Source organism: Caretta caretta, chromosome 2 (genome assembly GCF_965140235.1).
Source record: "Caretta caretta isolate rCarCar2 chromosome 2, rCarCar1.hap1, whole genome shotgun sequence".
Classification (NCBI taxonomy): domain Eukaryota; kingdom Metazoa; phylum Chordata; order Testudines; family Cheloniidae; genus Caretta; species Caretta caretta.
The window spans coordinates 89,644,999-89,787,950 of NC_134207.1; the positions used below are offsets into that span (position 1 = coordinate 89,644,999).

The 142,952-nt window shown below is 42.8% G+C and overlaps 1 protein-coding gene across 3 annotated transcripts; it reads left to right on the forward strand.

The window, feature by feature from the left end:
- The first annotated feature begins 24,041 nt into the window (after nucleotides 1-24,041).
- On the forward strand, nucleotides 24,042-121,002 carry RAB31 (RAB31, member RAS oncogene family). 3 transcript variants are annotated; one of them, XM_048840268.2, is made up of 8 exons: nucleotides 24,240-24,430; nucleotides 47,571-47,615; nucleotides 73,801-73,880; nucleotides 78,187-78,268; nucleotides 102,049-102,120; nucleotides 103,393-103,499; nucleotides 107,741-107,850; nucleotides 116,824-121,002. In XM_048840268.2, the coding sequence occupies exons 1-8, from the start codon at nucleotides 24,392-24,394 to the stop codon at nucleotides 116,919-116,921; spliced, it is 633 nt and encodes a 210-aa protein (XP_048696225.1). In that variant the 5' UTR covers nucleotides 24,240-24,391; the 3' UTR covers nucleotides 116,922-121,002. The 3 variants fall into 3 exon arrangements, with proteins under 3 accessions (XP_048696224.1, XP_048696225.1, XP_048696226.1); XM_048840267.2 differs by lacking the exons at nucleotides 24,240-24,430; nucleotides 47,571-47,615 and adding an exon at nucleotides 24,042-24,193; XM_048840269.2 differs by lacking the exon at nucleotides 47,571-47,615 and having other exon boundaries at nucleotides 24,243-24,430.
- Nucleotides 121,003-142,952: the final 21,950 nt, after the last annotated feature.

Consider the following 142,952-nt stretch of genomic DNA (forward strand, 5'->3'; position numbering starts at 1 on the left):
CTGCTTATTTGTCCCCTTCAGTTGGTGTTGAGAGCCACTATAGCTGACATAGAATAGCAGTCATGAATGAAAGAAGAAAACGCCCTTCTGGGGCAGCATTCAGAAAAAGAAAGAAAGCAAAGGAAACTTTTCTATCTAAGCAGGAAGGAGCTCTCCTGAGATACAGACACAAATATTCACGGTGAGCCTTCCGGCCCCAGTGAGGATGTGAGTGGTGAGGAGATGCCTGATCTTCCAGTTAGTCAGAGTGCAGGCGACTTGGCAGCTACTGCGGCATCCATATCTCCATCTCAAATGGATGTAACCATGCACATTCCTGAAGAAAAGTGTAAATCAGAGAAGAGTGTGGTGGAGGTGCAAGAAACAGCTGCTGCTGAGTTTAGTTCCTTAAGTCTAGATGATCCAGGACTGTGGACCCACTTGAGCAGTAGCCTGAGGGACTTCCTTGTACTGCATGGGCCACAGCAAGTGAAAAACTTCATGTTCCCCAAAGACAATGAAAATAGAAGTTTCCATCCAACACATTACTGGCGTGAAATCCCCAATGGTGACAAAGTGGAGAGGCCATGCCTTATGTACTCAAAAACCCAGAATGCTGCATACTGTTTTTGTTGCAAACTGTTCCAGTCTAATGTTCCAGCCACATTGGGTTCTACAGGAACAAAGGACTGGAAAAATTTGGCTAGAAATCTGGTATGCCATGAGAAGGCAGAAAATCACCAGAGAGCATTCCATAGGTGGAAACAGCTTGAGATGAGACTAAGGTTAAAGGCCACCATAGATGATCAGCATCAAGAGAAGATTGCATCAGAGTCTCTTTACTGGCAAAATGTTCTGAAAAGGCTCATTGCCATGGTGAGAATGCTTGCTACCCGAAACCTAGCACTGCGTGGCACTTCAGATCAGCTCTATGTGCCAAACAATGGAAACTTTCTTAAAATTGTGGAGCTGATGGCTGAGTTTGATGCTGTACTCCAGAACATCTGAGAAGAGTCACCACCCAAGAAATGTACACACACCCCTACCTTGGAAAAATAATTAAAAATGAGATCATACAATTACTGGCAACAAAAGTCAAACAGAAGATTGTGGCAGATCTGAAGTCAGCAAGATATTACTCTGTTATTCTTACTGCACGCCTGACATCAGCCATACGGAACAAATGACTTTAATGGTGCATTTTGTAACAACAACAGAACTTAGTGAAAATGTCCCTGCAATGGTGACTGTCAGAGAGTATTTTCTAGAATTTATTAACATTGATGATACTACAGGAGCTGGTATGACAAATGTGCTTCTTAAAAAGCTGGAAGATACGGGAATTGCGATAGCTGAACTGAGAGGGTCAGGGCTACGATAATGGTGCCAACATGAGGAGAAAGAACAGAGGAGTGCAGACACAGATCCGAGAGTTAAACCCTCAAGCTTTTTTTGTCCCATGCAGTTCTCATTCATTGAACTTGGTGGTCAGTGATGCAGCATCAGCTTCTAGTGAGGCTGCTGAATTTTTTAATGTAATTCAAAACATCTATGTATTTTTCTCTGTGTCAACTCATCAATGGCAAATTTTGAAGCAACATCTGGGAACATCCTCTCTGACAATGAAACTACTGAATGCCACATGATGGGAAAGTCGAGAGGAGGCGATAAAGCCTATCAAACACCAAATTGGGAAGATAGATGATGCTATAGTTGCCTTTATGGAGGGTAATGCTATGACAGGAACTGTTCGTGGGAGAACAGTGGCAGAGGGAAATGGTATCACCAGAAACATACATAACTTCAAATTTCTGTGTGGCTTAGTGTTGTGGCATGATATACTGTTTGAAATAAATGTTGTAAGTTAGAGACTCCAAGGTGTTGACCTTGAAATATCTGGAGCAATGGAACAACTGGACAAAGCAAGGTCATACCTACAGTCTTACCGGTCAGATCAGGGATTTCAAAACGTTCTGAAGAGTGCACAGAAGTTGGCAGAGGAACTTCACACTGAAGCTATTTTCCCACCCATTCAAGAATACAAGAGTCACTGAAGAAGAAGACATTTTGATTACAAGGCATGGGATAATCCCATAAGAGACTCCAAACAACAATTCAAAGTTGAATTCTTTAACCATGTGCTAGATTGTGCAATACAGTCAGTTGAAGAACATTTCATGCAGCTCAAGGAACACAGGAGTATATTTGGGATGTTGTATGATATTCCAAAAATCCACACTATACCTGAAGAAGACCTACACCAGCAATGCAGGGCACTAGAGACAGTGTTGACACATGATGACATGCGCAATATTGATGCGAGTGATTTAGGTGATGAACTGAAAGCCCTTTCAAGATACATTTCAGCAGGATCAACTCCAAAGGCTGTTCTGGAATATATGTGCACAAATAAGATGACCACCCTCTTTCCAAATGCTTTTGTTGCTCTGCGCATACTTCTAACACTTCCTGTAACAGTTGCCAGTGGAGAACTCAGCTTCTCTAAGCTGAAGTTAATAAAAACACATCTACACTCCACAATGACACAGGAGAGGCTGGTTGGCATTGCAGCCATCTCAACAGAGCATGAGCTGGCCCAGACTGTGCACCTTCAGCAGGAAGCAGTTCAAATCTTTGCAACCAAGAAGGCACGGAAAGCACCACTTTTATTATTCAAACAGATAAAAATGCCAGTGTTTACTACGCAGACAAGAAAAGTTAACTTTCAAATGCTTGAACAGCAAATGTGTTACTTAACATTTTTGAACAAAGCATTTTAAGTTATTAGTTCTCCTTTATTGGGGTGGGTAGCAGAGCAGTACCATGAGAGGAGTAGAACAGGAAGAAGGCAGAATTGAGACCTTTCAAAGTTTTGGTCCAGGCGAGGGGGCATGGAGGCGTCATTTGAGCTCCCTGCCTCAGGTGCCAAAATGTTGGGGCCAGCCCTGCAAGCAGGTTCTGGGGGAGCAGTTGAACATGTGAAATGCCAACAAAGGGAGGCTCAGCTAAGATCTAAGTTAATGAATGTCACCTGGAATGTCACGGGGGGTTGTTAGAACTTGCCACACCTCTGTCAGATATGTCACCTCGGAAAAAATAAACGAAGGACGCATCTCTTTTCCCAGGCTCGTGGGTTGGACGTTAAGTTTAATAAATTGAGATATAAGCACTGAGAAGATTTCACATATGGAGGTACAACCTTATGCCTTGATTTCTGAAGGTACTGAACAAAAGTGTCCACTCCCATCAGAGCAACCGGTGTTACAGTCACCTTTTTCTACATTGACATCATGGGAAGAAGTAAATCAGAATCAACTCACTGTATGGGTGGTGGATGGCAGCGCCTATTATCTGTATGGACGCCCGGTGGCAGGGTATGCTGCGATCCAGGAACTGACCGGAAGAACACTGCAAGGAACAGTAAAACCCCCATCAGCACAGGCTGCATAGCTAGTAGCTATTCTGGCTGTGCAAGCAGCAGAAGAGTCTGATGTTAATCTATGCTTGTGTTCTGACATCCTGGGTAATCCAAGCATTGGTTACCTGGATGCCAATATGGATGGCTAGAGCCATGTCTACCATGGATGGATCGCCTGTGAAGCATTCTATTATGCTGAGAGAGGCATGGGATATAGCATCCTCCTGCACAGGTGTCAATTGCCTATTTCAGGTCAAGGCACATAGTAAGAACCTCTCTGCTCCAACAAGCATAAACCGACAAGTCAACATACTGACAAACAAGCGGCTAGACTCGGTCCTGAATATCTATGGAAGTCACTGACAGTGGCACCTGTAACTTCATTTAAAATGCCAGCTCTCGATCTGGCTACAGCTGTGGATATTCTGTTTCTGCAACATCAGGACCAAACATTAAAGTCTTTGGTGCAGGAAGGAACCTGTGAGGGCTATAACATCCATCAAAATTCAGGAGGATTGATCCTGGCTACAAAGGCTTCATCTGAATAGGAGTTACCTGTCCTAGTGATGCCAGGAAGTCTGAGACGAGAGTTAATTGCACTAGCACATCAACAGGGACATTTTAATAGCACTAAGACATTAGAACGAATTCTCAAAGTAGCCTAGTGGCCACACATGAAAGGTGAGGTCTCTGACTTTGTAAGATCTTGTTTGCGTTGCACCGAGAACAATGTGTACACATGGCCAGTGAAGTGTCCTCTGTTACATCACCTACCTAAGGGTCCTTGGAGGAGACTTCAAATAGATTTTATTGGACCACTCCCAAAATTGAGACAGGGTAACATGTATTGTTTGGTGGTCATCAATGTGTTCACATGTTGGATAGAGGAGTACCCGACCAGGAACGCAAAAGCGGCTACAACTGTGAGGGTTTTACTGGAACAGACCTTTTCCAGATTTGGTTTACCCATGGAGATAGAGTCTGATAGAGGGCCCCATTTTGTAGGTGACCTGACTCAAACATTATGTATTGCCCTTAATATCAAACAGTGATTACATATTGAAGCCCATCCGCAGAGCTCAGGGATTGCTGAACGAGCTAATCATACCCTTAAGACTGCTTTGCGGAAGCTCATTGAGGTGCATGGGAAAGATTGGGAAGTGAAGTTGCCATATGTCCTTATGACAACGAGGTAAACAAAAACCGTCCATGGCTATTCACCCCATGAAGTCTTAACGGGTCGGGCGATGACTACTCCTGAGCTGTGGTGGGTTGGGGCAGTTCCTCGAGACAGGTATCAACCAAAAGTTAAGATTGATCAATTTATAAAACAGCAGTTAACTACTTTAAGTGAAGTCCAGTACCAGGTTGCAAGAACGTTAAAGGTGCAAAATCAGGTAGCTAATAAACTACTAGGTCATTTTAAGGATGAGTGCTGGGAGGTGGGATAAGTTATGTATAGATTTTACATGGAGAAAGGACGTGTTCTTAGTCCACAGTGGATGGGTCCTGTAATGATTATAATAAAGCTAGTGTATCAGTTTATGAGGTTAAAATTCCAAAGAAAAGAGGAACCAAGACCAAGTGGTTCCACTGTAGCCAACTAAAATTATGGAAAGGTAGAGAATTGCCATAACTCTTACATCGTAGTAATTGTTCTGTTCTGTGTTGCAGGTAATCATGTCCACCGTCGGCTTGGTTTTACTGTGTATAAGTTGCTTTGAATTTGTTCCAGTGGAATCCTATGTGGCATGTTTGAAGGGGACGATTATTTTTGTATCACCAGGGAACATTTTGCCCTAGAGGACCCAGTAGCAACCCCAAGTCCTCTAGAAATAAATGAATCAGTGTCATAAATTGTTAAGAAAGAGGGAGAGAACTGTGTGTTGATTTGGTTTATGAAGAAGTCAGGAAAGTCAGCTAAATTTCAATCTGCCATCTCAAAAGATTACCCAAATTATATAACACCACCAGTGTGATGTATCAAAAAGCTCAAAGACGAATGTATGTGGGAAATTGTTAAACCTTTTTTGGTAACTGCACCAAGGTTAAAGTATAAAGTAGACCAAAGTTGTGGGGGTGCTCAGTCATAAACATTCCTGACTACATTTCAGTAGGTTTAATAATTGGAAATATCTCGCCTTCCTGGCTTGTGGATAAATCAAATGGGATTATAAGGTTGAATACTCCAGACCAGACCCTCCTTCTCTGGTCGGTTTGTTAGGTTTCATCTGTACCTGTTTAAATTGTGGTCTTGGTAATTATTTTGGATAAACTCTGATCGATGGGCTATACTGAGGGAATCTTGGGAGACTTCTGTTAGCTCTCCGCAGTCTTCTGGAAGTAGGGTCCTGAAATCCTGAAATAATGAAAAGAAAAGGAGTATTAGTGGCACCTTAGAGACTAACCAATTTATTTGTCTATTAGGTGCCACTAGTACTCCTTTTCTTTTTGTGAATACAGACTAACACAGCTGCTACTCTGAAACCTGAAATAATAAAAAGAAAAGGAGTACTTGTGGCACCTTAGAGACTAACCAATTTATTTGAGCATGAGCTTTCGTGAGCCACAGCTCACTTAAGCTCATGCTCAAATAAATTGGTTAGTCTCTAAGGTGCCACAAGTACTCCTTTTCTTTTTGCGAATACAGACTAACACGGCTGTTCCTCTGAAACCTGAAATAATAAAGATGAACAAATGAACACAAGAGATTATGTGAATACTGTAAAGTATTATATCAATCTATTCAGTTCTACAAAAATTAACAAATCAAACAATATTTAGTTAACATCAACCTCAATGCCCAAACCAGGATATGCTATTGCTGGAATATGAAATTCCTATTCAAAATTGTGGCAGCTATAAAGCATTAAGCATAGGGAAAACTCAAGGTCCAGGTGACCTCCACATGGAAATATAAAAGGACTACTCAGGAAATTTGCAAGGCCTCTCTCATTCGCTGTTGAGATGTCGACTCCATCCTCTGTTCAGCCAATGATGCCACCCTCAATTGTCCCCTTGCTAAATTTTCAGACAAGCACTTTTGTGCTTTCTCTCATGTTGTCCTTCACAGAAGACAACTACAAAGCTACCTTATTATCCTCCTTCAAAACATTTGAAAAAGGTTAGGCTACTAGTGTGCTGAGACTACTGCCTACCATGCTGACAAATACTGTCTCATTGTTCCTTTGTACTCCCCCATCTGTTTGTCTGTCTCCATCTGTTGTCTCTTGTCTTATACTTCGATTGTAAGGTCTTTGGGGCAGGGATCATCTTTTGGTTGTACTGCGCCTAGCACAATGGGGTCCTGGTCCATGACTAGGCTCTACGGCAGGGATCGGTAACCTTTGGCACATGGCCCATCAGGGAAAGCTGCTGGCAGGCTGGGACAGTTTGTTTACCTGCAGTGTCCATAGGTTTGGCCAATCGCAGCTCCCACTGGCCGCAGTTCACTGATCCAGACCAATGGGGGCTGCGGGAAGTGGCACAGGCTGAGGGATGTTCTGGCCGCTGCTTCCCACAGCCCCCATTGGCCTGGAATGGTGAACTGCGGCGAGTGGAAGCTGCGATCGGCTGAACCTGTGGACACTGCAGGTAAACAAACCGTCCTGGCCCACCAGCGGATTTCCCTGATGGGCCATGTGTCAAAGGTAGCCGATCGCTGCTCTATGGTAATAACAATAAATTATTATTATTATTATTTAGAGGGTAGGTGGACTACTGCACCTGTTTAGAGTCCCACTGGGATACTGGACTTGATAGATCATCAGTCTATTTTGGTATGGCAATTCCTATGTCCCTACGTTAACAATCTAAGGTGTTTCTTATGTATGGAGATTTTTAGCTGAATACATAGATACATAGATATTAAGTTCAGAAGGGACCATTATGATCATCTAGTCTGACCTCCTGCACAATGCAGGCCACAATACGTTTATTTTAGTATTGCTGAAGATTGTGTTAAATGTACAAGGGAGGTTTTCAGTGTTGGGAATTTACAGGGTAGAAAATAAAACCGGGGCTCCACTCTGAAAAGTAACTCTAAAAAATGGCATCATGGGGTTTTGTGTTTATTGTCTGAATAATTTCCAGGTCAAATTTGCTTAGTTTACAAGGAAAAGAATGGATTTCTTTCAAATTGTTAGTACTGCAAATTCAACCTGGGACCCAGAGCAGCCATCAGCCATATCTTTTTGGAGTGGTCTGAAAAAATAATCCCTCACCACCCCCACACCAAATGTAATTGACTCCTTTCTGCAGGATCAGAATGGCCTGCTTATTTTTGGAGTTAGCTAGATGATTCTTTGGGACACACCTCACATTTAACTCACTAAATTTACATAAGAAGTTGTTTGGAGAGGGAAGATGGTGTGAGTGAGATCTTTAGGACCTTCTGCTGCAGAAGTGGAGTCCATCTATTTGTGCTACTGTGGGATCTGTTATACTGATTAATTCAGAACAACTGAGATTTATCAAACCTCTAACAGTATAGAGCTATGGGAACCATTTATTCAGCCTAATTGAATACTTTAAAATTTATGCTATTGTTCCAGGGGGTAGAAAAAGCATTTAACTGGGTTGAATGACACTTAGTTTTCAACAAGCATTTAAATGGCTTTGATTTGGACCAATGTTTCAGAAGTAGTTACACCAGATATGATTCTCACTGTATTTGTACTGACAAATACAGTAACATTATAAATTTTAAAAAAATGTATGTACAAGATAAGGGGATTTCTTTTTCTTTCACCCTTTAAATTTTGCTTTGTTTATTGAGCCAGTGATCTAAAATAGCCAAAATAATAAAATGCAAAGGAAATGGATTGGAAACAAAGTACATAGTATAGTGTATAGCACATAATACACAACTCAACGTACGATAACCTACTGATGTTATCTCACTCTAGTACAGTGGTTCCCAAACTTGTTCCGCCGCTTGTGCAGGGAAAGTCCCTGGCGGGCCGGGCCGGTTTGTTTACCTGCCGCATCCGCAGGTTCGGCCAATCACGGCTCCCAGTGGCCGCACTTCGCTGCTCCAGGCCAATGGGAGATGCTGGAAGTGGCGGCCAGTATGTCCCTCAGCCCACACCACTTCCAGCAGCTCCCATTGGCCTGCAGCAGTGAATTGCGGCCACTGGGAGCCACAATCAGCTGAACCTGTGGATGCAGCAAGTAAACAAACAGGCGCAGCCCGCCAGGGGCTTTCCCTGCACAAGCAGTGGAACAAGTTTGGGAACCACTGCTCTAGTACATTGAATTGAATGACTTTGGCAGGGTCTCAGAACTGATGATTAGTAAACCCAAAATCTAGACTATAACTACTCAGCCAGAAAACAAATTTTCCATCAGAGGTTTAAATTTTATTGAGCTAACAGACTAAGGGCCTGATCTTTCAACTCTTAGCCATATAAGTATGTTTACTCACTTAGGGGGAAATTCACCCCAGTGCAGAGGGCCAACATAAGGTGTATGCATCACTCAAGCCTTCAAAATAGAGCTGAAAAGTGACTCAAGCGATGCATAATCTTTGTGCTATCCTGCTGCACATGGATGCATTTCATCCAGAGATAGTATCACTGACTTCGATCGCTTTTTAATTTCAAAAGAAGCAGTATGATCCAGTGGATAAGGCATTACACTGGAAGTCAGAAGGCCTGGATTCTGTTAAGAACTTCTGCCATTGATTATCTGGGTGACACTGGGCAAATCACTTAATCTCTCTATCCATCTGTGAAATGGGGATAATAATAATAATCCTAATAAAAACCCTAAAAATCCTTACCCATTTTGTAAAATGCACTGTGATCAGCGGAAGAAAATGCTATGTAAGTTCTAGGAATTTGTATTATTTCCAAAAGAGAAGGGATGTAAATCCTGTTGTCCTGGTCAGATTCTAATATTTGAAGTAATAATATTAATATTTGCCTGTTTTTGTTAGGGCACTTTTCATCTTCAAAACACTTGACGCTACAGTCCTGTGCGATAGACATGTAAGTGCCACTTAATGTCCATTTTTAATTGTATTGGACTTCCTGTCCCAAAACTGTTGTGCACTATTAAATGGCTTTCATATTCCAGCACAGAAGTAAAAGGTAAAGTATTTAGGCCTCAGTCCTGCAAAGCCTTATACATATGCTTAACTTGATGGTTGTGAGTAGTTCCACTGATGTTAACAAGACTACTTGAGTGTAAAGTACATTCCTAAGTCTTTGCAAAATCAGGGCCTTACACTGTAAGCTTTTCAAGGCAGGGACTGTCTCTTATGTGTTTATGCAGCACCTTGCATGGGACACCCAATCCTGATTGGGGGTTCTAGGTGCTAATATAATGCAAGTAATTATACATACATATATACATACATACATGTGCTTTAAAAATAATGTAATTGATTTAATTACACTATTACCATTTTTCCCTATTCTATTTTTCAAGGATTCTTTCAAAAATAAGCATCCCTTTTTTATGATGTTTTGTTATTTGTCAAAGGCAAAAGTATTATCCCATGCAATAATTTTCAGTTGTCTGTCTATATGTTTGTATTCACACTGTATGTGTCAAACAACTTGTATAATTCTGGACCAACTTAGAAAAGTGAGATAATAAGTATATTACTGTGCCCAGGGAAGGATGCTGCAGTCTATGAAGGCTAATAGGTCCCCGCCAGTCACATGGCTGCTTGGGGCAGAGTATAAAAAGAAGGGGAAGCAGATTAAAGGGGAACTAAGGGTATGTCTACACTATGAAATTAGGTCGATTTTATAGAAGTTGATTTTTAGAAATCAATTTTATATAGTCGATTACGTATGTCCACACTAAGCTCATTTAGTCGGCGGCGTGCATCCTTACTACCATGGCTAGCATCAACTTACGGAGTGGTGCACTGTGGGTAGCTATCCCACAGTTCCCGCAGTCTCTGCCGCCCACTGGAATTCTGGGTTAAGCTCCCAATGCCTGATGGGGCAAAAACATTGTCATGGGTGGTTTTGGGTACATGTCGTCAGTCGCCCCTCCCTTTGTGAGACAATCGTTTGCGCCTTTTTTCCACGCAGACGCCATACCACAGCAAGCAGCGAGCCCACTCAGCTCAGCTCACCGTCACCGTGGCTGTTGTGTCCTGGGTGCTTGTCAGGGTTCCCTCCCCACTCTGAACTCTAGGGTACAGATGTGGGGACCCGCATGAAAGCCCCCCTAAGCTTATTTATACCAGCTTAGGTTAAAAACTTCCCCAAGGCACAAATCCTTTGTCCTTGGATGGTACGCTGCCACCACCAAGTGATTTAGACATAGAATCAGGGAAAGGACCACTTGGAATTCCTATTCCCCCAAAATATCCCCCCAAGCCCTACACCCCCTTCCTGGGAAGGCTTGAGAATAATATACCAACCAAATAGGTAAACCAGATTCTTAAAAAACAGAACTTTACTATAAAGGGGAAAAAAGTAAAAGAAGCACCTCTGTAAAATCAGGATGGAAGGTAACTTTACAGGGTAATCAGATTCAAAACACAGAGGATTCCCCTCTAGGCAAAACTTTAAAGTTACAAAAAACAGGGATAAACTTCCCTCTTACCACAGGGAAAATTCACAAGTTGAAAACAAAAGGTAATCTAACGCACCCTGCCTTATTTACTTACTCTTTTTGTAATATTGAGACTCACTTTATAGGAGAAGGAGTTTTCTGACCTGGTGCTTCTCTGCTTCCCAAGAGAACACACACAAAAAGAGCACAAACAAAGCCTCCTCCCGCCCTCAGATTTGAAAGTATCCTTTTTCCCCATTTGTCCTTTTGGTCAGGTGCCAACCAGGTTATTTGAGCTTCTTAACCCCTTACAGGTAAGGAGGAATTCTAGGCTACCCTTAGCTGTATGGTTATGACAGTGCTGCTGTCAGCAGACGGTGCAGTAGGTCTGCTAACCATCATCATCCACCGCTTCCGCTGCAACTCTACTCTCCTGCAGCTTGGGGGATCTGCTCTGGTCCTCCTGGGTGCTGCTAACCATCATCATCCTCCGCTTCCACTGCAACTCTGCTCTCCTGCAGCTCAGGGGATCCGTTCTGGTCCTCCTGGGTACTGATAACCGTCGTCATCCACTGCTTCCGCTGCAACTCTGCTCTCCTGCAGATGCCATACCATGGCAAGCATGGAGCCCGCTCAGCTCACCGTCACCGCTGCTGTTGTGAGCACTGTAAACACCTCGCGCATTATCCTGGAGTATATGCAGAACAGGGCTAAGAGACGCCAGCATCAGGAGGATTTTGATGAGGACATGGACACAGACGTTCCTGAAAGCACGGGCTGTGGCAGTTGGGACATCCTGGTGGCAGTGGGGCTGGTTGATACAGTGGAACACCGATTCTGGGCCAGGCAAACAAGCATGACTGGTGGGACCGCACAGCGTTGCAGGTATGGGATGATTCACAGTGGCTGCAAAACTTTCGCATGCATAAGGCCACTTTCCTGGAACTCTGTGAGTTGCTTTCCCCCACCCTGAAGCACAGGAATATCAAGATGAGAGCTGCCCTGACAGTTGAGAAGCGAGTGGCGATAGCCCTGTGGAAGCTTGCAATGCCTGACTGCTACTGGTCAGTTGGGAATCAATTTGGAGTGGGCAAGTCTACTGTGGGGGCTGCTGTGATCCAAGTAGCCAATGCAATCATTGACTTTCTGTTATCAAGGGTAGTGACTCTGGGAAATGTGCAGGTCATAGTGGATGGCTTTGCTGCAATGGGGTTCCCTAACTGGTGGTGGGGCAATGGATGGAATGCATATCCCCATCCTGGCACCGGACCACCTTACCAACCAGTACATAAACCGCAAGGGGTATATCTCAATGGTGCTGCAAGCACTGGTGAATCACAAGGGATGTTTGACCGACATCAACGTGGGATGGCCAGGAAAGGTGCATGATGCTCGCATATTTAGGAACTCCGGGCTTGGAGCAGCTGCAAGAAGGGACTTACTTCCCAGACCACAAAATTACCGTTGGGGATGTTGAAATACCGATAGGTTTCAGAGTAACAGCCGTGTTAGTCTGTATTCGCAAAAAAAAAAAAAGGAGTACTTGTGGCACCTTAGAGACTAACCAATTTATTTGAGCATAAGCTTTCGTGAGCTACAGCTCACTTCATCGGATGCATACTGTGGAAAGTGTAGAAGACCTTTTTATACACACAAAGCATGAAAAAATACCTCCCCCCACCCCACTCTCCTGCTGGTAATAGCTTATCTAAAGTGATCACTCTCCTTACAATGTGTATGATAATCAAGTTGGGCCATTTCCAGCACAAATCCAGGTTTTCTCTTCCCCCCCACACACAAACCCACTCTCCTGTTGGTAATACTGAGGAACTGTATGTAATTAACTGTAATTAAATTACAAAAATTAAATTAAATTTACATTACATTACATTACAACTGTAATGTATTAAATTAAATGTATGTAATTCCTCAAAGAAGAGGGAGATGCTAATGTAATTCCTCTAGTTATCAGCCACTTTGAAACCATGCTGCTGTGAAGTCTGCATATACTAGTTCAGACTGGATTCTTCAGGAACTAACAGACAAAGAAATGATTTTTAGTTAAACAGTTTAGTTTTAAACAGGATCAGGGCCTTCTTCCCGATCCAGCAAATGGACAGCAACTTTTGTCCATGGAGAGCCCCAATTCTTAGGGAAGGATTGAAAGGACTCGGCCTACTGGGGCCCCCTAATACTCTGTGCTTGTTCTGAGCTAAAGCTATGATGAATTTGTGACCACAGAAGAAATCTTTTGGGTGGGGTTTGAAGGGCTGCTCCAGTCAGAGCGCATGTTTACCTGGGGGTGACCTCTGGTAAGCTTGTTAGGGTGTGTGTAGATTCTTTTATTGTTTTTAATGTTTCTTTATAGTGGTTTTACCTTAAGAATAAAATAGGCTTTGGTCTGTCTATGAGAGCATGCTAGTAGCTGAAACATTGTTACACAGCAGTGTTTAATGCAACTTCACAGTGTTGTCAATGACTGTGCATCTAAACTTTCTAGAACATTTGTGATGCCTGTGCTTCCAGGTCAGATTTTTGTGTGTGTGTATGTGTGTGTGTGTGTGTGTGTTAAAATCTGAAGTTTTAAAGTTCAGTTATTTTTGAGTCATTAATGTGCAAAAACTCTGGCATTTAAAAAAACTGTTCTTCTCTAATGTCCTCTATCTGACTGTCTCAAAGTGCTTATTAAGATTATTTATTTGTATGTGGAGTTTGAGTGGGTGTGTGCAAAACCACAAAAAAGAATAAAATGTTAATGCTTGATAAAATAAGTGCAATACTCCAGATTTTCCCATTCAGTTTGAGCTTGTATAGATATGAATCATAGTGTTTTTCTAAGTTGTCTCTGAATGTAATGAATTGTAGGTAAAATATTACATCCTTTTACTCACATACTGACACAGAGGATTTAAATTAGATTAAGTACACACAGATTTTAGTTTGTGTGACTCAGTAAGAATTGGAGAAATCGGAATTTTATGTTTGCTGTGCTTTCATTTGCTTAAATGTCTGGACATGCAAAATTAGTTTACATAGTTCTCAGAGTTGTCAATCAGTGGAACTTCTGGAGATTAGGAAGCTGTTAGTTCCATGTGAATGACTGCAGAACATCCTCTTTGAATGAGCTGCTTCTTACTGAAATGTCAGTTCACACATACACTACTTATAATAATTTGTGATTTTTTAAAATAAAGTGGCACTGCCAGTAATGTATAGAGACTGTGGAAATTTGGCTGATTTTAAATAAAACTTTTAAGGCCATTTTGTTCCTTTGATCCACAAATACAGTTCTCATAGATAACAGTGGGAGCTAGATATATAGATAAAAAGCAAAATATGGCTTAAAGTGTACTCATCATTAGGGCTGTCTCCTCTCTCTAACTTTGTCTCTTATATGGGTTTAGTTCTTTAGATACCATCAAAATATGCACAAACTAGCTGTGAACTAGATTTACTTCCTACCTGAGGTTTGCCTTTTATTTTTAGCTTAAATAACAACAAAAATATAGATCTCAGCCTGAGCTTGGCGATTCCTAGAGTATTTTCCTAGAGATCCCATCTGTCCCTAGTTCACTCTGCTTCAGATACATACTCAAACCCTTTTATACTCCTGTTTTGGAGTAAATAGGACATAACTGATCTGACATGAAGTTGAGTCATCAAAATAACTCTGCATTCCTATGTAAGTTTCTAGAACCCATAGCCATGTAAATACTTTCCTTTGCCCCAAAGTAAAGTCCGAAGTGAGCTCTCCTTTTTTTCTTCCTCTGCAACTCATTTTGAACCCAGTTCCCAAAGTCAGAGTTACTGTCAGAACCACTTCTGGTGGTTCCTGTTCTCTGGCCACCAGCAAGTGCTATGAGGTTTCAGTACCACCTGTAGCCTAGAAGGGAAAAAAAGTGCTCCCACCCTATCCAAGACAACTGGCCAGGGTAATGAGTGGGATAGTCCCACCCAGACTCAGTCCATCTGATCCTTTGCTTCTAGGGGGATGACAGTGGAAGGATATGTCCTGGAGTTCCAGTGGACACATGTGATCTGAATGGATTCAGCTTCTTGAAGTAGCTCAGTTTGAGCTAAGTCCCTCCCTTCCACATTATTGTTTGGGCACACAACAGCCTGCCCAGTGGGTCAGATACCACACTCCATTCCAGCTGTATGGGGCAACTGTGGGGACCTGACCTCAGTAAGACCAAACTCATGTTCCATCAAAGGACAGGATTTTTTCATATGCCCTTGTCCACCATAATGGAAACCAATGACAGAAGGAGCTTTTGGATCCTTCCTAGATTTGAGTGAATATCCATTTTTTTATTCTGTTTGTACCGCACCTAGAAGAGTGGGGTCCTGATGCACAACTGGAGATCCTCAGTGAAAACCACCAAGCTTTACTTTATGTCAGAGCAAAAAACATTGAGAAACCACCATGTTTCATGGAGTTCCAGTCAGAACTTCCGACTGATGGATAGATTGCAGTCAGGGAATCTCTCTTTCAGTCAACCTCCTTATTTACAGTCTACTTTAGCAAGAAATCAATGCTACTTCTGCGGCATGAAAGGCCACGTGAACCAGATATTTTCTGGTGACAAAGAACAAGGGAAGACTAATGTATTTTGCTTAATTGGGCTTTTATGTCTAAATAACTAAGTGAAGGTGTGTCAGCAGGGGGAACTTTGCTCTGCTGCGCCATCAGTTCCTCTGGTTACAGTAGACTTTGATGCAGCTCAGATTCTTCACAGTTGCTACAGCTGGTGCAGTTCTATAAGTGCCAGGTGTGTGTGCAGGGGAGAGCGACAGCATAGAGTGGCTGTGCTGGCATTTTAACCACTGTCTAATACTTCAGAGCTGGACAGGATGGATGTTTGAGTTTGGACAGCATTTACAGCCGTTTTACTGGAAATTAGGGCTGTCAAATTAAAAAAATTAATCACGATTAATCTTACGATTAATCGCACTATTAAACAATAATAGAGTACCATTTATTTAAATATTTTTGGATGTTTTCTACATTTTCAAATATACTGATTGCAGTTACAACCCAGAACACAAAGACTACAGTACTCATACCGTACTCTTATATGTATTTTTTATTACAGATATTTGTGCTGTGAAAAACAAAAGAAATAATATTTATCAATTCACCTCATACTAGTACTGTAATGCAACCTCTTTATCGTGAAACTTGAACTTACAAATGTAGAATTATGTATAAAAAAGCCTACACTGTGACGCTCTATACCTCGGGGGAACACCCTACACCCTCAAGTTCATCTTTATAAAATGATTGTGTGGTATCCAATACAAAGTTTGTCATGTCTGGTGTCTTCAGAAGGCTCATGATGCACTAAGCATGGTTGTTTTAGTGATGTTATAGTAATTGTTACAGTAATGTTATAGTAATGTTATAGGTTATAATTTCATGTATGTAGTTATGAGGCTGAAAATGTATCCTCATGGCTTAACCGTAAAGCAAGCCCAGACAAAAACTCTCCAGAAGCAGAGGGGCAATTCACACCTCATCAAGATGTGGATGGGACAAACCCAGCCCAGCCTCCCTAGAACAAAGGGTGCTGGCCTACGCAGCAACAAAAGAATCCCTTAGACTCTCGAGGGAGTCACCCCCCTTTCTTTGGTCAGTTTGGAACTGCGATGAGGTAATGCTCACCTGACTCTGAAGGGGGTTGGGGGGCAAAGCCAAGGGGGAAGAAAGGACATGATAAAAGGGAGAGACTTTTGCCATGTTCTTCCTCTCTTTTCCACCTACATCTACAGCGACTGAAGCGCTGATCAAGCGCTTGATACCAAGCGACTGAAGCGCTGATCAAAAGGGAGAGCCTGGCTGAAGAGCAACCAGCCAGCCTGTGGTGAGAAGCATCTAAATTTGTAAGGGTATTGAAAGTGTTAAGATCAGCTTAGAATGTGTTTTGCTTTTATTTCATTTGACTAAATCTGACTTGTTATGCTTTGACTTATAATCACTTACAATCTATCTTTATAATTAATAAATCTGTTTGTTTATTTTACCTGAAGCAGTGCATTTGGTTTGAAGCGTGTCAGAGGTTCCCCTTGGGATAACAAGCCTGTTACGTATCAATTTCTTTGTTAAATTGACGAATTCATATAAGCTTGCAGCATCCAGCAGGCATAACTGGACACTGCAAAATGGAGGTTCCTGGGGTTGTGTCTGGGACCGGAGATATTGGCTAGTGTCATTCGCTTGCAATTAGCTGGGAGCAGCTTACATGCCAGAGGCTGTGTGTGAACAGCCCAGGAGTGGGGGTTCTCACAGCAGAGCAGGGTAAGGCTGGCTCCCAGAGTCAAGGATTGGAGTGGCCTGGCAGATCACTGGTCTGGATAACACTGGAGGGGAACATCACATACATTCAAAAATAAAACAGTGTAAAACTTTAGCGTCTAAAAGTCTGCTCAGTCCTACTTCCCGATCTTCCTGTTACTCAGACTAACAAGTTTGTTTACAAGTTTGTTTGTTTACTAACAAGTTTGTTTTCAGGAGATAATGCTGCCCGCTTCTTGTTTACAATGTCACCTGAAAGTGAGAACAGGTGTTTGCATAGCACTGCTGTAGCTGGTGTTGCAAGACGAGCCAGATGCGCTAAAGATTCATATGTCCCTTCATCTTCAACCACCATTCCACAGGACATGCTTCAATGCTGATGGTGGGTTCTGCTCAATAACGATCCAAAGCGGTGCAGAGCAACGCATGTTCACTTTCATCATCTCAGTCAGATGCCACCAGTAGAAGTCTGATTTTCTTTTTTGGTGGTTCGGGTTCTGTAGTTTCCGCATCGGAGTGTTGCTCTTTTAAGACTTCTGAAAGCATGCTCCACACCTCATCTCTCTCAGATTTTGGAAGGCACTTCAGATTCTTTAACCTTGGGTTGAGTGCTGTAGCTATCTTTAGAAATCTCACATTGCTACCTTCTTTGCATTTTTTCAAATCTGCAGTGAAAGTGTTCTTAAAACAAACATGTGCTGGGTCATCATCCAAGACTGATATAATATGAAATACATGGCTGAATGTGGGTAAAACAGAGCAGGAAACTTACTATTCTCTCCCAAGAAGTTCAGTCAAAATTTAATTAACACATTATTTTTTTAACAAGCGTCATCAGCATGTCCTCTGGAATGGTGGCCGAAGCATGAAGGGGCATACAAATGTTTAGCATATCTGTTCACGTAAATACCTTGCAATGCCGGCTACAGAAGTGCTATGCAAACGCCTGTTCTCACTTTCAGGTGACATTGTAAATAAGAAGCAGGCAACAGTATCTCAAGTAAATGTAAACAAACTTGTTTGTCTTAGCAATTGGCTGAAGAAGAAGTAGGACTGAGTGGACTTGTAGGCTCTGAAGTTTTACATTGTTTTGTTTTTGAGTGGAGCTATGTAACAAAAAAAATCTACATTTGTAGGTTTCACTTTCATGATAAAGAGATTGCATTATGGTATTTGTATGAGGTGAATTGAAAAATACTATTTCTTTTGTTTATCATTTTTACAGTGCAAATATTTGTAATAAAAGTAATATGAAGTGAGCACTGTACACTTTGTATTCTGTGTTGTAATTGAAATCAATATATTTGAAAATGTAGAAAAACATCCAAAATATTTAATAAATTTCAATTGGTATTCTATTGTTTAACAGTGCAATTAAAACTGTGATTAATCGTGATTAATTTTTTAAATCACAATTAATTTTTTTGAGTTAATCGCATGAGTTAACTGTGAATAATTGACAGCCCTAGATGAAATGTATTTGGAAGATCCCTTTTAGGAAATGATTGTGGAGAAATTTCTCATCCATATGCTTCTATAGAAAACCACACATAAACATGCATTTACCGACTTACCACCTCCAATCTACTTTGAAGCTAAAGCCCTAATTGGTAGTACCCAAACTGGCTGTCTACAGAAGAAATCTGTTATCTCTACTTGGAAGTACACACATTAGAAGATTCTTTGAGAATAAAACTTTTAGCCTTATTTTTATGCCGTTTTCATATTTTACAATGTTTAGTTTAATTAAAAGGAGGAATTGTGGATGCTTTCCTTTCACTTGGCAATAAACACAGGTTTCTACATCAAAAATAAAGCTCTTGATGTGGGCTGGCTTCTCAGTTAATACTACTTTAATATACTATCCTGAGAAATTTACTTCTAGAAAGTTACTGAGATGCTGTTCAGTGGAATCATCTGTAGTTTACTATGGGATTTTCATTGGGCAGCTCTTTGGGTAGATTGAAAGATGGGCAGATGTTATTGTTTTGTCACTGCTGCAAGGCTTGACATAATACTTGCATATAACTTTGTCTCCCTCACCACCCCAATCCCAGGGCATGGAGTCTGCAGAAGTTGTACATTGCCCTTCCCCCTCCTAACCACTGCCTCACAGAATGTTATGCTACAAAAGCAGTGAGCCGGGCAAAGGGAGGGGCAGAAAACATGCCAGCCATGCCAGAGATTACCACCCACATATGCCTGATGGACTCTCTTGAGATAATCATTGATGTGACATTTCAAACAGTGCTCAATAAGAGTCGGCTGAAGACTGCTCTAGGAAGGAAAAATAGCAACAGAGAAATCTGGGGCTGCAACCTTGAAGGGTCACTTTTAATGAGACTCCTGATTTAAAATATGCATTGGCTACATTAAATCTCAGCAACTTCTCTGCTTGTTTTGCTCTTTACATTACAAGCATGCATGTGCACATGCACTTTGTATTGATTGTAACTTGAGAAAAGTGGCCAACATAAGTATTTTTATTTAGATTGTACAGCAAAGAGTATTGATAATTGGATGCTGAGCCTTTCACCACCAGGCTGTTGTTCTGAATTCAGCCCACATCAGTAGAGGCTGAAACAACTTAATGGCTGTTTGATGGACTAAGTGAAATCATATTCATTCACTGATTTGATTGGGGTACATCAGCTATGAATTTGGCCTATGATGCCCAAGTCACAGAAATCAACACAGTAATTAATCTAAATTGGCACACTAGAGGCCAGGGACTGAATGGAGACTGAACTACCCCTGCAGCATTAAAAGTAGTTCCTCTAGCTTGGGGCTGAGGCACATGGTGCAGGAGAGTGAGAAGGTTTCACTGCTGGTCTCGACCTATATTGTGTATTACCTGTTCTGTGGCTTAACAGAGGGCAACAGTCTTTAGTTTGTGAATTTGGCACTTTTCACAAGCACAGCATTTACAAAAGCAAAAAATCCACAGCTGCTTTGAGAACTGCACAAACCCTTTAGGCAGTAGCATGAAGCGTCTTCATTGGATTTTATTTAAAGAAAACCCCAAACTGGATTTTCAGCAATATCAACTACTTTGCCTAAGAAAGTCTTTCCTTACTTGAGGGGGAGCTTCCCAGCAGGTTCAGGGGTCTCAGGACAGCACAAAAGAACAGTAGGAGTGGAGAAATTTCTATGGCCCTGGATATGCCCCCTTCACTCCCAAATGCATAAGTGCTCCTGAGGCAGTGGATAAAGGATAGCTTCCCTCTCCCCTGAAGAATGGTTGCAGACGCTTCCTCCTCTCTAGTCCTTTCCCCTGGGTTTTCCTGGTGGACGGAGTGATTGGGCCATATATGTTATTTCTGTGCAATGAACGACAGTGATGTTGGAATATGATGTGATTCCAAAAGAAAAGTAAATTTTGGTAGGTTGGAGCTTCTCATTCGACCAGTGTTTAATGGAAGAGTCACTAGGTTACTGGGCCTAATTTCCCTTTCATTCCTGAGAAAATCAGGAGTATCAGAAGTTAAGAGAATTGCGTAAGTTTCAAACCTATGTAAGTGAAAGGAGAATCAGGACTTCAGATTCCTTCCATGTCTGTGCTGTGTTTCTGTAGTACAAGAGGCTTGGGACTCAGGATGAGGACAATCTGTTTCTAATCAGCAGGAAAATTTAAAAATGTAAAAGAAAACGTCTCAAGGTTATAAACCATAGCTTAACCACTGGATTTTGAATAGTCTGTACAGTCTGAACCACAAGTTGCTCTTATTCCCCTGTTTCTGCTGACCTGAGCAGCTTGCTCTGTTACTGTTGCTCTTCATTTAATAGATTTGGTACTTTCTAGGGATCCCATCTTTAATATTTCTAGCTAAGTCATTATATTGTGCATTTGTGTATTTTACTTGTCCTTGGAAATACATATTTAAAAACACTTATTACTACACATAATGAGTTAACTTGCCTCCTGGTCTATGTATTGGGAACAAGAGCTGGGAAGGCAGCATATAGCAGGATGGCCTGGGAGTTTAACTCACCAGTGATGAGGAGGGAGAACTTTTTAGTGTCAGGAAGACACTTGCCAAGAACCAAGAAGGAAAGCAGCAATGGGAGAGAGGAGGTGACCCATCAAGGAACTGGGATGGACCACAGCAGTTTAGGGAGCTGAATGGACATAAGGCTGGATTTATGTCTGCATCTGTCACCCACAAAAGAGAGAAATCAGGGGTCCTAGTGAGTGCCTCACAAGTGTCAAGTCATTCTCACACCATCCCTGTGGGTGAAATACTAGTTAGAGAAATATTATTATTCCTATTTTACAGATGGGGAAACTGAGGCACAGAGAAGTTAAGTGTTTTGTCCAAGGTCACACAGCAAGTTTGTGGTAGATTCAGAAAGAGAATCCAGCTTTCTTGACTCTCAGTCTTGTCCCTAATCACAAGACTATCCCTTCTCCTTTCTGAGGGGCTTGCTGCTCTTAATCAGTGCTACCCTCCCCCAATAGCTAGCACTATATTGAATATAAACACAAGAGATTGGCCTGAATCAACCTTCCAAACCCAAATATCCCCCCATGCCCTCACATCTGGAGCCAGATCAAAACCTTGTGGCTTGAGTCCGACTCCAAGGCCCTAGTTCTCTCACTCCTGTGTAAATCAGGAATTCCTCGGATGAAATCAGTGGAATTATACTGGTCTAAAACCAGGTAAATGAAAAGAGAATTGGACCTTACTAGTCTATGGAAACTGAGTAAAGGATTTCAGAAGGAGAAAGAAGATTATTTGAAATGCTTAAGAAATACCTCTGAAAAACTGATTTGCTTTTTCATGTAATGTGCAAAAAGCAAAATACAGTAGTGTATAAAGAAGCAAGGCAAGACATTATTTTAAAACACTGGAAATCTTGTAATTATTAATCAAAGTAAGCTGCCACAAAAGGAAAAAGTAAACCTTTAGGGTTGTAAGACTTGTTTTCCTTCAGCTTCCCCAGAATTTAAAAACACTGAAACATGACAAATTCCTCAAAAATTTTTCCTGACCACAGCTCCTTGCATGCAGACAAACACAGAGGTTATGCCAGTTCCTGGAAGAGGGAATGTCATTAGCTGTTCTTAATCCTTAAGCATGGGTCTGTATGTGTAGTTTTTTTTTTCTCTCTCTTTTTGTCCCTATGTAGATTGGCTTGATTTTGATATATTTTAATGTAATCTTTAGTGTTGCATTATTATTGTCAAAACAGATAGTCAAGGATAGAAGTAATGATGATCACTTAGCAAAAATAATCAGTTAGATATTACCAGGGTTTTGTGAAAGTGGTGGCATTGTTTTTAAATGTGAAAATGTTCACCATTTTATACCAAGTGAAATTCAGAGGTTTAAACTGATTTGTGTGTCCACTCAGGAGTTTGCACAGATTTAACTAAACCAATTTAAAAAAGCAATTTAAGTTAAATGGTGCAGCTTCTGCAGGTAGACCAGCCCAGAATGTGTACAGTTAAGCACATTTGTAATTCTTTGCAGTAATTCTTACTGATTATTATTCTCATGGCAGTAAATATTTATACAATACCCCTAAGGTTATTCCTACTGATTGTTTTAGTACAGTAGATTACTGTTTCTGAGGAACAGTTTATGCTAAAAGAGCCACTTTTAGAAAAGGAGAGGATATGACAGAGGTCTATAAAATCATGACTTATGTGGAGAAAGTAAAGAAGGAAGTGTTATTTATTCCTTCTCATAACACAAGAACTAGGAATCACCAAATGAAATTAATAGGCAGCAGGTTTAAAACAAACAAAAGGAATATTTCTTCATACAATGCATAACGTGGAACTCTTTGCCAGAGGACATTGTGAAGGCCAAGACTATAACAGGGTTCAAGAAAGAACTAGATAAGTTCATGGAGGATAGGTCCATCAATGGTTATTAGACAGGATGAGCAGGAATGGTGTCCCTAGCCTCTCTTTGCCAGAAGCTGGAAATGGGCGACAGGGGATGAATCACTGGATGATTGCCTGTTCTGTTCCTTCTCTCTGAAGCATCTGGCGTTGGCCACTGTCAGAAGACAAGATACTGGGCTAGATGGACCTTTGGTCTGACCCAGTATGGCCATTCTTATGTTCTTAAGGGAATCCCAAGAAGGGATGGGGCCAAAACGTAGATTATATTAATTACATTGTCATTTCTTTTGCAAAATGCAAAAGTTATCTTAAAATGAACCATCCATCTAACTGTTTGCTGTGCTGGAACCTATGGGGCATTACTGGTTGAGAACCCTTGGTGAAACAAGAGACAGGAGAGGAGAAGGTAACAGAACAAAAATCTCTCTTCTACAAAAGTTTCGTTGTGCAAAAAACAAACACACAAAAAGCTTTCCCCTCCCAGTGATATAAAACATATTTTATTCTATTCTTACATCTCGCCCACTCCTGTTGTCCCTAATCTGAATGCCTTGTCATTTGCAGATCTGCCAGCCAAGTCTCAGTGACTGTCGAGGGAGACTCCTGTATTTGGGATTTACTACTCAAGCAGGTTTCAGAGAAGCAGCCCGTGTTAGTCTGTATCCGCAAAAAGAAAAGGAGTACTTGTGGCACCTTAGAGACTAACCCATTTATTTGAGCATAAGCTTTCGTGAGCTGCAGCTCACTTCATGGGATGCTCACGAAAGCTTATGCTCAAATAAATGGGTTCGTCTCTAAGGTGCCACAAGTCCTCCTGTTCTTCTTACTCGAGCACTTTTTATAGCTTCTAACTCCAGGACGATTTTGCTGCATGCATTTGTAGTCTCTCCCCCATCGTTTTTGCACCTCTCCCCCTAACTTCACCCTCGCATTTCGTGACAGCCCCCTGGCTGGTCGAACCCGCGCGGTGCACGATGGTTGGGGACCAGGCGAGGCCATGCCTGGCCCCGCAAATCCGAGCTGCCATTGCCGGGGGGGTAGGGGTCCTGGTGCCCGCAGGGAGCACAGCAGCAGAGCCGCAAAGAGAGAAACCGCCGCTCCTCCAGTCTGCCCAAGTGGCGAGATTTGTGTGCGTGTGTTGGCTTGGGCGGGGGGGGGGCACCAAAAAGGACGGGGAGGAGCTGGGACTGTGCTCATGTGACCGCTGGCGGCCCAGGCTGTGGGGGCTGCCCAGAAAGCGCTGCAGCTGCTTTTCCGTTCCCTGCTCGGGAGAGCCGGCCGGGGAGTGACCCCGCCGGACAATGCGAAGCGGCTTCTCCCCAAGCAGATGATGGCGATACGAGAACTGAAAGTGTGTCTGCTCGGAGTGAGTAGCAGCGCCGGGCGGGCGGAGGGGCTCGGCTGGGGCAGACCCCGCTTGCCGAAGGGCAGACGCCGCCGGGGGGGCTCCCCGCAGTACAGGCTCACGAGAGGGAGAGAGACCAGGCTGCCCGCCGCCCTGGGAGGCTCCCCGGGAAGTTTGCGCCGAGTTCCTTGCAAACGGACTCTCTTTGTCCCTGGCTCTTCTTTGTGCCTGGCTTGGCTGAGCCCGCGATAGAGGGAGCTGCTTGGGCCCGCCCGCTTCCGCTCTCGGGCTGTGCCCCGGGGAAAGGCATTTGCGGGGAGGTTGTTGCGCTAAGGATGTGGGCAGCTGGGCATTTTTTTCCTCCAGATTGTCTGTGGTCTCGCTCCACGGCTCCCTCACCCCCGTCAGTTCCCTTCTGCGCCAGGTGGGGCACTGGATGTTCTGTTTCCTGGAAGACACCATTTCCAGCTGGGACAAGGGCCTGCCGCACACCCCCAAACCCATGGACCGCTGTATGGACCTTTGCCAGCCACTGCCCCGCGCTAAGTGTCTCTCCAGACATGGGTGTGGGTGTGGGTGTGGGTGTGTTAATTATCGAACTTTTAATGCTCCAGAGTTCAATGCACAGCTCCAGGGTGCTAGTGGATTAAGTGGAAGGAAGCTTTGTGGTACACAGAGATCATACCAGCTAAATAATAGATCCCACTCAGCTGAAAAAGTGCTTGTCTCTCCCTTTTTGAGGGTTTTATTACCTGGCTGTGGTAAATTCCTTCGGACTGAAACTTGGTATACAATGTACCAGGTTCCTGGGTGGGATTTTTCTTTCCAAAAGGAGATAAACTTGGCTGTTGAAATGAGATGCTGTTTATAGAGCCATGAAGGTTAACCTCTCTCTCTCTCTCTCTCTCTCTGTCATCATACATTTTCATAGATCATTTGAAGTGAAAGAATTTAACTGCTTTTTGTTTACCTTTTGTCTTTCACTTACCTTGAACAAGGAAAATGATCATTAGTCCATGTTAATTTTTGTTTCTAGTGATTTTCACTTTCTGATTCTTAACTACTAGCCGAGGCTGCAATGTTTGGGCAGGAAACAGTGAAGGAGAAGTTTTAAATCCAAATTATTATTTCCATTTAAATTTTAAAAGTGAATCTCATATATAAAAGCAAAACTTAAAATTTTGCTGGAATCTGTTACTTTTGACAGTGTTCCTTTGAACCTCTTGATTACCCAGTCCTTAATACTTGCCAGATACTGTCTACCTAATCTAAACGATTCTTGTGGGACACGGGGCACCTAACAACATCTGATTTACTTTCACAACACACTCCTGGGTTGCTCTTAGAGCTTCTGTTGCAACAAACTAGGATAGATAAAGAATTCTTACAGAAGAATGTCTCTTCTAACTCAAGTCTTGCTTACACTAGAGAAACTTTTGACAAATGGCCTGTAATTATTACGATTTGTCTAACTGAACCAATGTTAACAAGGGTTAAAAAGATTTTTCAAAATCATTGTAGTGTAGAGAAGGCATTATTGTTACCCCATGTCATCGCTCGTTTCAGATACCCCTAAACAAGATTTTTCGTGGTGTTTGATGTGTGCATGACTTCAGTGGAGTTACTAAAACTTGGTCTAATGAACTCATAACAGAAGTTTTATTCTGTATAATAGTAATTTCTTTTTGCTTCTTCTCTTTCTGCATTTGAAACAATAATGTGCTTAGGTTTGTGATTTTGATCTACTCTCTGCCATTCACAAAAATAACTTTGCATTAAAATGTGCTGATGAAATTACTCTATGAATGTTAGATAAGCACAGCATGCAAAAATTCAGAGCTTTTGAGAGTCTCTGTAATAGCGTTTCATGTAAGTTTTAAAAACAGAACATGTCATATGTATGGATACAAAGATTTTATATCATATCCCCATGAAACCGAGAATAGCTTTATAAACTTAGATATGTACAGTGAACTATTTTAATGCAATATAAATCAGTTGCCACTTTAAAAAACACTCGCTGGCCAAATTCTTTAGTGCCTTGGTGTTGGCATTCACACAGTAGAAAGTAGGTACTGAAGAGTTTTGCCCAAAGTAGTTGCCAATAAACATTCTTCCGTCCCCAATGAAAATCTCCGCATTCATCTTTAAAATTGTATAGATGCAAAAGTAAATGCAGTTTACTCAAACTTGAGAAGTCTGTGTTAGAACAAGCAGATGCTTCTTTCCCCCCACAAACAGCAAATCCTGTAATCTTGGTGTTTATAGAGGCAGAAGCAGTCTTACGAAATGACATTCCTCTTGCAGTAAATTTATTGCTATTTTGTAACATTAAATGTAAGAGTTCTGTAGGATTTTTGTTGTTGTTTTGTTTGTTCTAAAGCAAGGAGAAGATCATACGAACAACTACATGTGCTGTGAATTCAATACATTCACAAAAAACTTAGGGTAGCAGAGGAAACATTTAAGAAAACATGAAGAACTACAGTTACATCAGCCTTGTAGTTACTGAGAGGAGGTTCCCTCCTGAGTCTTAGTACACTTTAGTTCTACAAAACCATTCACTGCTGATCATAGTCATCTCACTTACCATGGAAGCTGGCAGTCAATTTTTCCAAGACTTCAAAAGGCTTCATCTGACAGATCCACTGGCTAACTGCAGAGACAGATTTCCAGAATTGGCCAGTTGAGTGCCTGCCAGTGAGAACAAGTTCATCCATTAATCTTTTGGTCTACTTAAAAGAGCTCTCTGAAGGATGCCATTCCAAAATAGAGCCTGACAAAAGGAACCTCAAAGTTATCTTTTTAATAGTTCCTAGGATCTGGTTTCATACGCGTTATGAAATGGGAGGGTCCAGCAGCAATGTATCCAGTAGGCCATAATAAAATCTGGTAATCAATAAAATCTGAGGCGCCTAAATCCTATAAAACAGGCAAATCCTTAAGCAAGGAATTGCAAGAAACTGAGATCCTGGGAGCTTCAAGTCAGATTTTGAACCCATCTTCCTTCTCCATTTGTGAAAATAGCTCTAGATTACATTTCTCAATCAGACTACAGAGGAAGACCTCTCTTGTCCTATCCCAAACCATTACAGCGTACAAACCTAGACAGCGCAATGCATCTGAAATCTGTCTGTAGCTGTCCAGCTGACAATTCCCTTTTGGGAACTTTCAGCTGGCACAGAGCAAAACCAGCTCCTGCACAATTTGCAAACTTTCCACCCCAGTGTAGAAGGTGTGTGTTGTGGGAGAGACCAGAGCCATCCACCAGCCTCAGCTGACCGTTAGATTCATAGATCCATAGATATTTAGGTCAGAAAGGACCATTATGATCATCTAGTCTGATCTCCTGCACAACGCAGGCCACAGAATTTCACCCACCACTCCTGCAAAAAACCTCTCACCTATGTCTGTGCTATTGAAGTCCTCAAATTGTGGTTTAAAGACTTCAAGGAGCAGAGAATCTTCCAGCAAGTGACCTGTGCCCCATGCTACAGGGGACGGCGAAAAACCTCCAGGGCCTCTTCCAATCTGCCCTGGAGGAAAATTCCTTCCCGACCCCAAATATGGTGATCAGCTAAACCCTGAACATATGGGCAAGATTCATCAGCCAGATACTACAGAAAATTCTTTCCTGGGTAACTCAGATCGCACCCCATCTAATATCCCATCACAGGCCATTGGGCCTATTTACCATGAATATTTAATTACCAAAACCATGTTATCCCATCATACCATCTCCTCCATAAACTTATCAAGTTTAATCTTAAAGCCAGATAGATCTTTTAGGGACAACAGCCAGCTATTGTGAACTACAGCAGCATTCCATAGCTGGGGCTGGAGCCACTGTACGAGAAATGGAGACCCGTAACTGGTTCCTTGATGTCCCAGTCCTCCTGCACTGACCGCATCTTGGCACAGGAGAGAATCTGGCCCAACGTTCTTGATGTGAATGTACTGAAACTCAGATTTGGGGATCCAGGCTATGTTTCACCATTTACTCATCAAAAGTGAGTAGCTCATTGTTTTTAAAACACCTGGGTAGAAGGAAAAGGCTTGATTTCTTGCAGTCTCCACCCCATGAAGCTCAGGAACGTGTGCAGTGCAGTACTGTAAGGTGACAGGAGAAATCTCCTTCCTTTTATGAGAAACCTTTAGACCAGGGTTTCTCAACCTGTGGGTGGTACCCAAAACTGGGTTGCCAGAATGTTTCAAAGGGTCACGTCGCAGCTTCTGTCCCACAGAGCTGGCTGGGCTCACCTCCCTGCTCCAGGCACAGCAACCTCTGGGATCCCAGTGCCACTCAGGTTTGGCCCAGCTGTCATGATGACAGGAGTCCAGGTAGGCCAAATCTGAGTGAGTGCCACTGCAACCGCATGAGCCAGGTCACAACTCCATTCTTATAACTTTGGTCCAGTCAAGGGGGAAGGGCCAAACATGAGCAGCTCTGCAATCCCAAAGGTTGCAACACCCAGAGCTGAGAGCCAAGCCCAGCCAGCCCTCCTGCATAGTAGCTGCAGGAGCTGCCACTGTGGGGTGAGTGCCAGAGAGGACTCATCCTACCTCCCCCACCCAGCCCGGAGGCAGGACCCAAATGAAACCATCCCAGGCAGGGCATCCACCCCACACAATTTACTGGGTTGCAACAGGCCATAAACATTTACAAATTGGTCCTGAGCCCAAAAAGATTGAAAACCACTGCTTTAGACAACGTTTTAAGACTACATGCTACTGGAGGATGGGCCCCCATGTGGTGTCTAATGGAGTGAGAAACATGAGAAATGAGCAGAAGAGTGATGAAAGGGAACCACAGGGCAAACCTGTCCTAATCTAACCCAAATTTGTACATAGGTTAATTTTATACATAGGTTAATTTTAGGATTAGGCTCTGAGCTGCTGGTATCCTTCCTTGTTGAGCATAGATTCATAGATTCCTGTCCAGAAGGGGCCATTATGATTATCTAGTCTGACCTGCTGTGCAGCACAGGCCATAGAACTTCCCAAAATAGTTCCTGGAGCAGATCTTTTAGAGAAACATCCAATCTCGATTTAAAAATTGCCAGTGATGGAGAATCCACCATGATGCTTGGTAATTGTTCCAGTGGTTAATTACCCTCACGGTTAAAAAATGTATGCCTGATTTCCAATCTGAATTTGTCTAGCCTCAACTTCCAGCCATGGAGTGGTGCTTTGTTCCTCATGATTCAGTGAGGAGAAATAATTTGAGGGGAAGCAGGTTTTGCTTGCTGGTGGGCTGTCAAGGACATTGCACCTCACTAATGTTGCAAGGTATTGAGCAGCTAGCTGTGAATTATCCTGTTTTCTTAGAACTCTTGGGGACATTTCAATGTGCGTGGCCCCATGCCCGCCTCTTCTCTTGCTTTCTTCTAAGTAGAGGTGTTACAGCTGAGTACACTATTACTCCTGGATAGCAGTATGAATAATATAAAATAGCCTTGGCACACATATTTTGCAAATACTAGGTTGCACTTAAGCATGTATGCCATGGTCATGCCCTGTCTTTGCCCCTATAAGCACTTCATGTTCACTTCCTCCTATTCACCAGTCCTCAGAGATTTGCTTGAGTTACCTAGTTCTGTGCAGAGAAATCTAAACAATATAGAGGCCGTTCTGCACAGGTGCTGAGTAAATCGTGAATGCTTGTACTTTGGATCTCTACTCTTCTTTCTGCAGCCTGTAGGATTGAGGTATAGCTTCTTGCCAAGTTCTGATGTAACTGCTGTGTGGCAACTACTAACAAGATTTCTAGCCTTTGGACTGAGGCTGTGCTCCTTGACTTTTGTTGCATTTTAGGGAAACTGTTAGCTTGCCCTGGTGGGGCTTCAGGAGGTTGCTTATTAGTTTTCATCTGCTGTAACCTACCTGCTCCTCTGCTTTCTTTATTTACCAAGTTTTTACGTTGTTATGTTTGGGCATGTGTTGCATGTACAGTACTGTACAGGTGTATCAACTTCCAGTGTACACATATGCAGACTATAAAAAAGTGGTCAGAATTCTTTGATAATTTAGGTAATCTGGAACACCTTGTTAATTTTAGTAAGGATAAAATCTCTCTGGCATTCCAAACGCGATGACATGATAAACTAAGGGAAAAAATAGGGCCTGGGCTGCAATCGAATGTGGAGCCGTTTTTCTGTAGCAAAATCTTTCTGTAAAAACTTGAAACAATTAATGTACCTTTTAACTTAGCCATTACATTGAAAGTGTCTCTCTGAATATCTTTAAATTATACTAGTGTTTAAAAAACAACTGAACATATTAACTCTGATCTGCCTCCAAAAACTGTTATGTTATAGGGTTGCCGTCCGTGGAGTGAGGGGCCGGGGTGGGGAAATGGGGCACAGAGGGGTGGGGGGGTCCATCCCTGGAGCAAGAGGCCAGTGTGGGGAAATCAGGGCACAACAGGGTGGGGAGGTTGGGGAGGGGAAATCAGAGCACAGCGGGACAGGGAGGTTGGTTTCTGGAGTGAGGGGCTTGGGAAATCGAGACACAGCGGGGCAGGCAGGTTCGTTCCTGGAGTGAGGGGCTGGGGAAATCGGAGCACAGCATGACAGGGAGGTTGGTTCCTGGAGTGAAGGGCTTGGGAAATCGAGACACAGCGGGACAGGAAGCTTGGTTCCTGGAGTGAGGGGCTGGGGAAATTGAGACACAGCATGGCAGGGAGGTTGGTTCCTGGAGTGAAGGGCTTGGGAAATCGAGACACAGCAGGACAGGGAGGTTGGTTCCTGGAGTGAGGGGCTGGGGAAATCGAGACACAGCGGGACAGGGAGGTTGGTTCCTGGAGTGAGGGGCTGGGGAAATCGGGGCACAGTGGGGTGTGGGAGTCCATCCCTGAAGCAAGGGGCCAGGGTTGGGAAATCGGGGCACAGAAGGGCAGTGGGGGCAGACAGGTTACCTGGTTCCCCCCCCGGACAGCGCCAGTATCTACTTTGGAGCCCGGTCTGGGAGTCAGCCAGTTCTCTCTGTCAGGCTGGGGGTGGGAAGAGCAGAGCCGCTCCTCCAGGCTCCAGCAGCAGCTGCTGCTTTTCCCAGATGCTTTTAGTCAGACACAGCTGACTGGACGCTGCCAATTTCCCTTTTCAACTGGATGTTCCACTTGAAAACCAGACACCTGGCAACCCTAGGTTGTACAACGGTAGCCCAGAGGTCTTTGTCAGGATTGGGGCCCCATTGTGCTAGGCACTGTACAAACATTAAATAAAAGAGTCCTTGCCGGAAAGAGTTTACAATCTGAGGACCCAGTCCTGCAATTGGCTCTATGGAGGTGGATCTTTATGCTGACATGGGATCCCAACGAAGTCAATGGGGCTCCAGATGGGTGCAGGGGTCCATCCACACATAATCAATTGTAGGTTTGTGGCATAAAGAGGAACAAAATGTAACGGATGGGTGCAGAAGACAAGAGTGGAAGTGAAAGGATTCCAAGATTATGTCTATTAGCTAAATGTAGATTTCATTAGGTTTTTTATTTATTTACTGAATAGCAAGATGAGTGAACAAGAGAGACTGAATCACCGACAGGCTATTTTCCAGTCAGTGATTCATCACTACCTTTTGTTCACTCATCCATGGGTGGCGGGTATCATAGGCTGGGGAAGCCTGTGCCTTACCACCAGCCAGGTGTAGCCCCGTCCATACTCCGCCCCGGCTCCCTCGTACTTCCTGCTCTGGCCACTTTTCCCAGTTCCCCTGTGCCGTGGCCCCGGCTCCTTTTTAATAAGCCTGATGAAACATTTTTATAAAGGGTCAGATTCAAATTTTCATGTCAGTGTAGTGTTGGACATTGAACAATGAATATGATAAACCCAGAATGCTTCAGAATCCAGAATTTTCTGTCTTAAATGCTTTTCTGAACAGGTTCCAACACTTCTTATTATTATTCATTTCTTCCCAAAGTTTTGGGAGGAATTATTTAGTAAAATGACTCAATTACATTATGACCTGAAACATCCTTCAAGGAAAAAATAAACAGAGGCCACATTCTGCTCTCAGTTACACCTGTGCAACCTGACTGAACACACTAGGCCCTGGTCTACAACTACAGACTTATGTCGATTATAACTATGTCACACACGGATGTGGAAAATCCACCCCCCTGAGTGTGCAGTTATTTATACTGACCTAACTCTTGGTGTAGACAGAGCCTCTCGGGGAGATGGAGTACCTACGCCGATGGGAGAAGCTCTCCGTTTGGTGTAGATAACATCCTCACTAAGCTTTACAGTGGTACGGCTGCACCTGTAGTTCTGTAAGTGTGGACAAGCTGTAGGTTTGCACCATCATAACAGAAGGCAGAAGTGGGCCCACAAGATTTTTCACTACTTACCAGTAACCAGACTAGAAAAGGGATTCCTTTGTACAGCAGTTTGTTGTTCACAGAACTGTGTGATGCTCAGTGCATAACATGCATTTCTGAGCTCTTGATTTTACTAGTTTACTAGCTGAGGGCCTGCCATGTGATGGGGTTATAATGAATAAATTGTATGCAAGTTGTGGTTATTCTGCATGTTAAATCATATTACTACATTTTGGTTTCCAGATTATTGCAAAGTGCTTGTGTGTTTTTGCTGTTGTACCTTCCATCTTCTCAGGGTTTGTTGCTTTTCTTTCTTAGTAATTTAGAAACAATTAAATTCCATCTTTCCACCAAAAGGAGGAATTGGAATAAATAGTAAACTCCAGTTTCTAGACACCACTTGCATGTCACCTATGGCTTTGCTAAGGAAACTCATGCTCAGGAAAATTTAATGGAGCAAACTGAAGCATTCCCTGTAAGAAATTATCCTGTAAATTCTCTTGACCATTATGTCAAGATGGTCACCAGATGACTGACTGAAAAACCAAAAAGAAAAGGAGTACTTGTGGCACCTTAGAGGCTAACCAATTTATTTGAGCATGAGCTTTCGTGAGCTACAGCTCACTTCATCGGATGCATACCGTGGAAACTGCAGCAGACTTTATATACACACAGAGAATATGAAACAATACCTCCTCCCACCCCACTGTCCTGCTGGTAATAGCTTATCTAAAGTGATCATCAGGTGGGCCATTTCCAGCACAAATCCAGGTTTTCTCACCCTCCACCCCCCCCCACACAAACTCACTCTCCTGCTGGTAATAGCCCATCCAACACTATTGGAGTTGTGTGTGTGTGTAAGTAGGTGCCTATATAAGAAAAAGCCCCGAATATTGGGACTGTAAAATCGGGACATCTGGTCACCCTAATCGAAAGAGATGCTGTAACTGTTACAAAGAATACTACATATTTATTCTGGGAGGATGTTACACTTCAGCGTTGTTCTGACAGCTTGGGTTCTACAGTGACAATGGCCATATAAGTACCTAGGTAAATGGACAGAAAGAGGTCATAAAGGAGGCACTAGACTAGGATAACCTTGAGTGCTTTAATCACATGGGAATGAAAAAAAAACAACTAAGGCTTCTTTTGGTAACTTCGTTGTGTCCGTTCCCATGAGTTTAATATTTCACTAATTTAAATTTTCATTGTTCTCTCTATTCTGTGACATACCAGTAAATACATTATTTAAGATGATTTGGGTTTTGTCTGAGGAAGCTTGGTACTCAAAAGAAAATGAAGTGCCCTCTTGAGACAATGTGTGTGACAGCATCTGCATGGTTTAAGGGTCTGGAGAAGGCAGTGCAGACTTCTATCTGGAACAGTGCCTCAGATGGGCCCAAAGGTCTCAGTGAGTGATGTGCAGGAGGAGGAACAAATGACTCAAAGGTACAAGGTATTATAAGACAATTTCAGAAGAAAGGCTGCGGACTGAATAGGTCTAAAATTAGCAACTCTGTGCTGTTAGAATGGAAATCTAGAAAACCCTGTGTGTCCTTTTTATATGTAGAAACTTAGTGGCTTCTGGAAACTTGTTTTATAATTCCTGTAGTAGGAAGGTGTCAGGTATTATAGTAAATAAATCCCAAATTGCTACTAAGCTAGTATGAAAACAGAGGTAGAAACAAATTGATTGGTAACACTTGTAGGCCTTTGAATAACAATTTGTTGTTTTATAACATGTTATGTGCTAATTCGCAGGTGAAATAATACAAAAATAGAGCCAGGCATGAAAAATACCTTAGAAATCCATTTTTTGCTGCTGAACTTTTGTAAATAATGGCTTAACTGTCTCCTTAATAAAGTTTAATATTTAACTCCTTGCTACATGATGCCCTGTGATTCTCAGTGTTACATGTTGCTGAAGCCACAGATGCTGCATCCTTTTTTCCCCTGTTTGACCCAATCCACCAAAGCAAAAAACAAATCAAGTTCCTAAGAGTATACTATAAATACTCGATTTTTTTATTGTTTAACCCAGTGTTTCTTAGTAGATGGGATTGCAACAGCCCTGGGGGTCATGAGTTATTGAGTTCTGAGTTCTGTTACAGTCTAAAGCATAGAAAATCTTGCTCCCCACTTCCCACCTTTCCTAATCAAGTATTCTCTGTCAAAAAATTCTCTGTCTGTTCCTCTCAAAACACACCCACAAATAAATTATATAGGCTAATCATGGTTGCAGTAGCCTGGACTCTTACTTGGGTGTTGTCACTAGCCACGCTTTTATCTGCACAGAAAAACCTTTCCCCTGAGTTAAGCGGTGCTTTCAGCCTGGATTAGCTGGCCTGTCTGGGGTTAGAGCCTAGGTTCCACTTTCACTCAGGTGGTAACCCAACCATTTTGCAGTGACAACACAGGCTAAGTCACCTGAATGCTGATAGTCTTCCAGTGCCTTCCCACAGTTCCCCTTGTGTTCAGAAGGGTCGAGCAGCACCCCCCGGCACTTTAGAAAGTCAGCGCCTGTGTCAAAGAGTGTCCATAATTTTGCATACAGTGTTTTCACATACATTTCATAGTGATATTAATGACTAGTGTGTTATTAGTTTTCAAATGATATATTACAAAACACCTTTTAAATAAATAAAATCACAACAGTGTGTGAGGTATATTGAGCTAGTCAGGCCAGCTAAAACTTACTGTTACATACCAGGGAGCCCCTTACCATCTGGCATTGGGTGATCTTAGGATACCCCTGTTTGCTCTAGTCTGATGTGGGGGTTTGTCCAATCATGCCATAGGATCTGTGTCTTTTACTTTTCCCAAATAACACTATGATAGAGAGGATATAAAACACACTTAACCTTACCGTTGGGCTCATAGGAATAATGTTCTTCCCTGTCTGGCTGACCTTTAAAGGCAATGATTTAATTCCATCAATATAAATCCAAGGAGATTTGCAATTAATATTGTAAGATATGTTAGTAAAATCCCACTCTTTGGAATTACTTCTTTGTATTTGAATAATTTAGCATCGACTGGTCTCCCTTTTTCATTTTTTGTCGTCTTCTCACCCCCGAAGTATTCAACAGCTTTTTATCTGTGGGTGAAAAGTGCTATGAGAGTGCAAAATATTTTTTATACAAAATGCATACACACTGTAGGATCTGAATTATAAATGCAATGGGAATTCCTTCTAAACTTCCTTTAAAATATGTCCAAGGAGTCTTGTCAACTGACATAATTTTGCTAAACAAATATGATTAAGTGTTCCAGAAAGCTTGATTTTGCTTTCTTCTCTAAGAGCTTGTCTACACAAACATTATGTTCATGGCAAAAGGGGACGTAGTCTGCCATGTCCGTATGGACCCTGCTGACCCACACTTACAGTACTTTAGTGTGCTTTGATGTAGTCACTTTTCAGAGAGGGATAAATCAAAGTGCACGAAGGGACTGTTAGTTCACGTCAGTAGTATATCACATGGACACTAAGCCCTGGTCTACACTGTAGGGGAGGAGCGATCTAAGTTATGCAATTTCAGCTACATGAATAACGTAGCTGAAGTCGACGTACTTAGATCGACTTACTGTGGTGTCTTCACCGCGGTGAGTTGACTGCTGCCGCTCCCCCGTCGACTCTGCCTATACCTCTCGCAGCGGTGGAGTACAGGAGTTGACGGGAGATCGCTCGGGGATCGATTTATCGTGTCTAGGCTAGACGCGATAAATCGAACCTCACTGGATCAATCGCTGTTTGCCGATCCGGCGGCTAGTGTAGACATACCCTGAGTGTGTGGCAGGCTAATGCAGAACAGATTTACACCCGAACTTGCTACAAATTAAATTTTCATGAAGATAGGCCCTAAGGCACCTTCTAGGCTATGAAAACTGAATTTAACAATTTTTGTTAAACTTGGTAGCACCTCAAGCCCATTATAATGCAGGTGAAGTCCACTCTGCATGGATGTGGCTGAGATGTGTAATAACTAGGTTTATGTTTCTGTTTACTGAAGAAGAACCTGATTTAGTTTTGTATTTGAAATTCAGTGTTGTGGATGAAAGGAGAGGATCGATTTCATGCTTTGACAGAAAAAAGTCTAATTTTTAAGATGAGAAAGATTTAATGCAATTATGTGTGCTATACTCAATATGCAAAATACGCACTTTCAGGACATTCAGTGGGGCCAGGTTTTCACTATCGGCCTAGATGACTTATTTTAGATTTAGTAAAACAACAGACAAATAACCAATATAAAATATCCATGACAGAGAAAGGAGAATAGTACGTATTCTCAACAATATTCACTCAACAAGCTCCTCCATCTCAAATCTTCTAACAGCACTACCCAAACATAGTGGTGCCAAAACATTTCCTGTTATGCCCCCCCTTACTAGTAGGGTGGCCAGGTATCTGGTTTTCAACCGGAAAGTCCAGTTGAAAAGAGAGCCTGATGGTGTCTGGTCAGATCTACTGACTGGACACCAAAAGTATGGTTACTGTGGTTGGGGGAGGTGCCGGTCATCACCTGTGCCACCCCCTACTTAGCCGTGGCCACCTCCTACCTGCATTGGGTGGCTGCAGCTCCCAGCCCCGGCTCTGCAGGCGAGTCCCACCTGATCGGGGCAGGGAGTGGGGGAGACAGAAAAGCAGTGAGCGACGGAGGGAGGGGGAAAGAGGAGTGAAAAGCGGGCCAGGTCCTGGGACGGGAAGGGGCAGGGCAGGGAGGGGGCAGGTCCTCAGTAGGATTGCCTACCCAAAGACAACGACACAAACCCAAAGACCCTTGCCCTGCCCCCTGCCCTGCTCTCTCCTTGAGGCCACGCCCGTGTCCTGCCCCTTCTCTGAGGTCACGTCCCCCCACTCAGTCCATCCCCTCTCCCTCCATCGCTCGCTCTCCCCCACCCTCATTCACTTTCACGAGGGTGGGGCAGGGGGTTGGGATGCGGGAGGAGGTGCGGGGTGCAGGCTCTGGGAGGGAGTTTGCGTGCGGGGTGTGAGCTCTAGGCTGGGGCAGGGGCTTAGGGTGTGGGAGGGGGTGCAGGGTGTGAGCTCTGGGAGGGAGTTTGGGTGCAGGACGGGGTGAGGGGTCAGGCTCTGGGAGGGAGTTTGGGTGTGGGCTCTAGGCTGGGGCAGGGAGTTGAGGTCCAGGAGGGGGTCAGCGCTTATCTCGGGCAGCTCCTGAAAGTGACTGGCACATCCCTCTGGCAGTGGCTTCTAGGCGGGGGGGTCAGGGGGGTCTCCACGTGCTGCTACCCATGGGTACCGCCCCCGCAGCTCCCATTGGCTGCAGTTCCCAGCCAATGGGAGCTGTGGAGTTGGCACTTGGTCAGGCGGGGGCAGCGTGCAGAGACCCTCCCCCCCACCCCCCCCCAGGAGCCGCAGAGATGGTGCCAGCCGCTTCCGGAAGGGGCATGAAGCCAAGGGCAGGTAAGGGAGTCTGCCTTAGTCCCGCTGCCGCACTGGACTGTTAGTGCCCAAAATCTCCCGGTTTGGCTGAAGTAGCCTCTGGGAGATAAGAGCGTGATTCCAGTGGACTCCTGGCGAAACTGGAAGGGTTGGCAACCCGGGGGGAAGGGGAGGTTCCAGTACTTCTGCCGGAGTGTCCGTTTTTTAAATATTACAAAGTTGGCAACCCTACTTACAGTAAAGGAATCTGCCTGTGCCCCCACCATCCCGCTCCATTACAGCACAGTTGGCTCAGCAGAGGAGCTTGGGCTGGCTGCAGAGCTGGGCTAGAGGCAGAGCTGGCCTGGGGGTGGAGAGGGAATGAAGGCACAGCTGGACTGAGGGCAGAGTGGAACTGTGACTGGGGCTGGAGCTGGGCTGGGGGTGGAGCAAGGGGCGGAGTGGAGCTGTGGCTGGGGCTAGAGCTAGGCTGAGGGGGGGGGGGGGGGCTGGGTGGTGCTCCCACCTGGCCTGGGCCCATGCTGCATGCCCCCTGAACCTTTGCCCCACAGTTTGGGGACCATTGCACTAGCAAAATATGAGGCAGTTCTTACATTTAAAGGTACACTACCCAGAGAATAGAATGTTGTGGCAATCACCATGAGAGGTAAATTACTTTACATGACCCGAATAAAATGATTGTCCTATGAACAGGCCTCCTAAAACAGTGTCATGTTTTAACGAATAGTCCAGTGAGCATGTCCACTGAAGCTGGCACAGGGTAGCAGAAGCCATCTTAAATTTTCCTTAAGGGCTGCTGACAGAGGCTGCCAAGGCTATGCACTGAAAGTTGAAACAGCTCATCCTTTGGCATTTGGACTCTGTGACCCTGCCCTCTAAGAGAAGAGAAATTGCAGCCAGTCATGGCATTCTCCTTCTAATGGACTTTCCACCACTGAAGGCCTACACCAGGATTTACATTTGCGGAAGCCACTGTAAAACAGTGCTCCGTCTAGCTCTTAACATGCAGATTGCACGTCCTAATCTGTATAACTGCCATTTGGTTGCTTACTAAACTTTAGAGCAGATTTAAAACATCTGCTCAAATTTTATAACATCATTGAATAGCCAAAGAAGGGTGGTGAGAGAGAAAGAAAGAACTTCCCCTGTCCGCTGCTAATCACACAGATTGGACATCTTTTTTCCTCATCTCTGCCTGGTTTTTGGACACTGTGGGCCTGATTCTCCAGTGCCCAGCACATTGTCAGGGCTGGATTTCTCATGTTCACTATGGCCACTTTACACACAGTGTAAAGGCAGCATATAGTGGGTGTAAATATACTTTCTCTCCCTTTAAAGTTCTTTTACACTGCTTTAGCCATGTAAATGAGACTAAAGACCCAACCATTCTGATATAGTAACATTTTACACCCACTTTGCATGGTATAAATAACTGCACAAGGTACAGGGTAATAAAGAAGCAGAACCAATCAGTGCTGTTTTTCCTCCTTTCCCCTCAACTTCTTAACTTATAACAGTAGAGAGAGATTTCTAAGCCCTATGCTGCTGAAACATTTTATAAGCTCTCCCTATTGTGCTTTAAACAATTTTGAACATCAGAAGAAAAAAATATCGATTGAGTTTAAGGATGCAGTTGGTAAAATTGGACAAGAGGCTGATTCATCACACAGCCTCATGTAAGCAAAGAAAATTGTCTAAATCTACAATCGCAAGGCTCAAGGGAAGGCTGGAGCCACCAGTAGTAGTCACACAAAAGCTGCACATTGATCAGCTGAACAAATTACTCTGATTTTGTTGTAGCTATTTTTAAATGTAAGTGCTAGACTGTGGTTTTTTATTTCTTAGATGGTGTAGTATACTGTGTAGGATTTTATTGCTTCTCTTTGGGCTGCAAAACTACTTAGCAGTGCAGCACATAAAAGTAAATATTAAATGTACGTGAATTCCGGCTGTCAAACAAGTTATGTTCCAAAGTTAATGTTTTTTTTCTTTGTCAGCAGAGTGATAAAATGTTGCTGATGTCATTGAGTGTCTCAGTAGGCCTTGACATTCTTTGCCATCCAGAACTAAGCCAACTGTCAAATTCTTTTGCAGAAAATGGCTCTTATGATAAAACATCTAGTATGATTGCACATATAACTAAAAACACTCTGGGCTGGATTCTCATTCACGCTCAGGCCCCAGTATACTGTCAGATTGATGTAAAAGAGCCTTAAAGTAGGTGTCATATATTGCACTTTTTTGCCCCATGAATTTAAGTTTGCTACAGAGTTAAACAGGAATAATTCAGACACCATGGCTTAGATACCAGGCTGTGTTCCAGCTATAGTCAGCTCAACTTGGTGGGAGGTGGGGGTATGAATGTAGCCTTAAACCACCAATATGTCCTCCTACTGCACCTCTCCAATACTGAGACCTATTCTGTACCAGGTCAGTCCCTGGCATAGAGCAGAGCAGCTTTAAGACTTCTCTGTGTTATACTGGCCTGGAAGGGACCATTGCAGCCACTAAGGATTGCCTGGCATAGATTCCCTGGACATGCCTACTCCCTGCTCCTGGGGCTGTTACCTGAGCATTCCCTTATACAACCGGAATCCTCAGATAACTGGATATGCGGGCTTTATAGCTGCTATGTGCCATCAGAGCAATAAAAATCAGCCATTGCCCTGGTGCAGGATCATACCCAAGAGTGGGGCCAAATTCATCCTTGATGTATCTCCTTTGAAGTAAGTGGAGTTGTACCAAGGATGAGATTCGCTTTTGGCATTTCAATATGTCGTAAGTATTTGATTTAGAAAAATGTTCTCTGCGCTGTTTTCAGTATAGATTTGTTGACTCTCATGCTGGCCTTGAGGTCTACTGTTCGTCAGTGAAGAAGCTGTCCTTTCTATCCCCATTGTTGAAGGAAAGTGGTTTGTGGTTGTAGCTGGGTAGCTACCCCACTCCTAAAATAGAAGGGGTTAAAAGCAGCCCTGGAGAGGGCTGTGGCTGGGGATGGCTGATTGGAGAAGCAGCCGCAGCTGGGCCTCGCCCCAGTCAGGCCCCCACTGGTATAAAAAGGCAGTGAGCCAGAGGCCCAAGGAGTTTCTCTCCAGGCTGGGAGAGAGCAGGGCCTGCCTGTCTGACAGGGTACTGAGGGTGGTGCAATGTTGGGAGAGGAGCAGGCTGAGCGGGGGGCACTCCAGGGTGGCAACTCCCCAGGCTGTAGGGCCTGGTCCAACGCCCATAGAGGTACTGGGAGGAAGGCAGCATGTCTGAACCCCCTTGTCTATGATGAGTGGCCTTTACAAGGCAGTCTGCCACAGGGAGTGGGAGTTTGGTGATGACTGGCAGTAGCCCAGACTGAGGCAAGGTGGGGATAGTGGGTTGGGGGTTCCCCAGGATGGGGTGACCCAGAGGCAGAGTGTGGGGATACTGCTGGGGGCAGAACCCCAGAGAAAAGGGCATTGGGGTCTGTGAGGGACATGGGGGCCAGAGCTGTGCGGATCACCGGCCTGGCAGAGGGCGTTCCATGCGGGAAAAGAGCTAATTCCCACTGACCAGCAGGAGGTGACGCAGGGGTGAGTCCTACACTTTTACAATGGTCTAGCACTGTTTTAAAGTAGGAATATGGGATGTGTTTATGCATACCAGGTGAGGGCCCTCTGCCACCCAGAGAAGTAAATGTTCTGGAAATCTTTGCATGAAATCTTGTCTGTTGATGTGAACTACTTATAATACACCAGGGTTATAATATACTACAGGGTATAATATAATACACAGTTTCAGACTGTGGCTTGGTAGAGGTGGGATGCTGCTTACAACTGCAGGGAATCTAGGAATGAGGAAAGAAAGGGAGAATCTGCCCAGAAAGAACTGATTTCCCTTATTAAACAAGTCTGTTTTTTAAAAGTACATGGAGTCCAAGGTGATCTTTTGTAAGAGTCATAAAAACAATATTTGGAATATATTTCAGTAAGTATGACGTGCACATGAAGCCTCCCACTGCACAGCTTTAATTTAGGGCAGGCAATCAGCCCTTAGGTGGCATATAATCCCCTTTGCAACATTATGCTGATAATCTTCATTTAAACAGTTCTTCAACATACCACAAACAATATTTCTCCCATACGGTACACATAGGTCATTTTCTCTGTTCTCTGCTCTGCCGCTTCCCCCCCCCCCTCCCCCACGACATAGTTATTGTGGCCACTACAAGGAAAATCGTACTCTGTTTCTGTGATTAGTCCATCAACAGGAGGGACTTCAGGTTTGTGTTCCACACTTAACCTCTTTAACCTTCATGACTCAAGCAACACAGAGTAATGTGTGATGTTTAAGGACTTTCTCTAACAATTGTTCTGTCTACTGAGCACAGAACTTGTTTTTTCTTCAGGAGTGTGCTGTGTCCCATTGCATAACAGCATGCATGGGCACTAGAAAGAGAGCGAGTGGCTCACTTTTAGGCACAAAAATAGATATTCTATAAAACCCTGTGTTAGAAACTAGCCATTTATTTTCACTAGTGTTGATGAAGAGAGGTTTTTGCTAAATGCTAGTATAGGAGTGGAACCATCAATGGATCCGTGTCTAGTTGGCAGCCAGTACCAAGCGGAGTGCCCCAAGGGTCAGTCCTGGGGCTGGTTTTGTTCAGTATCTTCATTAATGATCTGGAAGATGGTGTGGATTGCACCCTCAGCAAGTTTGTAGATGATACTAAACTGGGAGGAGTGGTAGGGATAAGATACAGAGGGACGTAGACAAGTTAGAGGATTGGCCAAAAGAAATCTGATGAGGTTCGACAAGGGCAGAGTCCTGCACTTAGGACGGAAGAATCCCATGCACTGCTACAGATTAGGACCGAGCGTCTAGGCAGCAGTTCTGCAGAAAAGGACCTAGGGGTTACAGTGGACGAGAAGCTGGATGAGTCAACAGTGTGCCCTTGTTGCCAAGAAGGCTAATGGCATTTTGGGCTGTATAAGTAGGAGCATTGCCAGCAGATTGAGGGTTGTGACCATTCCCCTCTATTCGGCATTGGTGAGGCCTCATCTGGAGTACTGTGTCCAGTTTTGGGCCCCACACTACAAGAAGGATGTGGAAAAATTGGAAAGCGTCCAGTGGATGGCAATGAAAATGATTAGGGGGCTGGGGCACATGATTTATGAGAAGAGGCTGAGGGAACTGGGATTATTTAGTCTGCGGAAGAGAAGAATGAGGGGAGATTTGATAGCTGCTTTCAACTGTCTGAAAGGCGGTTCCAAAGAGGATGGTTCTAGACTGTTCTCAGTGCTACCAGATGACAGAACAAGGAGTAATGGTCTCAAGTTGCAATGGGGGAGGTTTAGGTTGGATATTAGGAAAAACTTTTTCACTAGGAGGATGGTGAAGCACTGGAATGTGTTACCTAGGGAGGTGGTGGAATCTCCTCCCTTAGAGGTTTTTAAAGTTGGGCTTGACAAAGCCCTGGCTGGGATGATTTAGTTGGGGATTGGTCCCGCTTTGAGCAGGGGGTTGGACTAGATGACCTCCTGAGGTCCCTTCCAACCCTGATATTTTATGATCCTATGAACATTAAAGCCCCGACTGAGCAAAGTACTTAAGCATGTGCTTAACTTTAAACACATGAGTAATCCCTGCTCAGCAAAACACTTGAGCACAACATATAAATTAAGCATTTGAGAACACAGCCTTTGCATTTCATAATAAGAGCAGCAAAGTAACTGAATGGGACAGTGTTTATAACAACATATAGGTAGTAGATTTAAAACATATATTCAGAGCTCAAGATTAACATTTCTGGTTGGTAGTGTATACTTTCCTTTTTAAGACAGTGTCCAGGTTGTTGGGCTTTAAAACTAATTTTGATAGGTCCTACGTATTGTGGGCCTTATATTGGTTGAATCTTCTGAGACATCTTGTTAAACTGATCTTTGTTGCAGAGCTAAATTAAAATATCCACAACGACCTCCAATTACCCAATATATTGTGTATCTCATTGTACGTGGGCTTTAGGATAGGAGATAACAAGAACTCCAGTTCGCTTGGAATAGATACACATAACATCAAGGTATTTTTAAGGCAACAACAAAGATCTCTGAGAAGTACAAATTATAGGTGTCTGTAAAGATCTGACTTCCAGTACCTGACAAATAATATGGTATGATAATTTGAAGACCTAACAGTCTTGTCTGTGTCCCTTTAATTTTTAAAGTAACATTTGTATCTTGGAAGGGAGTGGAACAATGTAGTCTTAAATTCTTTGATGCTTCTTGGTGTGAAATTCTGCTCCTGTACAGAGAGGTAACATTCTAAACATTAAAGAACAGGACTGGGAGATAAGACTCCTGGGTTTTGTTTCTGATGTGCCATTGATCTGCTGTTACTTCAGGCAAGTCACTTAGGCCAAAATTGTGTCAAATGAGTGGTGCACCTCACCTCTTAAAATCAGGCCCTAAGTGTCTCATGTTGGGCCCCCAGAACCGAGGCACTCAAAGTTAGAGGATACTTTAGAATATTTTGGTCTTAATCTGCTTCATTTTCTCCATCTGTTAACTGGCTATAATATTTGCCCACATTTGTTGCTTGACATTATTATTATTATTTTATTATTATTTATTAAATGTTTGACATCCTCAGATGAAAGTTTCTGTGTAAGTGAAAAGAAATATTATCTTGGACTTTGGTTCTTGATAAGGTGCTGAGTGCCCTTAACACCCTCAAAATGAAGTTGAGAGTATTCTAAAAGTTGCAGAATTGACTCTCTGGTCTGTTTGCTCAGCGGGCCAGTCCTCTGTTTGGGCTGCAGGGCCATCTGAGATGCTTGCTTTACCTGGTCTGGTAAAGTGAGGTGAAATCTGGACCAGGTAAAGTGAGGTGAAATCTGGGTTCTCTCTCCATTGCTTTGTCCTCAGAGCCACCTATACAGGAAAGCTTCTTCCCCTAGCCCCTGTGAGAATTGTGTGACCACGTTTCCCTCCTTCTGTAGGCCAGGGGGAAGGGGAAGGAACCTGAGGCCTGATCTACAGTGCACAATTAAGTTGACCTATATTTGATCGACGTACAGCCACCGCAGTAATTACTGTGTTTTTTCATGTCCACACTACTATCCTTCTGCTGGTGGTGCGCATCCTCACCAGGGGCACTTGCACTGACTTAAGTGGGGCAGTGTGGGGGACTGAGAGCCTCTCAGTGCTGGGCAGCCGGGCTCCCAGCTGGGAGCTCAGCGTGGAGCTCACAGCCCAGGCTCTGAGTGCCAGGCAGCTGTGCTCCTATCTGGGAGCTTGGCACAGAGCTGGCAGCCAGGCTCCCAGCTGGGAGTTCCATGTGATGCTGACTGGTGATGTATCACCCTAACTACATCAACCTAAGCTCTATGCCTCTTGCGGAGCTGGAGTTATTAGTGGGGGACTTACATCTGTGGGAGCAACACTGTTGTGTAGACTCTTACAGAATTAAGTTGATGTAAGCTGCCTTGCTCTGTAGTGTAGAACTGGTCTGAGTGACTGACCCTGCCTTGCCACATGGTTTGAGTTGAGAAATGGGGTGTGATGGTAACATAAGCAGAAAATGAGGATATTTATAGAGGCAAAGTGAGAAAGAATGATGGGAAAGGGAGAAACATTATTGGAGACAGAATGTGGAGGGGAGGTGTGGGGGAACTGTGGGATTGAGTGAGGAAGAGAAGGAGCAAGAGATTGAGGGGAATGGGGAATAGAGATGTACATAAAGACTGAGTGCCTGGAGAGAAAGTGAGAGAATAGAGGGAGAGGAAAAACATCACAGGGCCAAATATCAGAACAGTAGAACAGAGGGAGGAATATTAAGGAAAAATAAGACTTAGACACTGAATAAACAAAGACACATCAAGATCTACATTAGAAGGAAAGAAGAAAACAAGTGTAACAGGACAAAGGGAAAGGAAGAATGACATCAAGGGAGATTATTTGCAGTAATTAAACATTCAGACATGATGTTTATATTGCATTAAAATCAAGCTGTATCTTTTGAGTAGCTGAGAACATTTTGTTGTAGGACTCTGCAGAACACACAGATTTGGTACAGAAAGAGGAATTCTGGTACAGTAACTCCTCACTTAACGGTGTAGTTATGTTGCTGAAAAATGCGACTTTAAGCGAAACTATGTTAAGTGAATCCAATTTCCCCATAAGAATTAATGTAAATGCGGGGGTTAGGTTCCAGGGAAATCTTTTTCACCAGATAAAAAACTAATATACACAGTATAAGTTTCAAACAAACAATTTAATACTGTACACAGCACTGATGATTGTGAAGCTTGGTTGAAGTTAGAGGGTGGGATATTTCCCAGGGAATGCTTTACTGCTAAATGATGAACTAGCGCTCGGCTGAGCCCTCAAGGGTTAACACGTTGTTAATGTTGCCTCTCGCTCTAGAAGGCGGTGCGAATGGAGGGAGGGGAGACAGCATGGCAGACAGTCACACATACTGTGTGTGTGTGTGACAGATGTGCATTGCCCCTTTAAGTATGCTGACACCACACTCTAACTACATTGCCTTTAAAAAGATCAGGAAGTTGAGACAGCAGCTGCGGCCAGCTTTCTCCCCAGCTCTCTCCATCCTGAGCCCTGTTGTGTCTCTACCCTGCTCTATATGGAGAAGGGTTAAGCAGGGGGCAGGGGTAGGGCGACACCCTGACATTAGTCCCCTTCTTCCCCCCCTCCCCTGCACAGCAAGCAGGGAGCAGCTCCTAGGCAGAGGCAGGAGCAGCACATGGCAGTGGGGGGAGGGACAGCTGAACTGCCAGCAGTTGATAGCCTGCTGGGCAGCTGCTGCACAGGGAATTTAGGGGAGCTGATTGGGGGCCTGCCAGTCCACCCTGGGTCCAAGCCCCCACCAGCTAGCTCCAATAGGCTGCTCTTTCTGCAAGCAGTGGACAAAGCAGGCGGCTGCCAAACAACGTTATAAGGGAGCATTGCACAACTTTAAATGATCATGTTCCCTAATTGATCAGCAACTGTAACAAAACAATGTTAACTGGGAAGACTTGAAGTGAGGAGTTGCTGTAGAAAGTCATGGGCCCCTCGAGATACTGTCCAGGATACTTGTGCCTGTCAGTCACCTCCCTCCTCTTGCTTGTGGACAGCAATAACTTTGGACTTGATCCTGCAAGGTGCTCAGCACTCTTGCCCCACTCCAAGAAAGCACTTCAGGTGTATGAGTAGTCCCCATTGGCTTTACTGCTGTGCTGGATCAGGCCAGACTGCTCAGCAATTTGCAGGATTGAGTCTATTCTGCTTTGGAGTGAGAGCCAATCCACTTTTTGTTATGGCTTGGGCAAATGTGTCTTTTGAGCCGAGATTCCTAATTGTACTAAATTAAATGTCTTAGCATTGCCATTTGAAATTACAGCCCAGTGTATTTAAGATGAGATCTGTAAAGTCTTTTTACTTTTGATCTTTGGTTGGTCTTGTCTCTTGTTTCAGAGCTCAGAAGAGAAATACTGGCTGGGAATATTCAATCTTTGCTCTGTGAGTCAAATATTCAATTGTCTAACATCTGATTATTTTTGTGCTAGGTGTAGCAGTTTGGAAGGTACCTCTCTCTCTGTGTGTGTGTGTGTCTCTCTCTCTCTCTTTATTTAAAGGTATTCCCCTTAAAAACGTAATTCTGTTTTTATGATGGGACCCATTCTGCAAGGTCTTGTACTCTCTCCATTCCTGTTGAAGTCAGTAAGAAGTTGAGAGCACAAAGTTATAAATAAACTTTGTTATAATTACTGCACAAAACCATTACACTTGATTAACCTTAATTCCTAACATTTATTTAGATTCAGTGTAACCTCTCAGTGTCCATTGCCTGCTCTGGGTATCCATTTCTGTAAATTAAAATACACAATATCAAGGACTGCTCCTCTCACCTTGACACAGATAAATATCCACCAACTAATAGGTGGATAATGAAATAAATCCAACGCCCTCTAAGACTGAGCCAACTCCCTCCCCTAGAGCCGAAGAAAAAGGCAGGCTTAGCAGTGTGTCTGGAAGGATAATAAATCCAGGTTCTGGCAAGTGAGGGGGAGCAATTACCAAGGTCATGGAACCTTCACAGAGTATGTCCTACCAGCAGCTCCGTCCCATTTACAGCAGTAGCAAGAAGATTCTAGCTCAGGCACCTCCATTGATTGTATCTATTGTTTTTTTCCCATTGTGGACTCCGGATTTCAGGGCTTGATAGATCAGCTAAAAAGAAATCACTTTGGGTTTTACACTAACCATCCAAGTCTTAGCCCAAGAGCTAATTTGTCTTTGGAAAATATGAACAAAATTATCCATATTGCCACTGCATACAGTTTGCTTTTTATGATTCACATATGTAAATTAGGATAGGAGCTTTGGCATAAAACCATGGACCAAATTCTCAGCCCCTGTTCCGTCCTCTAGGTGCTTCCGGAGCAGCACAAGGGGGCTGGAGTCTGGCTGCATTTGGCCAGAAGAGAATTCCTCCAGTACAGGGAAATACTCCTCTAGTGTAAAGCTGGAGGAGCCAACCTCACCACCTGCTTAGCAAAGAGAAAGTCAGGAAGGGAGGGAGTGTGATGGGAGTGGGAAAAGACCATTTCCCTCGGGCAGTTCTGAGCTGGTACATGGTCCCTTAGGGATAAGGGTCGGTCTGCACTTGGAGATAGAGGTGTGACTCCCAGCTTGAGTGGACGTACATGCGCTAGCTCTCATTGAGCTAGTGTACTAATAACCGTGGAGCCAAGTGTATGTGTATGTACTTGGGTGGCTAGCCCAGGCCGTGGCTTAGGCTAGCCACCTGAGTACATGCTTGGGGGTTCTGGCTGGGATTGTACTTGGGGCAGTGAGCCTGGGCTTCTGATTGCCACTGCCGGTGCTACCACAGCTACTCTATTTTTCGTGTGCTGGTTCAGTGAGGACGAGTACAAGTGTGTCTTTGGGAGTATGTCAAACACCACCCATTTGTGGCACCAAAACGAGAAGTCACTTGAGAAACACATCCCTAGCTCCAAGGGTAGACGTATCCCCAGGGCTCCACTAACTCATGTCAGGGCTGGGGCTTGAATAGCTTGAGAATCAGGGTGCCATAACCAGTTCTGTTTTTAAGGGGAATGCCTTTAAATAACCTCACGGTGATGCCCCTCGCCCCCACCTGCATACCTTGGTGCAGAAGAGAATCTGGTCTTTCATTTTCAGATAGCACTTGAATAACTTCTAATGATATGAATTTTTCCCTTTTGTTCAATATTGAAATATCAATTAATCAAATTGATGGCAAGTGCTCGACTGCAGTTTTTATACTGAATTATTTAAAGTTCATTGGACATAGTGTCCAGTTTTCAAATGTTGCACTTACAAAATGTGCATGGAGTTTACTGTGGAAAAACCCACTTTGCTCTTCGAAGCAGGGACAATGTCTTCATAGGTGTCTGTGCAGAGCCTACCCAGTGGGGCTTTGATCCTAACAGAGGCCTCTGGGGACTACCTAATATAAATGTTTAATAATAATATAATAATGTATACATATTGATTAAGTAATTGCATGCAAAAGCCCTCAATTTTTCATATCAGTTTTCATGCACTAAAGCTGATTTGTGCACAGAGCAGGTGTTTACTCAATTTTTATTCAGCAGGTGAAACTTAGGAGCCTATGTCTTAAAAATTTGGCCCATGATTATGAGATTTGACAATGAAGGAGGTAAAGTGGTGCACTTTAGAGAAAACTCTTGTCAGGCTGCAAGTCAGAACAAAAGTTAAACATTTGTCAGGATGGTGGTGTTCCTTAATGTGTGTTAATGGCTTTGCTAACTTGAAAGACTCAGGTTGTGTATGTACTTAGGCCAAAACCTTAATTTAGTTTCTGTGATCACTGTAACAAATGCCAATTAACTAAATAGTTATGCTTGTGTGTGCGCACACTGGAGAGATAATAAACATTGGAAATGTGAGGTAGCTTGCAAGTTGCTTCACAGCACATTTTCCTTCCTTACAGTTTTCAAATTCAGGACCAAATACAGATGTTCTTCAGCAGTTTTACTCAGTGGTTACTCACATGAATTCTCATTGAATTTAATGGGAGTTGGCCTGAATAAGATCCCGAGGGTGAGTTTTTGGGGAATAAAGATGGTGGTACTTTTCACAACGGGTAGTGATCAATGGCTCCATGTCTAGTTGGCAGCTGGTATCAAGTGGAGTGCCCCAAGGGTCGGTCCTGGGGCCGGTTTTGTTCAATATCTTCATAAATGATCTGGAGGATGGTGTGGATTGCACTCAGCAAATTTGCAGATGATACTAAACTAGGAGGAGTGGTAGATACGCTGGAGGGCAGGGATAGGATACAGAGGGACCTAGACAAATTGGAGGATTGGGCCAAAAGAAATCTGAGGTTCAACAAGGATAAGTGCAGGGTCCTGCACTTAGGACGGAAGAACTCAATGCACCGCTACAGACTAGGGACCAAATGGCTAGGCAGCAGTTCTGCAGAAAAGGACCTAAGGGTGACAGTGGACAAGAAGCTGGATATGAGTCAACAGTGTGCCCTTGTTGCCAAGAAGGCCAATGGCATTTTGGGATTATAAATAGGGGCATAGCCAGCAGATCGAGGGACATGATCGTTCCCCTCTATTCGACATTGGTGAGGCCTCATCTGGAGTACTGTGTCCAGTTTTGGGCCCCGCACTACAAGAAGGATGTGGATAAATTGGAGAGAGTCCAGCGAAGGACAACAAAAATGATTAGGGGTCTGGAACACATGACTTATGAGGAGAGGCTGAGGGAACTGGGATTGTTTAGTCTGCAGAAGAGAAAAATGAGGGGGGATTTGATAGTTGCTTTCAACTACCTGAGAGGTGGTTCCAGAGAGGATGGTTCTAGACTATTCTCAGCGGTAGAAGAGGACAGGAGAAGGAGTAATGGTCTCAAGTTGCAGTGGGGGAGGTTTAGATTGGATATTAGGAAAAACTTTCACTAGGAGGGTGGTGAAACACTGGAATGCGTTACCTAGGGAGTTGGTAGAATCTCCTTCCTTAAAAGTTTTTAAGGTCAGGCTTGATAAAGCCCTGGCTGGGATGATTTAATAGGGGATTGGTCCTGCTTTGAGCAGGGGGTTGGACTAGATGACCTCCTGAGGTCCCTTCCAACCCTGATATTCTATGATTCTGTGATTTTTTTTCCAAGCTCTGCCCATGCAAATAACTCTCCCCAGGTGAGTTGCAGTAGATTGTAGAGATGTTCAGAATATGATTATATGTGCTCTCCAAGCTCCACTGGGCTCCTTAAGGGTGGCTTCCCCTTGTGGGGGTTTGAATATACCTACAGACTCATAGACTGTAAGGTCAGAAGGGACCATTATGATCGTCTAGTCTGACTTCCTGCACAACACAGGCCACAGAATCTCGCCCACCCACTCCTGTAATAAACCCCTAACCTATATCTGAGCTATTGAAGTCCTCAAATTGAAGTCCACCTTCAAGGTGCAGAGAATTCTCCAGCAAGTGACCCATGCCCCACGCTGCAGAGGAAGCAAAAAACCCCAAGAGCCTCTGCCAATCTGCCCTCAAGGAAAATTCCTTCCCAACCCTAAATATGGCGATCAGCTAAACCAGGGGTTCTCAAACTGGGGGTTAGGACCCCTCAGGGGCTCATGAGGTTATTACATGGGGGGTTGCGAGCGGTCAGCCTCCACCCAAATCCTCGCTTTGCCTCCAGCATGTATAATGGGGTTAAATATGCAAAAAAGTATTTTTCATTTATAAGGGGGGGGGTCGCACAAAGAGGCTTGCTGTGTGAAAGGGGTCACCAATACTGAAGTTTGAGAACCACTGAGCTAAACCCTGAACATGTGGGCAAGACTCACCAACCAAACACCCAGGAAAGAATTATCTGTAGTAACTCGGATCCCACCCCATCTAACATCCCATCACAGGCCACTGGGCATATTTACCGCTAATAGTCAAAGATCCATTACCGGTAACTGCCAAAATTAGGCTATCCCATCATACTATCCCCTCCATAAACTTATCAAGCTTAGTCTTGAAGCTAGGTATGTATTTTGGCCCCCACTGTTCCCCTTGGAAGGCTGTTCCAGAACTTCACTCCTCTGATGGTTAAAAACCTTGGTCTAATTTCAAGTCTAAACTTCCTGATGGCCAATTTATATCGATTTGTTCTTGTGTCCACATTGGTACTAAGCTTAGAAAATTCCTCTCCCTCCCTGGTATTTATCCCTCTGATATATTTATAGAGAGCAATCGTATCTCCCCATAGCCTTCTTTTGGTTAGGCTAAACAAGCCAAGCTCTTTGAGTCTCCTTTCATAAGACAGGTTTTCCATTCCTCGGATCATCCTAGTAGCCCTTCTCTGTACCTGTTCCAGTTTGAATTCATCCTTCTTAAACATGGAAGACCAGAACTGCACACAGTATTCCAGATGAGGTCTCACAAGTGCCTTGTATAATGGTACTAACACCTCCTTATCTCTACTGGAAATACCTCGCCTGATGCATCCCAAGACTGCATTAGCTTTTTTCACGGCCGTATCTCATTGGCAGCTCATAGTCATCCTGTGATCAACCGATACGCCAAGATCCTTCTCCTCCTCTGTTACTTCCAAGTGATACGTCCCCATCTTATAACAAAAATTCTTGTTATTAATCCCTAAATGCATGACCTGGCACTTTTCACTATTAAATTTCATCCTATTACTATTACTCCAGTTTACAATGTCATCCAGATCTTCCTGTATGATATCCCAGTCCTTCTCTATATTGGCAAGACCTCCCAGCTTTGTGTCATCTGCAAACTTTATTAGCTCACACCCACTTTTTGTGCCAAGGTCAGTAATAAAAAGATTAAATAAGGTAGGTCCCAAAACCGATCCCTGAGGAACTCAACTAGTAACCTCCCTCCAGCCTGACAGTTCACTTTTCATTATGACCCATTGTAGTCTCCCCTTCTACCAGTTCCTTATCCACCTTTCTATTTTCATATAGATCCCCATCTTTTCCAATTTAACTAATAATTCCCTATGTGGAACCGTATCAAATGCCTTACTGAAATCGAGGTAAATTAGATCCACTGCATTTCCTTTGTCTAAAAAGTCTGTTACCTTCTCAAAGAAGATCAGGTTGGTTTGGCACGATCTACCTTTTGTAAAACCATCTTGCATTTTGTCCCAATTACCATTGACCCCAATTACCATTGACCAATGTCCTTAATCACTTTCTTCTTCAAAATTTTTTCCAAGACCTTGCATACTACACATGTGAAACTAACAGGCCTGTAGTTACCCAGATCACTTTTTCCTTTATTAAAAATAGGAAATATGTTAGCAATTCTCCAGTCATATGGTACAACCCCTGAGTTTACAGATTCATTAAAAATTTTTGCTAATGGGCTTTCAATTTCATGTGCCAGTTCCTTTAATATTCTTGGATGAAGATTATCTGGGCCGCCTGATTTAGTCCCATTAAACTATTTAAGTTTGGCTTCTACCTTGGATGTGATGATATCTACCTCCATATCCTCATTCCCATTTGTCATCCTGCCATTACCCCTAAGCTCCTCATTAGCATCTCTGAGATGCTTAGTCTACAACTCCTGCCTATGATTTTTTCCCCCCTTTCTTGGGATGCAGGCTTCTCATAGTTTCTTCAACTTTGACTTGAAGTAATGCCAGGCCTCCTCTGCCTTTAGATCCACAAGTTCTTCAGTCCAATCCACTTCCCTAACTAATTTCCCTAATTTTTTAAAGTTAGCCATTTTGAAATAAAACCCGAGTCACAGATCTATTTTTGTTTATCCTTCCATTTAGTTTGAACTGAATTAGCTCAAGATTGTTCAAACCAAGGTTGTCCCCTACAACCATTTCTTCTGCAGTCCTCACCACTCACCAAAACCAAATCTAAAATGGCATCCCCTCGAGTCAGTTCAGCAACTACTTGATGAAGGAATCCTTCGGCTATCGCATCTAGGAAAATCTGAGCCCTATTATTATTACTAGCACTTGTCCTCCAGTCTATATCTGAGAAGGTAGTCTCCTACGATCACACAATTCCCATTAGTATTTACTCCATTAAAAACATTAAAGAAGTCTCTATCCATATCCAAATCAGATCCCGGCGGTCTACAGCACACCCCAAGCACTATCCCAGGGGAGGTTCTAGAAGCTTTCTTCCCCGATGTGATTTTTGCCCAGACAGACTGTCTTATCCATTCCATCTGTCTTTATAGTCTACCTCATCATTGATATACAATGCTACTCCACCACCTTTGCCTTTATTTCTGTCTTTCCTAAATAGCACATACCCTTCAATACCTGTACTCCAGTCATGACTACTATTCCACCATGTTTCTGTTATCCCTATAATACCTGGTTTCACTTCCTGCACCAGTAGCTCTAGTTCCTCCATTTTGTTACCTAGGCGCCTCGCATTGGTGTAAAAACATCTTAATTTTTGCTGTTTGGCCTCGCTCACATTCTTTACCCAATTAGGCACAGACATTCTACTGCCAGTATCACCTATTAGACTGGTATGTACACTACCCTTCCTCCTTATGTCCATTCTCCTACCCCCAGCTGTATCCTTTCTTACTTCGTTTTCTTCCCTCTCAATGTTAAAATCTGGTGTGGAGATTACCTGGACATCTCCCAACCATCTCCCCCAAATTTCTTGTTTAAAGCTCTCTGAATCAGTTGTGCCAGCCTCCATCCTAGAAGTCTATTTCCCTCCCTACTCAGGTGAAGTCCATCCCGAGGGAACAGTCCTCTGTCCATGAATGCCTCCCAGTGGCCATACATCCCAAAGCCCTCCTTATAGCACCTCTGCCTGAGCCATCTGTTGATCATCATAATCTTGTCCCACCTTTGTTGCCCTTCTCTAGGAACAGGCAGAATTCCACTGAAGGTCACCTGAGCCTCTGTTTCCTTAAGCATCTTCCCCCGCCTGGCATAGTCTCCCTTGATACGTTCCAGCAAGAATCTAGCCATATCATTTGTTCCCACATGAAGGACAATCAGTGGATCCTTTCCTGCTCCCGTTAGGATCCTCTTCAGCCTCAGGTCCACATCTGTATCTTAGCACCTGGCAGACAGCACACCCTTCTGTTCTCTGGATCAGCTCTGGTTGCAGGCCAGTCTGTCCTTCTCAATAAGGAGTTCCCAATCACGTAGACCTGCCTTTTCCTGGTGATGGTGCAATTCTCCAGTCTATCCCCTGTTCCCTCTGGCTGCAAGTTCTCTCGATTCATATTCTCCCTTGCAATCCTCTTCAAGCTCTGCTTAGCTCCTGGGGCTTAGCTCCTAATTTTTTGGGGAGGAAAAATAAATGATGGAGCTCATCCAAACACCACCCATTTGTGGCACCAAAATGAGAAGCCACCCACAGTGAATTGTGCAGATCTGTAACCCTCCCTCTCCTTTCTTATATGAGAAATTAAATAGTTAATGTGGACATTTAAATCATCATTGGACATCTGAGTTAACCCCTCAGATTTTCACACCTCTTAGGGCTAGTATTTTAGGCTTTCTGCCAATTCACATAGACAGAATGTGCAATGGCTACATGTTAGTTTTCGTGTTTTCTTTGCAACGGTAACAACTAGCAACTTTCTTTTTTTCATGAAAGCTGAGTGTCTGGAGAAGAAGATAGTAGCTTCAGAGAGGTATTGGTGTGATGTATGGGCATGTACTGACTGTTTCTGAGCACTAGTAAGAGACTGAATAGCTACTTATTAAGGATATCAGGATTTGGCCCTCAGTGTCCTAAGGACAACTATAAGACTTGGAGGTTTTAAACTAAAAACAAAGAGCAGAACTTTGATCTCCTTAATGGTCTGGAAGTCGCATTTGGCAAAACCAGGCAGAAGACATAAGAATGGCCTTACTGGGTCAGACCAAGGGTCCATCTAGCCCAGTATCCTGTCTGCCAACAGTGGCCAGTGCCAGGTGCCCCAGAGGGAATGAACAGAACAGGTAATCATCAAGTGATCCATCCCCGGTCGCTCATTCCCAGCTTCTGGCAAACAGAGGCTAGGGACACCATTCCTGCCCATCCTGGCTAATAGCCATTGATGGACCTATCCTCCATGAATTTTTCTAGTTCTTTTTTGAACCCTGTTATGGTCCTGGCCTTCACAACATCCTTTGGATGATATAAGCCCTGGTGACCACCTGCTGCCATGGTGGCCGCATTTGAGAAACACTAGGAGCCTGGGGTCTGCCATCATATTACATCATTGCGAGGGAATGCTCATCACCTTTTAATTAAGACCAATATAGTTATTTTCATTGAGACATCCATCAAAGACACAGTTGCAAGAGAGCAAGAGCACAGGAGAATGGGCGAGCTTTGGCTAAGGTTTTGCTGGGCAGACCTTGCAATGAGCAAAAGGGTTAAAGGACTCCAGGGTGATGGAGTACGTGGAGTGGAGAGATAGAGAAGAGGGGACTTAGAGCAGTGAATGTTGATGGATTAGAAGTAATGGATTGGGGAAAAGGAGGAGGCAGGTGAGAAATGTTGGAAGACACAAGGTGGTGGTCAGATGGGGAATTCAACAGTGCAGAGCCAGTGGGAGAGCTGATCCAGGGTTGCAGGTTAAATGAGGAGGTGAGTTTGAGAAGACAAGAGGCTAGGGTTCAGATGGTAACTTGGTTTATATAAAGTTCCCACTTGTTTATCAGACCCTAGATAACTAAGAAATTTTTCATGTTCACTCTCTTGACTGGTACATCTCTGTATGTCAACAGGGACCTGCTTTGTAGAGAAGCTCAGATGATGAACCAAAAAGATCTGATTCTTTTGTGAACGTGATTCCACAAAGTGCAGCAAGTGTACAACATTGTTACATTTTGATTTTGTTTCCCTCTGATTGTGTTGACACGCAGAGTAACCCTCCAGTCAGCAAACTTATGTTTGAGGATGTGTGACATCCCTCCACAACCACCAGATGCTATTCACAATCACAAGGTCCCCATGGCAATTACAACAATTGCTCACATGGAAAAATAGTTAGGAAAGTCAGAGTTTTTAGCTGTCTTGTAGACAATAAGTGATTTGTCCTTTCTGGAAAAAGTTAATTGCACGCTCTCCTTGTACTTTTATTTTCATCTCTACCTTACATGTGGCCCGATCCTCTCTTCCTTTACCCCCTGTTCATGCTTCCTTACTCTTTGTCCCCTTTTCCTGCTATCTCTATGTACATGGTTCCCTAACACTTGGTTTCTTTTTCTCCTGAATACACTGTATGTTGCTGGTCCCTTTACTCACCTTGCTATCCTGGATGTATTGTCTAGCTGTCTAATTTCCTCCATTCTTTGTGCTGTTATGGCAGGCGTCATGAGGGAGTGCTAATACACAGTTAACAGTTTTTAGCTGGGGAAGCACTGTCCAGTCTTTGCAGAAGTGCTGCATTGTTAGCTTTGTGATGGAGTTTCTTTTGTAGGCAGCTGTGGCAAGCAGCAGGAGTTAGCTCTGTGCCTTCATCTCTAACTAGAATCAATTCTTGAGGCAGAGTTGCTCACTGGGAATCAGATGTTGGTGTTTTGTCTGAAACAGAGGATTGCTTGTGTGCTGTTTGTGACCACCTCTGTTCAAGGACTGGTGTATATAGTGCAAAATAAACAAGTTGAGCTAAGAATATACCCAGATTTCCTGTCACTACTTCTGATGGAAAGCTGACCTGCAAGGCACTGGACATCTGATATTGAATGGGTAGCAAGATTCTGCTCTTTATTTTCAACTTAAAACTCTCTAGCAGGGATGGTTATTGCACTGAATTTGCAGTATGGGTGGGTGGGTGGGAAGGGAAATGTGTAAGAAAAAGTTCCAGCAAATTAGCTGGAAATATGCAATAGCTTGTAAATAATGAATATGCAGTAGCTTGTTAATGAATATTGATTGCAGACTGTCTCTCGGGTCCACACACAGCTTAGCAAAACAATTCGGTAAACTGGCATTTTCTACAGTGCGTTGCAGTGCTCAAAGAAATATAAAATTGAAAAAAATAGGTTTTTGGCTGCAATGCGTGAGTTTTATAAATTGCTTACTTGGGGCATTCCAAAGATGTTACATCCACAGACAATCTGCAGTGCTGAGTTGTGAAAAAAAATTTTAATATCTGTATTTTACATTGTTGCCGTTTTTGAGAGGTTTTTGAAGAAGTTTGTTGAAGTAGCCCGGGCATCAGTCCATAGGCCACGTCACCTCCATCTATCACGCTTCTGTTTTGACTGGTCTTTATTTTACACGTGGAAGGCTTTAAAATGGCCTTACAGGTAACGCTGGTCAGAAATGTTGCAATGAAACGAGGTTCATTGGAAAATACAGGTCTTTCAAGCCCAGAATTTCTCACAAAAGCAAGTAGTGTTTGATGAACCACAGAAACCTGACTGGTTCCCTGTCCGTTAACTTGGCGGACTCTGGGGCAGCCCCAACGTGTGGTCTGTTCTGGGGCTAGGAACCTAGTGCTTTGAAGATCTGAGGCTCTGGAGCAGTCCCACCGTGCAGATTGCCATGGGTTGGGAACTCCAGGGCTTCCAGGCTCTCGCAGCAGAGCAGGGAGCATGACACCTCTGGCTCTAACTCGGGTTTGGCTTCTGGCTCTGTAGCTGGAAGCCCGAGAAGTACCATCTCAAGTTATGGCTCTCAGAGTTTATGGCTCCAGCCCAGCAGTTTCCAGTGAATCATTTCAGTGAGCAGCTGCTGGAGATTGGGAAGCACACTTTGTTTTGGTAATGAAAATTTTGTGAATCCCTTGGCTTCTAAGACATTTTAAGAATGTCATAGGTCCATTGCAATAGACCTCTGCCAGTTGTTGCCAGCTGAGGATCTGGCCGTTGGTGAGTAGCTTCCATTTCTATGTAAGCATGTAAATCAAAAAGTAACCCTTCACTTTGGAGTTAAGACACAGTGACAATCTCCTTGGGTCAGGGAGTAGAGCTGGGCTGGAAACACTTTTTGAGATTTCATAATTTCTCCTTTTCCATCTCAGGAGGAAACCAAAACCTTTTGAAGTCATTTTTTTGTGAAAAATGAGACACCATGTGCCCCTCCCTAGAATAGCCAGGTTGTCAGGGCCCTCTGGTGGCATATTGGAGATCCAAGTTTAAGTCTTTAGTCTGCCTCATTTGGACCAGGGCCTTGAAGCTACATATCTCAGGTGAGTATCCGAACCACCAAGCTATTGGATATTCTGGGGTGGGTCTCTCTTTTTGACCAGAAATTCCTCCCTGGACCCGAGAAACCTTTCTCATCAAAACTGGCATGTTCCTGTGAAAAATTTCAGTTTTGACGAATTGATGTTTTCTGATGAAAAACCATTTAATCAAAAAATTCCTGACCATCAGGGAGTAGGAGTCTGCATCTCAACTGTTAGTTTTGGTTTCTCTTTGTTTTTAATGTGTGCATCTTAAAATTAAAACAAATCTGAGGACTCCTAGTTTATTTAATCAGAATGCCATAAGCTAGCAGGACCAGATGGATCAGAGAACACTGCATGGAGAACTGCTTGTAAAAAAGAGTGACTGCTTCCAGAAGCCTGTTAGTCCACCTAACTATTTTCAGTCTCCCAGTGCAACTCCAGATGTCTGCCATACATGTAATAGAGCTAGCAAGCATGGACATCTTGAAACTGATGCCTCAGTTAAGATTTTAGGACTATGTGAGGTAACCTTGGAAGCATTTTGAACAGAAATTTTTGCATTATGTGTCCATCTCTGCATACCCTGCAATGAACGCTGCTAGGAAAGTGAATTTATTTTTAATATTAGCTGTTGAGCCAGACATCTTCAATAGTTTCCATCTCTCTCCCATGGACATTACAGGTTGCAATAGGATGTCAGAACAGTTTAAGGCTTAGTGGCCTGAGAAGCAGATGGGCACCGTTGGTATTTATTTTTTTATATTTATAATTTTCAGATTGCAAATGTATATGGATATAAAATGCACAGATACTAGATTATATCCGTTTCCTCCCACCTTTTGTATGTCACTAGTTTTTAAGTTCTTAGTGTCAGGGTCTGTCTTCATATTTGCTTATACAATTCCTAGTACAATGGGGCCCCAATCATGCTTGAGGTCTCTGGGCATTACTTTAATATATAACAATGAGATGATGATAAATAACATTGCCATATTCCCAGGAAGAAGGAAAGATTATTTTTCTCTATGGGAGAGCAAAAGACACACAAGTATTAAGGAATGTCATAAGTGAAGTTATTGTCCCTCAAGAGATTCCCTGGCTAATGAGAGGGATATAGTGATGGGAAGATATGTAAGCGTTTCCTGAGAGATTGTTAAAATTACAAAATAAGCCACACAAACCTGCAACATGGCAGAACAGACAAAATTATCCATACTACTTCTAAGTAAAGAAGATAGTCAAGAAACTATACATGCATGAATTTACTCACATAGTGGGATGTACAGATTGTATGTGAAAGAAAACTACATGTTGAATAATCACACACAAGAAAGGGTGCCAAAACTTTGCAACAGATGTCCAGCCTAGAGGGCTGTGTGAGATCTAGAGATATGGACATGCATATAGACACTATCCAGCACTCAGGCAAAAATGCCCGATTTGCTCTAAGTGTAACCATTTTGCTAACCAGTGCAAATACTGTAAAAGAAAAACACAGCAAAGGAAACCAATGTGCATTGAATCCATATAGCAACTGCATCAGTAGACAAAGGCTGGTCTATAGCAAATGAACACCAATGGCTTACAAAATGGCCTTGGATGCTGACTCCCCAGCTGTGTATTTAGACCCATATATGGTCCTCATCACTGTAGAAGTGGAGTACTTTACTATTATTAATGGATTTTAGTCTCACAACACTCCTGACAGGTAGATTTATAATCCTCATTTAACACACAGAGAACTGAGACACAGGAGGTTAAGAGCAGGGTTGTACAGAAACTCTGTAGCTGAGTCAGGAATTGAACCCAGTTTTTTCAAGTCTCAAGCCACTTACTTAACCAGAAGACCATCATTCCTCCCTAGGGTACAGCTGGACAGATGACGAGGCAGACAAATGTGCTTGAAAGCAAGAATTGCAGTTCCTATTTCTACAGGGAAAAAATATCACTTCACTCTGCAACATGAGAGAGAAGTAAGCTTGGCTTTGTAACTATTACAGGGCATAGAACACCTATTTCAGGCCTGGAATCAGGCCAGCAATTGAAAATAAATACATGGTTTTGACTCAAACCATCACAACTTTACTGAAGAAATATACAGACTTAGTTGAAGGATAGGAAAAGTGATATTATATACTAAATTACTGTAAACAAAGATATACAACATATCATACATGCAGCCAGGAATGTACATGTGGTGCTGATGGACAGACTACTGAAAGAATTACAGTGTTTCTTGTCAGGAGATGTAATTGAATAAGTGGAGGAACCTACAGAATAAGAACATCCTCATTGACACAGAATCAAATCTGGATCGCTGTGCTTGTACTTTGACCCCCCCAAGGGATTGAGTGCCAGCATTAGAAGGGAGCATTATCACATACCAGCTAGACATGAAATCCTGGGAGAGAAGGCATGTGCCAAATTTTTCATCATTTTTGATGCATCAAATGGCTTTGGGTAAATCCCTCTTACATAGGAGAGTAAACAACTGTGCATTTAACAGGCCATTAAGCAGGCACTGTTTCCACTGCCACACTTGCAGCCAACTGTCCCGGGATTGGAGCGAAGTCCGAGAGAGCAAGAGGACTGTGAGAGACAGCGAGAGCCCAAGAAAAAGCTGCAGAAGCAGCAGCATGAACTGGCGGTGGTGGAGTGGAGAGGCATAGGGGACTTCCCAGGGGTGAGGGGGGATAGACCCTGGGGTGCCAGTTCCACAGGGAACCCCGACCAAATCGCCAGCCTGCTCAAAGGCAGTGAGGTGGGCATCCACATCTCCTCCCCGCCCTTAACCACAGGCAGCAATTAGAGAACTATGCAGCAACTCTTGCACAGCATTGATGGTGTAAGACTGTGCCTAATCTGGTGCGGCACTCTGCATACCAAGAATACAATGCCAGGCATGTACAAGTTCTGCAGAGTGCCAGGGATAATGAATAAAGTGCCAATTCCAGAAAATAGGACTCTTATTTGGAAGAAATTCTGTCAAAGTATAAAGATGGTGGTTTTTTATAAAGAGGTAAGGACATGCTGAGTAATTAAAGTTCTATGTGAGAGATGGCTATCGAGATAAAAGATCATCCTCCACTGGGGAATGCAGAGATTGCCCCACTCCCAGAGTCGGAGCAGGAGGTGCTGCTCAGTGAGTAGATTCTTGTCTGTTTCACACAAGCCACTCAAAAATAAATAAATAAAATAAATCTTCTCTGAGAAGAGCAGGACATACTCTTAAATGTCCTTTGCATCCACACTGGGCCAGATGGAAAAATGAACTTTTAAAAAATAAATAAAAATAACCCTCACTTTGAAATATATGTTCTTTTGACTGTGGAAGCAAAGAGTTAGGGCACCTGAGCATAGGTTCTCCTCATGATGGCAGACTCAGTTTAAGGGCTCCTTTTACCTTCATGAGTCAGAGGTGAAAGACAGCAGGTCAGTCTAAAGGTTGCTCTTGGATTTTCACCTGTCCATTTAATCTGTAGTGGTATTTGCTGATTTGACACATCTACAGATGGAAGCACTTTGAATGCAGCAAAAGCTATTTCTAATTCTCACTAAGCACTACTGCTAACGACCGCATTCTCTCTGGGACAGTTCCAGAACACACCAGTTGAATCCCCTGGTCTCCTGGAGGGTGGTAAGTTACGCTTCCAGCAGAGCCTTCAGACCAACCAGTAAAACAAAATTGTTTGTGAACAGAGAGGCTGTGTTTAAGACTAGTGCAAGTTTACTGGGCAGAATGGTTCTTTGATTAAAAAATTGTGGTCAGGAGTCTATAGTGCATAACTCATGTATTTTTACACAACCGATAAACATCCAGTCAGGTTCAAATGCTCTTCAAGTTGCCTACTAGAGCCTTTCAAAGTTTCTCCCGGAGCACAAGTGTATTAGTAAAAAATTGCAATGCTGCCTGTTTCTGCTCATCTGGGTAACCATTAAACATTACTGCTAATGTCAGGCATAGAGTACTAGGGCAGGCAGCAAATGGAAAAGCTTTATTTTATTATCATTTGGAGTGGGAGTTAGAAGGTATAGCAGCTCCATGAGAGAAAAGGTAGCCATGTTCCTGACACTCCTCTCAGCTGCTGTTTGGTGATGGATGGGCATCTTTGCAAACAGGATGCAGAATGAGTGACTCAAGAATATTGAGTGCCAGAAACTGGATAGGAAGCTGTGTTCGATATGGAAATCAACCTTGATCAGAGCTTAAGATGGGTTTCTGGAAAAGTCTACTAATGCTTTCTGATGTGGCATGGCAATTTGCTTGCTTGTAGCTAATAAGCTGCTAATCAGCCACCAATATTACAGTGTGATTGCACTCTACATAGTTACAACTACTGTGAATTTTTATATGCCAGAGACCATTAAAATGTTGCCATGAGCTAATGGGAATGGCTTAGGGGTTGCAATAGAAGCTATAAATCATAGGCTAAAGTACAGCCAAATTCCACAGTGGAAAGAGCAGATATTTTGATGTGCAAAAGCTCAACTGCCAAGTCTGGTCTAGCTGTATTATATAACAGCATCTGGTAGAGCAGCTAGAATGAAAGGTCTCTCAACATTTCCATTTTTGAAGAAACTCATTGATTCCCCCCCTTCCCCCACAAGGTTAAATGCTGTCCTTCCATATTGTAAACTTGGCATACAGGTTGCCTGTCCAGAGGCAGATTTTGTTTCAATTTAAAAATCATGTACCGGTAAATTGTCTTGAAATTATGGGTGGCAAATGTTGTCGCTAGCTACCGGTGTGGTGCTCCGCTCTTGTTCGATGCTAACAGTCGGCTGCGTGCGTGTTCCCTCTGTGTGCTGCCCCAACTCTGCGCAGATAACTAACACAGCAGACCCCGAGAGAACCCCCAAAAACCACAGACTCTAGTAAGGTACAAAGGAACCTGAGCCAGGTTTATTGTCATACGAAGCACGGTAATAGTTCCCTATAGACTCTACAGGGCATACTACGAATTTTTGCTCCCTGGTAATAGACATAGCTCAGTCAGTGGCGGGACACTCCACTGCCCCCTAGGCTGGTCAAAGATATGCACTCCGGGACCTACTTTTATACCGTTGCAGGACCGGTTACTCATCATAGTTCAAACGAATCTATCCATCATGTTGTCCTTTTGACCCTGTCTTTAAGATGAACCTGCCTGTTCCTTGTTATGTCTATGGAGTGTCTTGCCACCGTCTTGGCACAAGTTCCTCTCATTAGCACGTGTGTGTGCCTCTAACAACCTTTTCTTGCCAACTTCTGTGAGTGGGACCTGCCTCTGGCTCACAGCCCAGCTTTGCTTATCACTGCCTGGAGGTACTTTGGTTCAGGCTTCAGGCCTCAGACTGGGCCTCTGATACAAGAATTTGTTTCAGGGCCTCCTCTTACTACAGCAAAAAAGGGTTTTTTTTTTCTTCTGACAATTTCAACTTTTTAATATTTGCTTTTATGTAAGAAAAATCTTACCTAAATAGATGAAATTTTACCACTTAAAAAGAGGGCCACCACTCCCTTTATCACATTGGTGAATGAAGCTCCAGTGGTGTGACAAAGAAGAGAATTTGGTTTAAACAGTCTACAGAATAGACTAGTGGCTCTCTTATTTGTCAATCTGTATTGAAACTGCCAAGATGGCATGAACATGAGACTGAAAACCAGGAACTCTTGAATTCTAATGCCAGCTTCCACACTGAGGGGTGGGCCCAATCTGGCTCCCATTGAAATCAATGAGAGTGCTGTCAGTGGGAGCAGAATCGTGTCCTCACTCTGATGTTGGACAAGTCACTCAATCTCTTCATGTCTGAATATGGTAACAATACTTACTTGACTCCAGGGTTTGTCATGAAGATTCATTAACACATTTGCCACAACCACTGCTGGTGCAGATAGGTATATTTTGCACTTGTCTCTGCCAGCCTGGTCCATTAACCCCCAAAGTAGGAGGGCAGATGACTGTACTACCTCAAGGTTTTGACTGGGGTGGGCAATGCTAATTTCTACTTTGGGTGCGATGGGAGCTACGCCAATAGAGTCTACCTAAGAGTTGCAATGAATCAGCTCATCACCTGCGTACATTAGCCACACTCTTTCCTTGGCCAATGTAAGGTAATGTGTCACTCGTGTAGTAGGCTCCCAGCCAATCCACAAGCCAGGAACTGGTCAAGTGACTCCCAGAATGGGTATATGAGCACCACAGGAGGACCAGCAGCTCAGTCTGCTCAAGGCTACTCCAGGGCTTGGAACTCTCTCCTGTCTGATGATGGCAACAGACTCCCCAGGCATTAGCCTGCTCTCAGCCCTGCTCTTGCTGGGCTCTGCTCCCAGTCCTGTTCCAGCCCTGCTCCAGCCTTGCTCCACCCTTGCCCTGGACTCCTGATTCTGGCTCTGACCACTAGGTCTGACTGCTCCAGCTTGGACCACTAGGAATGATCATCTCCCATCCCAGCTGCTGATAGCCAGTGCCTCCTGCTTGTAGGGCTAAGCTGGTTGGCTGCAAGCCTCCTGATGGAGGGGAGTACAAAAGCTCCTTGTGCCCTTGCAACTGTGTCGTTGGCCGGACTTTAATCCGCTGAGTTGGCTGGACTTTAATCCACTGAGGTGCCTCGTCCAGGGAACACCATCATAGACTCTCCCTGAGAGTATAATCCAACTGTAGAAATCCATAGAGAGAATCCTATTAACTTCAATGCAAGTTGGGTCCGGCACTGAATTTGGCTCAGTGTTTGTAAAGAGCTTTGAAGTGCTCTCTCATTTCAAAGTATTACTAATGTTGAAAAATAGATGCTGTATATGTACTCTAGCTGCTATTAGTAACTGTTACTAGGCATTAACATCCTCTGATTTTTCAGGGTTTGGTACTTCAGCTTTTTCAAACTGAAATTTGCTAGATTTAATTTGTAGGGCCAAATTCTGCCCCAAGTTAAAACAGAGGTGGTGTGTGTGTGGGGGGGGGGGGGGGGAGGGATGCAGGGTCTCATGCCCTCCCCCCCAGATTGCTCATCACATCATGCTGCAGGGCCCCCTCCCTTCAGAGCAGCTGAGTCAGCGAGCTGTGTTGTGCAGGCAGAGGCAGGAGCAGAGGAACTGCTTGGAGCTGCACAGAGGGGCTGCTGCTTTCCCAGAGGGGTGGGGTGGGGCTGCTTTCTGGAAGGGGAGGGTTGCTACAAGGAGGGGCATGACTTGAGCTGTACTGGGGTTGTGACCTCCCACTGTCAGGAGGCACGGGTCATTTACCCAGTGCAGAATTTGTCCCTACAAATCTTGTGGCACTCTGTACCTCAAAGTAGCACCCTGGAGCCCCCGTATTCACCACTGTCACGTAATTATGATATGTTTTGTACAAAGTATGCCTTTTGAGTACTTGTTTTGATCTGTTGAACATTATTCTGTTGGATTGTATGTGCTATCTTTATATGTGAAGTTATAGAGCATTATATGTGTTGCCAAAATATGTTGGACAGCCAAGCTTTCAGTTGCAACAAAGGACCAGCCAGACATGTGCTGATGGCCCATTAAAGGGAATCCACTCTCCCAACAGCCATCCCAGAGACTTCTCAGAGAGAACACATGCGCAATGGAGACTGTTTGACCTAGGGTTGCCAACCCTCCGGGATTGCCAGGAGTTTGCCAGAATCTGCCTCAATCTCCCAGTTGCTATTGAAAGCAATCCAAGAGATTTTAATAGGCCAAAAGTCCAGTTAGTGGTGCAGTAGGGCTAAGGCAGGCTCCCTACCTGCCCTGGCTCCGCATAGCTCCCGGAAGCGGCCAGCATGTCTGGCTCAGGGGTGGTCAGGGGGTCTCTGTGTGCTGTCCCTGCCCCAACTCTGCAGCTTCGCGGCCAATGGGACCTGTGGGGGCAGCACCTGCAGGCAGGGGAAGCGCGCAGAGCTGCCTGGCTGCCCCTGAGCCTAGGAGCTGGATCTGCTGGCCGCTTCTGGGAGCCACTCGAGGTAAGTGCTGCCCGGCCGGAGCCTGCACCCCTCATCCCCTCCTGCATCCAACTCCCTGCTCCATCCCTCAGCCCCCTCCTGCACCCAAATTCCCTCGCAGAGCCCACGCCCCCTCCCACACCCCAACCTTCTGCCCCAGCCCTGAGCCCTCTCTTGCACCCAAACTCCATCCCACACCCAAACACCCTCCCAGAACCGGCACCCCAAATCCCTTCCCGTACTCCAACCCCATGCCCCAGCCTGGTGAAAGTGAGAGAGGGTGGGGGAAAGCGAGCAATGGAGGGAGGGGGAATGGAGGGAGTGGGGGCGGAGCCTCAGAAAAGGGGATGGGCAGGGGCGTGGCCTTGGGGAGAAGTTGGTGTGGGGCAGGGGGCAAGGGTGTTTGGGTTTGTGCGATTAGACAGTTGGCAACCCTAGCTTGACCAATGTGGAGTGCCTGATTCCCCACATCACAACAAAGATCTTTCTAGCAAGCTGGAAGAAAATATAAGAGGAGAAAGGCCCAGCAATGATGTCACATCTACTCCCCTACCGCAACTCAACACCTGGAAGAACATCTGGAGGACAAAGACTTTGAAATGGGGAAGGGTGGTCCCAGGCTGGAATATAATCCCAGCCTGTGTATTAAGGAACTGTAACCTGCTTGTACCATCTGTCTGGGTGAGAGAAACTGTATGATTCGGCTCTTGCTTAGACTAAAAGTTTTAGATTTAGAAAGCGGGTTTACGTTCTATTTTCTTAAGGTAACTATCTCCAGAGGTGAAAGTAAGCCTTCCCCCCCCCCCCCCCCCCCCCGGACCCCTTAAGTTACTTTCACCCCTGACTATCTCTGACCACTTATAATCACTTAAAATCTGTCTTTCTGTAGTTAATAAATCTGTTTTATATTTTATCTAAACCAGTGAGTTTTGGTTGAAGGGCTTAGGAAATCTCAGCTCAGGTTAACAAGGGCTGTTGCACATCCACTACCCTTTTGTTGGAGTGGCAAACTAGGTAGTGAACTTACGCTGGTCAGGCTTCTGACCAAGGGGTGCCGGAATAGGGGGAGACAAGGGGCCATGGCCTTCCCACTTTTGAAAGTGGACTGTCCTGGTCCATCCACTTTTTGCCTTGGGCCCAGCCTCCTGCTCCTTCTCTTTCCTCTGCGGCCCTGACCACCAGCCTGGCTGGAAGCCGGAGCCTGGCCTGGGTAAGTGTGGCCAAGGGAACCCAGGCAGCTGTTGGGAGCTGCGGGCCCTCCACCTGCTGGGGATGGGGGTGGGGTCCTGAAAGCAGCCCCCAGCCTGTGTCCTTTACTCCCAAGGCAGATGGAGAGTCTGTGGCTCCCCATAGCTGCCTGGGTGGCTCTTACTATGGCCTGGGTGTGGCTCTTTGGCCCCTGAGGCCCTGTCCACAGGCCAGGCCAGAAGCAGGAGTTGGGTAGGGGTAAGAGATGCGCAGGCAGCTGTGGAGACCTGCAGACCCTCCACCTGCCCTGGGCGAGGCACCCAAGGGGCAGAGACATGGGCTGGGGGCCACTCTCAGGGCCCCCCACCACCACCCAGGGCAGGTTGAGCATTCATGGCTCCCCAGCCCCACTCTGGTTTCCAGGTTGGCTGGGGGGGCAGGGCCTTGGGGGAAGAGGAGGGGCAGGGCAGGGCCACAGAAGGGTAGGGCCTGCCCCCCCCCCCTCCTCCCACCTGTTAGGACAAATCCACTGCCCCTTCTTCTGACCAGTGCAAGGCTGGGCAGCTGGGGGGAATTGGCTGGAGCCTCCCTATTGATGGTTCATGAATGGCAAGGAGATCATTTATGTAACTCAGTTGGATGTGTCCCTGCCTGTGGATGTCTGTGTAAGTGCAGTACTTGCCAGAGGTTTGTAGCTTGCCATCAGCATCATAGTGTGAGGGATATCCCAGGTTGGTCGGTTTTGGAGGGCTCTGCGGTACTACAGTCCAGGTTGCATCCCAGTCACACCCATATATAAAGCTTTTTTTAACAATCCACGTTTTTTAACCAAAATGGGAAGTTAGTCACAGGATCTCCTGTGGTTCCAAAGCAAGCTGTTTTTTCAATGTGTGTTCTTATGCAGGTTCTTTTATGTAAAATATTGTGCAGTATTCGTGTGTATTTGTGTTTGCAAAACCCCATAGTCATAGATGGATTCTTACCTAATTCATCTTATATAAAAAACCCACCCATTGCTTGGAAAGAGACGGTAGTCAAGAATAAAACAATTGCTACTGCATCTTGTATAATTGAGACTGCTATTTAGTGAGCAGTCATATGTGTAGTTTCTTTGTGAGTTTGGTGCTTGTACCATTTCAGACGGAAGAATAATTAAGGTAAACTCTTTAGGCTCTTCAGTATATGTTTGTGAATTGCCCAGCACACGAGGCCCTTCACCTGGCTGAGGTCTCTGGATGCTACTGCATTATAAAGGTTAAATAATAAGGCCCCACTTATGCAAGTGAGTAACTCCCTAGTCCAGTTGAACTCCTTGGGCTACTCACATTCTTAAACGTTTGCAGGATTGAGGCCTAGATTTATGTTTTTAAAAAAAATCTCTCACTCCTCCAAATTTAAACTAAAAAAAACCTTGACTTCCTCTATTTCCTTAACTTTCCTTGCCTATGTATGGAGACTTAGTACAGTGGATGGTTACACCAATCAGCTGTCCGTCCTTGGAATGTGACTTCAGAAATATATTGGACTCTTACTTTCTCTAATCTTCACTTATACTTGTGATATATTATAAGCAATTTATGAGTAAATTCCTGTTAGTTTGTAAATTGGCTGCTAAAATCCAGTAATCCTACTTGAGGCTGTATATTTCCAGCATTTTCCTTTACAGTGATGTGAGCATAGAGGAGCCAGATTGTGTGGTGTTCTGTGTATGTTTAAGTATCAGGGTACAGAAGCTTCCGGGTATGTCTGTTCAGCAGCTGGGAGCACGCCTTCAACTTTGAGAGAGCAGGATTCTGTGAGTCAAGTTGAAGTGTGTTCAGTATGGGAGGGTAGCAGCCAGGAGCTATCCACATTTTGAATAAAAACTGGCCTGTCTCATGAGATTTCCAGATCAGTTTTGCAGAGCAGAGGGAGACTTGGATAAAATTCTGAACTCTGTGTACTTCTCCCACTGAACATTCAGAGGTTCACTTGATGCTATTGAACCTCTCCTTTCTCCTGTTTGCTTATGTCCATACATCTTAGTTTATATTTATATTATGGATGTGTTTATGCTGGGGTGACTAGTGATGACTAAGTATTGTGAAAAAGAAGCAAGGTAAAAAGCAAAACATGACATTAGTCCCATGAGCCATGCACCTAATATCCTTCCTTAAGCATAACTTGTTAAAATGAGAGTAAATAAATTCTGCATGCACCCCAGGCATGTGTCAAATATCCCTTTAACTAGAACAAACTTTGTCCTGGATCCCTTGTCACATGGAGTTGTATTTTTTTGTGATTATTTTAAAGAACAAGTTGCCTTTTCCCCCTCATCAGAGCTCCCCTATTTTACAAGGATGATGACTTCTGAGTAAGTACAGACTCCATTCCTTAGGGTGCAGTTTGATTCCTGGGGGCAGATGCTCAGCTGCTGTAAATTGTCCTAACTCCATCAAAGTCAATAGAGCTGTGGCAGCTTACATGAGTTGATGATTTGCCATCTGGTGTGCGTAGTATATTTTAATATGTATAGCCACACAGTCTGTCTAAAACAACCAGATTACATGAGTTATGAAAATTGGCAAAGTGCAGAGCTCAGTGAACTGAAGAATAAGGTTGTTGGTGTTACCTGCTTGAACAAATCCTGTTTAGGGTCTGTCCCTGGTGGCAAGACAAGGAACATCCTCAGATCTGTGGGAACAAGGTTTATGGACAGAAGAGCAATACAGCAGGGCAAAGTCCTAAAGCAGATGGTAGCAGAAGTATTTTCTACTGCTCTAGTATTGACACTATTTTAATGGAATGCATGTATTACTTGCCAGTAAGCAGCAGATGCCGTCACAAGCTGGGACTTCTCCCACCTGCTTCGTTGCAACAATCCTGCCTTCTTTAGCCTCTGCAGGGTTTGTCTGAAAGGCGATGGTTACTCTATGTTTAGTAAACTTGATTGACTCTGATTTGCAATAAACTATTTCTACTAGTTTTCCAGAGTGGTGTATAGAATGTTCACACATCCCAATCCACTTTAAGTGTGGTGGAGCAGGAGGGTGCCCCATTGGACAGGTGCATGAGAATATATTAAAAATTGTCCAGATAATTTTAAAACTAGCTATGGAATGATGGTCAACATTTTATTCCCCTCCCCCACAAATGCTGCTCTAAATATATTCTGAGGGCTAGTCAAAGCAGTCACAAGGGTACAGACTGAGAGCAAGTGCCTTTAGGCTGGAGGCTACTTGAATGCAGGCTGGGTGGCTGGACATATATCTAAGTTTAGCTGCAATTGCTGTGAAGGATGTAAGAGAAATAGAAACCACTAAAGCTTGGTTAATGTAAATGAGAAGTGGGGAAAATCTAAGACTTTAAAATTGGTCAAAGAACTAATTAACATCCTCTTACAAAATGAGACAAGCTCCAAATTCAGCTTGTAGATGCCACAGCCCTGCCAAAGACCAAATCCCTCTCTTTTGTGAGCTGTAATTGGACTTGCCACTGGGCTATTAAGGCAGCTGGAAATAAATACATATGGCACTGAGGTGGCATCAGGTCTAGTGTCTAATTTTAAACTCTGGAGAGGAAACAACTTAGCCACAAAAGGGAAATGCAATTCCGCTGTGCTCCGTTTGGTTTTCTAAATCACGGTTAAAATCTGGAATAATTATATTATTCAGTAAAAAGAAAAGGAGTACTTGTGGCACCTCAGAGACTAACCAATTTATTTGAGCATAAGCTTTCGTGAGCTACAGCTCACTTCAGCGGATGCATTCAGTGGAAAATATTATTCAGTGTTGCCACGGAGGACTTCAGTGTGCTGTGCTGTCCTGGGTTTGGTGACTCTGCAGCAACATCAGATGGAAATGATAATGAAGGTGAATTCTGGGGATAGCAACAATGTTTGTGGCTATTGACTGGAATCTGCTAGGCTAGTTTTAAATACTGTTGCTCTCTTTTGAACTTTGTATATCGATTGCACATTGCAGATAAACAACAATCTGTGCTGAGTGAATATTTATTATGACTTGGAAGCAGACTAAGTAAGGACAGCCTTGGATTAGAGATGAGTTTAAATGATGCTTTTCTAGTAAGCAAGGTTTTCCCACCCTTGATTCTTATACTTTTATTTAAACAAGGGAGAGGGAGTCTAAATATTTGGATTTCTTTTTTCCATCTTTGAAAAAGAAGATCTAGGTCTGCAAAAATGATTACAGAAAAAACACAGCCAAGTTTTCTGTATTATTTCTATGGTGCCAATAGCATTGCCCTGCCTCAATTTGGAAACCTGTCAATTATATATTAAATGGTTTTAGAAATCTGGACACAAATTGAACTTATTGATCATGGGACTGATTCAATTTCAATGCAATCAGTGGGAGTCTTTCCCACTGACATTTTAATGAGTTGGATTGGGCCTTGGCTCTCGTTGTTAATGTCCATTCAGTAAATGGAAGGGTCTGGATTAATACCTTTTCAACCTCTAGAAAAAGCCCTGTACATTTCTACTGTAGCCTAAGGAATCCCCCTATTTACTTACATCTCCCTGTACTACTTAAGGTTCTATGGAGTGGTCAAGAAGTACTGGAAAATGCATTTTTGGCTGGAAGTCTTGCTGCAGTATAATGCAAGGAACTTCTTTCCTTCCCTGTTTTATCCAGAGGTTCTGAATATGCTTCATATGCAGTACTCCTCATATTTATCCCTACTGACTGGGAAGAATGATGAGACTGGTACCCAATAATGAAAACAGGCTCTCCCACATAGCAATGCAGACAGCAACCACTGAGACACTTGTCCTTCTGTGTTTATTAATACATTCAGTTTCATAGACTCCATAATGCATCCTACAAGTGCATTTCTAGGGGATTATTGCATATCTTGGGTGGTTAAAGTCACTCAGTCCTTGGCTTCGTACCTTATTAAAAGCACCTGAGAGATTCTATAAATGCTGAGAGAGGCACTTATTTATCTCATAATGAAAAGACTTTGTTAGCTATTTATTTTGGAAGTATACTTACTTGGGCCATCCTTCCTCCAGCCCCACAACTAATTTGCTGCAAGTTGGTTTTGCTCAGCAAAGTAACTATGGATTTTAACATGCAGTGTTTATTTTATTTTGAATGAGTAAATAGCTAAATGTAAACTTCTATAATCAGTGACAATTTATGAATGTAAACTCCCCCACCCCCCACCAAAAAGAGTTGAGGTTGTAAAAGGATGGAATTTTAGAAATGCAGAAGAGTTAAATGAATAACTCCAGTTATGATGATGACACGTACAAAAACAGTTAATGAACTATTTTCTTTTTAAACGCTTAACCTGCTCCACTTGCCTGTAGAGTAAGTTTGTTTTTTTGGTTGAAGGGAAAAAAAAAAGTGCTGATTAATAATTCCTATTATCACCTGAACAGTGAATTTTTCTACTGAAGTTCAGATATCTGTACCTTGTGAATTTATTGTTCTTCCTTTCATTTGCAGGATACTGGGGTTGGGAAATCAAGTATAGTTTGTCGATTTGTCCAGGATCATTTTGATCACAATATTAGCCCTACTATTGGGTAAGTACCCTGTATAATCTTTTCCTTGGAATGTTTCACTGCTGCCAAAATCGTTGTCATACTTCTATCTCAAGTGTCTTCTCCTCCCCATGTTAACTTCCCTACATTTTCCCCCTCACTTCTTTGATGCCCTGTTCTGCACTCCACTAACTTCCCTTTGTGTGTGTGTGTGTGTGTGTGTCTTGCCTCACTCTCTGCTCATGTTATTCGTTACATTTAGAATAGCCTCTCCATTAATATTGACCAAGTTTTTCTTCCTTCTCAACAACTCCTGAACACTCACCTGATTTGTGAAGCTGTCATGAACACACATCACCACTGTGTTTTGTATTGTACAGACTCATGACTGGAAGCTTTTTACCCTCTAAGCTCTGAGTACAACTATGGAGTAATATAAATAATGCTAGGTTTGGGTCTGCTCTGTGGGTGATGATACATATGCCACTAAATGTCCCCTTTCAATGTGCTAGAGTGACTAGGAAACCTGAGTAATTCAGGACCAGATTGTTCAGTTCTCACGGAAAGCAGAATAGGACGTGAGGCCAAATTCTGCTCTTATAACTAAATATGGAGTTGTTTTAGATTTGCACCAATGTAAATGAACAGAACCTGAGTTGTTGTTGTTTCCTATTCTAGGGGCCATGGACCCAGTAAATTCAGATAAATTAATTTGTTACCACTCTCCTTTTAAGTTATCCTCCTCTTCATGGTAGCACCAATCCCTCACCAACAGCCTCTTAGCTCCGGCTGTTGCACTGTGTAAGTTTCCTTTTTACTTATCAAGAGCTTCTAGTTTCAAATGATGTCTTGGACTGTACAACACTGATGTAGGTCTCAAAATATAGGACTAAATTCAGCCTTGACAGAAGTGTGTTCAGCTTCCATTGAAGTCAATAGAATTTGCACTTAACTCCAGGGCTGAATCTGAACTTTTGAATTTAAGAAACCGTGACCTATTCTAAATGATGTTCACCAACACACCTACAACAAAGTAATGGTATTAAGAATTTTGCTATTGAAGGATTCCTTAGAGTTCTAAAGTGTAGGTACTGTCAGACAAGGTATAAGTATTAAAAGTACCTACTTTCACATGCAGCAAAGCTTTCTTCTATTCCTGAGAATTCTGCACCAAAAAATTAAAACTTTCTGCAAATTTTATTTGTCAATAAATAAAAGTGGAGGCTCCAGCATGGCAGTGGGGAGCATAGGCCGCTGGCTGCACGAAGGTGGGAGATCACCCTGCAATTGTCCCCCCCTCGGGAAACAATCCTTACACAGCACAAGGGCTGGTCCTGTCCCTTTGCACCAGGCATGAGCAGGCAGGCTCAGCCTGGCAGGATCTAAGTGTGGAGGGGCTCAGTGTGGGAGGATCCAGGTGAGGGGTCAGAGGGTTCTGTGTGGGGCAATCTGGGTGCAGGCAACTCAGTGCGGGGGCCAGGTGTGGAGGAATCTTGATGCAGAGGGGCACATTGAGTGGTTCCAGCTGCAGGGGCAATGGGACGCTGCAGGGGGATCCAGGTGCAGGTGGTTGGGGCTCAGCAGGGGGGTATGGGTGTAGGAGGATAGGGCTCAGCAGTGGGGGGTCTGGGTGTGGGGGAATCAGTAGGGTGGGTCCAGGTGTAGCTGATTGGGGCTCAGTGGGATGGGGGTCTGGGTGTGGGGGGCTCATGGGGTGATCCAGGTGGAAAGGGGGTGGGGCTCATCAGAGTGAGGGTTCAAGTGCAGGGGGTGGTCTGGATTCAGGAGGTGAAGCTCGGTTGGTTGGAAGGTGCGGGGGGGATAAGGCTCGGTGGTGGGTTCTGGATACACATTTAGTGGATATGGGAGCAGCTCCCCATACAGTGACCCTTCCCCCTGTGGTTGAGGAGCAGTGGGGGAAGGGGGGTCAGTGCAGAGCTTCCTGAAGCCAGGGAAGGTTTCTAGGGGTGGGTCTGACCTGGCCCTGGCCACTTCTTGCAGGGAAGAGCAAGTTCTGACCTCCCTCACCCCCAGCGAGCTAAGACTTGCAGCTGAGTCCGGTGCAGGATAGAAGCCACTGGCAAGGGCGTTCCCAGCCCTACCCCCAGCAGTAACGTACCACTCCGCCAGCTGCTCCAGGCACCCAAAATTATGCGCCCGTGCTGCTGGGGAGGGGCACGTGACCAATCTTGTGGCTTCCCTTTGTGTCCCCATCAGAAAGCTTTTTTTTCTGTGAAGAAAAGAAATCTGCTGGGCACATGAATTCTGCATGCACGCAGTAGTGCAAAATTCCCCCATGAGTAGAATTTTTTCTAGGTTTATATTGCATCACATTCTCAGGTTTTAATAAGACCGGACAATACATCATAATCAGACCAAATATAATTCATCTGCATCTATTTTTCACAGAAACTGCAGAACTTCTAAACCGAAAGCATCACAAGCTAGCTCCTGTCAGTCATTTAACTGGGTTTAATTCAGAGTTCTCCTCTTTCCAACACTTATCTCCAAATCCTCAGCCCTGCATCAATTGGAAAACTTTGAAGACACTTGACTTCCCTACGGCTGAGGAAGCTAATACACCTTGTCCGTAAAGGAATTATTTGGGTGTGAACAGTTGCTCTTGTTTTGCAATTTTATTTTTCATATCTACTTTAATATCATTATGAAAAGTAAGCTTTTTTTGTGTGTGATGTTGAGGTGGCTAAAAGCTTTCAGCTGTAACCCACTGACCTTTGCCTTGGGATGCACAATTGGAATCCCAGCTGGGGATTTTATGACCAGATTCCAATACAGTTTTGGATGACTGAATTTAGCAAATGGAGGAAGGTAGGCGGAGAGGAGGGGGCAAGGAAGAACATCATCACTAGCAGTATTGATTAGGAAGACATTTGCTCATAGTGATTAAATTAATGGGAACCTGAGTGGTCCTTTAGTTCTAAACCACTATCAATCCTTTATCAAAGTAAAGATATTCTACCCATATGAGAAGAAAAGACAAATTTTTCATAATTGTCATGTTTAGGGGAAAAAGATTTTATATTTGAAAAAAAAAAAACAAAACCCACTTTGGCCCATTAGTGTACTGAGTTAAATATTACTAATGTGTTTTGTTACCTTATGTTTTCTAAGTAGGACAACTACGTAGGTAAGGGTTTGTGTTTTTTTGCCAAATGAACTAATGTTCTAAATCCACAATTCTAGTAACCTCCTGTAGCTGCTGGTGTTCTGAACTTCCTGTTTTCAAAGCTGTGAAGTGTTGCATAATATGGAGAGCAAAAGAGTGATAGTTGGAAACATACAACCTCAAAATAACCAAAGAAAATACTGTTCTTCCTGTGTTACTTCATCTTTTTGTATCCAATGGAACACTGTTTGAATTGAGCAATTTACAGATGGCTATCCAGGGAACCTCTTGTGTATCTTTCCTAGAAAATGTTTCGAAAACACATGCCATGTGATGTAATCTGGTGTATTTCTAATGCAAAACACATCCTATCAGATGCATCTTTATACGTCAGGGATAAAAGTTATCTTTGCAGGAATGGTTCAGCAGTGTCTAGAAAGAAACACAATTCTACCAGAGCCTGGGCAATCTCTTTCAGGCCTCCTTCAGCTCAAACACTGTTGTACAGAGCAAACCTATAAATGTCTAGCTTTCTTTCTTAAAGGGATACAATTTTGAAAACATCACATTTCTCTCTGAAAAAATTCTACCTATTATTGTTAGAAGTAACAACTAACATTACGGTGCCCAAGATTGGAGGGGATTGGGGCTAGGACTTTTTGGTGTGTTTACTTTGTACTTTTGGCAACACTTTGTGTATAGTCTGTTCAGCTGTTTTGTTGCTAGTCACTTACTTTTCCTGTCTCCTACACTAGCATGATGCAATCACTCATTCACTGCTTGGTGGGGTGATAACATGTACACTCATCCCACTCCTTGCAAGAGGATGTTCACCAGGATCAGCAACAACAACAAAAAGAACCTGAAGTGCCAGCTGCCCAATGGACAGGCATGTGCACAGAGAAGAAAGGAGGTATGGGCCCCAGGCACGTTTGGTGCTGGTGCTCTTGAGCCTAACCAGAAGGATCCCTCTAAACCTCACCAGAGGAACAGAAAAATCCTAATTTGCATAAGCATAAATAAATCCAGGGGATATTACTGAACGGACGCTCTACCAGAAAATGACTTTTTCCCACTCTTAGTGGCCTGGCCTAACTAAACAAACCTGCCCGAAGTCTAGAGTTGATATATATTTGGAATATTGATCCAGTGAATTTCATTTGTTAACCTCACAGTGAGTTTGGATCTGAACAACAAACAGTTGGTACTTTCTCATTTCAGTGCATCCTTCATGACTAAAACTGTGCCTTGTGGGAATGAGCTTCATAAATTTCTGATCTGGGATACAGCTGGTCAGGAGCGGGTGAGTATCACTGTGATATGTTCTGTTAAAATATTTAATACTTGTATACCACTTCTCATCTTCACAGGTCTTTAACAAACATGTTCAATGAATTCTCACACTACCTTGTGAAGTATGTCTCAGAAACTACTATTCCCATTTCACAGATGGGAAAACAGAAGCAAGCAGGTTAAGTGACTTGCCTAAAAGCAGAGACCACTGGATCAAGTTTAAACTCCTGCCCTCTTCTACAAAGCCCTGTGGAACTCTGCTTCTGCCTGTATATTGATTTACAGGCTGATTCTGATCTTACTCTGGAGGGTCACATTCTTTGACCGCACTTGCACACACCACAGCCACGACTCCCTGCAACACCTCCCTTCATCCCCGCCATTCTCCCATCTACCACATGTCTGGAGCTCTGTGTGGTCCTCCATTTCCCCCTTTCTTGAATGCCCCTGCATTATCCATTTCCCCCAAGGCAGGGGCTTTGTGTGTTTTCCCTCATTTTTCCCCTCTGCCAAATGGCAGGGGTTGTGTGTGCTCTCCATTTCCTCTTCCCCACATGCCAGCAGGGATGCTGGAACAATTTGTATAGTGGGGATGCTGAGAGATATTGAATCAAACTGTAACCGCTGCACATGATGGAAACCACTTCAAGCCAAGGGATGTGGCAGCATCCATAGTTCCAGCACATATGCATACCAGCAACCCACATTTTCCCCTCCCATTCTGTGCACCCCCATTTCCCGCCACTATTGTTTGTTTTCTGTCTGGGAGATAAATCATTCAGGGTGCCAGCATTTTAAAACTGTACTGGGACCTTGATCAGAGCTGAGATGAGGAGCATTGTTATGCTGGATGGCATTAATGGCTGTCATCAGCCAGTTATCTGATTTATAAGCCATGACAATGGTGGCTGAAGCTGTGTTGGTCCTGCTAACCAGATGCCAGGGCTCCACCTGTCCCCCATTTTCTCCTTCCTGTTTTCTAGTTTTCACCAAAATCAGTAGAATTCTGCCTTCTCATGTTTATAACTTCCCTTGAAGTTTTGGAATTTGATGGGATGCAGCATTCCAAAGTTTTCACATTATGTACAAACACAATCAGAAAAATGCCATTGAGCATCTGGTCATACTTGATATGACCACTACCTAGGAAGTTGTGAAAAGGGGATATTGTGTATGCCAGGTCTATGACTCCTGGGAATTCCCCTATACTGGGCCAAAATCCAGGTAATCAGTTAAGCTGGCTTCACTGAATGCCCTCTGTGCACTGTCAGAATGACACATAAGAGGGATGGGAAGCAAGCTGAAGAAGGGTTTTGTGCAGCAGGATTTGGCCCAGTGGATTTATACTGGTAAGAAGCGACCAAGCTCCTAGCTTCTTATCACACTATCCCATTGTCTTCTCTGCTCTGCTAATAATGCCAGTTTAAGCCTTGATGTCCTGTTTGTCTGCCTAAAATTGTCTCTTTGCCCTTTTGCATGCTGCCTTTATGCATAAAATTTCTTGCACCCTGGAAATGAAGAGGGGAATAAATTATCTGTAGAATCCCACTATCCCTACAAACACTCTGATCTACTTCTTCCTTACTGTCTGAGGCCAACTTTGTATCACCTCTGACTTGTTCAGCTGGGATTTTGCTACACTTCTCCCTGTGATGTACTCAAGGTATATGGCTTCAGCTAGCCCTGCTCCACATTTGGATGGGTTATCTGTGAAACCCATTTTCCTCAGGGTATCCTGCTTCAGCCTTTTCCAGATGTGTCCCCTAGTCTTGGCTGTGTATGATCACATTGTGCAAGTAAGTGTATACCTGGCACGTGGGCGTAATAGCTTATCAATGAGGCATTGGAAGGTTTCTGGTGCCCCATGCAATCCAAAAGGGAGGAACCTGTAGTGGTCTAGGCCTTCTGGTGTAGAAAAAGCAGTCTCCTCCTTGGCAGCTTCTTCTAGAGGGATTTGCCAATAACCTTTGAACAGATTGAGGGTAGACAAGAATCTTGCTTTTCCCCAACTGGTCTGAGCTCATCTATCTGAGGTACGGGGTAGGAAACAAACTGGCACAACTCATTTAATTTTCAGAAGTCATTGTAGGACCTTATGGTACCATCTGGTTTAGTTATCAGAATGATTGGGCTGGACCACTAACTATGGAAAACTTTGAAACGCTGCTCCAACATCTTAATTTCTGTACTTATTTCCTCCCTTTTATCCTCAGGGATCCGGTATGGTTTAAGCTTTACATTCACTCCTGGATTTGTGATGTGCTTCTGTGGTTCTGGCTGGCTTCTCTGAAAACATATCTTGGTTTCATTCAATCATCTTGACAACTTCTAGAAGCTGTACAGGGATAACTCTGGAGATATTTTGACTCATTCCTGAGGCTTATCTTCCCGCAGTAGTGTCTCTAGGGTGACCATATAAGTTTCTATGCATTGCCAGGGCTTGAATAGGTTAATGTGATAGTTTGCTCCTGCTTTGGCCTCTATTACTTTGTATGGCCTCTGCCATCTGGCCAGTTGCTTGCTTTCCACTGTGGGCACCAACACCTTTGTCTGATCAGAAGTCTGGAATTTCTAAACCCTTGCTTGTCAATTATAATAGACTTGTTGGTCTTCCGTGGCTTTTTCTATATGTTCCTGCCCTACTGGGATGACTTGGGATATTTTGTCCTGCATCTGCATGACCTGTTCAATGACATTGATTCCTTGATTAGGCTGTTCCTTCCAATCTTCCTTGGCAATGTCCAATATGCCACAGGCACGATGACTATGTAAGTAGGGTGACCAGATGTCCTGATATTAGGGGTGCATTGTCTTATTTAGGCAACCTATTACCCCTCTCCTCCGGTCCTGGTATTTCACACTTTGTATCTGGTCACCCTACTGGTTACTTCCCTTATAGCAAACATTGGGTAGAGTAGCAAGATATCCTAGTTTTTTCCATCTTGACTTGCTACTTTCTGTATCATGCTCTTCAGTGTTCTGCTGAAGCGTTTGACCAGGCCATCAGTCCGGATAGTAAACTGAAGTGCATAGGGCCTGTATTCAATGTATCACACACAGCTCCTTCGTCAACTTTGATACGAAGGGAATCTCTTAATCTATCAGAATCTCCTTGGATATTTCCATTACCATCTCATAGTAGGGCTTCTGGTCCTCTCCACACAGGAGTGAGGCCAGGAGTCACACAAGGCTGTTTTTCCAAACATGAGGCGATATGCCTTGATGTCATCTGTTATCTTCTGTAGGTAGCTGCTAGCCTTTAAGGATCGAGTTCCATCATGACCACCTCCTGTAGTAGTCAGGGCGTAAGCGGTCTCACTACTTCCTGTAGGGTGGCTTGGTCCTGGGTTGCCTGGTTTATCAGCAGTTAGTTTGTCTCCTGTTATATTTGTACAGACTTCTGCTGTGCAGCCACCTGGACTCTGGTAACATCCTGTTGTGCTGCAGTGCCCTGCACCAGCAGCTTCACCGTGTCATCCATTCTCCGGAATGGTTTCTGGGATAGTCTGCTGTGCCAAATCCCACCTCTGGTGCCATATGTGAGTTTTGACACTGTGAAAGGTGTGTGTTGCCAGTGTTTCTCTCTCTGGCGTTGAGGGCAGAGGAGGGGCCTGGAGTAAATCACACCCTGCTTCAGAGGTTTGATTCTTAAGGTTGGTTTATTGACAGGGTAGGCCCTAGAAGTTTCTTTAAACAAAAAATGTTTCCTAACTCCCCTGGAGTAGTGCCTCCAATAGTTCTAAGGCTACGTTTGTCACGGGCATTTTTAGTAAAAGTCACGGACAGGTCATGGGCAATAAACAAAAATTCACGGCCTGTGACCTGTCCATGACTTTTATCAAAAGTACCAGTGAATAAAACTTGGGGGGGCGGGCAAGGGCAGTGGCATGTGGCCTGGGAGCCCAGCAGCAGAGGTTGGGTGTGGGAGGGGGCAGAGGGTTGGGGCACGGGATGGGATGAGGTGGGCTCTGGTCAGCGCTTACCTGGGGGGTTCCCTGGAAGCAGTAACATCCTCCTCGCTCAGCTGCTAGGCGGAGGCGTGGCCAGGCAGCTCTGCATGCTGCCTCTGCCTGCTGGCACTGCACCTGCAGCTCCCATTGGCCGCCTCCCAACCAATGGGAGCTGTGGGGGCAGTGCCCAGGGCAGAGGCAGCATGCAGAGCTGCCTGGCCACGCCTCTGCCTAGCAGCTGAGCGAGGGGGATGTTGCCACTTCTGGGGAGTCCCCCAGGTAAGTGCCAATTAGAGCCTGCCTCACTCTGTCTCATGCCCCAACCCCCTGCCCCCTCCCATACCCAAACTCTGCTGCAGGGGCCCAAGATTGTCCCAGCAGCAGTGCCTGGAACAGGGGCTGCCTGAGCTGCCCCTGAGCAAGTTGCACCAGCCTCTGCAAAAGTCACAGAGATAACAGAATCAGTGACCTCTGTGACAAACTTGCAGCCTTACTGGTAACCAGTTGCCCACTCTGGGCCCAGTTATTGTGGGAACCAAGGCCCCCTTCCCAAACAGAAATAAATGCAAGATTTCCTTTATAGAGAAAACGGCTGTTTAGAAGCCTTTTTCCCCTTACTGCACACAACCCTTCTGCAGCTTGCTTCTCTTCTCTCTCTCACTGGAAGAGGTTTTCAAAGATCAGAGGCTGCCCTTAATTGGATTCAGGTGTCCATGATTAACTTGAGGTAACCTCTTTCAGTTCATAGGAAAAAGGGCTTTGACCATTCTAACATTAATATGCCTGCTTTAGCTACTCTTTTAGAACTATCAAGTCTGACTTTGTCACAGCTGATAAACCCCCAAACAACACAATCCATTGTTCCATCATGATGTATGCCTGCTCTAACTGGGAAACTGCATACTTTTACTGGTGTCACTCCTGATCTTTCTCCTCCATCTTCTTTATTGTCCCCTGTGTAGTAGCATGTCTGAAACTAGATGGTAAACTCCTCCACGCAGGTATCTTACTTCTTTTTTTTAAAAAATTGCATCATAAGGCACCTCGCATGCACTTTTTCTAACTGTTCAGGCTCACTTCCTGTTCTTAAGAACAAAATTACTTACATATTTTTCTCAGTGTTTTGGTTTGGCTTAATTCTTCTAAATTGAAGTCCAAATGTGGGAACACGTGTGTGCATACATTATAATCAGGGCCTGGTGCCTTCTGCATTTCCACAGCTGCCCAAACTGGTGCCACATCTGCGCCCTGATACAGAAAGCTCTTCTACTGCTTTCCCACTCACCCTGGTTTCAAAAAAAGCAGAATGGTCATGTGCTGACCACCACTTGGTTCACTCTGACTCTAATCAGAGGTCTATTCACCCTGCCTTTCACTCCACTCCACACAACCCCCAAAGCCACCACGCCTTTTCACATGCGGACGTGTAATAGGAGAAAGAATACAAGAAGATGGACTGTCCCTACATCCCCAGGGGTGCTGGAACAATTTGTATAGTGGGGGTGCTGAGAGCCATTGAACCAGACTGTAAACCCTGCATACGATGGAAACTACTTCAAGCCAGGGGGTGCGGAAGCACCCCTAGTTCCAGCACCGATGCATCCCCTGAAGATTTCATGGCAAGGCAGGAATAGAAGCAGCTGCACTTAACTCTCCTCCCCCTAGCGGAGCAAGTAGTGGCAGGAGAGGGGAGGACGCCCCCAGTCTCTATCAGATAGAAGGATTGAGTTCCTTCTCCCTCACCCCTCCAGGCTCTGCAGTCAGAAATACATATGACTGCAGAACAAAGCCCTTCCGGGGGGTTCAGCTAAAGTGACAGTTAAGACCTACAGACAATAGTTCTGACAGGAGCTAATAATAACAACCATACTTAATAGTTCCTCATCCATCCGTCTCACTGTTCTTTACAATGAGGCATAAGTAATATCTCTATTTAACAGGTGGAGAAACTGATAGAGAGCTTCAAGTAAAAAAAAAAAAAATTCAAAACTTGGGCAGACTCAGTCATGCAAGCACTCCGCTGGGGCTCAAGTCTGTTGGGCTAACTAGAGCTGGCATTTGGCTGTGCCCAAGTTGTCTGAGCACTAGTTCTGGCTACATCAGGCCACTTGAAAGCTTAAACTAAAAGTATGAATATAGCATAGATTAATTTTCTTCCTTAGGAGTTCACAGAAAATGTAGCACATCTTAAAGTAAACAGCAGGCCTGTTCCTCCATAACATCTTCAGGAGCAGTTCTCTGTTTCTGTCCTTCTGCACCCCCAACTTCTTTCCTTCTCTGCCTTTGATCCTGCAGTGGCATTTGAATCAATATTTGGGCTTCCTCTTGTAGGGTGACCAGATGTCCCAATTTTATAGGGACAGTCCCGTTATTCGGGGCTTTGTCGTATATAGGCGCCAATTGCCCAATCCTGATTTTTCTCACTTGCTATGTGGTCACCCTGTCCTCTTGCCTCCTCATCCTCGCCCATCTTCTTCCCATCATGTCTAAAACTAGCCTGCATTTAGACTGCTCACCAGTAGGTGTCCAGATCTCATTAGTAGATGCAATTTTGTCATGTGTAGTAACATTTAGCATCTGGTTGTAATTTCCAATCACCTCTGAGAAGCCAGGATGCTTGTATGGATGCTTTAAGAAATCCCACTGAGCACTGGAAACTCATATGGGCATCCAAATGGCTGTTTGTATCAGCTCAAACTTTTGGAAACTTTGGCCACAGTGTGTATGAAAAACTGGAGCAGGAGAAGCAGTTCAGCACAGTCACCCCACAGGCCGGCCAGCCAGAGCTTGGTCACAGAAAACCAGATTACCGCAAAAGTCAACACTTAACAAAAGTTATTTCCCTCAACCACAGGGTGTTTTAACTCAGACTCACAGCTACAGCTATATGGGAACCAGAATTTCCTTTTAGCAGGAATTTCAAAATTTGTTTTAGTTCCGAATCAGAACAAATTGCCAAATTTCAAACTTTCCCACAAAGCAAATTTTTTGAAAAATTTCATTTTGGGTCAATTGAAGCATTTCCTTTCAAAGTGGAAATGTTTCATTACAATTTCAATTTTTTAAAATTTATATTTTAGAATATAAATTACAATATAAAACATTTTCAAAACAAAGTCTCCATTCCAATAAGGTCCAACCTTATCAAAATGCTTAATCTCAGTTTTTTTCAAAACAAAAATTTCATCAGAATAAACACATTCCTGTGGCAAGGTTTGAATTGGACAAAACGGGCATTTTCTGTTGGAAAATTGTAACAAGCTGTACTTGCAGCCTTTCCCCAGACATCTTTCTTCCTGTTCCTGAAGCAATTACTTTTGTAGCCCTGCCCTGGAGTGCCTGTGGGAGCCTGAGTTACTATTAACTCCTCATTTGACAGGAGTGCCAAGTGACTGCTTCACATTCCACTTCCGCAGCATTTAAGCACAAAGTGTGAAAAGCTGCTGTAGTTTCCCTTTTCAGAACCCCTGACCAATCAAAGCAGCTGCCTAAGAGGAAAGAAGTTTTATCTCTGCATTTCTTCAGGGGTGGAGGGAGGAGAGAATGGTGTAGTCAGAACAAAGCAGCTTAGAAAAAAGATGGAAAAAACAAACAATGAGAAATGTCCATGCCTAACCTATAACAATCTGCCCCCGAGCTTGGACTGAGTACTAGCAACACAGCTCTGCCTCTAATTCATGAAGTGGATTTAAAAAAAATAAAAAGAGCCTGCATAAGTAACGCTAGATGGAAAATTCCAGTTCCTAAATCTGCATTTTTAATATAAAATGTTTTAATAAAAGCCTACAACAATTTTTTGCAGTATGATGTGAGTGTTAGAAAATGGGCTTCAGAAGCAGACTTCCTGCCTTGACAGGGGTAGGAGTGAATGCTCAGTTTGTTGTACAGTGGATGCGCTGAGCTTCCAGAGAGACTTCTGGCAGCGCTGCATGACTTTCCAGTACCACTTATTGAGGAGAGTGTAGGTTGTTTTGTCAGAAAAAAAATGAGCTGTTGCACCATCCTTCCCTTTCTAGTGAGGAGGATTTGAAACCTCAGCAGCATATTTAAAAACATCCCTTTGCTTCTCCCTGTTTAAGTATCAATCTCTGATGTCCCAGTTTCTGTGATCACATGCTGTCAAATGATCCCACTTATTCCACTTTCCAGAGTGTCACTTTTCCTCCAGCTTGCCTTTTTTCCTTAGTGCTTTTCTTCAAACTTGCAGTGCTGCCCTGAACTGCATGGCTAAAATTCGTGACAGTTTTGTTATGGTGAGCAAATATTGCCCCCCTACAACCAATCTCATCTCAAGGTAGCTAAGGATGTTTTTATTAGTGTGTATTTCAGTTTGTGATGCCATAAGTAGTTTCTAATTACAATGCTTTTGTCTGTATGCCTTGGGCTGCTGCTAATTTTCCATTTTGCCAGCCTGACGAATATTGTGGCAGCCAGAAGGCTATGTTTCCAAGACAAGGAAATGTATGTGTACACTTTTTTGCTACTGTTTTTTAGTAAAAGGGCATCTAGGTGTTTGAGCCCAGCTAGAACTCATGCGCAGGGTTTTTTTCATAATTCCATATGCAATAACTTCATAAGTGGCTAAAAAGACCAATCCAAATGGATGTAGCTTTTACTCACGCTTTTACTCACAGGGACCTCTTCTCCAGTCTCTCCCACACCCACAAGTCGCTATCCATGCTTTGTGCATAGATTCCAAGGCCAGAAGGGACCATTGTGATTATCTAGTCTGACCTGCTATATAACTTAAGACAAAAACTTCCCCCAAATAATTCCTAGAGCAGATCTTTTAGAAAAACATCCAATCTTGATTTAAAAGTTGCCAGTGATAGAGAATCCACCAAGACCCTTGGTAAATTGTGCCAGGGGTTAATTAACCTCATTAAAAGTGCACACCTTATTTCCAGTTTGAATTTGTCTAGCTTCAACTTCCAGCCATTGGATGCTCCCATCACTTAGCAAAATTCTATTCCCTGATTTCACTGCCAGCTCATGGACATCCAGCAGGACATGCTCAAGAGAAACTGTACCTTTCTAGTCCTCCCTTTTCCCTGCTTGAGAATCAGAAGCTAGAACCCTGCTTTCACTCAGTTTCCTTCCTAATAATGCGGCACTATGCACTAAACTACTACAGACTTTTCCTAGCTCATTTGAATTCTTTCCCACTTGCTGAGACACTTCTGGGTTTCTTCTGAACAGAGAATGAGATATTGTCTCTTGCTCTCCTTTACAGCAACAGGGTTTTTGCCACAGGGTTCTTTCTCTGTCAGAGCCTGGAAAGTATAAATCTAACTCATTAAAATCAGTGTTTAAATACCTTTTAAGATGTGGGCCCTAGTTAATAACTTATCCTCAGAATACACAGACCTTGAGTTAGAGTTCAGACTTGTCCTATTCCTGGACTTTAGCTTTATTGGAAGTCAAACATAATACAATGTAGCATAATCTAAGGGCTTGTCTTCAGTGCAGAATTAACTCAAGTTATAAATGAAGTGTTGCCCCTACCTTGAATTCCATTTTCAAGCAAACCCCTTAGCTTGAGTACTCTCGTCCTTTAAACATAAGTTGTCTGGGTGTAAAGGCTAAAGCTCAAGAGAGCACTTGTCAGCTGCTAACACAATCTGTGATGTTAAGCCAATTTGTTTAGCTTCAGTGCTGTTTCATGACCACTCTCACTCAAGATGGCCTAACTCAAATGTAGATAACTCCGGTGAAGACAACCTGAGCCCTGTCCCCAGGGCTTCAGACTAGGACCTCTTCTACCCTTTCTCTAGAAAGCAGCTCTCACCTTCTGTATACCTTGCATGTTGTTAATTGTTAACAAGCCATATCTGCCATAACAAATATACAGATTTATGCAGGCTAACAGCTGGTGCTAAGGTAGGACAACAGATGAGTTCTGTCACAATTTCATGTTTGTTTGTTTTTGTTTTATTTTGTTGGGGTGGGGAGGGAATGTCATCAAAATAAATAAGCAAATAAAGGCAACATGGCATTTCCACTTGTAAGACTGATCATAAAACTAGGTAACTACTTTGAAGTGTGTGTGTGTGTGTATATTCATTCAACAACAACCCAAAACCCTCACATGCAGCCTACGAAAGAACAATAATTCAGAATAAAGATTTAATGTCAGTAGATGTTTCACTTAATGACTGATCTTGATAAGGGCTGAACACTGTCATTTCTACAGTATTTCAAAGCTTTGTTTTCTGCTTATTTTAAATATCCTCTCCTAAAATGCTGGTATTTTTTTTCTTTTACGGCAAGAACTCTTATCTTTTGGAGGCAATGTATATGAGTGAATAAGAGGCTTTTTCAGTCAACTCTGACAAATGAATAAGAAAACGCTGGACTGGGTTGATAGACTAGCAATCACCTATAAAGATTTCTTAAATAAATTTTTCTGTCCTATTGAACTTTGGGTCCAGAAGAAGATGAGTAATCTGTACATACTTGTGGGAGTGACATCTACTGATTTTCAAATCTTTGTAAAATACTGATATATACAACTATTTTTAAAAGTTTCCTTAGTACTAGAATTACAGCCCTGTGTTGTATGGAGGGAAAACTACTCAAGGTTATAAAATGCTAAATCATATCTGTGAATGGCATGCATGCATAACATTTTCCATTCACTCTTTGCCAGCTGGGAATGTTAGGAATTTCCCATCTCACCAACCCCTCCACTGTCTGTGTGAGAAGCTTACATTTCAGGATAATCTACTTATTGTTTCTATTTCTCTTCCATAACTCCTCTCCAACACCTACGATTTTAAACAGTATTTCTGTGGTAGGCCATAGCATCAGAGAAGATAAGACACTGCACTAAAACTGATCTGGGCAATGTCTGAAGTATAGCTAAGGGGTCTGGCCTAGCCCCCTTGGGTAAGACATAAGTATTCAGAGAATAAGTTGACAAGAATGAAAAGGAAAATCTAGGCCTGAGATACTCTATCTCTGATTCTAGAAACATTTGCAGATGCTTGAAAGGGCACCTGCTGAATTTAGCCTCGTTTAGTTTGCTTCAAGCTCCTCTGTTTGGTCTTAGATGCAACAAAGATCAAAGAAGTGATCACCTACTGCCTGATGCAGTTTATAATGGGGTGGCAAGGTCTTATGCTGCCCCCTGCTAGTTGGAAGTTGTGTGGAAATGCTGACTGACTCCTGCTGATTATGTGGCTGTTGCTAGGGTTTTCCTCCAGGGCCTCTCTGCCCAAAGTGCCACTCGTATCTCCCATATTATCCATGGTGTGATTCACAAGTTGCACCTGCCACTTACACTATCATCAGTAAGAGAAAACTGAGTGCTGTTCTACGCTACACCGATTGTTAACAGTTGTAAAAGTCCGAAACGGCAGTGCAGGATTAGTGTAGAGTAGGGGGCATTCCAGCAATATCTCTTTTGCTCTGGCCATGTCCCCATCAGCAGGGGGTGGCATAGGAGTCTCTACTTTGGCTGTGTGCTTCAGAAGGATTCCCCTGGCACAGGCTGGATACACCAACTCTATAGACAGAATTACCTCTGTATTTGGCATTCATCCAACTGCTACTGGAATACTGTATCCAGGTCTGGTGTCACAATTCAAGGACGTTGATAAATTAAAGAGAGCTCCCAGAAGAGCAATGAGAATGATTAAAGGACGTGAAAACATATCTGAGTGATAGACTGAAGGAGCTCAATCTGTTTAGTTTAACAAAGAGAATATTAAGGGGTGACTTGATCACAGTCTAAATACCTATATGGGGCATAGTAATATGCTGGTGATGATGATAAAAGGCTCTTCAGTCTACTCTAGACAATTTCAGACTAGAAATAAAGTGCAACATTTTAACAGTTTGGTCAATTAACCATTGGAACAGTTTACCAATGGTTGTGGTAGATTCTCCATCAGTGGAAATCGTAAAATCAAATTGAATGTTTTTCTAAAAGATATAGAAGTGTAGAGCTGGAAGGAACCTTGAGAAGTCATCCAGCCCATCCCCCTGTACTGAATCAAGATGAAGTAAACCTCCTAGCCCATCCTGAACAGGTCCAACTGGTTCTTAAAGCCCTCCAATGACAGGGATTCCACAACCTCCCTTGGAAGCCTATTCCAGAGCTTAATTGCCTTTACAGTTGGAAAGATTTTTTCCTAATAGCTAACCTAAATCTCCACTGCTGCAGATTAAGCCCATTATTTTTCCTCCTACCTTCAGCGAAGAACAATTGATCACCATACCCTTAATAACGACCATTAACATTTTTGAAGACTGTTACCGGATCCCATACCTCACTTGTCTTTTCTCAAGGCTACACATGCCCAGTTTTTTTTAACCTTTCCTCCTCGGTCAGGATTTCTAAACCTTTTATCATTTTTGTTGCTCTCTTTTGAACTCTCTCCAGTTTATTCACCTCTTTCCTAAAGTGTTGCTCCCAGAACTGGACACATTATTCTAACTGAGGTCTTACCAATGCTGAGAGTTCTGGCCCCTTGGAAGAGTGGGACAGTTATACAATACACCCCATGATGATATTAGTCTTTTTTGCAACTGCATCACATTGTTGGCCCATTTAATTTGTGATCCACTATAACCTTCAGATCCTTTTCAGCAATACTACAGCCTAGCCAGTTATTCCCCATTTTGTAGTTGTGCATTTGGTCTTTCCTTCCTAAATGAAGTACTTTGCTCTCGTCTTTATTGACAGGTTTCAGAGTAGCAGCCGTATTAGTCTGTATCCGCAAAAAGAAAAGGAGTACTTGTGGCACCTTAGAGACTAACAAATTTATCTGAGCATAGCTCACGAAAGCTTATGCTCAAATAAATTTGTTAGTCTCTAAGGTGCCACAAATACTCCTTTTCTTTTTGTCTTTATTGAGTTTCATCTTGTTGAATTCAGACAAATTCTCCAATTTGTCAAGGTTGTTTTGAATTCTAATCCTGTCCTCCAAAGTGCTTGCCACCTCTACCAACTTGCTGTCATCTGAAAATTTTATATGTATACTCTCCATTCCGTTATCTAAGTTATTAATGGAAAAATTGAACAGTGCCAGACCCAGGACTGACCCTTGTGAGACCTCACTAGGTACGGCAGTTCATATGTAATATGTTGCAGTTCAAACAGGAATTAATTCAGGGAAGTCCTATGGGCTGTGTTATACAAGAGGTTAGACTAGATTATCACAATGGCCTCTTCTGGTTTTATAATCTATGAATCTATAAATTAGTCACACTGGAGAATCTGGCCCTATGCTTCTGTCCCCCAACTACCACATTGCTGTGCAGATACTACAGTGAAGATTGCAATAGAAATGCCTATAAATAAATATAAAAATGGTCCATAGGGATGCTTGGAATTGCTGTTAGTGGAGTCAGTACCTCACTGACATTCAGCATGGAAGAAGCTGCGGGATAACAGAGACTGAAGGAGCTCTACAAAGCTACTGTTGTACTCTCTTTCTGAGCTTTTTTAGTCACTGCTCAGGGTATGCAGCAAAGCTTGTATGGGATTTAGGAAAGCCACCTTTGCTCCCCTCTTATTCTGGGCTGATCTGCACTGCACAAATTAGAGCCGCCTTAGTGCTGCCCTAAATTACACAAATTGCCAGCAACACCCAGGGGCCAGAACCGCAGCTAGAGTGTAGGAAACCACTGGCCACTCCCCTTTTCCCTGACCACTCCATGTGAGAAGGGGTGGTGGTGTAGGAACCATGATAGCAGCTCTATGCCACTGGAGGAGAGCTTCTGATGACTGGTTAACAGAGACTGCTTAAGGCAGTCTGCAGCCCTAGCATAACAGAAGGGCAGCGGGGCCAAATTTAAGTGAGTGGTGTTGTGACCTGGTGCACAGAGTCACAACACCACTCAGGTTTGGCCCAGTCGCCCCTCCATCATGGCCAAATCTCCCATCCTAGGCAGATCCCTGGCTTGCCTGTAGCTAGAGTGGCCTCTACTGGTCATGTTGTCTTTGGGGCAGCTTTCCACCAAAAGGAGCAGAGATAAAATTACCCTAATGCATTGCAGGATGTGGCCCCTTGTAGTTTTCAACTTTATGGTAAATTATTAGAATCAGAAATGCAGAATCATAAAATCCTGGTTATAAAAATGCTAATTTCCAATAGTTAATCCCACATGATTTAAAGTTTCATACGCTACTATTTTTCTTGTCACTCATTTTGGGCCTCTGTCCCACATTTGGTCCTTGGCAGGTTGCACATTAGTATTTTGTATTCTCATACTTAGTTTGGCACGAGTATTTCATTTGGGTAATTAAGCTAGCAGAAGATCCAATAAGACTTTTTTAAAGTAATTTCTGGAAAGGTTAGTATTAGAAAACACAAAATTATTTGCATAATTATTAATTATATATATATATAGTGTAAGCTTTTAAAATCAGTGCTTCTGATAAAATATTTACACTTTTTAAAAGGTCCATTATTGCATAAAGTAATGAAGATTTTTTCCAAAGAACCATTTTTTAACTCTTATTGATTTATTTATTGTTACACGGTGTCTTTTCATGTTTTCTAGTGGAGAAAAGCACATTCTGTTAATTTGTGGAGAGAGGGAATCTTGGTTTCCTAATAGCTGAGTCTCATTAGTGGTACTATGCCATAGTGTTTTTATAACACTTTTATAAGGTGATTTGAAAGCAGTGACAAAATAAGTTTAGGTTAATTTTCTTTTCATCTGTTAGAGTATTCTGTGCTGTGATTATGATGGGATGATTACTAGCCCATTTCAGTTTCTTAATGAAATGGTTTAAAGGTAGCTTTCTCTCACCGATCTTGGGAAACTATAATAAGGTATGCTATTTTAATAACTTGAGCTAATGTGAAACATGATAAAATCACCAGGCAAGATTTTCAAATAGGAATTTAAAATTAGGCCTCTAAATCCAATAAATAACCTTATTTTCAGAAATGCTAGAACATTAGATCACTTATTTAGGTGCCTAAATAGGCCTTTAGGATCCTAAACTTTAAGCTTGTGGTTTTTTTAAATCTGGGCCACTGTTTCTTTTTTTTTTTTTTTTTTAACTGTTTTATGTCTAAAAAATATTAGTATAAAATAATGAAGGAAATAACCATATTGTGAGCTGAGAAATCTGGCAAGCCTGGAAGTTCTTAAGAATAGAAGGTCACAGCTGGAATATAAGGGTGGGAATTTCAGAGGCAGTGTGCGCTTCTCTGGCACTTTTGGAGCGCTCAGCCTTGCAAGAAATGGGAGTATTAAATGAATGAATTTACCTTAAAGAGTAGTGGAAACTTCCTGCTATAAACTGTCTCTCCAGTTGCAAAATATATTTTATCAAGCCACCTTTATCATTAAAATGTCATGATTATACAGTTGACTAATTCATATGAATGGTATTTTCAAAACGTTTTTCAGGAATCTTTTCAAAATGGCAATTTTTGTAACTTCCTCAGAGTCTAATTAAGTGAATTTTTCTGTAGTTAAGGCAGTAGCAAAAATCACTGCAGATTCACATTAAGAAGATCTGTCTAGCAGAGATGTATACTAAAATAATTGTGAAGGTATAGAATGGTCAGTTTCCTAACACCGGCCCAGTGAATAAATAGGTTTGAATGTCTCAATGGATTTCTTATTCAGATATAGGTGAATTGTTTTACGTCCACCATTGATAGCCTAAGTGCTGATGGCTAAAATGTACACTAGAGCACTCACCTTCTAATTTGAAACCCACTTTTTAATAAAAAGTGGCACCTAACAGATGAGAGAGATATTAATACTCTTCAGTGTGACCTGCAGAGAAAAAAGTTTGAACTTGTGCTTTTTTTATTGTGTTTGGACGTACAAAGAAGGCCGGAACAGTTTATTGCAAAAACAAACTAACAAAAAAAAGGGGTGGAGAAGAGTTCTTGGTTTTTACATTTATGAATTCAGGTGTTGTCTACTCTTGAAGACTCTGTGGTGACTGTAGAACTAGTGAAATGATGACATCACAAGAGACTGAGGGATTGAATGCGGAAGGGATTTTTCATTAACCAAAAGCCTAATGAGCTTTTGAAACAAAAGATGTCTTTGTTAAACATCCAACTCTTTTGATGAAGGTATGGCAGTTCACAACAAACACAAGACCTCTGCAAGAATTCCTCCAGTGAAACTAGGGGAGACCAGTCTTGACTTTCTTGGTATTTTTGAAGTAAAAGATGACAACACAGGGGCCCCTCTTAAAGAACAAACAAACTTTGAGGCTTCCTTTATATTATGAGCTAGGTGACACCTTGTTATGGGATTGTGAACTGATAGGTGTAGACTCACCCTTCAATTAACATAACTGTTAGTCTAAGCCCTACCTAGACAAAGTGTGTGTGAACCCACCCAGGAGCGGTTGTCAAATATTGTTTTGGGTAGGATGTGTGTGTGTGTGAGCGAGAGAGAGAGAGATTGTGATGGCAGAACACAAAGAAACTGAGGAGAGACAAGAAACCCTAAGCTGCTCCTTTAGGCTATGTCTACACTGCAATTAAAAACCTAGAGCTGGCCCATGCCAGCTGATTTGGGCTTAGGGGTTGTTTAATTGTAATATAGCTGTTTGGACTTAGGCTGGAGCCCAGGCTCTAGGATCTTGCATGGTGAAGGGTTCCAGAGCTTGGGCTGCAGCCCAAGCCTGAACATCTATACTGGAATTAAACAGCCCCTTTTTCAGAGCTAGGGTGACCAGATAGCAAGTGTAAAAAAATCGGGACAGAGGGTGTGGGGGGTAATAGGTGCCTATATAAGAAAAAGCCCCCAAAATTGGGACTGTCCCTTTAAAATCAGGACATCTGGTCACCCTAGTCAGAGCCCCGCAAGCCTGAGTCAGCTGGCATGGCCACCCTTGTCTAATTGCAGTGTTGACATACCCTGAAAGCATGGTGGCTGACCTGAAAGAAACCTGGGGAGGAGTTTTTGGGTCAGGGTGAAGGCCAAAGAGTGCTTTTGATGCTGTAAATCAGTGGTCACCAGTCGATCGCGATCAACTGGTCAATCCTGGAGACTCTCCCAGGCCATAGGTTTTCCTGGTTTCAGAATGGCTACAACCTATGCTCTGTGCCAGAATTTTAGGATGCAGTTGTCCTGGGAACATTGGTTGAAGAACCAAAGCAGCCAGCTTTTGAGCCTCAGTGAAGTAGGACCTCTATATGGATATAATTCAGATGTGGAGCCTTTCTATTTTCAAAAGCATTATGGCGGTGTCCAGCTTTTTGTCTGAAAAAGGAGCATCAAGTGTGAATCCACACTAGAGCATAACTCTTTTCTGTAACCTCAGTTTTGATTGCATGACTGAAAGACTTATCCAAGTTCTGTGTGTGGCCATTAGCCACTGGTTGGGATGTGATAACATTTGCAGTGACTGGAAACTCCTTTTTGCTGAGGCTGGAAAGTCTTTTGATGGTCTGCTAAGCTTTCCAGCTAGAATGAGTAAAGACCACGTTTGTGACTCTTTCTCTCTCCATCGAGTGCACTGGGTTTGATCCAGCAATTGAATGAGTGTTATTCTTACTAACAGCCTCCTGTTCATTACCAGCAGATTTAAATTCCTGATAGAGCTTAACTGCTTCTGATGACCACCCAGGTGTATGCGGTCAGTGATAGCTTCTACAGATTGATTTCTTAGCAGCTACCTGAATTAATTTGCAGAAAACTTGATAGGAATAATTTATATTGGCTGGTCATGTCAAGTCCAGGTCAACCAGTTTGTTTACAGACATTTCTAGTTCTGCTTGAAAGACCTCCCACCAAGCTTTCTGAAAATTCCACAGGGCTTTCTGTATACTATTTGTTATTGATATTCACAGGCCCATGGTGATCAAAGACAGCCAATGGTGAGCGTTTGAAAAAGCTTTAAGCATCTTCTCCTCTATGATCACTGCTGGTGGTTGCCCATGAGATGAAAAGGAGATGCTGGATGAAAAGCCTGTTGGCCATCTGCTACTGTGAAAGCTTGGCCTTTGCTTTGGGTCACAGAGGAGTTGTAGGTCAGTGACAATGCCCACTCCATCAGACTCTGTCCATCTGAGTTGTTGTCAGAGTATCCCCAGTTGACATGGCAGGAATTGAAGTTGTCATAATAGGTCAAAGGACCTGGAAAGGTGGGCAGCATGGGGGTTGACCAGTTAACTGACGGAGGCTTATGGCCATTAATCAGTGTAAGCTCATTCACCTTTTATAGCATTCTATTCTACAATACCATTCGGACCAGATGTCAATACGGTGAGAGCGGCCAGCCCTTCTCTAACATAAAATGCCATCCCATACTGGTTGTGATGGGGATGAGCCATGAGCCAGGAACTGAAAGATGCATGTTGGTGGTGGAGTGTATCTCCTGAAGCAAGGTTTCATTTGCTTCAAAGTTTATAGCTAGATGGATGAGGATATCCCTTTTCATCACCAATATCCCTCAATATTAAAATGCAGGATCTTGAGAACTGGCCCCAGTGCTAGCGTCTGCATTGAAAGGGGTCTCATTGGAGGACAGCTCTTTGGGCTTATTGTCTTTTAGAACTTGAGCCTGTGTTCTGCATTTTATCTGCTTTTATTTCACTTCATGCCGCTCACCCAGGGATTGCCATGAAAAGACAGTAAACATATCCTCCTGGATTAGGCTTAATGGGCTGCTGACTGGCATGGCCACAGTAGCTGCTACAATGCAGAAATTTAGCTCATCCTTTTTTTCCCCACAATGGGATCATGAGGCAACAATGCAGACGGTCAAACATGTGGTGGAGGAGTGCACAATTAGAAGATAGGAGGGTGGACGGCAACACCTTGCTACCTCTGATGATGTAGCAGTTAGATGGCGGAACAACCTAGATACTGACTTGTGACACTTACGAAAGACGATGATGATCCGGGTTCCCACTGTGTCTCCTGGGCTAATTTTCTGGAATGCTAAGCATTTGAGATTAACTACCTGGCTTCTGGAATTAGTGTATTGATTACTAGCCAAGAACTGTTTCCAAGCTTAGGCATATTTTGTTATCTAGATAAAAATGAATCAGCATGTATATAGACATGTAGAGTTTCTACAAGGGTTCAGACCAACAAGGCCTTGTGTATTCTCTGTCAGGTTGGACCTGCATTCTGCAACAAGGCCCCCCTAGTTTCTGAGATGCTCTAGTGTTTTTTCATGGGAAAAAACAGACTGGAAATTCTGCAGCAGTGTCAAGAAAATGAAAATTGTGGAGGGGAGATACTGAATTAAACATGAAAACAAATCCAATCTGTAGAAGATCAGACAGCCCCCCTCATCTGTTACAGGTGTCTGGAGGGAAGATGAGAGTATGTTGTATCAGATTGGAAAATCTTTGGGCACAGAATTTGGGCCTGATCCTCCACTGCCTTGAACATGGTTTAGTTGGTTACAACTTTGCAAAGAGAATATAAAATCTGACCAAATCAAAATTTTACTTCAACTCTGAGCTAGGGCTGGCTGGAAAACAAGTTCCATTTGTGAAAAAATTCACAATTTGTTTTTGTTCTGCATCTAAATGAAATGGAGACCTTTTGAGGCTTTTTTTTCACCAATTTTTTAAAAAAAAGAAAATCGAAGCCCCACCAACCCCAAAATAGCCAAGAGCACAGTGGTTAGGATACTCCCCTGGAATGTGTGAAAACCAGAAGAGTGCCTGAGCCACTGGACTATTGACTATTTTAGGATTTCTCTCTCCATCTCTCTTTCCACCCCCCAAGAAAGGTTATGCTGAACCTGAGAAACCTTTGTATGAAAACCAATATGTTCCTGCAAAAAGATTTGGTTTGGACAAATTGGTGTTTGAAAAAACATTTCATCAAAAAATTCCCAACCAGATCTATCCTACTAATAGTACCTTTTTCTTATATAGTGCTTTTCATCAATAGATCTCAAAGCGCTTTGCAATCTTTAACTTATTTATCCTCACAACACCCCTGTGAGGTAGGAAAGTGCTCTTATCCCTGTTCTTATCCCCATTTTACAGATGGGAAGCTGAGGCACAGACAAAGTGAGTTAACAAAAGCCACACTGGAAGTCATGGGAATTGAACCTAGCTCTTTCACAGTCTGGGCCTGTGCCTGAACCACTGGACAATACTTCCTCTCTACTCAGTTTTTTAGAAGTGTAAATGATACAAGACATAGGAAACTGGAAAGATCAGACCTTCTTGTCCTCTTGTGTGTTTTTAAAGTGTTATATACACTGCAACAAAACTCTGTCCTTGTCTCCGTGGGTCCCACATTTCCTGGCAGATTTTGCTAGCCTCAGAGGCTCACTGTAACCCTCCACGTAACCCTTCTCTCTCTAGAGACAAGGGTCACAGTCTACTGAGCTATTTTCATCATAAGCCCGCAAGGGAGGTGGAGGAGAAGCTATCCTCCCTTGCACAGTCTCTGTTGTCTCCCAGTCTCAGTGATTAATCGGGTTGGGGGGCAATGGGGGAAGCTCGGGCCCACCCTCTACTCCAGGCTCCAGCCCAGGGACCCTAATAGTATCAGCTATGGTAGCTCTGACCTTTTAGAAATATGACACGTACTATTCCCTGGGCTACTTCCCCACAGCAGCCCCTACTTCCTCAAGTTCCACTTCACCCTTACCTCAGGGCCTCATTCCTTGTGCCTGATATGGTGTGTACTGCTCAGTCTCTCCAACAGCACAGCTTCCTCCCACAGCTCCTAACATCCCACAGCTCCTAACATCCACCCCCACCTGACTGGCTGGGAGGCTTTTAACTAGTTTCAGACAGTACCTGATTGGCTTCAGGTGTCCCCTAGCATTCTCCCTGCCTTCTGGAAAGTGCTTAATTGGCCCCAGGTGTCTTAATTGACCTGGAGCAGCTGCCATTTAACTTATCCTGGTACCAGGGATTTGTTTAGCTTGGAGCTAATATATCAATCTCCCACTACTTTTCTATAGCCATCTGGTCTTGCCCCGTAACAACACCTTTGTATTATATTAACCTTGCAAATTTTCCAGTCAAGGCACAAAATTGGCTTGTCTGCCCTTGACCATGATGCATGTTGATCATAAAGATGTGTCTTACTTGTATGTCAAAAAAATTACTCACCTGGGAGAGTGAACAAGCAGTAGTCTGCAAGATGATGCTGGATAAATAAATAATACATTATTTTGTGGCTACAATGAGATTAAAAAGACTGAACAAATTTTTCAAGGAAGATTATTTTAGTTATATATAAGAATCAGTCTTAGGTGAATAAGCAAAAAGGCTTCCTTTCTCTGTACTAGCATAAGTTTAAATTCTAAACCAGCTATGTTGTGTTTACTCTTGTAACCAAATAAAAGTGTAGCTGTTTTTGTACAGCCATTTTATAGTAATCATTTTTATCCTTTCTTTTAAAAAAGCTGTTCCTTGAAATTAAAGCTGTAGTGAAAAGAAATTAAATTTAAAAGAACTTGTATCTTCTAAATATAGATGCAGTGCAAGATGACTGTATGTCAGCTATTTACAATAGAGGCTCAAATTAAATGTATACCCCAAATTAACAAACAGAGTAAGAGGACCAAAAAAAGATGGGTTAGAGGCAAAAAGGTCCTTTACAAATTGGAAGTTAAATCCTACTGAGGAAAATAGAAAGGAGCATAAACTAGTCAAGTGTAAAAGTATAATTAGGAAGGCCAAAAAAGAATTTGAAAAGTAATTAGACAAAGGTTCAAAGCCACAAATGTTTTAAGTACAGCAGAAGCAGGAAGCCTGCCAAACAATCACTGGGGCCACTGGATGATCGAGGTGCTAATGGAGCACTCAAAGATAAGGCCATTGCAGAGAAGCTAAATGAATTATTTGCCTCAGTCTTCGCTGTAGAGGATTGAGGGAGATTTCCACACCTGTACCATTCTTTTTAGGTGACAAATCTCAGGAACTTTCCCAGATTAAGGTATCAAGAGGAAGTTTTGGAATAAATTGGTAAATTAAACAGTAATAAGTCATCAAGACCAGATGGTATTCACCCAAGAGTTCTGAAGGAACTCAAATATGAATTTGCAGAACTACTAAGTGTGGAATGTAACCAATTATTTAAATCAGCTTCTGTACCAGATGACTAGAGAATAATAGCTAATGTGACACCATTTTAAAAAAAAAAAGGCTCCAAAGGTGATCCTGGCAATTACAGGCTTGTAAGCCTAACTTCAACACCAGGCAAATTGGTTGAAACTGTGGTAAAGAACAGAGTAATCATGACACATAAATGAACACAATTTGTTGGGGGAAGAGTCAATATGGCTTTTGTAAAGGGAAATCATCCCTTTGAGGGGGTCAACAAACTTGTGGAAAAGGGTGATCCAGTGGATATAGAATACTTGGACTTTCAGAAAGTCTTTGACAAAGTCCCTCACCAAAGGCTCTTAAACAAAGTAAACAGTCATGGGATAAGAGAGAAGATCCTCTCATGGATCAGTAACTGGTTAAAAGAAAGAAAACAAAGGGTAGGAAGAAATGGTCAGTTTTCACAATGGAGAGAGGCAAATAGTGGTGTCCCCCCAATATCTGTACTGGGACCAGTACTGTTCAACATACTCATAAATGATTTGGAAAAGGGGGTAAAGAGTGAGGTGGCAAAGTTTGCAGACAATACAAAATTACTCAAGATAGTTAAGTCCAAAGCAGACTGCGAAGAGTTACAAAGGGGTCTCACAAAACTGGGTGAGTGGCCAACAAAATGGCAGATGAAATTAAATGTTGATAAATGCACAGTGGAAAACATAATCCCAACTATACATACTAAATAATGGGATCTAAATTAGCAGTCACCACACAAGAAAGATCTTGGAGTCGTTGTGAATAGTTCTCTGAAAACATCTGCTGTATGTGTAGCAAGAGTCAAAAAATCTAACAGAATGTTAGGAACCATTAGGAAAGGGATAGATAATAAGACAGAAAATATCATAATACCATGGTACACTGACACCTGGAATACTGCTTGCAGTTCTGGTCATCTCATCTCAAAAAAGATATATTGGAATTGGAAAAGGTACAGAGAAGGACATCAAAAATGATTAGGTGTTAGAATAGCTTCCATATGAGGAGAGATTAAAAAGACTGGGATTTGTCATTTTAGAAAAGAGATGACTACGAGGTAATATGATAGAGGTCTATAAAATTGTGAATGGGGTGGAGAAAGTGAATAAGGGAGTTTTGTTTACTCTTTCTCATAACACAAGAACCAGGGTCACCAAATAAAATTAATAGGCAGCAGGTTTAAAACAAACAAAAGGAAGTACTTCACACAATGAACAATTAACCTGTAGAACTCAATACTGAGGATGTTGAGTAGGCCAAAAGTATAACTGGGTCTAAAAAAGGATTAGATAAGTTCCTGGAGAATAGGTCCATCAGTGGCTGTTAGCCAAGATGGTCAGGGATGCAACCCCATGCTCTGTGTGTCCCCAGCTTCTGATTGCCAGAGGCTGGAAGTGGACGACAGGGATGGATCACTCAATGATTGCCTGTTCTGTTCATTTTCTCTGGAGCACCTGGCATTGGCCATTGTTGGAAGAGAGAATACTGAACTAGACAGACCACTGGTCTGACCCAGTATGGCTGTTCTTATGTTCTTGAATTTCTCCCCAAAGCCTTTTTCACACCGATCATGTACTATGCTTCAAAAAACAAAAAAACCAAAAGAACCCAAAACACGGCAAGAAAAATATGTAGAACTCAATGTGCTAATTGTATGAGTCCAACAGAATAAAGAACAGCCCTTTTTAGAGGTCTGATTGAAACTAAAACTGGGCAAACGTTCAAGAAGCTCACTCTCTCTCTGATGAAAGAATATGATGCAATCATGGCATGTCTTTGTGACCTGGCACCATGCAAAACTTTAATTGATTTATGATGTTTTGTTGATCTTTTAACAGTTTCATTCCTTGGCACCAATGTACTACCGAGGATCAGCAGCAGCTGTTATAGTATATGATATCACAAAACAGGTAAAGCTTTCTGTTTGCAATCCTATATAATATATAGTTTGGTTAATGACTTAACGTATTGGCAAAGCTGTGGTGGAAGCGCCATTCCCTGAGTCATTTAAAAATGGGCTAAACAAAACTCCGGAAATTATACTGCAGGGGAAAATTCTGAATTTGCCTCTTTGAGATGGACAAGATGACCTACTGGATTTTTCCCATATCTAATTTCTACTACTAAAAAACATCAACTATTTTATAAACTGGAAATTAATCTTTTAAAAATGTGGCTACAAGCTTGCATTTGCAGTCTGAGAGCTGAATTCTTCTAGGGTTGCTTTACTTTGAAACAAAGCAATGAAATAATCTTTGGCTCAACATTATTCATTGAAATGGAAGTGTATTTTCAGCTGATAAAGTAGCCCTGTTCACATGTCATCCAGCTGCAGATCCTTGCCCTGCCCTAATGAGAAATTGCTACTCTTAAAATTCAAAGAATAAAATTTTGATTTTAAAAGAAATCCCAGATGATGGAAGCTGAGTTATAGAATAAGCATTAGTGGATGAATGGTTGCAATATTTTACTTATCTGTTTCTTCTCTCCTGCCAATTGAATGATTTACTTTCAGCACTGAAGGCCTGGCTCTGTTCACCAGTGCATTAGTGTAATGACCCATTGCTGCATTAGGGTTGCCAACCCTCCAAGATTGTCCTTGAGTCTCCAGGAATTAAAGATTAATCTTTAATTAATGATTATGTCATATGATAAGACCTCCAGGAATATGTCCAACCAAATTTGGCAACCCTAGCTGACACTGGTCATGGCTGCATAGCAGTACCATAGGTTGTAATTTTTAACTGAAATGACTCATAGTTGGTCAGAAAGTCTGTAGACCTTGTGAAGGTGGAACTTAGTCCTGAGTCATCCTTATTCAGAATGTGCAGCAACTTTCATTCTCTGTAAGGTTAATATTCAAGTATTGCATAGTATTGTGGGATGTACCTTATTTCCCAAATGCTAGGCCATACTCTTCCCTCAGAGGTTCATGCACAACTTCCATTGATTTCAGCAGAAGCTACACATGCATTTCTGAGGAGAAAATTTGGCTTGATGGATTAATGCAGTTGAGAACTAAGTCTGAGGTTCAGTAACATCAATCATGCCTTTTAATGAGAGCCCTGGAAATCATTGTCACATGAGGGCTTTCTGTGTGCCCTTCCTGTAACTTCAAAAAAATGACTGTGTCTGTCAATCAAGGAGATCCTGCTAGATGTTTCTTTATGTATTCGGTTTAGGATTCATTTCATACTTTGAAGAAATGGGTAAAAGAATTAAAAGAACATGGTCCTGAAAATATTGTCATGGCCATCGCTGGAAACAAATGTGATCTTTCTGATCTCAGGTAATGTATCTATTTGGTATTAGAATGCTGTTTGGTATGCACTGCTTTCCTCCCTCATCAACCATGTTTGTATCGTCACCTGTAGTTAGGGTTGCCAACCCTCCAGGATTATCCTGGAGGCTCCAGGAATTAAGAGATTAATCTTTAATTAAAGATTATGTCATGTGATGAAACCTCCAGGAATACATCCAACCAAAACCCTACTGCTACTCATGGTGGAGGCCCCCACTGAAATCAATGTCTTTGATTTCAATTATTCAGGATCAGGTCCCGACTAACAGCAGCATCATATCCTCCAAAATATTTTACTCTGAACTCCCTTTTTTGCTGCACTTCCACTGCTTTGACCAGAATTGCAGGATGTCAGATGTTGTTTCTGTGCATGCTGCTGCGGGCTCTGGCACATTACACTGATGGATACAATATGGGACTTTTCATTCTGTTGTACTATAACTAGTTCCAATGTATACCGCATGCATAGCTCAAAAGTGCTTGATTAACACTGGAGTGCGAGAAATTCTGTGTTTTAATCAAATGAAGGGTTAATGCCAGATGCAGGATGCTAGCCTTATTGCAGAAAATACATTTGCAAGAACATAAGGGCTCTTACTATCCTCAAATAACGGACTTATGTCCTAGGTGTGAGGAGAAGGACTCTCCTTAGAGCGGGGTCTCAAACTCAAATGACCACGAGGGCCATGTGAGGACTAGTACATTGGCCCGAGGGCCACACCACTGACCACCCCCCCACCAGCTGCCTCGCCCCCACTCCACCCCTTCCATGAGGCCCCACCCCAACTCTGCCCTCTCCCTGCCCCCAGGGGGTGTAGGAGGGGTGCAGGGTGCATCAGGGGACTCAGGGCAGGGGGTTGGGGTGCAGGAGGGGTGTGGGGTGTAGCCGGGGGCACAGGGCAGGGGGTCAGGGTGCCGGGTGCAGCAGGGGGCTCAGGGCAGAGGTCAGGGTGCAGGAGGGGTGTGGGGTGCGGCAGGGGGCTCAGGGAAGGGGTTTGGGGTGCAGGAGGGGTGTGGAGTGCTGCAGGGGGCTCAGGGCAGGGGGTTCAGCTGCAGGAGGAGTTTGGGGGCCTGCCCTGCCCCCATGCTGCTCCAGGAAGCAGCTGGGACCTGGGGGTGGGGTGGGGCACGGGGGTCTGTGTGTTGCCCTGGCCGCGCCTCCAGGTACCTCCCCTGAAGCTCCCATTGACCGGGAATGGGGAACTGCGGCCAATGGGAGCTTCGGGGGAGGTACCTAGAGGAGCAGCCAGGGCAACACACAGACCCCTGTGCCCCCCTCCCCTCCCCAGGTCCCAGCCGCTTCCTGGTGCGGCGTGGGGGCAGGGCAGGGAGGGAGCCTGCCCTGCCCCCGGTGCGCGCCGGGCCGGAGCCGCTCTAGGTAAACGCTGTGGGGGGTGGGGTTTTAGTCTTTCGTGTTTTAGTCTTAAGGTTTACTTCATTAGAAATGGCTTAAGGTAAAATATATGTATCAACCTATCGCATTAATTCCACTGAATAGAAAATACAAATACTTGTGTGCAAGGGGATTTAAAAAATATAATGTAACTAATGAGGGCACACATGAGCAACCTGCTATTTCTACATGACTTTTGGCAGCTCTGTTTATCTTTATGGAATTTTTACCAGTTACTTTGCCAGAAATGGTCTGCCAGACACTAGAGTCTATCAGCCATTGTTATGGCAAATGTGAATGGAGGCAAAAGAGGACAGGCTGAACAAAGTTCCACTCATCTTGATTCATCTGCCTCCATTACCACAGGAGCTAATACGGGAAGAAATGACTGGGGAAAAATAGAGGAACAGATTTGACTTCCACTAGCAAAGGGCTAATATAGTTTCCTCTGGTACTTCTAACAATGACCACGTTACCCTTCTGTGGTGGTGGTTTGTTTTGTTTTATTTCTTTTTTACAGATCTCTAATATATAGGTGCTAGCTGCCAACCTAGAATCAAGACATCCAAAAGACATGTGGTTATTCTTTGTATTATTATTATGTGGCCATCAACAGTTCTTGGCACTTCGCTGAAATAAATTCCCTCCCTCTGGCTTCCAGGGAATATTGTCTTTGAGAATGGAGATTTTTATTAAAATCTTTACAATTTTGTTATTGGCTTTAGAATTTAGAGTGGATTTGTTTTTTAAAAATATTTTATATTGGAATTTCTACCCTCTGATTGATGGATAATAACCTGGACACAATCACAGAATCTCTGTTGAAAGAGCTCAGATCAGAATGTTATTTAAATAAATAAGCTACTTTGCCCACCAGTGACAAAACCACTGTTAAATTTTTGGGGTAATATAGATACCAAATGCCATAACCTTCCACTGATACTGGGTTTTCCTCTCTAAAAATTGAGATACCTTCTGAAATTTTGGTTCTCTGGAGTACTCCAAATGCCAGGTCAGGAAATCCCAAGCTTTACATTCAGGCCCTTTACGCTGTCCATAGAAAACATTTTCTATTTAAATAAATATTTTTAGAAGCTTTAAACTGTATATGCTGAGGTTTTTTTAACTGCAAACAATTTAGTCAACATCTTTCAAAACAGGTATTCTCTCTCCAGGGCTCCTAAGTCCAAACCTTCTCAACTCCCTTCTAAGTCTCTGCTCATCTCTTGGCTCTTGCTCCCACTTAGTTTATGTTTACTCACCTCTTCACTTAGAATAAATTGCTTGAGGAACAAACTCTCATATTTTGGACAAAGTAAAGTCATTGCAATACTGACACCCAGATTATCATTGTAGAAAGAAGCAACTGACAGACCTTATGTCGATGTAGGATCAAGCATAGTGGAGCATCCTCTCCTCCATGCCCTCTCCCCTTACACCATGGCTGGGGGAGCTGGCATAGGAGAAGGCAGAGCTGTATCCACCTGCTTTCCACAAGTGGAGAGTTCCTTGCACAAGGGGAATTCTCCACTGGCTGTCACCAGCTATTTTAAAGCCTCTTTGCACCATTTATGTGGCACAAACTAACCTTTGTGGACTGGAGAATCTGGCCCTAAGATTCTTGTTTCCAGTATGGAAACAAGTGGCTTGCATGCTTCTGTTAAAATCAACCACAATCTGCTGCCACTTATAAATAGCTAACCATGTGATCCTTTCAATCCAACTTCATTTACAATAGCCAAAAACCATCCTGTTTGTGTGTTCACTTTGGACAATCCTGTTTGTGGGCTGAATCTTCAGAGCTGGATGCGCTTTCTCTAATGTTTTATGCAACTCTTCTCATGCATTTTTGTCAATTGGGAGGGAAAAAAAGATGGACAGCAGTTAAAGATCATTTCTTTTCTGTGGGTGGGTGAGGTTCGGTGGCGTGCCATGTGCAGGAGGTCAGACCAGATGATCATGATGGTCCCTTCTGACCTTAAAGTCTATTAGTCTTCAAAACTTGGTCTTGGCACCAGTCCCCAAAATCCTTATCAACGATTCAGATTGATATCTTGATATTTGAATGTGAACAACTAGATAGAAACCACCACCACAACCACCACCAAAAGTATGTTTTTTATAGAATCAAAACATGTTAAATCATTTCTATCTAGGCTGTGTTTAAGATTTTTTTTATGCTTTGTGAGAAGAAGTTTTAAATTTCTGCAATATATATTATTGTAATAGGCTGGCACTATTTGCCTGTAACACCCCCATCCTGTTAGCAGTGTTTTGGTGAGAAAAGGTTAAATTGATTATTCTGTGACATAGGCAGCTGGCTCATAATCCCACCTGAATATAAGAAAAGTAGCTTTTTGAGAGACAGAAGAATTAGGGTGTGTGCTGCGCAGTCCTGAGGGAGGAACCCTGACAGTAGCCATGCCTAGGGAGGTGATAAATGTTACGACTATCGATAATGTTATGCTGTCGCATTCAAAAATTCATACAAAAATGTGGAAGGAAACAAAGGATTACGATTTTGAGACTACATCACCACATCTCAGGGAATCAAGCCCTATGTTGTGAAATATTTTGCAAAAGATTTAATGTGCTTTTACATCTTGGGTCTGCTTATACTAAATTACATGGCAAAATTCACATGGACTTCAGTGGAAGCAGGACTGAGACTCTTAAATATTTATCATTTGAGAAGCAAGGAATGTCAGCACCAGGAGAAGATCCAAACTTGTGCAGTTGAAACTAGGAACAATGTGAATTAAGATGTCTTTCAGAATGATGTTTGTTTTTTTAATAAATAGACACTAATTTGTTTGCTTTCAAAAACTTTTTTTAGGGAGGTACCTATGAAGGATGCCAAAGAATATGCAGAATCTATAGGTGCAATTGTTGTTGAAACCAGTGCAAAGAATGCTATTAACATTGAGGAACTCTTTCAAGGCATCAGTAAGTACATTTACAAGTTTCTTGTTGATGTTGTTTGGAGTCCTTTTGAAAATGATCGTCCATATATTCATGCAAAAATGTCTTTCTCCATGAAGAGGAAAACACCTGAGGCAGTAGTGTGTCCACTGCTTATGAAAATATAGAACTAATGTGACTGGGGTCCCAGTGGGGGCCAGCTGAAGTCACTTAGTTAGGGTGAACTGTAAAGAATGGCACAGATAATCCCCAAAGATGGTGGATGTTTTCAATACTTAAATTTATCAAGACACAATAAAAACAGCTTCTTTATTACCTCACTGTTTGTCCAGAAACCAACAACACAGTTCCCTTAAAGTAACCCAGTCTCAGGCCTCCATTCAGGTACCCAAGTCAAATATGATGATTTCTGAAAAATTTATTTCGTCATATAAAAGAAAAGGTTCTACCAATCCCAAAGGATCAGACACATTACCTCCCAGGTTAATGAATATTCCAGATCCCACCCAAATACAGACTACAGCCAATTCTTATTAACTAAACTAACATTTATTAAAAAAGAAAAGGGAGAGAGTATGGTTAAAAGATCAATATACATACAGACATGAGTTCAGTCCTTGAGGTTTAGATACATAGCAGAGATGGTGAGCTTTGCAGTTGCAAAGAGTTCCTTTAGAATTTAGTTCATAGGTTATAGTCCAATGTCCAATATGATATCCAGGGTGTACCAGCTTAAGTGGAATCTCATCTTGTGACTCAAATTTCCCCTGATGAAGCTTAAGCAGATCTGAGATTAAAAGGATCAGGACCCAAGGATCTTCTATACAATTTCTGGTCTTCTTTGACAAGTTGGAGTCCCTTGGGGAAAAATAGGCCCTTATTTCCTAAGCATCATTGTTAGTTATTCACAAAGATTAACATAAGGCAATTTATCCATCAGGCAGTCTATCACCAGTACGTAGCTATACAAAATAACATAAGACAATTGCCTGTTCCTCCACCATTCACTGATGATTTGCTTCCTTTTCAAAGAGAGATGAATACAGAAATATCCCATGCTTACACTTAATTTAAATGCTAGGATGTTCTTTTGATCTTTGAATGATCAGAATACAGCATAGACAGGAACTGTTGATTACATGGTTGACCACTGCCCATATATATGTAAATACACAAAAACACAAACGTTATCTCCCCACATGTCTTTAAGGGTTGAATTTGAGTAATTTATTCTGCAGGATGTTTAGCCCTTTCTAGCCATGTGTCACAACTAACAATAACTTTGACTAGACTAGAATAGGACATAACTTGGGTAGGTGCTATATAAGCATCTCCCACATAGCTCTTTCAGTGTATCTAAATCCTAACCTGTATCCATGCATAAACTGCTGTAGGGCAGGTAACTGTTGATCTAAGGGCTTGTCTACGTTACCCGCTAGATCAACAGGCAGCGATGGATCCAGCGGGTGGAGTGGGGGGTGTCAATTTATCACATCTAGGCTAGATGCGATAAATCGACCGCCGAGCACTCTCCGGTCAACTCCGGTACTCCACCGGAGTGAGAGGCACAGGCGGACTCGACGGGGGAGCGTCAGCTATCGACTCACTGCAGTGAAGACACCGTGGTGAGTACATCTGAGTACATCGACTTCAGCTACATTATTCACGTAGCTGAAGTTGTGTAACTTAGATTGATCCCTCCCCCTACCCCCGCAGTTTAGACCAGACCTAATTGTCATTTTGTTGGGGTTTTTATGTGGAGGCATATTTCTGGGTGACTAGGATAAGTAGAAATAGTCATTTTCATTGGATCCAGCACAAGTTTTCTCCCCAGGATTGTTAAAGGGGAAGAAATTAATATTGCTAGAAAGGAAAGGAGAACATCCCATACTCATTTTTCATTCCAAGAATTCCAGTGTCATCAGCCCCTGAATAAAAACAGGATATAAAACATATTCCACCCCACCTCATCTCTCTCTGTTGCCTTATGACCACTTCCTTTTTTCTCTCAATCTGAGTATAGGATAAATAGATGTGTGCTATGTTTCTTTGCTCCTCGCAAATCACACCATCCACTAAACATTGCCGGAGAAGCTATTGACCAATTATTTCACTTGAACAGGATGTGTCTGAAAATGTTAACTGATGAGAACTGAAATTCCCAGTACAATGATTTTTGCCTGTTATACCTTTCAGAAGGTTACAGATCTTGTAATTCATCTGGTTTGGAGAACCAGTCCCTGACCCAGTTTAGTTTGCTTGATTGTCTATGTCCAATATAACCTGTTATCAGTAGGTATGAATGTACTAATACAAAAACTCACACCTGTTGCATAATTTAATCATTAATAATTAGTTTATCCCTTTGATAGGTAATGCTACAATGGGTAGCAATGACAACCCCCTAATAACAGCTATATTTGATGTAGAAAATCAGATAAACTGAAATTAACATCTACTAGTTTCCAAGCATATGCATTAAATATCCTAGATAATCTTTTGGATACATGGAAAGATTGTCTCAGTGGGCATACTTGTGACCTTACCAGAACTCAGAAGAGAGAAAGGAGAAAGTTTGTAGGTGTTTAGTATATGAATGTGGAATCGATAGCGCATATATATGTGAACACAGCAAAAGATGGTATATTGCCATAAATAACATGCTAAAACAGCTGGATAAAACAAATATTGTCATGGCCTACAGGTCTCAAACCCAGCCTATAGGGTTCATAGGAACAACTACACTCCAACCCTCCACCTGGCAGCCTGCTGTTAAGGGCTTATCTGGGACCCATGAAGTCTAGCCCCAGTGTCAGGTTCTGCCCCTGAGGTCCAATTGGTGGTGGCCCAGAGTGGCTGATTGGTCCACTGGCCCTACTTAAGCCAGCAGCAGGAGCAGGAAGCTGTTTGAACAATTGGGCTCCACCCTGCTCCTGTGCCTTGATTTCCTGGCATCTGATTTGTGGTTCCTCGTGTCCAGTGTGGCTCCTGCCTCTGACTGTCTGGCATCCCAACCTACCCTGACTTTTATTCCAAGACTTGTGGTTCTGATCTCCGGTTTGTCTCCTGCCTCTGACCTCTAGGTATCCTTACCTTTTCAATTCCTGTCTCATGACTGTGGGCTCTGGCTCTGACTACTAGTTCTGGCTCCCCAGAACCTGGCCGTTGCCCACATGTTTTATGACGCCCATTTCTTCCTCCCATGGTTGTCCTTATTGAACTTGTGTGTTTCAGCTAAATGGGGGAATACAATGAACCTATGCATGGGGTCCTTACTCCCTCCCATGGAGCTGTGCTTGGTACCTGGCTCCAGTGCAGACTTGCTATTTAAGGTGATGACTTTAATTATTGTGCCTGCTACCGCAGAGGTTCAATTTCTAAACTCCCCCATTGAGGTGGGCCACAGCACCAGTGCTCCAGTCCTAAAAGAAGAAGTGTCAGAAAGTATTGGAAGTGCAATCAGAAGTATTGCAATGCCATTAAGAAGTGCTGGAACAGCCTTCCAAAGCATTCTGGCCCCACTTGAGCCCTGCACAGCAGTCATGCAGCCGTAACCTGCAACAGCAGTTTCATATCTATTCTGCAGCCTAGCTGGGATAATTCTGTCTGTCTCTGCACATTTTCAGTGCACAACCCATTTTCCTGCACCATGTGCTGGGGAAATTACTCACCAAAAAGCGTTATTAAACAGAACAAACCGTTCAAACCATAGTGTTTCTGTAAAGAAGGTACAAGGGAGGTGAGCTGTAAAAACTCCCACAAAAAAACATGCACACATTTATGTTAATTAAACCAGCTATGTACAAAGACACAAAGCTAGAGTAGAGGCCGCACAAATCAGGAGTGAGGAATGCTCAGTAACTTAATAAAAACCCAAACCCTATGAATTTCCAAAAATACAGTAGGAACAGGAAACTCAATAGACCGCAACAGAAGAACTAAAACAGGTATGAACAAAAAAATATTTAGTATTTTGTTCCGTGTAAAAGAACTGTAACAGCTTATATCCAAGGCTGTGATGAAAATCCATAATTTTAGGGCCTATGTTTAACACATGGGTTGTGTGAAGTAATAGCTATTGTACTCGTGTCTTTGCAAGGATGTAAACCTTTTTTCCTTAAATTGAACTGTAAGGAACTTTCAGCCTTCCACAGACAGAGTCTTGCACAGTCCCATGTTACAATCTATAATCTTATTACAAATACCCAGGGGTTTATACTTGAAGCTAATTATTGGGCTTATTTTGCAAGAGCAGAACCTTGGATAATTCTCTGGACAGCCTCATTCTTAAATTTCTGTGTTTTAGTATTTTTAAAAACGTACATGTATTATTATTTTGGTAACACTGGCGCAATACTGTTTACAACTGAGTATCAGATTCAAAAGGGAGCTTTATTAGGTCTACAGAGCATCTTTGGGAACTGATTTTACTCATGCAGCTGCTCCCTCCAAAGGGGACCCTTTCTCTGTGTTCTTGGCCCTTTTGCTGTCCCCCAGTCCTTGTTCTCTCCCTCTTGCTCCCTGCCCTACACACTAGAACCTCAGAGTTAGAAACAGGCCAGTCAACTGCACAGCTCATTTGGAAGCGGAAGTACGCAATCAGGCAGCAGCAGAGACAAAAAAAGGCCGAAAAAAAAAAGCACACACAGTACGGTACTGTGTTAAACGTAAACTACTACAAAAATAAACAGAAAGCAGCATTTTTCTTCTGCATAGTAAAGTTTCAAAGCTGTGTTACGTCAGTGTTCTGATGTAATCTTTTGAAATAACTACTATAACATTTTGTTCAGAGTTACAAACATTTCGGAGTTACGAACAACCTCCATTCCCGAGGTGTTCATAACTCTGAGGTTCTACTGTATTTCTTTCCTTTCTACACCATTTCACTTTGCCCCCTCCCAGCCCCTAATTTCCCCATCTCTTGCCTCTTGCACCCTCACATTGACAGCCTCTGAACTTAAGCTCCCAGAATTCTGGCTCTTTACCCTGTTAGTCTGTAGTTCAGGAGTAGAAGTCAGAATGTTTTCAGATTTTGGAGTATACCCTGGACTGTCATTCTGGGCAGCTCCAGCCCAATTCCAGCACACTTGAGAATGGAATAGAGTTGATTTGATGCTCCCCCTTTGCCAAACTGAGGAGTTACATGACAGAGGCTTAACTATGTTAACATTCCTGCTCCTGAACTATCTTTGGTTGCCTCAGTTTTTCATGCACCAAGCCATGCCCACTTGAGGATCTCAAGACTCAGGCATCTGTGTCTAGAAGTGCATGTTTATAAAACAGCCTGAGTATATAAAATAAAAAATGAAATAAAGCTGTTTGTCTGAAGGCTTTTTTATGTGTACTACTTCTCCACATATAAAAAATCCTCTAAATGCTAATCAAATATTCCAGTAATTAAAATGACAAAACCTACTTTTAAAGCAGAGCACTTAGAAACAGCAGTGATGCAAACTACAGAAAACTTAAGGTTGATTGGATCACTCCAGTAGAAGCATACAAAAGTTCCAGATTTCTCCAGTTCCAATTCAAGAGTTCTTGGACAAATGCATTTATATTTCTTCTTCTCTGTGAACCTGTTTGTTTCATCTGGACTTCTAAAGCATTGTATCTATTTGGTCCAGCCAACTGGTTACATCATGGTAATATATATTCTTCTCTACAATACTTGGAGAGGAGATGAGGTCTGTGGTCTGGATTGATATTTCTGTTTAAGGAACAGAACAGTTCCATCTCTTCTGATGGTATATTGTGAACAGAAATGACCAAGCAGGGCAGTTCTGGTTTGATGGTAATTAGTCATTTTTAAAAACTGTTTCAGTGAATGCATTTGTCCATGAGACTAGTGTTACTAGATTGCTAGTCCAGAATATAGCTCTCTTAACATTATCTACAGAACATCTATAGCATAGATGGCATCAATTTAGGCTTCCCAACACATGTAATGTGCTTCACCCCTGTTCTGGAGGGGCAACCTAAACAGATGAGAGAGTAATTTATTCTGTAAACCAATTCAGTTCTTGATTTCTCTGCTGATCCTGCTTAGTATCCAAACTAGATCCAATTGGGGTTTTGTGATATGGACACTATGTCTATTAAGAAATGAACGGAGACCACCAAATATCTTTCATATAGTTAAAACTTGTGGTCACCACTGACTTGGATTTGCAGCTAGGGCTCATCTTTCCCCTACTAATCATCTGGATCTTTTTGTCAGCTCTCTAAAACATTCATTATGTGTTACTGCGTCTGCTATGAGATTACCAATTAAAGAGTCCTGAAATAGACAATGCTATGAGCCCAAGTATCTTATTTTCTTTCTAAAGTCTGCCAAACAGATTTCAGGCTCTAATCATATTCTCCAGCTCATCTACTTTGTAATGGAGAGATGTTTTCTCTGATTAACCCTTGCTCCATACTCTGAATACTAGAAGAGACTGACCTCAGTTTATTTCTCACATTGTGAGATTGATTCTATCTCAATACATTGAATTTTACACTAGTGTAACTCAATTGACTTCACCATTGTTACTCGTGATAACTCACTCAGATCCTAGGAGTCCCTTGAGCAGAGACAAGTTTCATGATAGGATTAAAAATATTTAGTTCCACAGTATCATCTGGATTTAACAAAATCTTGGCAATAATGATGATGGGAAAACTTGCATACCAAAAAAATATCAAAACCACAAGACTGAAAAGGAGTTTGAAACTTTGTTGCCTTTTATTGAATTAACAGAACAACAACAACATAGATTCTCCATAAACTTACTCTACTTGTTGCACTTTAATTTATGACAGCACCAATCGCAGCATGTGTAGGTATTTATTTTTTGTATTATTTCCAATTGTTATTGTATTTTATATTGATATGAAAAACCAATAATAAAATAAAGGCAATTCCAGCTTGGAGTATTGTGTCCTATTCTGAACTGGACAAAATAATTGCTAACTTTGGTCAGCCTGCAACATTCTCCTCCAATGGCTTCTTATTGGGTGTGATAGTTCAGGATACTCACAGGTTTAAACTCACTAGTACTGTGAAGCTCAGGCTGAAAAATAGATAGAACCAACATAGTAAAGTGTTTACAGTGGATTTCTGAAACTGTCTCTAAATGAACTTCCACCTCTACACTCTCCTCTTCAAACTTGTTGTTCAAAGATCCAAACCTTGAGAAAACATTTGCTTAATGGTATATTATGGAAATTAAGTTTACACATTCCAACATTCTTAACTGTATTAGGCTCCCAGAAAAACTGGCAGGGCTCCAGGGTCAACTGGAGCCAAGTTCAAATACTTTAGAAACATCATGAGCTCAGTGCAGTTGTTTTTCTCCATGTTTCCAAAATGTTATTATCGCCCTTTTGGGAAGCCTTTCTCAAATATTAAGCTCTTCTTTTTATAACACCTAGAATACCATCCTCAGTGCCACCATACACTAGCCAAACTCATTCATGTAACATTCTTACCTGCTGCCATGAGAGCCAGCAGGTTCTTACTTTCCCTAATTCTAGACCCTAGTTTTCACACGAGTCACTCCTGATATGCCTGCATTGAATGACCAGGCTTGTTAGTTGCAACATAGTTAATGGGCATATTCTGTGTCACCTGTATGCAGCTCGCCGAGAAACAGATGTCACAGCAGAATTGAAGAGGCATACAGGAAGAGACTTAAAGCAGCAGGCCCTTGCCATGCATTAGAACCCCAGTTAGGACTGAAACTTTTGTTGTTGTTGTTAAATTCAAATACGTTTAAATAAGAATCAAGAACCTGGGCTTATTAGACAAGCAAAATCATCTGCTGTGGGAGCTGAGGGGACCAAGAAACAGAGGGAGGGATTCTATTAAAAGAATGGTTTTGTTTCACCTTTCCATTTATTGTTCATGTTAGCTTGTTTACAATGCTTTTGTGCTTTGGAGAGCACTGGGGTACAATAAACGTATGCATTGAAAACGTAGATGATTTAAACTCTTGCTAAACTAGAACTATTTTTGTTCAAGTGGGAGAGATAACAGAACCTGTGCCTTTAATAGTCTTACAAGTTCTTAATAAAATATCTTTCCTCATTGAAGTAAATGTATAACAATTATAGTGTTACAAGTGCTTGCCTCTATATATATCCATGGTACGCCCACACCTTGAATACTGCATGCAGATGTAGTCACCCCATCTCAAAAAAGATATATTGGACTTGGAAAAGGTTCAGAAAAGGGCAACAAAAATGATTAGGGGTATGGAATGGCTGTCATATGAGGAGAGATTTAAAAGACTGGGACTTTTCAGCTTGGAAAAGAGATGACTAAGGGGGGATATGATAGAGGTCTATGAAATCATGACTGGTATAGAGAAAGTAAATAAGGAAGTGTTGTTTACTACTCCTCATAACACAAGAACTAGGGGCCACCAAATGAAATTAATAGGCAGCAGGTTTAAAACAAACAAAAGGAAGTATTTTTTCACACAACCCACAGTCAACCTGTGGAACTTGTTGCCAGAGGATGTTGCGAAGGCCAAGACTATAACAGGGTTCAAATAAGAACTAGATAAATTCATGGAGGATAGGTCCATCAGTGGCTATGAGCCGGGATGGTGTCCCTAGCCTCTGTTTGCCAGAAGCTGGGAATGGGCGACAGCATGGCTCACTTGATGATTACCTGTTCTGTTCATTCCCTCAGGGGCACCTGGCGTTGGCCACTGTCAGAAGACAAGATACTGGGCTAGATGGACCTTTGGTCTGACCCAGTATGGCTGTTCTTATGTTCTAAATGTCCCCAGTTGACAATCAGTATATATTTTTTAAAATGGGACAAAGCCTCCTTTTACATATCAAGATATAAACTAAAGAAATAAGGTAGAAACTACATGGAAAACAGTTGTTTCACATTCAAATCTGACTTAAATAGTTAAATTGCAAACTAATTAATTATTTACTAATATCTCTGTGTGTTTTTCTACAGCAGAGTATTTAATTCAGTATTTTCTTTATATATTTTAGGTCGACAAATTCCACCCTTGGACTCTCATGAAAATGGCAACAATGGAGCAATCAAACTTGGAAAGCAGACTACACAGACAACTAGACGGTGCTGCTGACCCAACATGGCTTGTTTTGATTTACTTGAAAAAAATAAAATAAAATGCCATTTGCTTATTCATTGAGCAAAGGGCTTCACAACCTCAGAAGCATGGCACCTTGCCTTGAAAGCAATCGTTTCAATACTGTGTGCCAATAAAAATGCAAGGATCATAAGCAGAAAGGATTTTGCAAAAATGGAAAATCCTCCCTAGAATCCTGCCAAAATTCCTGAGTCAAATTACTCCAATTCTCTGTTTAAACCAATGACTGTTAATTTTTTTTAAATAAAATGGCTTTTTACATAGAAACGTTAGATTTGCTGTAAAATCTCTCCTCTTACATGAGAGTGGACTCAATGTGTTTTAAATTAATCTTTAGAGGAATATAGTGCATACGATTTAAAACCTGAACTTTGGGCTGCATACTTCTCTGCCTTTGCTTTTAGCCAGGCTCCTTTTCTGTGACTTTTCTCAAGCTGTAGTTTTGTCAGATGATTTGATCAACCATCATCAAGAAATGGATTGAAGTTGAGAACTAGAAAAATGGATCCAACATGAGAGAGAGCCCAGTTTTTACAGGTTGTGAATCAGGACAGAATTTGGCCCAACAGGTGATGGCTAGCCTGGCAAAATGTCAGCTGAGAGACACACTTTCTGCAATCTGCATGTACCTGAAGGATGGAATTTCCACGGAGGAAGAGGAATTGTTTAGGATGGCTGTAAGCAGATGGAGCTCCCGTTCTGGTCCAGAAATAATCTACACCCCACCCACTACATTTAGTCAAAATGTACTCACTTTCCAGGGCTTAGGTCTTTTTAATAACAATTGCAACAAAATGCAAACAGCAACCTAAGCCTGTCTGTTGCTAGGATTTCCTGCAGATACTTCACTCCCCTAGGCCACCATGCCGTCTGCCCAAAGAGGCATCCCACCTCCTTCATCTCCAAGATGGAGTCACACCTGCCACAATGAGTCAGCAGAAATCCATTTTTGTTTCCCTCCAGGGTTCCATCAATGGATTAATCCTGCCGCCTGCTGTTAGTGTTATAAGAGAGTACGGTATAGTCTGATCTCATGGGGATGAAATTATGTAGATTTTTCTAAAGGTGCAGTGTGTTCAATTGTGGAATTGTCTGCCCAGGTGGTTTGGAAGTGGTATGGAACACTCTTTGCTTGAGACATTTAAAACTAGATTGAACAAAGCATGAGAAAACACAGTGCAGAGAAAAATCCAGTATTTGGAGTTATGGACTAGGTGACCTAAAACTGTTGGTCTGTTCTATCTGTAATGTTTTGGTTCTGTGATTGATAGAGTAAGTAAATTATTTTTTTCTCTTCTCCACTAAATTTAATGATGAGCTAAAGCAGAGTAAGAAATTTAAATTATGAAATCAAAAGCCAAATTCATTGTACAACATGATACATTTTTGCTTGTTAGAAACATTGACCTTTTAGCACATTTGTTATACAACAGTGGAGGAGTTAATTGAAAAGTAAACACAAGAGAAAAATTATGTCCAACTAAGGAGAGAGAATATATATCATTTACCGGCAGGATGTAGCTGGAACTACATACTTATAAAGAAAAACAGATTCTTATTGTTTTGTTGTGAGTCAGTGCAGTGGCAGAGGTAGTCTGGGGGAGGGAGGGTGACTGCTACACCGTAGTAGCTGATAGGTGTATGGGTGCCACCTTTTAAAGCCAACGGGAATAACTGAAAGTGGCACCACCAGTGACTCCCTAGCTCCACCACTCCTTAAAGCTTGGCTCTGCTACTGAGTGAAGGTGGTGGTAAGATAGTATTGATTATTTAGGGCTTGGTCCAAACCTGATTGAAGTCCATGGAAATCTTTCCATTGACTTCAGTGGGACTTGGATCAGGCCCGTAGTCATTGTAGTGCTAACTTATTTACTGGGCTAAAGAAATACTGAACTGATCAACAACACAAATTAATGTTACTTAAGGGACTAATGTTCATCTTGCTACAGGCAGCTCCGCTTACTAAGCATAAAAAGGCAGAGTCTACAGCTAGCTACGTATTAGGGAAAGATGGCAACGCTATTTACAAGTGTTCATTTTTTAATAAAATGTTTATTGGTTTTGTGCTATATTAGTCATGCATAAAACTGATTTTTAACTTGTTTTCATAAACCTAAATGTGGTCAACTTCATTTTCACATGACATCTCAAACCCATTAAAATCTGCTTGAGATGGCTGTAAGCTTCTTCAGGCAATTCTACAGTTGCCCTGTAATCTCAGATTTAAATAAGAACTGGGAAATGATGGCAATCTGTGTGATATAGATTTTGTATTAAAGTGCATAACCAGCTTTCACAGCTAGCATTGAGTTATATGTGGATCAGAAACAGATCTGAGTCTTCTTATGTTATATAGTTTGAAGTTAGAAATTGTGGAGAGAACTTTCTGGCTGATACAGACTTGCAAAATTCTAGCATTTCCAAAGCAGGTTTACATTAGATATTTTTACATTTCAGGAGGCCAAATCCTGAAGTCCTTATTCTGTTTTTATTCAATCAGATCTCTTAAGTCAATACAAGTTTTGGCTGAATACTGTTTCAGAATGTGGGCTGTGGTCAGTTTCAGTATGAAGGCAGAGATGAGAGAATAACAGGTCACTGTAATATACAGTGTACCTATGGTTTTCTTTGGATGCAAGAGTAGCCCCCAACTATTATTCCTAACAGCCAGTGTTTTTTCAGTCTTGAAATGTTGTTTTATTCTGTATTTTGGAATGAGGTTATGGCTTGGTTTAGGAGCGTATATGTTTGATAAATCATGATGTTAGCTTTTTGTGGTTGCTCTTTTTGTTTGTGAAATGTTGCCATTCTTTTTAAATACTTGGAAAAATTACAGAATACCAAAAATTAACTCAGAGTCATAAGTCTCAACAGCAACTATAATTCTAACCGATCGTAGTTTAAAAAACTGGCTAGTTTAAAAACTAAAAAAGCTACTATACAGAAGATCTGAATCTATAACGAATCTCCTCAATAATAATAATGCAGCACTTCTGTGTGAGCCAGCTAGACTGGACTTGTCAAGAGACTGGCTTCAGCAGGACAGCCAGTAGCGGGGCTAAAGCATAAGCTGCAATTTGAGTATGTTATATGGAGTCTTTGTATGCACCATAGCTCAAGACTGTGACCATCCAGTTGCAAAGTGGCATGTTTTCTGGTATGTCATGAATAAGTTACTTTAGAAAAATTGTATTAAGGAATAGTTTCCATATATGCTGTGTGTATGTGTAGATATATAAATATAGTTTTATATTTTGTTATAGTGACACACAGTACTTTTTTCACTGCTATATCTGGTTCACATATACGGCATATTGTATTCTGTAATTATGTATATCATTAGTGATCATTTCACCTTTATGAATTTAAGGTTGAAGATAGAAGGTAGCAATAAGAGGGAGATATATGTAGGTACATTGTTGACTTGCCATTTTAAAGCATTAAATGGCATATTACTGAATATAAGTTTGCCATGTTTGCCATGCAGGACAAGGAAATCTGGAGAAACAATTATGATCCATTAGCTGGCACCAGTAGGTGCAAAAGTCATACCCTCAAAAATGAGATTAATTAGCTGATTATTTTTATTTGTGGTACAACAGGTCAGTCTGAAGTGCTGCATCGTAACATACGTCTACATTATTTAATAACAAAAACTACCTATCATTATTTCCCAATTTTATGTTGCTCTTCAGTGTACGTGGTATTTATCATGACTAGATAGCTTGTACATGAAAGCACTCTGATTCATTATCAGACCTTGATTACATTGATTATATATGTTACTATCCTACCCTTAATTATTTAAACCAGATCCAGTGACCAAATGTCAGTGTAAAGTTGTGTGCTAAGTACTATCACTCTGTTTGTTTATGTAAGGGCTTTGACTGGGCTGGACCCACTCGCTGCATGTATGGGATGCTGCAATCTGTTAATACTTTATCTTATGTTTACACATTAATTGTATAATATCTAATAAGATTTTTGCCTAAAACGTAGTTTTGTTTTTATTTAACCTACAGTGATTAATACTAATAAATATTTTATATACTTCTGATTTTGAAACATCTCTGGGTTCAATAGAACAAACAAAAAAGTCACAGATCTCCAGAACAACATGATAAAGCTCTCATGTCTTTTTGTGGCATTTGTGAAGAGGGCTATCACAAAGTCCATGCGCTGCTCAACTCTCCCTCCCTGTTCTTTACCAGGACTTTGGAGCAACAGAAGTGACACTGCACACCCCTACAGTCAATCCATCCATCCATCAATCAATACGTAAATATATCATAGATTTTACATAAGGCTCATTGCATTCTGGACAGGATATTTTAGCTAATTCTAGTTAGGCAGTTTGGATGCATATATCAGTAGTCCTTTACATTATTACAGTCCTGTATTCTAGGACTTTTTATGATCTGGGATCCTACATTTGTTTGTGAAGTTTACTAACTTAAAAAAACCCCATATTTCCATATGAACACGACAGATTTTATTCCCTGTGTTTGAAGCAAATTGTTGACATTTCATACTTCAAAAGTACTCCAACTTCAATCTCCTTTTGCAAGGAGTGTCATTCTGCTCATAGCTGTGACCTTGTAAGAGATCAGGACAATAAGTCTGATGAAATACTTTGTGTTTACTTCCGACCTCCACCCCCTCATTCTTATCTGTTAAAGTGTTGAGGCTATTACCAGGTTGTGAAATGTGCATACCCCTGAAAGGCAAACCTTAAGCTCAGCATCAGGCATTGTTTTCTCCTTGACTATGTAATCTTCTTAAAAGCATTAAAACATGAGTGGAAGGGTAAAATGGCTAAAAGTAGTTGTATAAATGCCTCTAATAATTAATGACGGTGAGTTCTTAAGGATTCAGTTTTAATAATAGATATATTTGTGCATAGCAGTGTTCTTGATCATTACTAAGATCAGCTTTTGTTTAGGTAAATTATTAAACTTCTGGACCAGTGATGACTTGATTGCTTATTTGGACATTGTCTTTCACTACAAAAATTAAATTCTTTACTGGAAACCATGTTATTAGCGGCCAGGCAACAAAGGGTGTGAGAGTCAAAAAGGATATACAGTAGTCAATATACTAGTTTTTTTATGCTGAAAAGCTGAATTCAAATGTTCTCTCCATATTAAGTATTTTTCATATTGCAAAAATGTTCATATTTCTACTCTTTTCATTCTGCAAATCTACCATGCAGTTTGGCTCACTACGTTGGCCCCCCCACTGTTCCTCAGACGTTCTTGTCAACTGCTGGAAATGGCCCACCTTGATTATCACTACAAAAGGTCCTCCCCCCCCCCTCCTGCTGGTAATAGCTCACCTTACCTGATCACTCTCGTTACAGTAAAAAGAAAAAAGAAAAGGAGTACTTGTGGCACCTTAGAGACTAACCAATTTATTTGAGCATGAGCTTTCGTGAGCTACAGCTGTTCCTCTGAAACCAGTAAAAAGAAAAGGAGTACTTGTGGCACCTTAGAGACTAACCAATTTATTTGAGCATGAGCTTTCGTGAGCTACAGCTCACTTCATCAGATGTATACCGTGGAAACTGCAGCAGACTTTATATACACACAGAGAATATGAAACAATACCTCCTCCCACCCCACTGTCCTGCTGGTAATAGCTTATCTAAAGTGATCAACAGGTGGGCCATTTCCAGCACAAATCCAGGTTTTCTCACCCTCCACCCCCCCACACAAATTCACTCTCCTGCTGGTGCTAGCCCATCCAAAGTGACAACTCTTTACATAATCAAGTCGGGCTATTTCCTGCATAGATCCAGGTTTTCTCACATCCCCCCCACCCCCATACACACACAAACTCACTCTCCTGCTGGTAATAGCTCATCTAAACTGACCACTCTCCAAGTTTCAAGAAACTTCCTGAAAAAGCACAAGATCAAATCCGCACAGACACACCCCTGGAACCCCGACCTGGGATATTCTATCTACTACCCAAGATCCATAAACCTGGAAATCCTGGGTGCCCCATCATCTCAGGCATTGGCACCCTGACAGCAGGATTGTCTGGCTATGTAGACTCCCTCCTCAGGCCCTACGCTACCAGCACTCCCAGCTACCTTCGAGACACCACTGACTTCCTGAGGAAACTTCAATCCATCGGTGATCTTCCTGATAACACCATCCCGGCTACTATGGATGTAGAAGCCCTCTACACCAACATTCCACACAAAGATGGACTACAAGCCGTCAAGAACACTATCCCCGATAATGTCACGGCTAACCTGGTGGCTGAACTTTGTGACTTTGTCCTTACCCATAACTATTTCACATTTGGGGACAATGTATACCTTCAGATCAGCGGCACTGCTATGGGTACCCGCATGGCCCCACAGTATGCCAACATTTTTATGGCTGATTTAGAACAACGCTTCCTCAGCTCTCGTCCCCTAAAGCCCCTACTCTACTTGCGCTATATTGATGACATCTTCATCATCTGGACCCATGGAAAAGAAGCCCTTGAGGAATTCCACCATGATTTCAACAATTTCCATCCCACCACCAACCTCAGCCTGGTCCAGTCCACACAAGAGATCCACTTCCTGGACACTACAGTGCTAATAAACAATGGCCACATAAACACCACCCTATACCGGAAACCTACTGACCGCTATTCCTACCTGCATGCCTCCAGCTTTCACCCTGACTAAACCACACGATCCATCGTCTACAGCCAAGCTCTGCGATACAACCGCATTTGCTCCAACCCCTCAGACAGAGACAAACACCTACAAGATCTCTGTCAAGCTTTCTTACAACTACAATACCCACCTGCAGAAGTAAAGAAACAGATTGATAGAGCCAGAAGAGTTCCCAGAAGTTACCTACTACAGGACAGGCCTAACAAAGAAAATAACAGAACGCCACTAGCGGTCACCTTCAGCCCCCAACTAAAACCCCTCCAACGCATTATTAAGGATCTACAACCTATCCTAAAGGATGACCCAACACTCTCACAAGTCTTGGGAGACAGGCCAGTCCTTGCCTACAGACAGCCCCTCAACCTGAAGCAAATACTCACCAACAACCACATACCACACAACAGAACCACTAACCCAGGAACTTATCCTTGCAACAAAGCCCGTTGCCAATTGTGCCCACATATCTATTCAGGGGACACCATCACAGGGCCTAATAACATCAGCCACACTATCAGAGGCTCGTTCACCTGCACATCCACCAATGTGATATATGCCATCATGTGCCAGCAATGCCCCTCTGCCATGTACATTGGTCAAACTGGACAGTCTCTACGTAAAAGAATAAATGGACACAAATCAGATGTCAAGAATTATAACATTCATAAACCAGTCGGAGAACACTTCAATCTCTCTGGTCACGCAATCACAGACATGAAGGTCGCTATCTTAAAACAAAAAAACTTCAAATCCAGACTCCAGCGAGAAACTGCTGAATTGGAATTCATTTGCAAATTGGATACTATTAATTTAGGCTTAAATAGAGACTGGGAGTGGCTAAGTCATTATGCAAGGTAGCCTGTTTCCTCTTGTTTTTTCCTACCCCCCCCCCCCCCCAGATGTTCTGGTTTAACTTGGATTTAAACTTGGAGAGTGGTCAGTTTAGATGAGCTATTACCAGCAGGAGAGTGAGTTTGTGTGTGTATGGGGGTGGGGGGGATGTGAGAAAACCTGGATCTATGCAGGAAATAGCCCGACTTGATTATGTAAAGAGTTGTCACTTTGGATGGGCTAGCACCAGCAGGAGAGTGAATTTGTGTGGGGGGGTGGAGGGTGAGAAAACCTGGATTTGTGCTGGAAATGGCCCACCTGTTGATCACTTTAGATAAGCTATTACCAGCAGGACAGTGGGGTGGGAGGAGGTATTGTTTCATATTCTCTGTGTGTATATAAAGTCTGCTGCAGTTTCCACGGTATACATCTGATGAAGTGAGCTGTAGCTCACGAAAGCTCATGCTCAAATAAATTGGTTAGTCTCTAAGGTGCCACAAGTACTCCTTTTCTTTTTGCGAATACAGACTAACACGGCTGTTCCTCTGAAAACTGGTCAGCACTATGTGCTTCAGCCAGTATGAGCACTAATACATTATATCAACGACAGGGCCTGGGTGTATTTTTGTTTTTTGGTAATAAAGAGTAATTATTAAGGATTAACCATAACCAGCTGACAAGATTTGAAACACAGCAGTCCTAGTCTACCTTTAATGCTAAATTGTGTTTAACATCGTGTTTGTTAACACATGGTCTAACACAGTGTCCAAGTGTAGACAAGTGGGGTAATATGCTGGAGGGATTTGTGGAAGCTCCTTGGTAAATTTCTGCTGCCAAATTAAAAAGAGGGTTGAGGTGATTTGGCAGCCTTTGACGGATTTTCCTTCTCTGAATATTGCTAACATGCCTCTGAACAGGGATTACTTTTATCCCTGAGGCTCATAAAGGTGATTTAGAGAAGGATGTTTTTCTTTTGAAAAGTACCAGACTAGTTTTCTGAGCAAGGATACACCAGTTGCCCTAAAAGGTCTGTGCCCCACTCTCATTTCCAACAATACATGCCAAACACTGTGCTGTACTGTTAGTATACTCTGTTGTATATTGTAGGGGGAAAATATAAATGTTTCCAGTGAAGTGCACTTAATTGTAAGATTATTTGCCTAGTGGTGTTGCCCCCTTGATTATTTTAAATGTTTTGTTTAAATTGGAAGATAAATTAGTTGCCTCCCCACTTCCACCATTGTCGTCTTCTCTTCAAGTACAGCACTCCTGGGACGTAGGATTTATTACATACTAAGAGGGGGACATTTTTGTGGGAGTTTCTTGATTCCCTCCCATTTTGTGGGAGTTTGTGGCAGACTTGATTGGCAGAGGTAAGTTACCACTTTGATGCCTAAATATTCAGGGTTGGGAAAAGTGGGCATATTCTGCTTGTCCAAGCAACCTGATTGTTGGGGGGTAGGGTTGGAGTTGCATAACGTTTTGCTTTTGGTAATTTTTGTCTCTGAAAATTAATGAATGAATGAGTTTATGTCAACATTTCTGCTTTGGTGTTTGAAATATGGTGAAATTTCGGTTGAAACAACTTGTACAATTAAAAGTCTACACTTGTGATCTTCAACGTGTAAATATTTTGCTGACAAACACCCAATGAAAGACGCAATGTGTATCTTGAGTGAAAGAGCAATGATTGCAACATGGATGACATGGTGCATTTCGAAATCCTTTCCCAGTCTGCTAGCTCTGTAGAAATGAAGTTATCAGCAAGCCTAGAATTATTTCTGAATATCACAAATGTAATCCCTGCCAACATTCATCATTAATTTACAGTGTAAATATTTACCACAAAAAACATTCAATGAATGCTAAGGATCTGCTGTAAACCCAAAGAAAAACATACATTCACAGTTAAGGCTTAATTTCTGTTGTGCTAGATATTCTTTGCAATGTGCAAGATGTTCCTGGGAACGTTCCTTTTAGAGACTCCATTAGCCTCCTAGGTTTTGCTGCTGCAGCCATTATTCATTGTTCTGAGAGGGCACTTCCCCTCTGAAGGCGGCAATGTGGATGTTATGTGGGCATCTAAACCAAGACATCTTCCCTGTGTTGGAGTCTTTGAAACTAAAAACATGATCAGTCTATCTGGGGCAAAGATTCCTCAGTACGAGACGTTTCTTAAAGGAAGATGGCATGGTTTTGTGACCATTTTGAATACGCAAAGGAATTTTAAGGCTTCCCAGTGAGGTGGATAGGTGAACTCAAAATGATCCAGTTTTATTTGAGTCCAGAAAAAGGCCTCTCAGCAGACACATTAGTTTCCTAACATCACCAGGACCTAACCTGCTGAAGTGTTTTTTGTTAATTATGCTTGAGAAATGTTTTGTTATTTTGTTTCAAAATGCCAAAGTTTTGATTTTTTGGGGGTGGAATTCCTGGAGAGGGAATGCTTTGCATGGAAGCAGGACAAAATTGGAAGAGTCACTTTTGCTAAAAGAAAACCCTTGCACTTGCAAAGTGTCGACCTGCAGAAGAAGAAAGAAACGGTGATGCTGTAGAAGGTTTCCTGTGCTGTGTGTGGCAGTCCATTGGAGCGGGGGATGTGGAGGGAATGCAGGGGTGTTGTGCAAAACGTAAAATTTGGGGCTGAATAAAACAAGGGAATTCAAATTTTAAATGATAAAAAAAGAAATGGATACAAACCTGACAAATATGTGCCAAATGGATTTGCACTGACTGATTTGAAACCACAGCATGTAGTGTATTCTGAAGTGCTGGCTACTGAGGATATAAAGGCTTAAAAGTAATGAAATGGCCATCACTGAAAAAACCTGAACTGAAGGATTTTTTTTTAGGGGATATCTGATGCCTTGCAAAATCAACAAGACTTGAGTCCTCAGGCTATCAGTGCCAGCATGTAGGCATTTATCTGGTATCTATTCGAAGCACAGAACAGTGAAAAGTGCATGCCACTGCAGAAAATTGCATCCTTCCCTGTGTGATAGGCATGGTTTAAAAAAATTATAGGGCCTGGAGCAGCTACCAGATTGGAAACAGAACCTTTGTCAACTGACATTATTTCACATCATGTCAGAGACAGGGATGAGGATGTCTGAGGGCAATGGCTTTCAAAACTCAGCAAAAATGACTACTGTACTTAGCAAATCAGCTTGATGAGTCAGCTAATGTCACTGGTGCTTCACAGGATCTAGAGTTTGTGCGGTCTGTTTCTGATAGCTCTGTTGGAGATGACTTACTTTTTTGTAAAGCCTTGCCAGAGTGCACAAAAAGAAACGCTTATTTAGGCCATTTCAGGGAGCAAAGATTTCCACATTCAACCTGCATTACACTGGAGATTTTCTCACCTCCTACATCAGGGGTTCTCAAACTGAGGGTCGGGACCCCTCAAGGGGTCTCGAGGTTATTACATGTGGGGTTGCGAGCTGTCAGTCTCCTCCCCAAATCCCGCTTTGCCTCCAGTATTTGTAATGATGTTAAATATACAAAAAAGTGTTTTAATTTATGAGGGGGGTCGCACTCAGGGGCTTGCTATGTGAAAGGGGTAACCACTACAAAAGTTTGAGAACCACTGTTCTATATGGTACTGCGAGGCATAATTAAATCCTGACTGTAAAAGTGCTAAGTAAGTGAAAAGCATTATTTAGGCAAAAGTGGCTTTTTTGATTTCACAAACATTCACATAATAGAAAATGTGCGGTGTGAAAATGTGTCACTTTTTTTTAGTCTCCCAAATGTTGCCATGTATGGAAGTTTTAGAACATTTAAAACAGGCACATTTTTATCAAAATGTTTATTACCATGCCTATTTTCCCAGAAACTGATCTAGTTATTAAGGGGCCAGATCCAGAGGTGTTCAGAGCAGTGCTAAGATACCTGGAGGTACGGTATAACTCCTTTGGCCCTGATTCTCCACTGTGTCCAAGCCAGGGCCAGCCCTAGACCAACTGGCGCCCCAGGTGAGGAGCATCTTTGATGCCCCCCTCCATTTGTTAAATGTTTGAATACCTTATTTTTTATTGCATTTGTAGCCCATTTCACGACTTTGATGCACAATTTGCATGCATGATTTATCCCTGTCAAATAAGACTATAAATTTGCACACTAGGATCTGTAAATCTGTATTTATTCATGCCATATATAAGCAAATAAAAAGTCATTTCTTCTAAACTTATAGAAACTTTTTAATATTAAGAATAACTGAAATGTACTAACATCAAGAAATTGAACTGTGCACCAACATTAGGTGGACCAGTATTGAATAGTGCTTTCTGTACTGGGCTCTGAAGGCTTCTTTGGGGGCATCTTTTATTTTCTATGGGGGAAAACAGACAGTATTAGGGAGCTCAAAAGACTATGTTCCGCAGTCTTAGAAAGTCATCAAACATTACGTGGTAAGCATGGCAAAAGAAGTAACAGTATATCTTTTATATTGTTGTGTAAATAGGAGTTTGACAGATATCTCTGGAGTATCATTAAATATGTCCTTTGTTAGTCGCTACTTACACTCTTCAAGTCGTAAAACAAAAGTACACTTTCACAATTGTACACTAAAACAAGGTTCATGATATCACAGCTGGGCTGTCACTTCAATTCAGTTCGTTCTGATATCTCACTGACTGACTGGCGATGTCCCGCCCCTTATATACCTGCGAGGGTGTGGCTGACACTGCATTCTAGGAAGTTCGAGGAAAATCTAGTTCTCAGAAAGCTGGAAGATTCCACGAGATTCTACAACAGTCCAGAACATTCTAGGAGGTCAGTGAAAAATGAATCCAGATACGAATACCTGAAACATTTTACTTCAAACATTCTAATCTCCCTTTTGTCGCTAACAACAAAATCAGCACCCCGAGCCCTGCACCCCCAAAGCCTGTCACCCCAGGTGGTCCCCTGACCCTAAATCTGGTCCTGGTCCAAGCTGCGGAGAGTAGCAGCAGCAGCAAGCCAATTCTGGCTCCTTGATCCTTACCAGCCCAGCAGCAGATATTAGAGCAGCAGAAAAGACTGGCTTACAATCCCAGTAAAGGATCAGGTGCAGTGGAGTTACTCTGACATATCCTCTCCTTCTTTTTATGCCTCTGCAAGGGGAATACTCCATCTGCTATCTGAGATACAAAGTAGCCTTAGTAGACAGGACAATTTGGCCTACTAGGTTTTCCTTTCCTACTTCCTTTTATGCTGATTAATTAAGCCTCCCTCTAGTGTAGACTTTTGAAGGCAAGATTCTGATCTACAAGACGACCTGTTTATTTTTATATAATTTCCTTCTTAATCTCTGTGCCTCCTGATTTCAGTTAAGAAATTGGAATCAAGAATGTGACTGTATTCTTGTATATCTGTATTTTGTATATCTTCTACCCCCCATAGCTCTGTTCCCGTGGCCTGATGAAGAAAGGGAATGTTTGATTCAACAGTAGGTGTAAATTGCAACCACTGCTCCTTGGGTTTAGTGTGCGGATGCTGGGCAAAACTGGTGACCTGTGATATGCAGAAGGTAAGACTAGATGATCCGTGTGATGTTGCACTCCATATGTTTATGGAAATATGCTTATGAGTATAAATATAATGTAACTGGAATATGCTTAATGCAAAAGGTCTCTTGTAAGGTATCATTACAAAGCTTATAATCTACTGAGTGTGTTCATCCTATTTGTATGAATGTATCATTCTTGTATCTGAAGCTAGAAATATGAAGTGTTACTCTGAACTCCTATTGTAACTCTGCAAAGTGTGGGCCATTAATGGTGGCTTGGATGCCTGATGGCTCCCATCAACTAGGACAATTGGTTGTAAATGGCTCTGTTTACTTGGATGCCTTCCTGTGCGTCAGGCCAGGAAGAATGAAGGCTTGGCATCTCACAGGACATGTGACCATGTCATCTGGTACTGGAATCCATCTTAAACCTGGTGCTTTTCCATTTAGAAGGAGGGGTGGGGACCCAGAGAGACAAAAGATTCCCACCTTGTGCCATAGCTATATAAACGGTTGGAACAGAACAAAGGAAGTTCAAGTCATGAGAAATCCCCTAGTTACCACCTGAGCTGGTGTTAACAAGAACTGTACCGGGGAAAGGAGTGGGACCAGAGTAGGAAGGAGTCCAGTCTGTGAAAGAAGCTTATTGGAACATCTCCGAGGATGAGATTTTATCTGTAATCAGTTTTTTAATGTATTAGGCTTAGACTTGCGTGTTTTGTTTTACTTTGCTTGGTAACTTACTTTGTTCTGTCTGTTATTATTTGGAACCACTTAAATCCTACTTTTTCTACTTAATAAAATCACTTCTGCTTATTAATTAATCCAGAGTAAGTAATTAATACCTGGGGGAGCAAACAGCGGTGCATATCTCTATATCAGTGTTATGAGTTTACCCTGTATAAGCTTTATACAGAGTAAAATGGATTTATTTCAGAGTAACAGCCGTGTTAGTCTGTATTCGCAAAAAGAAAAGGAGTACTTGTGGCACCTTAGAGACTAACCAATTTATTTGAGCATGAGCTTTCGTGAGCTACAGCTCACTTCATCGGATGCATACCGTGGAAACTGCAGCAGATTTTATATATACACAGAGAATATGAAACAATACCTGGGCAGGACAGTGGGGTGGGAGGAGGTATTGTTTCATATTCTCTGTGTATATATAAAGTCTGCTGCAGTTTCCACGGTATGCATCCGATGAAGTGAGCTGTAGCTCACGAAAGCTCATGCTCAAATAAATTGGTTAGTCTCTAAGGTGCCACAAGTACTCCTTTTCTTTTTATGGATTTATTTGGGGTTTGGATCCCATTGGGAGCTGGATGTCTGGGTGCTAGGGACAGGAGCACTTGCAGTTTTCAGTTAAGTCTGCAGCTTTGGGCGCGTGGGTCAGACCCTGGGTCTGTGTTGCAGCTGATTAGTGTATCTGGCTCAACAAGACAGAGTTCTGGAGGCCCAAACTGGCAGAGAAAATGGACTCACAGGTAGTCTCCGCACATCAAGTGACAGTCCCAAGGGGGTTTCTGTGACCAAATCCATGACAATCTAGTGATCCCTTCTGGTCTTAAACTCTATGACTCAAACCAGGGTAGCTGTATCCCCATGTATGTCCACTTGGGAGAGTGAGAGTACTTGAACTCCCATACTCCAATGCTTCTGTCGGAGAAAGGCAGTTTTAGCTGTTGGTCAGGATCCGCTGGGGTCTTGCTGGTGGAGGTTGCAGAGGGCTCTGCTGAACTGGCACATCCCATTCCCAATCCCTTCAGACAGCACTGGCCACTTTTGGGGCTGCAAGAAGGGTGGGTTTCACGGGTACCTTATGATGGTCCAAGCCTCCCAGTAAAGCAACTGTAGAAAAATTTAGTTTCTTTATATGGTTATCTAGTATCTGCTGATAGCAAAACAGAGTGATTGATTAGATTTCACTAGCTACTCAAATCCTATTAAAGGGACATGTGGGACCAAGACAGTTACACTTTAAAAGCATAAAAGCCCATGTTGTCTTAATGTTTTAAGCTCCTGGCTCTTTATCTTGGGTTCATTCCACTTGATTTACCACTGTCCAAATAAAGAGTTGGGAACCCTGAAGGTTACATTATGGTGATCCACTCAAGTGAGCTAATTCTTGAATTTAAGAGGCATTTCATTTAATATTCTCCCCAGTCAGATTTCAACAGAACAAAAGCCTCATGAATTATAAACTGGCAAGGCCTACACCTCACACCAATAGCAGGGAAATAGAGGTTACTGAACCCTATTAAAACTATTTGAATCAGTGGCCCATATGAGACATGCAGAAACCTCCATCCAGCTAAATTTTCCCTCCAGAATATGAACGTAAAAGATTTAAAATATAATTTCTCATTGGAGACAAACTTAAAGGAAAATACCTGAATATATGTCCTATCCTGTGTCACTGAATTACTAACGATTACTCACACCCTCTGAAATCATGATCTAGGAATTTTGGAGACAAGTCTCCTGAAGTATGGGCTCTATTCTAAATAGTGAGTCTGAAAAAATGGAATAATGGGACTCTGTTTTAGGCAGTCTTCATTCTGGCATTACCTAGTTTATGAGTGCTTGACTTTGCAACCTTAATAACGATCTTTCAACTTTTTTTTTTAAAGTATAATAGGCATGTAGGCTTAGAAACAATGTAGTGTATGTCACTGTATGTTGAGTAAATGGAGTCAATGTATAGGAGTGAAGATTGAAAGGGTTTAAGAGGGAGCATGAAGGGAACTAATGGTTGTGGACTGGGAGGCAGAGTTTATGGCTGCTATCCTAAATAAGTGTTCCAAAGCTTTGTACACATTCCGAATGCCTGGCCACACAGAAAGAACTCTTATGGAATTTTTTTTTCTGTGACTCCGCAACGCATCAAAACAAAGTCTCAAGGAAGAATACGCTAGTCCTCGCTTATGCACAATATATCAATTGCATGTTTCAGCCTAACAGGTTCTCAATGGTATCACTTGCACAGTAGCTCCATAAATAATTAAACCCAAGGTTGTCAAAGATCCCATCAATAAAACTATACAGGCTTTTCCCTGGCTGCCTAAGGAATGAACATTTCATAAATAATCTGTCAGGTAAAAATGCAGACCTATAAGCCTAGTCAATGACTAGTTAAATGCAAACATGGAACACATTTGCAACAAACCGAATTTGGAAAATTACAGAAACCTTGTCTTTGGCCCACAATGTATTGACTGAATTTTAAATTAAAAGCAAAGATATTACCTGTAACATTCCATTTCTAGTAAATTAGTAATATTGGCCAACAACTCATCCTGCACTTGTCTAGAACCAGCCTTTCTGAATACCTGTCTGTTTTTTACCACAGCATAACTGTGACAGGATCCCCGGGTGCAACCTGGGACTGTGGGACTGCTGTGCCCCCTTAACTCTTTAGCCTGGGCTGTCTCTCACAATGCTTTGCTAGTGACAAGCAGCAAACCCCTCCAAGTGCTATTGCTCAGCACAACCACATGTGGAGCCCAGGGGTGAAAGTAAGTTAAAGGACTTACCGATACGTCAGCATGCTGAGCAGGGGGCGTGGCCTCAACCGGAAGAGGCAGGGCCTTAAATCCCCGGGCCCTTTAAATCTTGATTTAAAGGGTCCGGGGCTCCAGTTGCAGTAGTGGCAGCTGGGAGCCCTAGGCCCTTTAAATCACCTCCGAGCTACCAGCTGCAGAGGCGGCTGAGAGCCCTGGGGCTCGGGGGCGATTTAAAGGGTCCAGGGCTCCAGCTGCCACTACCGCAGTGGAACCCCAGGCCCTTTAAATCACTGAGGGCCCTGGGGGCTCCCAGCTGCCACTGCTACCCCGGGGCTCTGGCAGAGCTTTAAAGGGCCTGGGGCTCCGCTGTGGTAGCGGCTGCCAGAGCCCCGAGCCCTTTAAATCCCCGCCTGAGCCCTGCTGCCCGAGCCCTGGGGTAGCGGTGGCCGGGCTCCATTGGGGATTTAAAGGACCCCAGGGATCCAGCTGCTGCTACCGCCCCGGCCCTTTAAATCCCCTCCGGAGCCCTGCTGCTGCTACCCCAGGGCTCGGGCAGCAGGGCTTAGGCGGGGATTTAAAAGGCTTGGGGCTCCAGCAGCTGCTACCGCCCCAGACCTTTAAATCCCCACGAGAGCCCTCACTGTGTTCTGTTTTATACCGTTAGTCCATGTGTTTGGAGAACATAATCCCAGGCATGTCTGGTGGGCATTGCTGAGTCACCAGGCAAGGTTGAGCAATTTCCCTGGTGTGGACTTGTGCAAGTGAGTCATTGAATTGGAACTCCCTTGCAGGACAATTGCTGTTGATGGTTGTTTGACACCCTGCCCGGGCATTGGTTAGCTCCCTTGTCCTTGTCTCGGGGGATCTAATATCTGGGCAATTCCCTAACTCACAGCATATTTTAGTGACAACTATAAAACACATTATCATAATGTCATATACATTAATGAATAAATATTTATATGGAACAGTGGGTTTCAGCAGATCATAACCTTTCCCCTGATACCTCACATAGAATCACAGAACTGGAAGGGACCTTGAGAGGTCATCTAGTCCAGTCCCCTTGCCTGCTTTATGTTCAATATCACAATTAGATATAGATGAGGAATATGGGGGCTACAGGATGCTCCCCCGAGGTATAGAGTGTTACAACAACAGCGACAGAATAGCCAGTGACTGCTTACAATATTATTGAGTGTAGAGTAATAGTGTAGATACCTTTTTAGGCTCTGATCCTGCAAATAGGCATGTTTAACTTAATGCATGTGACTATTCCTACTGGCTTCATTGGGACTACTCACATGTACAATTAAACATGCACATAAGTGTTGGCAGAATTGGGGCCCATAGATATCATAACTGTTATTGATACAATTGACCAGTCAGTTTTTCATAAAATCATTAAATTAGTTGGTATAAAACTTGGATGAAACTGGTCTTCCTTGGTCAGCAGTTATTTAGCCAACAGTTGATCTGTCAGCACAGGCTAATATTTCATTCATATGCTGATAATATATATTTATTTTAAAATTATCTCTGTATGCATTCTGCTACCTCTGTGCCATTTGTTTGCCTAAGTGATGTCAGGGCCTGGCTTTCCACAGTTTTCCTACAGCATAAAGTGTAGTGAGAAGTTGATTTACTAATGGTATGTTTTACTCAATGGATCTGCTCCCCCTATATATTAGGTCACAGCTCTGCTTAATTTAGTGACAAAAATAAGGGCTCTTTACATTTTTGTTTGTCTTCTCCTGTAAGTACTGCAGAGCCTACACACTTTTGGGAGGGAGGTTGTGATTCCACTCATTCTCAAATACAATCAACAGAATTGGTAACTGAACTCCAACCGCAGCTCCATATTACACATTCAAATAAGGCCTGATCCAGTGCTCATTGAATTCAATGGAAAGACTCGTTGATTTTAATACGATGTGGCTCAGACCCTTGGGAATGTGCAGGCCACGGCAGATACTTAGTTGCACCTCTGCAACCCCTTTGACCACTAAGGAGGACTGTGGACATAATTTGAAGACAATCAAACTCAGCTGCACTAACTACTTGTGAAAGCAGAATGTGACCCAATACACAGGTGAAACCAAGGGCAGAATGAGCATTACAGATTATTAGATGTCGGAGAAGGAAATCTGCAGCTTGACTTCCAGACACCAGTGTGAGTTTTCGAGGTTGCCACTTAGAAAAAACAGAGTTTTATTTGTTAATATATCAAATTTGTTAAGAAAATTATATGTTTGGACAGTACCTGGCACTGTAGAGTCCTTGTCCATGACCTTGTCTGATCTGGATACCAGCTTCACTCACCTACTTATTTTACTTTGTCTTTTGGTTGCTCTATAATCCTGCTTTTATTCATTGTTAGAAATGTAAGCGTTTGGCCAGAGTCTAGTCTAGCAAACTGCTTGTCTCTGCGCAGATTAAAAGAGTGGGAACCGAACTCCAGTTTTAGCTCTGTTATGCTAGCTGCCTATCAGATTCAGCATTAACCTCAAGTTGCTCCTCTTAATTTATAAAGGTCTTCAGAAAGTTGATCCACGCTATCTGGTTGAGCTGAGAGCTTCAATCTGGTCACCCTTTAGGCTATGTCCACCCTAGACTTATTTCCTCAAAATTTTCTGACAAAGCAACTACCAGTAATTTTAACCCTTGTATCTAACACTACTCAAAGTTTGACATGGTGGTTAAAATACTGTTAGCCACCATTCCTACAGTCGTAGTGGAACTAAACCAGTAGTAACAAAGTGAGAAATTTTAAGAAAAAAGCTGGTAAAGACAAGGCCTTCGACTCTCAGTTGCCAACAGAGTTATTTTGATACTGGTCTGCTTGTCTCATTATTACTTTAATTGGCTACAGTGCATGGCTATTTCTTCACCTATTTAGCATGTTCTCCTCAGAACACCGTGCAGAGTGCCAAGTATCATAAATCTTGTGTAATACTCATGCAGTTGGCAGCCCTATTGCACATTCCCACACCTAAGCCCTCACTCCCTAGTTCTAAGAGCCCAGGGACTAAAACCTGTGTCTGCAGAACATAGAACTGTTGCTATTCCCAAACAGAGGTGGCGAGTTGTGTGGGCCGTGGTGCCCGGGCCCCAGGAATATTCAGGGCTCAGGGCCCTGGCTTCACCAATGTTCGGAGCCAGGTCTCTCCGCTGGCCCTGTCTGCCACCCCCGCGCGGCTCCCCCGGAGTGTCCCCTGGCCCCTGCCTGCAGCCCCTGCATGCCTCCCCTGGGCCCCAGAGCATCCCTGCCTCAAGTGGGCGGCTGCCCTGCCGCTCTGCACTGCACTCCCTCGCCACCGCCCGCTGCTGCCTACTACACAAGAGCGGCGCCGGCGGCAGGCTGAGGTGGCTGCTGCACCTGCGGAGGGAGGCGGGAAGAAGGCGAGCACATAACTGGCAGCCCTCCCCTCCCCCAGCACCCACCACAGGAGGGGCGAGGGGGCTTCCTTGACCTGAGAGGGGCCCAGCCACTAGGAGCACGTGCAGTGATGGTGCCGGGTGAGTGTGCTGCCAGGGGGGGAAAAGGGGGCCCCTCCCCCGGAGCTCGCTGCTGCCAGCGAGGGAGAGGGATGGGGGGACTGTGGAGTCCTCCACTCTGGTCTCAGCCCCGGGGCAGCCTGCCTGCACCCCAAACTCCTCATCCCCAGCCCTGCCCTACGCCAGAGCCCTCACCCCCAGCCAGAGCCCTCAGCCCCCTCCTGCACCGTGAAATCCTCATCCCTAGCCCCACCTGGCAGCCCGCCCCCAACCCTCTGCCCTAGCCCCAGCCACAGCCCTCATCCCCCCACACCCTAACCCTCTGTCCTAGCCCTGAGCACCCCCCCACACACCCCAAACCCCTCATCCTCAACCCCACTGCAGAGCCCCAGCCAGAGCCCTCATCCACCCCACCCCACATTGTGCAATATAGGGAAACTATTAAATGCTTACTGTTTCCAGTCCATTTTTGCATTATTTTAAAAAATATATATTGGCTTACAAGGCAGGTGTGTGTGTGTGTGTGTGTATCGGGGAGGGGGCAGCTTGGACCCATTCTGGACAGCACCAAAAATTATACAAACTTGCTGCCTCTGTTCCCACAAGTGCCACTGGGAGTTCATGCAAAGGCATAGCCAGGGAACACTATGGAGAGTAGGCGCAGCAGGATGTATTGCCCAAGAGAGCCAGGGTGACAGTACCCTGAGGTCCTCTGATTGGCCAAGCACCTGAATTAACCCCATGGGTTGGCCCAGAAAGTTGTCTGAGAAACCACACAGACTTTGGCTTGCCTTGTCTCCTGATCTCTGGCTCCAGCCTGTCTCTGAGCCTGATTTCTGCCTCTGATGTCCAGTCTCCAACTCCAGCCTGACTCTGATTCCTGCCTCCTGACCTCCAGTCTCTGATCCCGGCCTGAGTTTGACCCTGACCCTTGTTTATGGAACCTGGCCCTTGTGATTCCTCCAACTCCTGCTGGGTGACTGTCATCTCTGGGAGGCAGACCTCAGCTTAGATGTGACCATTAGGCCATACTGCCTACACCTTCGTCCCTTACACTAGTTATACCAGCAGCCCCAGAACTCACCACTCCCACCTACCCCAGCAGCTCTAATAGCCCTTCAGCTACACCTAAATACCTCTGAGCACCCCAGCAGCCACAAACGATCCAGCATCCATCCTACAACAACCCCTCGTAACCAGCAAATACTAACCACACAGCTATCCAGGCACTCTACCACTCACAGGTAGCCTTGTACCTCTAGCTACTACAGCACCCACTCACCCATCTATCCCCCACCCAGATGCCAGCTACCCTCAAACTCACTTCAGCACACACCCACTTACCAGTGTTTCTGCGGCTTCATGTCTTATGGAGCAACTACCGTGAGGAAGGATGTGTAGACCATAAACTCAAATTTATGGCCATATGCAAATTATCTTATTAAATAATTTTGCATGAAGTGTTCCTCATGGCGCCGTGCAAAAATTGGCAGCAATGACTATCCTGCCCCACAGGTTTATGAGATACAACTGACATTTTTTTCACCATTTAAATCCAAACTAAAAATGAAGGGCTTAATTGTGCCAATGGTAGCTGGCAGTTTTGAAGACTGATGTCAATGGGAGTTGCACCCATATGCAGGAAGGCTACATTGGGCCCATAACCTATATCCTCTTTAGAAAGAAGAGAATGCAAAAATTCCTACGGTAAAACCTATGGTTTCTGCCATCGGAACTAAATGAGAATCTCCAGTAATTAAAAGTGGTATTGAAAGACTTAGATCCTCTTTGTGATTACCGAAAAATATTTAATGTGATCTGATAATCCAGGGATTGGCAACCTTTGGCCCACGGCCCGCCAGGGTAAGCCCCCTGGTGGGCCAGGACGGTTTGTTTACCTGCCGCTCTGCAGGTTCGGCCGATCGCAGCTCCTGCTGGTCACGGTTCGCTGCTCCAGGCTGATGGTGGCTGCGAGAAGCGGAAGCTAGCACATTCCTCGGCCCGCACCACTGCCCACAGCCCCCATTGGCCTGGAGCGGCAAACTGCAGCCAGTGGGAGCTGCGATTGGCCGAATCTCCTGACGCTGCAGGTAAATAAACTGGCCCAGCCTGCCAGGGGGAGTACCCTAGTGGGCCGCATGCCAAAGGTTACCGATCCCTGTGATAATCCATCCGGTGCACAGGGAAGTGGTGCACAGCTAGTAAATTACATACTCAATAGTCAATTGTCTATTTCCATCCGCAAAGCATGTGCAATAAAAGCATCAGTTTCTGAACATCTGGCTAACAATGTATTACATCAACAACTTTCTCCTTTTTTCATTTGACAAACATGGATGTATCCCATACTTTCTAATGACAGGTTTCAGAGTAGCAGCCGTGTTAGTCTGTATTCGCAAAAAGAAACGGAGTACTAGTGGCACCTCAGAGACTAAGCAATTTATTTGAGCATAAGCTTTTGTGAGTTACAGCTCACTTCATCGGATGCATTCAGTGGAAAATACAGTGAGGAGATTTATATACACACACTACAAAAGGTTTTCTCCCCCCCCCCCCCACTCTCCTGCTGGTAATAGCTCATCTTAAGTGATCACTCTCCTTACAGTGTGTATGATAACACCCATTGTTTTATGTTCTGTGTGTATATAAATCTCCTCACTGTATTTTTCACTGAATGCATCCGATGAAGTGAGCTGTAGCTCACGAAAGCATATGCTCAAATAAATTGGTTAGTCTCTAAGGTGCCCCTAGTACTCCTTTTCTTTTTGACTTTCTAATGGATTTCAGCACAGTGGAAATTGATGTCAGGTTAGTGGAATAGGGTTGATTCATTAACTGTTGCTTTAGAACCAGTAGATGGAAGCAATAAAAATGTTATTGCCTGATTCCTTCATGAAAACCTCTTTCATACTTTAAGCAAAAATTAGCATCAAACTAATGGATTAAAAAGGGGGCCCAACTGAAGTCAGTGAAAGAACTACTTTTGTCTTTAATGAGAGCAGGAGGAGGTCCCAAATATTAGAAATATTAAGTTACATTGAACTTTAGATCCATGCTATTTGACAGAACCCCTTTAACTGTTATCTTACTAATTATTTCACAGGTGTGTATTTTTTTTGTTTTTGCCAGTTGAATATTAGAATTATATTGTATGTTTATTAATGCCACTATTATAAAAATAAATACATAGTGATTGAAAAAACCTACAGGATATTTAACAAACCATTTTTGTAGACTGGTAAATAAATTATTTTTAAATAATGTTATAAATCTATGGTAATAGTGTGGACTTAAGATTTATCTTTGATTTACAATACAGCAAAGCAGCCTAAAACTGCACTGTGAGCTTATAAGCAACCAAGTAAATTACAGCAATAGTACACTGTAAATCATATGTATCCCAGGCATAACTTTATATTTCAGAAGACAACAAATAGCAGCAGGTCAGCAAGGCCCCAGAGATTTGAATTTTGTATTTGAACAAAAGAGAGAACATTAACAAGTAAAGGTTCTTACATAATTCCAATAATCCACCCACACTGCACCTCTGTACCAATTTTGCTATTACTACAAGACTAGTGAACCCTACAAGAATCACATAATTCATCTATGCTTGCTTTGCTACATCTCCCACCCTGGCACAATCCATTCACTTACTCTTAGCATGATGATGGTGGGAATGAAAAAAAAATCATATTCACACCTCAACAAATACTACATCTATCTCAGATGCAGCCACATATAACAAGGTGTCGGTGGTGGAAACCATGATTGCAAATGTGTATAATCTGTAGCCATATTAAGGAGAGACATCAACAGGACATAATCCCAACCTTTCTTCCCCTCAGTGTTTTGTTTTGATGATTTGTCTCTAAGAACTTGAAAATAGAAGGTATTTATTTCTTCTGAATTTACTTATTATTACTTTGAATGTGTGCAATTTGATATTTTGTATCCTTTCAAAAGGAGAAAGGATGAAATGGTGGGAATGGAACAGTCTGTGGCAGTTGAAATTTTACAATTGTTCCTCAACTCTTGGTCCTTAGAAAATTAGGCCTTTGGAGTTCTGCAAATAGGGACAAATCTGACTAATTGGGAGGCCATCAGGGTATTTCTTTCAGTCAAGAAGGCAATGACATGACAAAAATTCTGAGCTATTGGAATTTTGAGGGGCTAGGTGTCTCCTCTGGACAGCTTACAGTATGTGTTGAGATTTGGTGGATTAGTGAATACAAAGAAGAATAAAGGGGAAGGAGGGAATGTAATAGAGTAAGTATCCATGTAAAGAAGAGAAAAATAAAATACATGACAGAGAAGATATGTTCACCTACCAGTCTGTGTGTACCTAGAACTGAGGGAGAAAAACATACACTGGAAAAATATTAGGAAAAAGTGGAAAACTCTTAATAGACATTGATCAAGAGACCACTTGAAATGTTTTACTGTAAATAAATTCAGTACAGTCCTCATCTGGTTTGGGAGGGTTTGAATGGATTATGGTTGTTCATGTTATTTTAATAATATTTTGATTAAGCCTTATTTTCTTCTATAATGTTAGTAAATAATGTTATCCTATGTCTTGTTATCCACTGAGAGTATTGTTTTTAAGTACAAGTATCAAATGCAAACCTTAGAAAGGAGCAGGGAAGGCAATGGAAAAATTCTGAGCTGATTGGAATTTTGAGGGGCTAGTTGTCTCCTCTGGACAGATTACAGTATGTGTTGAGCTTTGGTGGATTAGTGATAGTGAAAGGGAAAAATCCTTTTTTGTCTTGGAATTATTATGTTTAAAGTCAGGAGAAGTGGGGTGAATTGCCCTGCTTTCTACCAACAATTAAATTGTTGCTTGTATCAGCTATGGATATTGGACACTCTTTGGATGAGGCCATGTTATTCTTACACTCTAACACTGGGACAGTCCAGTTTTTGCCCAGCTGAGGACTGACTAGCCTACACTGGACCATTAAAAAGCCAGAGCTCCAGTTTGCATGTGTCTGTAGCAATGTGAGCTGATTTGCCTTTGCACTGACCTTTTCCTAAGGCAGACACTCCACCTGCTCCATCCAGTGCTACTTTCAGCAGAGGACGGATCTCCCCCTCTTCCCAGGCATCGTTCGCATAAAGAAGAAGCCAATTTCCACTACCCTCCGCTGTAGGAGAACACTTCAACCTCCCTGGACACACAATAGCAGATTTAAAGGTAGCCATCCTGCAGCAAAAAAACTTCAGGACCAGACTTCAGAGAGAACCTGCTGAGCTTCAGAGTAGCAGCTGTGTTACTTTGTATCTGCAAAAAGTACTTGTGGCATGTCATAAATATAAAGGGAAGGGTAAACCCCTTTGAAATCCCTCCTGGCCAGGGGAAAGCTCCTCTCACCTGTAAAGGGTTAAGAAGCTAAAGGTAACCTCGCTGGCACCTGACCAAAATGACCAATGAGGAGACAAGATACTTTCAAAAGCTGGGAGGAGGGAGAGAAACAAAGGGTCTGGGTCTGTCTGTATGCTGCTCTTGCCAGGGACAGAACAGGAATGGAGTCTTAGAACTTTTAGTAAGTAATCTAGCTAGGTATGTGTTAGATTATGATTTCTTTAAATGGCTGAGAAAAGAATTGTGCTGAATAGAATAACTATTTCTGTCTGTGTATCTTTTTTGTAACTTAAGGTTTTGCCTAGAGGGGTTCTCTATGTTTTTGAATCTAATTACCCTGTAAGATATCTACCATCCTGATTTTACAGGGGGGATTTCTTTATTTCTATTTACTTCTATTTTTTATTAAAGTCTTCTTGTAAAAAACTGAATGCTTTTTCATTGTTCTCAGATCCAAGGGTTTGGGTCTGTGGTCACCTATGCAAATTGGTGAGGCTTTTTATCCAACATTTCCCAGGAAAGGGGGGGTGCAAGTGTTGGGAGGATTGTTCATTGTTCTTAAGATCCAAGGGTCTGGGTCTGTAGTCACCTAGGCAAATTGGTGAGGCTTTTTACCAAACCTTGTCCAGGAAGTGGGGTGCAGGGT

Bases quoted from the DNA above. Each gene is read 5' to 3' on its own strand.
- RAB31 (XM_048840267.2), top strand. From the start codon at position 24,062: ATGCCTGGCCCCGCAAATCCGAGCTGCCATTGCCGGGGGGGTAGGGGT. The intron at 73,881-78,186 runs GTAAGTACCCTG...TTCTCATTTCAG, and splicing joins AATATTAGCCCTACTATTGG to TGCATCCTTCATGACTAAAA. The intron at 107,851-116,823 runs GTAAGTACATTT...TATATATTTTAG, and splicing joins GGAACTCTTTCAAGGCATCA to GTCGACAAATTCCACCCTTG.